The 137,721-nt window shown below is 39.8% G+C and overlaps 1 protein-coding gene across 2 annotated transcripts; it reads right to left on the bottom strand.

The window, feature by feature from the left end:
- Positions 1-37,207: 37,207 nt before the first annotated feature.
- LOC130913382 (pikachurin) lies at positions 37,208-136,028 on the bottom strand. 2 transcript variants are annotated; one of them, XM_057831964.1, is made up of 25 exons: positions 135,784-136,028; positions 121,168-121,277; positions 107,982-108,068; positions 104,514-104,540; positions 100,152-100,269; positions 99,936-100,071; positions 92,498-92,664; positions 75,432-75,544; positions 75,123-75,355; positions 65,049-65,236; positions 64,822-64,922; positions 64,655-64,755; positions 59,396-59,540; positions 59,067-59,256; positions 58,587-58,712; positions 51,142-51,385; positions 50,855-50,966; positions 50,644-50,760; positions 48,929-49,109; positions 45,103-45,126; positions 44,870-44,948; positions 42,170-42,313; positions 42,019-42,102; positions 38,923-39,026; positions 37,208-38,846 (listed from the first exon to the last, which is right to left on the bottom strand). In XM_057831964.1, the coding sequence occupies exons 1-25, from the start codon at positions 135,902-135,904 to the stop codon at positions 38,695-38,697; spliced, it is 3,204 nt and encodes a 1,067-aa protein (XP_057687947.1). In that variant the 5' UTR covers positions 135,905-136,028; the 3' UTR covers positions 37,208-38,694. The 2 variants fall into 2 exon arrangements, with proteins under 2 accessions (XP_057687947.1, XP_057687948.1); XM_057831965.1 differs by lacking the exons at positions 58,587-58,712; positions 59,067-59,256; positions 59,396-59,540; ... (9 more) ...; positions 121,168-121,277; positions 135,784-136,028 and having other exon boundaries at positions 64,655-64,671.
- Between the last annotated feature and the right edge of the window lie 1,693 nt (positions 136,029-137,721).

The following is a 137,721-nucleotide window of genomic DNA, read 5'->3' as shown; positions in this document are numbered from 1 at the left end:
TGATTAACTCGATTAAAAAATTTTAATCGTTTGACAGCCCTAGTTTTTGCACTTTCTTGTAAAAAATAAATAAATAAAAAAGCAGCTTAAGGGCAGCTTTTTGTTGTATGGGCATGTTTCCATCGTTTCTGTTGAATCATTAAGATATCTTAAATAAATAACGGACATAAATTAGTTTGGCTACTGTAGTAGTTAGTAATGTACGATGCATCAATAATCGTGATAATCGCGACAACTGCGATCATCATCGATACCGTGATCATCGTTCAATAATCAAATCGTAGCACTCTGATTTGTAATCGAATCGAATTGTGGGGTGCCTAAGATGGCACACCCCTAGTGATGATCACTCACTGTCTGATTGGTAGAATGCAGTCATGTGATTATTGTTGCGACGTTTCATTGGTGAAATTGGTAGACCCGCTGTTGGCATCTCTGGCACAAAAAAAAAGTTACATCTAGTATGTAGAATCAAGAGTAAAAATGTAACGACTAGTGCAGCCCAAAGTAGTGGCGTAATAGTAGCGTTTCTTCTTCACAAATCTAAAAGTTAAAAGTATGGCTTAGTAAAACCACTCTTAGAAGTACATTTGTCTCTAGAAGTTACTTAATTGAAGCCAATTTAACTCAAGTGGTACATGTACTACCCTTTGAGTACTGCTGGTTTACCGCCCCCTAAACTAGTAGCTCTCAAAGTTTGGTAAGAGTACCACCAGTGGTACGTAGATTCATTTTGACTGGGAGGGACTAGCAGCGAATGATCACTGCCAGTCAAAATAAATTTGACATCTAGTGCTGTCACTGGCAGCCAATGAGTTAATGTTGACCCTTACGGTGTTACTCAGAAAGACAAGTAGTATTCTTTGAAGCAGTAGTATTCTTTGAAGCAGTACTTGGTGTAAAACGTTTGAGAACCACTACCCTAAACCAACAAGAAAGCACAGCTGTACATTCATTGTTCAGCATTAGCAAATTCAGTCAGCTGTACTTTGGTTTTTAACGGAAATTAACTGAGCGTCCACGGCTTGGTGAAAAGGCTAAAATGGCAAGGCATCGCTTTTTATGGTGCTGTTACATCGATAAAAAGCGTTGAACGAGAGAACGGAAGGAGGTGAAGAATGTGGATCTTAGACATAGAGTAAGCCAGCATGATGAGGGTCAGCTTTAATCTGCACACTGCACATGCATGTGGATAAATGCAATAAGAACATGACATCATTCTCCACATGGTTATGTTATATATCCATAATAACATGTATGTGTACTACATCACTCAACATATGACAGATGGATCTGAGGATTAGTCGCTACAATTTACCTTTATGTCACAACTACGATATGTACCGAAAACTTTATCTCCTATATAAATTCATGTTCACAGTGTATATTTGCCAAAACTGGCAAGTTGATAGTCAAGAAACCATATTTGGTAAGTGTTCCCTGAACACCTCTCTATGAGTCAGAGAAAACACTCCCAGCTAATGTCCTAATACAAATAGGCCGGAAAAAAAGGGAGCAATCCCATAATGCTTCACTGTGGTGTTAAAACACACTGCATTTTGAAGGAATCTGACCTTTTAGCCAGATAGCTGCAATCACACCAGCCGAATCGCCGGAACCGCGCTAGCGCAATTCCTACGGTATCACGACAACAGAGCCAAAAGGCCAAACTCCGTGCATTCACCTTAGTCTTAATCCCTTGTACTGATTCCATTTTAAAAGCTGGAAAAAGGCTTCAAAACCAAATTGACAATTTATTCCAAGTAGGCAGCAATCATACAGCACAGAGAGGCCCAGGCGAGGACGCAAGGTGGATCCTGGGTCACCATATCACAAGTCAACAAAAGATTCCCCGAAAAAAAATGACAACAATTAATTAAACACTCAGTCTTTTCTACAGCTCTCGGGGGGCGGGTTGCGGGCAGGAAGAAGGGTGTGTCTGGGTGTTGTTTAGGTTAATCTTCTATTGCAGGTTGGGGTGTGTAGTTTGCGCATCACAATTGCTGAGTCACTGTTACTGAGGCAACTGGAGTGGGAGGTTTTGCCCGCCTCAGTGTCAAAGGGGCGCTTGGAATCTTTGTGTTATCAGTTGGATATCGGGCGTTATCCTACGTTACTTGTGGTAAGACAGGATGTCCCGCCATTTATTCTGGACTGTCCTGAAGAGCTGATTGTGGGATTTGGAGTTGCAGACGTGGGCTTGAAGATGTCTTCCCTATCAGCTGCTTGCCAGCGTCAGTCTGGCTCAATCGGCTACATGACGGACGCGTTGAGCTACCGTGGTCAGAAGGCGTCCTGTATCTCTTATGCCCTTATCTGCCTATTGTCTTGGCACTGCAAATTCTAATCATTTCAAGTCCAATTGTTTACAATATCAAATATATTCTGCTTGCTTTTCTTAAAGTATGATATAAATGCTATTTATTTTATATTGGGTGTGTTCGAGGAATTCAAACAGTGGAACACCACAACACAATGCTTAAAAGTATGAGAAGGAAACACATGCAAAAAGTATTTTAAGGCAATGAAAAGTTAATAAAAGACTCAATAAAAACACAAATAGTAAGTACTCGCTGCTTTTAACCGTTGAGCGCATGTGTTGGACTTGGTTGTCTCGCCGTGTAAGAAGGAATTGCAGAACACCGGTAGTGTTCGTGTCGTGACAGTGACAATCTACGCCGTCTCCCCGAGCGTCCAAACATGGCGCCCTCTGTAGGCACGGCAAGGCAAGGCAAAATTATTTATATAGCACAATTCAACACAAGGCAATTCAAAGTGCTTTACATCACATGAAGATCATAAAAATCACATTGAAATCAATACAACGTAAAAACCAAGACAATCAAAATCGGAAATAAAATTATACATAAAAATCGCATTTAATAACAAATAGAATAAAAATAAATAAATAAAAATAAAACAAAAACTACAACTACTAATAATAATTGAAATCAGCAATGGAGATAAGCACAAGAGGAAAAGAAAGCAAGTAGATTGAAATATATAGACAGTTATGGATATGCAGTGCTAAACAAAAACAGGTCAAAACATGTACTAAATATTACAGATTTTTTAAATCAATGGCAAAATTTTATGTTTCTAAAAACATATTTTACTAAAATGAACAATTGTGGCTTATTAGAGCCTAAAGTCTTTAAATTCGATGTTCTCTTTAAAGGGAACCACGGATTGAAAGACATGTAGTTCTTACAAGATAAATGTTAGTACGAGTTATACTAATTCTAAATTAAAACCCCTCTAAATGTTTTCATTTTAATAAAATTTGTAAAATTATTTTAACTAGTAGGTCGCCATTGTTGTTGAGGTCGCAGGGTGGTGACGTCACATGGGTACGCTGCCGGACTTCCACAGTGTCACTCTTTAACTACATAAATATATCATCGGTTCTGCCCTTCGAATCTGAACCCGAGCGGAATATTAATGAGAAGGACAGCCCTGTCGATATTTCACAAAACGTGCAGCAAAAGCAAAATGAACAGGAAAGACGATTAGCGTACATGTTTCAAGTTCGCTAGTGACAGCACTCTCCTTGCTCTAGTGACAGAGCAGGAGAGTGATGTCAAAAATGTTTGCAGATATTCACTGTAAACTATTGTGTGATCCAACTTATTCCAATATTATTATGGAGATAGTTAGCATCCAGAGCTGTCGTGTGCTTTATATATGATTAGGGTATACAGTGAAACACAGCAGCTTCTAAGCTTCGGGATCAGTAACTGACAAATCTGAGAACACCGGCAGCATGATCATCGACCTGGACAGCGCTTTTACGAGGCAAAAATAAGGTAAGACATCATTAGACGTCTCAGTAGACATGAACGTTTTCGTGTGCTGTTATGTTTGAGCTACCTGCAAACTGCTGTGTTTCACTGTATACCCAAATCATATGTAAAGCACGCGACAATTTCAAAACACGCTAATTGGTCGTGTGAAAAATAATGAAAACCGGGCATTTTCATAAAGTTTTTTTTTTTTTTTAATCACCGGATGCCATGGACAGGATGTAAAAAGTGGACATGTCAGGGCAAAAGAGGACTTTTGGTCACCCTAAGACTATTAGGTGTTTTCGTCCAAATGACTAAGACAAAGACATACCGGTATTCCTTTCAGTTATTGTATTTGACAAAATACAGATGAAGATGACAACATATTGAAGTCCATCAGTGTGAAACTTTGCAATGCATTACCACCACGTTCATGTGGATGTTGATGACTTTCCGTTGGTGGAAAAAAAAAAACAGCTGTTGGTGTCAACTTCACGGTGTGGACAATGGAGGTCAGCGTTTCACACATCAATGAGTCAATTAACATTAGAGAGCAGCTGATCTCTTTTGGTGTGAATGTCTAGTGTGGGCATTACAGTAAAGAGCACTGGTCTATTGTGCCACATTGTCAGGAGACAAATTACTATTGAGTGCTGGGAGCGGGACAACCGGCCAAATGGCAATCAATACAGTGACGAGTCAGAGAAGAGAATCACTGTCTCTAAATTAGGAGTGTCCCACTCAACAAAAGTTTTTTTTTTTTTTTTTTTTTTGCTATTACCGATCAATTCCAAAATGAATGTGTCAAAACAGTGTCGCTCTTGTAGTATATTCCTAATACGTTTTGTCTCTCAGACCGCTAAGTCAAAGGGCACTCACACTGTCTGCAAACTGCATAGTGGTTTTGACCTGAACACACTAGAATTGTTTTTACCTCTTAACAGAGCAGTTTTGGTTGATCGAGCATCCTCCACTGCTGCCCTTTGTAGAATAGTTTAGACACCCCTGATCTACAGGATGTCACGCTTAATAAAAAATAGCTTGGAAATCATTTGACTTGAAACATTTTCTGTACTGTTTATCTTCATCTAGGTCCCAGAAGATTAAATTATTCCCCTGAGATTGAAACTTTTATTTATATAATTACATTGCATTTCTATTTTTAGTGCATAAAAAGATCAAGAAGAAAAACAAAACACTTCGATCCTTTCAATCAGAAATCTCACGAGACAATTTGACATGCGGGAGAGTCAAAAAGGAAATGAAAAGTATGCAGTATGGAGCTTAACGTGCAATGTAAAGAGTCTTAAGCCTCTTTCATACTGCGTGGGTGAGTTTGTGTGTGTGTACATGCGTGCATGCACATGCATGCCGTGTTATCCAAGCCAGTGGGAATGTAGGTTATAGATGACATGTTTTGGAAAATGCAGGTCAAAGCATACTCTTCCATAAATGGAATGAATTTTGTCAATAGCAGACCCATCTCTCTGCTGCAGTGTTTCCCAACCTTTATCTTGACAAGGCAGTAATATTGGAAAAATATAACCGCACAAAAGCAAATGTCACAGAAAGTATAGGTACTAAAATTATGATGATACTGAGTAATAACAAAGCTGATATATTGTATTTCCAGAAGCCGTGATTAAAGGTGCCCTTACACGACATGATAATCAGGATACAGTGTTTGACAACTCGCTCAAGAATCAGTGGGGCTGCGTCCACGTAGGGGCCCAAAGTTGGGCATGATTCTCTATTATTGTGAGCATTCTAAGATCTGATCTGAACCCTACTAAATTGCTCACAGAATGGTTGGAAGTGCTAGGGGGTTGGCTGGCTATATATTTGGAGTGTAATGGTACACAAAAATCTCGGTTCGGTACGTACCTCAGTTTTGAGGTCACGGTTCGGTGCATTTTCGGTACAGTAAAAAAACAAAATGCAAAATATAAATGTGCTAGTTGTTTATTACACACCTTTGTGCTTTCAACAATAGGAACATTAGCCTACACAAAGCTAGAATTCCGCTCAAAAAGTAGCGGGTATTCAAAGATAATCCAACAACAATTTGCCTTTCAGACCCTGCGTATTGGGCAGCTTTCTTTCTGAAAGAAAGAAGAAAAAAGAAGTCCTGTACTAAAGAGAAAAGCAATCCCAATGACAAAGAGTTTAACATGAATTTTACAAATAAAATGCCTCAATGAATGTTTTTTTCCCTTATGAACAGTTTTAAAAGCTTTATTGGTGGATTTTTCTCAAGTTAAAGCGCCACACAGAAATTATTAAATTGTGTAAGCAGGATCTGTGTATTATTGTTATTATTTAATTTCAGGTGTTTTAGCTCATTTCCAATTTATTTTATTTAAATGGGCTATTATTTATTTTATTATGTGTTTATATTTTACAAATGTGATGTAGTATTCATTTATATTGGATATTTTATGTTGTATAACTTTAGTTCCTATGTGAATATTAGTTCGTACTTGTTTTGTTGGGGTAGGAGGGTTTTGTATTGAACACGGGGCCGTGTTGGTTATTATTATAGCAGAGAAGACCGCAGTAAATCAACAAAGACAAGTCATCTGTGCCCCGATCTACCACTCAAGAGATCTGATGGACTGAAAAAGTGGGTTACGATTGCATATTAGTTTGAAAATCGACCGGATCCACCGTATTTTTACACGAGTGACTTCCGGTCTGCCCAATCCTAGCTACCAGTAGTAGTATTGACGCAAAAGGGTCGCGTCTCGCGTCAAAAAACTCTGCCGTTCTTTTCGCGCGCGTCGCGTTGAGCTACTTCTGGGACGCGTCTAACACGCGGCCGCAATGCGACTGATGTGCATTGGCTGATTGACTTTAACACCCGCGTTTCACTGCGTTCTCGCAGCGGCCACGTTGTCGCGCCGTTGACGTTTCTGGGTTTTACTGTCCTACCGTGTTGGTCCTCATTACAGTAGAGAAGACGGACTAAATATAATCTACACAAAGAAACTGTAACCCGATCGACTCACAGCCTCGAAAAGTAAGGGTTAGATTACGTCAGAAACTCGTTTGGTACGCCTCCGTTCCGAACCGAGCACCACGTACCGAAACGTTTCAATACAAATACATGTACCGTTACACCCTTACTATATATACACATATGCACTTATACACTTAGAGACATACAACTCACATTGTATGTTTTTTTAAATTTGTAATTTACTGGGGTTCATACTGTGACTATTTGTATCCCTGAGAATCAGCAATAATTATGACACTCAAAGAATTGTCAGTCTACCTGGGAAAAAAGTCCACCTTTACCACCCGCCCATCACCCGTTTGAGCTCATAATTGTCACCTGCACACCCCACAGTCAGTCATAATCCAACTGCTACCATTGGCAAGACCAGAGAGCTTAGGAAAGACACCAGAGAAAAAAATGTTGACCTCCACATAGCTGGAAAAGGCTATGGGACAATTGGAAAGTGTTAGTTTTTGTGTTTTTTCCTCCTAGTGTGACTTGTCCCTGTGACTGCCCATTGATTTCACCTGTTGTACCTGCTCCTAGTGTGCATCCTCTTGTGTCACCAACCTGTACCTCGTTGACCCGTTACCCCATGTCTGTGTCTCTATAAGCTCCCCGATTTTGTTGAGTCTTGTCACGACATTGTGCATGTCCACGTTCATGTCAGCATTTTTGCCAGTTCCTTGTGTTTCTCATCCTGCTTTGGAAGTAAGTTAATTTGTTAGCCTGACTTTTATTTGTTAAGAGTTTTTGGATCCCCGGTTGTTTTCGTTGTACTTTGTTTTTTTGTTGGCATTAATTAAAACATTATTGCACTGCCTTTTCTGCCTCCCCTCTCTCTTCCTTCAATTGGGTCCACACCACCTGCCTACTCGTGTAACTTGACAGAAAAGAGCTTGGTGAGAATAAATCAACAGTTGCAGCAATTGTTAGAAAATGTGAAAGGCTAAACATGACTGAAAATCTCCCTCGAACTGGGGCTCCATGTAAAATCTCTCCTCGTGGGGCATCACTCATGATGAGAAAAGTGAGGGCTTAGCCTAGAACTACATGGCAGGAGAGGGTCAATAACCTGAAGAGAGCTGGCTGCATAGTTTCAAAGGCTACTGTCAGTCGAACACTACGGTGCAATGGTTTAAAATCCTGCATGCTCAGAAGGTTCCCGTGTTAAAGCCAGTACATGTGAAGGCCCATCTGAAGTTTGCCAGGCACCATCTGAATGATGCAGAGGGGTCATGGGAGAAGGTCATGTGGTCAGATGAGACCAAAGAAGAACTTTTAGGTGCAAACTCATTGTGTGTGGAGGAAAAAGAAGGATGAGTACCATCCCAAGAACACCATCCCCACTGTGAAGTACGGGGGTGGAAACCTCATGCTTTTCGGCAAAGGGGACAGAATGACTGTACTGTATCAAGCAGAGGATAAATGATGACATGTATCGTCAGATTTTGGGCAACAACCTCCTTCCCTTAGTCAGAGACTTGAAGATGAGTTGTGGCTGGATCTTCCAACATGACAATGATCCAGAGCACACAGCAAAGCTGACCGTGGAGTGGCTGCGTAAAAAGCAAATAATGGTTCTGGAGTAGCCTAGCCAGTCTCCAGACCTTAACCCAATAGAAAATCTTTGGATGGAGCTGAAAATTCGTGTTTCTCAACGACAGACCTGAAACCTGACAGATCTAGAGATGATTTGTGTGGAGGAATGGGCCAAAATCCCTGTTTCCATATGTCAAAACCTGGTGTAGAACTACATAAAGTGGCTGACATCTGTTCTTGCAAACAAAGGCTTCTGCAGTAAATATTCGCACTGATTTTCTCAGGGGTACAAATACTTATGAATCCTAGCAAATTACAAATAAATAATTGAAAAATCATACAATATAAGTCCCAATTTAAAAAAAAAAAAGTCTCTATAAGTGGAAATGCATCTATGATTGAAATTTCAGACCTCTACCTATCTTCAAAGTGGGTGAACTTGCAAAATCACAAGGATTTTCCAACAAGATTATGACTTTTCCGTATACTGTATGATTCCTTTATTGCCATAATACTCCACATATTCCGTCTTTCTAATTTTCAGTGTGGTCCTATAAATTTGTTCTTCCCTCTCTGACATTCAATTTAAAGTAATAATAAGTATCGCTGTGAAAGGTAATCTTTAAAGTAGGAGTGGGAACCTCTTGGTACCTCACGATACGATATGATTTGCGATACAAAGCTCACGATAACGATGATCTGGCGATATGGCGATACAACAATTATAGATACATTTGTATAATATCCTAGAATGATTATCTGACCAACAACTAATAAACAGAAAAACAAGCTTCTGCTGTGAATTGGAATGAGTTTATCATTAGTAGACGTCCAATCCATTTGAAATGGAAAGATGGCAGAGAATGAACGAATCATTCGCTGCCATCCTTCCCACTTCAAACGGATTGAACATCTATGGCCGTCAGTGGCAGCCAATGTCAGGCAATGAGGTAATTTTGAGCCATTCAAGGTCATTTACCTGTTGATGTTCAGTTACTTCCTGTTGATTTTGAGGTATTATATGGGTCACTTCCTGTTGATTTTCAGTTACAAAACAGGAAGTGACCTGGGAATCACCCAAATGAATAGGCAGTGACTCAAACTCAAGAGGAAATGACCTATAAATGCCCTAAAATGAACCGCAAGTGACCTGTAAATGCCCTGGAAAACCCCCAGTCTAAATGGATTGGGCGTAATGGACCGTCAATGCAGCCTTAGAGTTAACTGAGACACTATTATGGTGGAAGATTTTGGTAGCAACTTGTTGGTTCCTTTTTATTTTATTTTAATCCTTTTTAGAGATTGACACCTTTTTAAAACGATATCTCGAATCTTGGTAGGAGCATATCGATAACCTTTTGGGATACAAAGTATCACGATATATCACCATTTAGATATTTTGTCACACCCCTACTTTAATAATTGGTATCGCTGTGAAAGGTAATCTTTTTCGTTATTTGTGAGTGAAGAAGTACCAAATTAATAAACCAGTGTTCTCATGGTGTGCTGGAATTAAAATCATCTCCGTGTTGATAACAAAAAAAAAGAAAATCAATTGAGTTCACTGCAATGTCACTAGAAATGGAGAGACCACCCTGGTAGATAGTGTGCAGGTCTCACACAGCAAATTATAGCATTCAATGGAACATGGTGAGAAAACAATGCAGACCAACGCTCAAATCCCGGGCCATGTAATAGACTGAGAAATACCAACATCGAGGCCGGATTTCTTGATTAGATTTGAACATGTGTTAAAAATTCAGTTGCATCATGACACATTTTATGTGTGTTGAAACTAGCAAAAGTTATCCTTGTCAACACAGATGGTAAATGGACAGTAATTATTATTATATACAGTGCATTTATCTACATGTTTTTACTGTGCCCAAATCATTTACTGTAATTTTCGGACTATAAGCCGCCACCCACCAAATTTGACACGAAAACAACATTTGTTCATAGATAAGCTGCACCGCAGTTGTCCTCACTGTATTGTCGGATGTTTACAGGTAACACCTTATTTGACAGTGGCATCATAAGACTGTAATAAGACCAAATAACACCATGAAGCTTTGAACCAATTGGCTGAAAAACTTCATTGCTTCAAGAAGCTTCATTTGGCCATCACTGCTCCCTTGGGGAAGACAGTCAAACTCTGCTGCCACCTGTTGTCAACACTGTTGTTGTTCAACGTGCCTCCTAGCATGAATTGCTGCGCTTCAGATGTAAATAACAATGACAATTCATGTTCTGTGCTAATTTTTTCTTCAGTTACTGTTCCAGTTGTTTCATTTATTGGTAGTTATGGTATTTAGTAACACTTTATTCGACAGTGGAGCCATAAGACTCACTTCACAATATCTCCCTTTTGAATGGATATAAAAGATCTGGAGCTGGATCTGAGCTGGAGTTAGTGACATAATTTGCCAGATGACACTTAATGACATCTGTCATAAGCATTCATTAATACCCATGACAGTGTCATGTCATAATTATGACAGTCTTATGGCAGTCTTATGACGCCGCTTTCAAAGTGTTACCTATTAATCCAAATAAATCAGCAAATAAGCCGCACTGGCCTATAAACCGCAGGATTCAAAATGAGGGAAAAAGGTAGCGGCTAGTAGTACGAAAATTACGGTACATTATCTCACATTCACATACCAATGGTGCTGCTGCCATGAAATGCACTGCTAACCCACTAGGGGCAAATTAGGGGCCCAAGGGCACTTCAACAGTGGGCAGTCATGGTCAGGAATCACACTGCTGATCCTTTGGTCACGGGACAACTTGAGCTATAAACTGTGCCACAGCTGCCTCAGATAAACATAAATCTGGTACGACAGAGTCGTTTGTTGTTGATTTCAGTCAAAAATAGAAGGCAGTATTGGACTGAATAGCAGCCCCCTGAGATGAATGAAAATTTATGAAATGATTTTTTTGTTAAACGCTAGAAGGTTGTTTTGACTTTTTGTGGCACATAAAACAGATTCTTATGGTAAAAACAAAATACATTTAGTTTCATTTTTAAAGGAAACCTCGGACTTGTCAGCTCTAATAAGCCACAATTGTTGTCTTTTACTAAATATGTTATGAGAAACACAAATATTATTGCCATAGATTTAAAAATCTATAATATTTAGTACATGTCTTGACCTACGGAGGGCGCCATGTTTTGCGTGCGCAATGCACCTTCAGGGTGATAACGCAGTTGTCCTGGACTGGGAAACTAGCTGTGCTAGCTAGCAAGCAAAGCTAGTATGACGACTGGCATGATTTTGTCATGTTCTGCTGCTGGTCAGTTTGTTTTGTTACAGAGATGTGGGATGCGTTCCTGCATCCAATTCCAGCTCATCAGCAGTGTCTTTAAACCAATCCTAGGCGGCTTGCCAAGATATTGACTTGCTGCCATTTGACAGTTTGTATATCCCTTCGTTGCTAGTTGCAGCATTGCCTTGTTTTTTTCATTTGTCTGCCTGTCACCGCGGTTTTCCCTCGTTTTTGGTTGTTTTTTTTTTTACCCTGACTTACTGTCATAGACCCTTTTTGTGTCTCCCTTTTCGCGATCGCGTGTTTTTTTGTGTGTTCAATAAACACAATAAACAATAAATAAACCAAAAAAATAAATAAAAAATAAACAAAACAAACAAACTATATATATATATATATATATATATATATATATATATATATATATATATATATATATATATATATATACACACACACACACACACATATACATTAAAAAAAGGCATGGCCGATATTTTTTTGCCGATTCCGATACTTTGAAAATGATGTGATCGGACCCGATCGATCAGGTTGCCGATCGATCGGGACATCTCTGGTTTGATTATCAAATTAATTTAACTCATACTAACATTTATCTTTTAAGAACTACATGTCTTTCTATCCGTGGTTCTGCTGTTTTGGTTGGAAACAGAATTTTAATAGGCTCCATTGGCAAAGTGGAATTGTCAAAAACAGTTTGTTTTCCTATTTTGCTTTCCCTTTGGCTTTAAAAGCCAAATTTCCAAATTTGAACAAAAAAGCATCATGACCATTGAGCATTCCTTCTTAGTGTTCATTGCACATACATTATATTCCATATATTTCACTCGCTCAAACAAAAATATAAAGTAGTTCAGTAAAACTTTAAGAGAGCAGTGAGAGTGAAATTGCAATTTATCTAAAAGAAGCTGCTGCTCACAATTCATCCCAAATCTCTTCTTATCATGAGGAAATGTTTTCTTGGAAGTTCGGTGTCACGACCTCACATCCTTTGTGCCGAGGATTAGTGTCAGACTATTTTTTTTTTATATTATTATTTCTATGAGTTTGTACATTGTGTCTATGTGTGTCCTAAAAACTAATCTCTTGTTTGTGAAGGGTTATCCAACGAGGAAAGGAAAGGCTGAGTATATTGGAGATGAACGTTAATGCACTACAGAATACTGTTGAATTAAATTATATATTAAGTGGGACATAAACATGCAATAATATATTTTTAAATTTCAAGTAAAGATTTCAAGTACATTATCTTTTACATGTTTATATACCTGTACATATATTTGTGTTTTTTTTTTTTTTTTTTTTTTTTTTTAATGATAGCGATCATTTCAATAAATAAATACTTTAATGTTATGCTCTGATCGGAATGCTTTTTCAAATCAACTTAAAATGTTTCTGAAATTATTTTTTTTCTATTGCAAAACTTGATATGTCAAATGTTACATTTTAAAAGATTGTTTATTTAGATTATTTTTATTGAACACTATCAAAATTAAGTCAGCATGTTACTGTAATTTTTGCATCCTTAGGGCGCACCTGACTATAAGACGCCAGCCACCAAATTTTACATGAAAACGGCATTTGTTTATAGATAAGCCGCACTGGACTATAAGCCGCAGCTGTCCTCACTGTATTATGGGATATTTACACCAAAAGATATTGACCAATAAAAATTTATTTGACAGGGACATCATAACGCATCATAAGTGGTAGAGTAGTTGTCCCCCAACCCATAGGTTGTGGGTTCAATTCTCTGCCTTGATGAACTTGCCTAAGTATCCTTGAGCAAGATACTGAACCCCACATTGCTCCTGGTGCTGCGTCACCAGTAGGTAGATGGCGATGTAGTGTAAAGCGCCTTGAAAGGTGGAAAAGCGCTATACAAGTATAACACCATTTACCATAAGACTGTAGTAGCCCCTATCTATACATGGGCGATATGACGATATAAAACCGTCTCACGATCTTAAGTGCTGAAGGTACATATTTTTTAGGACATCGTTATATCGCGGTTTATTAACTTTTATTTCAAACCCACTCACATCACTAGTCACCCTTTCTCCCTTTTTACACTTCCTCGTCAGGCTCTCTAGTCTAGGCCAATCAATAGACTGGAAAGTGAGTGACACCGCCCGGTAGCACACGCCCACTGTTACCACTTTCACAAAGAAGGTGTGCGTCATGGCGGAGGCAGCAGAGAGCGAGCTTAGCGAGGCAGAAGAGTTTACCACTAAGAAAAACTCCACATCGATTGTTTGGAACTGGTTTGGCTTCAAAGTGGACGATATAGGTCAAAAAAACATAATTTGCAAGAATTGCAAGGAACACGTACAGGCAAGTGACGGCAACACATCAAACTTATTCCACCATTTGAAACGAAAACATCCAAAGCAATATACTGAGAGCCAAACTGCCAAAGCTAAAAAGCCAACCTCCGCAACAGCTCCAAAGCAACAAAAACTTTCGGATGCTTTCCTAAAATGCACTCCCTACGAGAAAAGTGGTAAACGATGGAATGACATTACGGACGCCAGTGTTTCCCACCAATGAACGAGACTGTGACGGCCCGCCACAGTCTCGTTTGGGCCCGCCACAGTCTCGTTTGCCCCCCCCCCCCCCCCCAACGCCGGGAAAAAAAAAAAAAATACTAATCAGATGCGTCAGTCAGCCGATTACACAGCTGTAGCCCACTCCACTCTACTACCCGCGCGAGCGACAGCAGCATTTTAGAGTAGTATTTTATTTATTTATTTATTTAAGAGACGCAAGGGGAACGAGTAGGAAGAATGGGAGAACGAGCGAGATAGCGAGAGATAGCGGTCGCATGTCTTAGCAGCCCGCTGTTATTTTGTTATTGTTTTTCTTTATTATTGTTACCACAATCAAGTGGGTAAGCAAATACAGACTTTTCTCCTTCTTCCCCATATCCGGGGCATTACAATAGTTTGGATCGGACTTTTCGGCGAAAGTGAGCGGTGGACGGCCGTCTTGGACGGAAAGCAAACTTTGATTGAACTTGCGCGGAGAGGCGGGGCCCAAAATAAAGCCTTGCTCTATTTTCAGAGCGTTGGTCACAGTAAAGTATTTATTAGTTCAAGCAGAGTAAAATGATACATATTCACAGTACAAGAACGTCGTTTCCGTGTCCATCGATTGGTAAGAAAAGGCTGTTTGTACGAGTGACGTGTGGGCACTCCCGTCGGGGGGACATTTCGCGTGGAGTGGCTATTTTTCGGCACAACACCGACGCGCCAACTTCAGACAGGAGTTGGATAAATGCGCACCCCAACCCCCCCCCCCCCCCCCAATTTCGCGAGCTCTGGGACACTCGAAAAATGACTCTCATACCTCTCCTTGCTAAGTTAATGGCACCTCGATGTGCGTTTGTGTGGAAATTTAGTTCACGAACAACGGGGAAAAAACTATTCACCTTCTCACCGAATCAAGAAAAACTCTTTACACGGCCATTACAATTCCCCCAGTCCTGTAAATGGGTCAGTTGACAGAAGGACTGTTATTGTTGTGGTAATGCAGTACTTATGAGGGTCAAATAAAAAGGAAAAAGGAGGGCTACGACGGCGGTCTGAAACCCGCGGCTCTTGGGCCGCATGCGGCTCTTTAGTGCTGCTTCGGAGCTTTTTTTTTTTTTTTGTAAATGGAAAAAGATGGGGGAGGGAAATATATTTTTTGTTTTAATAGGATTTCTAGGAGGACAAACATGATACAAACATTCTTTCAATTCATTAATATTGTAATGAAGTTAAACTAGTGGTGTCATCGTACAACAGAGTAGTCACGTAGTGCGCTATAGGATCCACTGCAGGGAAAATAAACATTTAATCATGAAGGCTAATTATGTATTTCTAGCCAACTTAGTCATTTTTATAGTAGGCTAATATATCTAGTATTGATAATTATAAGGCTTGTACAAGGCTTTTAATTTTTTGCTGCACCAGACATACTGTATCAGTTTTTTTTTTTTTGTTTTCAAATATGGCTCTTTCAACAGTTTGGGTTGCCAACCCTGAGTCACTACGAGATGTAAGTCGTACTATTGCTACGAGAAAAAAAGTCGCATTAGCCTAGCTAATGAAATATTTCAAATACAGTGATACCTCAGCTCACGAACATAATAGGGAATGGGACGTACTGTTTGGACGCGCCTCCATGCTGGCAATATGATTTACTTCCGGTTCGGCAGAGTCAATGCGGATTGTAACGTGTGGTAGTGCTAAGCTAACTCTTTCGGTGTTTTAGAAAGAAAATATGGGTGCTTATTGTTGCGTTACCGGGTGCAACAGCATCTCCTACGACAAAAAAAGGGGTTAGGAAAAATGGACTCACTTTTCACCGTTTTCCTGCATGGAGGACCAAATATCAGATCACGAAGGTACGACGGATGGCTGGATTGCAGCGGTTCGTCGGAAAAGCATTTCTTATGATCATATTTCTGCTGGAATGAGAGTGTGTTCCTGTCATCTCTACTCTTGTAAGTTGAACGATTTATCCACTTTTGGTTTCAATACGTTTTTCTTTTTTTACACCGTTGTGTAAATCTGCCTCGGTAGCAATGCTCGCCTACTACGACTCACCTACCTGTTGTGTTCCTAGGTAAACCTGCTGACAACACATCCCGATTTGTCACCATCTCTCTTCTTGGATCATTTGACAAAGAAAATTTGTTCAATGGAGTGGTTCCATTTGTCCTGTGTCGGACTCAAACAAGCCCCTGCTGCAGACGCCATCTGGGTCTGCCCTTCTCGTCGATGAACTGCGGGCTTTTAACTTGTGAAAATGCAAGAACTGTAATGCACATATTTATTCTGCCTGGCTATTTAACTATGGCCAGTGACGTATTATTATTATTTTTAAACCACTTTGACAAAGACACGTTTCATTGTAATGTTGAATTTATATATTCTATTATTATTTTTAAATTATAATATTCTTATTTGCAGTTATGGAGACTTTAGACTGTCAATTCAAATAGTGTTGGAAAAGTTGCAATACCTAAAATAGAAATGCAAGAACTGTAAAGTACATATTTTTACACCTTTATTTACCTAAGGCCACTGGATGTTTTTTAACTGCTTTGAAAAAATACAGGTTTTGTTGTGATCTTGTATTTATATAGTATATAGCTTTTTATAATGTATTATGTATTATAATATTTGCTGCCCCCTGCCAGAGTGTGGGCCATTTTGTACTAAAAGGATTTTAAACTGTCAGTTCAAATACCGTGTTGGAGACTAGTACTTGCAATACTTAAAATGGAAATGCAAGAACTTTAAAGCACATATTTATCCTGTCTGGCAATTTACCCAAGGCCAGTAAATAGTGTTTTAAACTGCTTTGACAAAGACACGTTTATTGTGATCTTGTATTTGTGTATTACTTATAATTATATAATATTTGCTGCCACCGTCAGAGGGTGGGCCTTGTTTGCACTAATTTAAAGATTTTAAACTGTCAATTAAAATATCGTATTGGAGAAATTGCATTACTTGAAATAAATCTATTGCAACTTATCAGTCCCAGTTCTTGTCTACAACACTGTCCAAAAATTGTCAATGCATATTCCAAATAGAATAACAAAATTAAGTCACCTGACTTTGTAATTATTACACCTGTTTATTATGAAGACCTGAAGTAAACAACAAGCAGTTACAGTTTGTCAAGAAGTTGTTCAAGTCATGTTTTGGTATTCATATTTTATTGACTTTTCACAACAACACTTGGGATCGTGTTTGTAAGAGCAGAGCAAACTGAAGTTTCAGCGTGCACTCTTCGCCTTTCCAACCTCTCATAACGCTCCGATGTGGTGCGCTTGACCTCAGAATAACCCAAGAAGAGATATGGTGACCAATCGGGATGTGTTGTCAGCATTTCATATGCAGGTTTTCCTAGTAACACAACAGGTAGGGGAGGAGGAGTAGGTTAGCATTGCTACCGAGGCAGATTTACACAACGGTAAAAAAAAACACACAAAAAAAACCGTATTGAAACCAAAACGGATAAATCGTTCAACTTACAAGAGTAGAGATGAGGGGAATACTCTCATTCCAGCAGAAATATGATCATAAGAAATGCTTTTCCGACGAACCGCTGCAATCCAGCCATCAGTCGTGCCTTCGCGATCTGATATTTGGTCCTCCATGCAGGAAAACGGTGAAAAGTGAGTCCAGTTTTCCTCGCCCTTTTTTTAGTCGTAGGAGAAGCTGTTGCACCCGGTAACACAACAATACACACCCATAATTTCTTTCTAAAACACCGAAAGAGTTAGCTTAGCACGACCACACGTTACAATCCGCATTGAGTCTGCCGACCCGGAAGTGAATCATATTGCCAGCATGGAGGCGCGTCCAAACAATGACGTAGTACGTCCCATTCCCTATTGGTTCCCAGAAAGTGTGTGTAAGGCGAAAAGTTCGTCTTCCGAACATTTATTTCCCATAAGAAACCATTAAAATGAGAATAATCCGTTCCCAGGTCCCCATAAAACATAATTTTCTACTAAATAAGCCTTAAAACTACACAAAAATATACCTTATTTTATGTATAATAAATGTGCTATTGTATTATAATTAAAGAAATAAACTGTACTGTATAATAAAGTCGTTTTATTTACCTTTGTGATGGTAGTTGATGGCTTGATGGAATGGAGTGGGAGGAGGAGGGAGGGAGGGAGTTACTGTTTGGAAGGAGAGTGTTACCGGCAAAGTGCGCAGTTAGCGTCGACTCCACTGCTGTGCCCCCCACATGCTTTTGGTTGTTAATAAAAGTGCCCACAAAAAGCCATCCGACGCCTCTGGGTGTTTGTATGCACGCCGCCTCCTTTCTGGAGAGGAAATCGGGTGAACCGAAGACAACCGACGACAACGAGCCAACGTGACTCGCCGGTCCACTTCTCACTACGGTGGGAAGCTGAAAGCACCGCCAATTACCGTTCGAGGGCGAATTGGTAACACGAGTCACCTTCCATAAGGACTGTAGGTAACTTTTTCGGTCCCATAATAGCAAAAGTACACTCAATATGGTCCAAAATGTCTATCAAACACAAACCACGTCCGCACTCAACGAAAGTGAGGGGACGAACTGGGACGCCATGAGCGTGCGTCAGCTTCTCGTGGCGCTTTTCGACCGCGTGAATTGGTTCGTCCGCCGAAAACTAGTTCGTCAGCAGAGACTATATGCTCGCGAATTTAATGTTCTTGAGGCGAAAAGTTCGTGAGCTTAAGCGTTCGTGAGCTGAGGTATCACTGTATATCTTTGTTATGGTTCTTCTTGGGGGAAAAAAAATAAGGAAAAAAAAAAAATCGCCGTGGCACGACATGGTGTGGCTGTCCGACTCCGATGCAGCCCACCACCACAGTTTCAAAAAATCCTATGGTCAGAGACCCTCCCACCACAGTCTCCTAAAATCCTGTGGGAAACACTGGACGCAATAACCTTTTATCTGGCAAAAGATATGTGTCCTATTCAAACAGTTGATGGAGTCGGTTTCGCGAAAATGATTAAAGTTTTAGATCCTCGCTACCAGCCGCCTTGTCGAAAATAGTGTTTTAAAAATATCGTGATAATATCGAAACCATGATATTGTCTTGGGAATACCGTGATATATATTTTTTCCCATATCGCCCAACCCTACCCCTATCTATAACCCTTCTGTATGTATACCGATAGGAGTTGCAATCTAGGTTCGGTTTATTTGGTTTGGATACGATAACCACATCAAACATCAGCTTTAGGCAATTGGAATGCTTTTTTGTAGATTTTTAATGAACAATTTAAAAAACATTTTTTAAACAATTAAACAGCAATGAACTAGAAATAACAAACTATAAAATAATTTTTAAAAATATTTGTGTTGAGTCTTAGTCAATTGTTTCGTCAAAGTCAAAATTGTCCCTTATTAGTTACAATGGCAACTCATTAAATGTCTCAAGTTTTGCTATTGCAATAGTTTTTTTTCAAATGTTCATTGGAGTGCACTCTTTGGAAGAAGAAAAAAAGAAAAATGTAGGTATCAGTCCGATGACTGATACAATCCTACCACACAGACAGTCCGTCTGTTATTCCAGAATTTTCGATGTTCTTGGTTCTTCAAATCACTCTGGGTTAGCTTGCCATCGTTGAATCCAATCTGATGATCTTTCTTTTTTTTCCAATCAGAAAAAAAAATGACCTGTATTTAACACAGGTCCTGAGTTACAATGTTTTCAGTTTCAATGTTTCAGGTTCATTTTTTGTTGTACAACTTTTTCAAACACTACTGAGTGTAAACACTCAAGCATATACTTCTAGTCATTTACAAAGCATTTGGTATGCAATAAATGACATTTCCATAACACGAAAATGTTAATTAGGCTCTCAAAAGCATTTTTTTCCACGCAATACTGTAAATGGTACATTTTCCATAACCAAAAATAGAAATTACATTTTTTTACCTTTCAAATGGAAAATATATTTTATACCATTTCGAACAGCAGTATATTTTAATAAAAATATCTCACCGAATAGTCTTAACTGACGACGCGTGGTCCTCTTGCTCTCACACAAGGCTTTTGGCCTGCATGAATAAGGCGCTAGCAGTTAGCCATGAACGCAAATTTAGCATTAGCGAATTGTTTCCACATCTTACCGAGTGGTTTCTCCTCAATATTTTCACCACGCGACCGCCTGAATTCGCTCCAAGCAACAGACGCCACACAGCAACAGTTGATGCATTCGTCAATTTGCTTTTCTTTATCTTTTTTAAATTTCTTTCTGGGGCGAAATAAACTTCAGTTAGAATAGGCCAACGTTCCAAAAGGAAGTGCGCATGCGCTGGCGTCATAGTTGTGAGTCTCTGACTTCATTCAAATGTCGCTCATGCCCGCTAGTGTTGTTACTGGGTATAACACTTCAATATTTTTCTCTGGCCTACATTATTGGATATAACGCTTCAATATTTTTCTCTGGGCTGCACTGTCATAAGACCAAATTAACTAGCATGAAGCTTTGAATCAAATGGCTTCATTGCTTCAAGAAGCTTCATTTGGCCATCATTGTTCTCTTGGAGGAGACAAACAACCTCGGCTGTCAACACTGTTGTTGTCCGACATGCCTCCTAGCATGCATTGTAGCGCTACAGATGTAAATAAATATCAAAATCATGTTCTGTGCTAAATATTTCATCAGTTACTGTTCTAGTTGTTTCATTAATTAGTAGCCATGGAATTTGGTAATACTTTTTTTGACAGTGGCACCAAAGACTCATAAGACCATCATAATTATGACAGCATTAATGAATGCTTATAACAGACATCATTTTGTGTCCTCTGGCAAATTATCTCACTTTTGAATGGATGTAAAAGATCCGAGCTGGACATAAATGGAATAAGAGACATAATTTGCCGGATGACCCTTAATGACATGTGTCAAAAGCATTTGATAAAATAAAATAAAGTGTTACCTAGTAACCCAAATAAATCAACAAATAACCCGCACTGGACTATAAGCCACAAAATCCAAAATGAGGGGGGAAAAGTAGCGAGTTATCGTCCGAAAATTACGGCATATATGTATTATATGATAGAAAATACACTGATTTCGCAGTACAAAAAATGTATTTAATATAAAGTCACGATCACATTTTTCCCCACACTAATTAAATGATTGAATCTTGTCAAACGGTATTCAACAAACAATTATCAGGACTCACACCGATTTTTCTGGCTGAGTTTTTCAGTTTTCAAAATGTTTTACATATACAGTATATGCTCCACATATTTTTACTGAGGATATACACTTCTACAAAAAAGAAAAGGAACAATTGTTTAAGTGTTCCCATGATTTTTAGAGCAGTACTTTATTACTCCATACAGTGGAACCTCTACTTAGAAATGCCTGTACATACATAATTTTTAGGTAAAGACATGCCTCAAAGGGAAAATTTTGCTCTATGTCTGGTACTCGCAGCTCCCAGAGTTGACTGAACGTAACATACTTATAGCTGCTCTGCCATTGGCTATTGCCTAGGATTCCTGCCATCCAATTGGCTAAGAAGGACCTCTACTGTATGTGTCTGTGCGTATCCCAGCGTCCTCTTCATTCGCCCCTGGTGTTCCGACAGCTTTACATGACTGTATAAACGTTTATTCTTTATTCATTTTTTGTTGTTGTTGTTTTTTTACATTATGCACAACTTTGATTTTATGTTTAGTGTGCAATTATCTAAGATGAAACCCTAACCCTAAACCCTGAATTTGGCGGGGCTTGGAGTGGATTAGGGCATTTACATGGAAAATGCATCTCTACTTACAGAATTTGCAAGTTACGAATTACTTCCAGAACCGATTAATTTTGTAAGTAGAGGTACCACTGTGTATATACAATGGTATAAAAAAGTATCTTAACATTTTGGAATTTCTCACATTTCTGCATAAAATCACAATCAAAATTTGAACTGATCTTTGTCAAAATCACAAAGATGAAAAAAAAACAGCTTCTGCTTCAACTAAAGCCACCCAAACATTTATAGGTTTTCATATTTTAATGAGGATAGTATGCAAACGATGACAAAAGGGGGAAAAATAAGTAAGTGAACCGTCACATTTAATATTTGGCAGCAATAACTTCAACCAAATGCTTCCTGTAGCTGCAGATCAGTCTGGATCATCGATCAGGACTATTCTGGGCCCATTCTTCTCTCCGAAACTGCTGTAGTTCATTCAGATTCCTGGGATGTCTAGCACGAATTGCTGTCTTTAGGTCATGCCACAGCATCTCAATGGGGTTCAAGTCTGGACTTTGACTTGGCCACTCCGGAACTTTCTGAAACCATTCTGAAGTTGATTTACTTCTGTGTTTAGGATCATTGTCTTGTTGCAGCATCCATCCTCTTTATAACTTCAACTGTCTGACAGACTGCCTCAGGTTTTCATGCAAAACATCCTGATAAACCTTTGAATTCATTCTTCCATTAATGATTGCAAGTTGTCCAGGCCCTGAGGTAGCAAAACAGCCCCAAATCATTGGAGGTGGGGATGAGGTGTTGATGTTGGTGAGCTGTTTCATTTTTCCTCCACACATGACATTGTGTGTTACTCCCAAACAATTCAACTTTGGTTTCATCAGTCCACAAAATATTTTGCCAAAACTTCTGTGGTGTCCAAGTGCCTTTTTGCAAACATTAAACGAGTAACAATGATTTTTTTTATAGACAGCAATGGCTTCCTAGGTGAAGTCTTCCCATGAACACCATTATTGGCCATAGTTTTACATATAGTTGATGTGTGCACAGAGATATTGGACTGTGCCAGTGATTTCTGTAAGTCTTTAGCAGACACTCTAAGGTTCTTTTTTACCTCTCTGAGTGTTCTGCACTGAACTCTTGGCGTCATCTTTGGTGGACGGCCACTCCTTTGGAGAGAAGCAACAGTGCCAAACTCTCTCCATTTGTAGACAACTTCTCTGACTGTCGATTGATGAACATCCAGACTTTTAGAGATGGTTTTGTGTCCTTTCCAAGCTTTATACAAATCAACAATACTTGATCACAGGTTTTCAGACAGCTGTTTTGACCGAACCATGATGCACATCAGACAATGCTTCTCACCAAGACATTTCATACCGGGTGTGTGTTTTATAGTGGGCAGGGCAGCTTTAAACCACTCATCAGTGATTGGACACACACCTGACTTAAATGTTTTGGTAAAAATTGGTTTCAATTGGTCCTTAAATCTCCTTAGGCAGAGGGTTCACTTACTTATTTTCCCCCTTCTGTCAATGTTTGCATGCCATCCTCATTAAATTATGCAAACCTATAAATGTTTGGGTGGTTTTAGTTAAAGCAGACACTGTTTTTACATCTGTGTGATTTTGACAAAGATCAGATGACATTTGATGGTGATTTTATGCAGAAATGTGAGAAATTCCAAAAGGTTCAGATACTTTTTCATACCACTGTATATTAGTTTTTTTTTAAAGACATTTCTGTATTGGCTTTCATTAAGTTGCACCCAAATATTGTATCAAGAGCCTGAATGACATGACATGGCTAGGACAACGTGGCAGCTTAGTCGAGTGTGGGTGTGTGACGTAATCTAATCAAACATAACTCAATAGAATATTCCACTGGGTAGCACTGAGAGTGTGCAATGTCAAACTCAGTGTAAAGAGCAAACCTGTTGTAAGGCGGGTGGCAGATGTGGTTTAATTAGCTGCTAATTAGCTGCTTACGTCACAAGTAGCTCTTAATGAGACCCACTTTAGCTTCAACACGCTACAAGATAGAAAGACCACATCTTGAATTGATTGTAAAAGCACCACAAAGGCTGAATACATATGACTCGACTTGGAAGTGAAAAATGTGACCTCGATTCAGCGAGCATCAATGAGATTTTCCAGCAAAGTTAAAGGAGCCGTATGCAAGCTCGGTGGATAAAAATGGTACTGCAACCAGGATCAAAACTTCGCTTTGCCTTTGAGCTGCTAGATAAGTCCTTTGCAATGGAGAATCAAGCTGCATTAACATACCAATGTCGCATTTCAATCAGAAACTAGAAAATGCGTGGGTAGCTATGCTGCACTGCTCATAAGTACGCATATTTGTAGTAATAGTACACACACTTTCAGACTATTTCACAAACTTTTAGTACTCGCACACATAGTTGTAGTACTATTACACACAAGTACACATGTTTGTTGTACATGTACACTCAAGTACACATAAGCAGTGTTGTTAATCTTACTTTAAAAAAGTAATTAGTTACAAATTATTTCTCCCAAAAAGTAATTGAGTTAGTAACTCAGTTACCACATTGTAAGCGTGATATACTCAGCAAAGTAAATGATTTTACTTTTCATGTTCTACACGTTATATAGGGCTGTCAAATTTATCGCATTAATGGGCGGTATTTAATTTTTAAAATTGATCACGTTAAAATATTTGACGCAATTAACGCATGCATGGAATGACCCGTTCATGCGTTGCCTCAAACAGTTCACAATGACGCCGTTTTAGCACATTGAGAGTGAAAAGGCAGGGAAATGCGAGTGGACACAGGCGTTCTTTGGACCGCGCCTGTTATTGGCTTAAAGACCAAATGTGAAGTCATTCCATTAAATGCCAAATAGGGTCACAATTAAAGTAATTAAACATTGTCCAACAAATAAAGCATGAAAAATAATTTATATGTTGTATATTTGACAAAATAATCGCGTTTCCGAAGTTCGAGCCTGAAAGGGGACGAACCCGGAAGTGACACGTCACACCAAGAACAGCGATGGCAGCGCTCCATACGGCCGCCATACAAAGCCCTTCAAACAATGATTCAAACACTGATATAAGCGATAGACCGAGTGCAAGTGAGGAGATTCAAGTTTTTGAAGAGTTGGAGGAAGAGGAGGAGGTTGGAATTTTATGTTGAACCGTACATGTATTAGCTAGGCGCTAATCAGGATGCAAACAATGTGCCCAGACTACCTGACATGGAATGGAGACAAGACTAGGGTGACCAAACATACACTTCTGCCCGGACAAGTCCTACTTTCACGTAGTATCCTCGTCGTCCGGGCGGGTTTCATAAATTCATAAAAATGTCCGTTTTTTATGATTTTTCACGGGACCAATTTGAAGAGAATCCCTCCAGCCGCTGGGTGGCAGCGCCTGTCTGCGATGACATGGCTCCCAGTAGTAGGGAGGGAAGGAGTAGTTCTTCTTGTTTTTGTTGGCAGTTTACCCCTTTCATGAGGCATTACCGCCATCTACTGGATTGACGATTTGGCCACAACGCCTGCCCAGTTGTTAAGTTTTTTTAATGATAAATACGTATATAATGGCAACTGTTGACTTCTGTCGGAGTTTTGACTGTAAAATCCCGTTTGGTGTTGCATGGTTGCACTGCTGATTATTGTAAACTTCTATAGCAAAGTTTGATTTTCGCCTCAGCTAGCTATCAGTAAGCTAAACCACGCTAGGCATTATGGGAAACGTAGTTTTTGATCTGCTACGTTTGGAAACATGCTGGTTGAATAGTTTGTCAGTTTATTTCGGTTATTGTTTGTGTGCAATCTAGAACATTGAATGAGAATATCAATTGAATGGGAATAACAATTTGTCAAGGACAATTGTCATGATAGTAATTTATAAAAATGTTTAGTTGGCACATAGCTTACTGTGTGTATGTGTATTGACTGGACTACATTTCCATGGGTCTGCATATAAATATATATATATATATATATATATATATATATATATATATATATATATATATATATATATATATATATATATATATATATATAGTCATTATTTATTTTTTTTAAAACTGCATTTTTCCATCCAGAGTGAGGGGACACTTTAAATATATTAATGTGATATAGGCATCTTTGAGTGAACTTGGAGTAAAATTCAAATATCTTGAGGCCGGGCTGATTGTCCTCTTTTTTGGAAATCAAAATATGGTCACCCTAGACAAGACTTATCGAGATTACAAGATTGGTAAGATATAGGCTGTTAGTATTTTTATGATTTGAAGCATGTCAGGTAAATAAACCACCTACTATTGCCTGGGATAAAAGAAAAGTTTTGACAAATCCCCGATCATGTTGTGGAATGAACAGAAGAAGCTAGCGACGTTAGCTTTTATTTACCTGACATGTTTCGGCAAACACTTCCGCCGTCGGACCCTCTGACAAAGGCGGAAGTGTTCGCCGAAACATGTCAGGTAAATAAACCACCTACTATTGCCTGGGATAAAAGAAAAGTTTTGACGAATTTATAAGTGTAGGCAAAATGAACTCAATACAATTATGATCGGTGATTGCCAGGAGTTAGCTTTCGGCTAATGTCGCTAGCGTCTACTGTTCATTCCGCAACACGATCGGGGGTTTTGCCTCGAGTTACCTTTCGGCTAACGTCGCTACCTTCTACTGTTCATTCCACAACAGTTGGCAGCTCTGCTTTGACAAAGTCATCAGTCATCTATCCAAAAATCACACTTACTTTTTTGCAAATCCTTGATCACGAGCAGACCGGTTGAGGAAGCAGGCATCTTCGAAGTGTTTGTAGCAGAGAACACTACTCGATGATGGCGTGAAATTAATTCGCTTCATGCGAACGAAAGATCTCCATTTATGGGCCCTGCTATCCTTTGGCCACTCATACAACTTTTCTTTAGATTGAGAACAATATATCGCCACACACCGCCGCAGCATCTTACCGAGAAGCAATGCAACAATAGTGTTCTATGGCGGACTTCCCTCGCAGTTCTCTGTGTGACGCACAACGCACACACACAACGCAGAATGTACTGTATACCATTTGCAGCCACTACTAACAGTCATGGTTGCCCAATTTCCCATAATGGATTTGAGCGGAGCAAGAGACGATATTTTTCTCAACAGCTTGATTGAGAACAATGCAGAACATACTGTATACCATTTGCAGCCACCACTGACAGTCATGGTTGCCCATCTTCCTATCATGCATTTAGGGAGAACAGTTAAGTCGCTATAGTACCATATAGTGAAAGCACAACAAAAATAATATTTCTATCGCTCAAAAAAATAATGTTCATAAAAAGAAAAGCGCTCAATGCAAAGAGAACTGGCATTCCCAATCAAAATAGCTATGCAAAATATGCATAAAAATTACTCAGACTTTGCCTTAAATCTCGCCATTGACACCTTGTGGTGTATTTCAAGCGCTACCTTACCTAGTTAAAGATACTGTGGAAGAATGGCAGGGAGCCCATATGAGATCCCGCTCGGCGACGTCAACAATGGTGAGCTATTAGTTTATTTTTTGATTGAAAATTTTACTTATTTTATTAAAACGAAAACATTAAGAGGGATTTTAATATAGAATTACTATAACTTGTACTCAAATTTATCTTATAAGGACTAGAATTTATCTAAGAAGAACTACAAGTCTTTCTACCCGGCATCCCTTTAACAGAAAGAAAGTTATAATAACAATGTTAATGCCATCTTATGGACTTATTGTTATAACAAACAAATACAGTACTTATGTAAAGTACGTTGAATGTTTATGTGCGTCTTGTGTCTTATCTTTCCATTCCAACAATAATTTACAGAAAAATATGGCATATTTTAGAGATGGTTTGAATTGCGATTAATTACGATTAATTAATTTTTAAGCTGTGATTATCTCGATTAAAAAATTTAATCGTTTGACAGCCCTAGTTATTACATGATACATCCTATAGCATCTTTCCCATCAAAGATGATAATAACTGATTGAATTAAAATGATTTTTTCATTTTAAAAAAATGTAGGTCACACTTTTTAGTTTTAAAAGATTTTCACCTATGAAAGAGTGTAACGGTATACAAACTTTTTCTTTCAAATGCTGTGAGAAAATAGCCTTTTTGTTTTTCCTGTTGTACTGAACCTGCACCGAAATGTGACCCCCGCACCGAGGTACATACTGAACTTTGACTTGTGTGTATCATCACACTCCTCCTGCTCTGAATCTCTCCTATCTTTGCTCTAGTTGTTTCGATTAAAATACATTACACAACATTCATGGATACATCATTCAAGAAAAGTTTTGGGCAAGTGACTAGATATAGCAGCATCTACAAGGACAATGCCGACCTGGTGATAATGATGCACACTCAGCAGGAAAATAGTACATTATTTTTAATTAATTGTACCCACTTGGATGCCACAAACTATATGTAAAAAAAAAAAGTTGCCCGAGAGTTTAAGATGACGCTTGCTACGCTAAATGCTAAAGCTAATGAGAGCACGAATGCTATGCTAACGCTAATAATGCAATCATTATTGCATTGGCAAAGGCGTCACCACCCTCTTACCTGCTCCCCCCTACCAATCTGCTCTCTCCCAGGACAACTCACGTTTCATTCAACCAAATTGTAGTAACGCGCCCCTTCACATCCTCAGTAACGGTAACGGCGTTGCAAAGATGGGAATAGTAATTAATTAGATTACTCACTACTGAAAAAAAATAACGCTGTTATACTCTAACGCTGTTATTAACAACACGGCACGTAAGTACACGTACTTGTATTACAAGTAGCCATAGTGGAGTACAATTAAGTACATGTTTTTGTAGTATAAGTAAACGTACTTGTAGTAGTACAAGTGCACGATGTACCGTATTGGCACGAATATAAGACGGTGTTTTATGCATTGAAATAAGATTGAAAAAGAGGGGGTCGTCTTATATTCGCGGTCTATACTTGCCGAAATTGCGACTTTGTGTTTAAAATGGCCGCGAATACAGCGATTCCAAAGTAAACACTAAATTAAGGACTATTTACTTACGTTTGATCATCAACGGAGATGTAGAAAAGTTTTCCTCAGACACACCCAGCCATGTTAGCTGCACAACAACTGCACGCCGCTCTATGTTTACGTCTTCGTTGTGTAGTAAAGCATTAACTTACTCCATATTCGTGTTGACCATGTGGCAGCTACGCGGTCCTCCGACGTCAGCCTGTTTGCTCGGCGGTACTCTCCAGCTACTTCCCCGGCAAGCTCTCCTATCCGTAGCAGGGGAACGAGCTGTAACTTGCTCGCTGTCGGGCGGGTTGCTGATTGGCGCAGACAATCGACAACCCCGCCGCCGTTTGACATGTCCGGGCTAGTTTTGTGTGCTTTCTCGCTTCGAAAGTGAAAATAAGACTTTGAGACGTCACTCGGTTATAGCTGTCACGCCTCTTGGTTTGTTTACATACTCCAAATGGTAAATGACAAAAGCCTGACTAACTGTGGTGGCATAAACTATCGTTCGGGAGGTGCGACAGTAAAGGTGAAGTCGGTATTTTTGGAATAATTTTGCCGTGCCGTACTAGATAATTGCATTTTTATTATTTCGTCTTCCATTTAGCACAAGACTGTTATTTATCATGACCATACCATTTATTTAGCAATTGGGGAAAAATACTTCGATAAAAAGACTATAAAATACAGTATTAGAGTAGAGCGACTGAAACAATGACATTTTGCGGTTCTCTTCATCGCATTTTCCTCGTTCTGAATGATTCCCCCTCAATGGGTTGAATTCTAAATCAGATGAAACCATGACCCTGCCGATATCATCCCCCTGTTGGGGACGCTGGAGCCCTATAATGGTAGGCGTGGCTAAACGGAGAATTAAAAGACTAATTTCTTGTCATCTGCGCTTCGCCAAATTGTTATATATAGTCGAATCGTCTCAAAATATGATTCTAATTCACAAAATAATTCTATTTAAGACTTTTTTTATCCTGTCGTACGCACTTTAAGTCAGGAAGCTGTAATAAAATGTTATTGAAGGAAATATACTTCCTTTTTATCGCCAATGTTACTTACAACATGTGTAAAACATCTTCAAGGTAAATTGTGAGGGTAATTGAAAAAAAGTGACATTTAGCAGATTAATCAATTAATTGTTTAATTAATCGTCTGATTAATCGATTTCGAAAATAATCATTAGCTGCAGCCCTATGTCATATATTAATACTGTATATGTTGTTATTAGAGATGTCCCGATCCGATATTTGCATCGGATCGAACACCGATATGGGCAAAAAAATGCGCATCGGTATCGGATCGGCCGACACGGAAAAATTCCAATCCACACTTCCGATCCAGTTTTTTTTTTTTTAAATTCGGTCCGGGTTTTCCAGCGCACCGATTTACATAATCCATTCCAGTTTTTGCTTCGGTTTCCCTAAAATCCGGTCCGTATTTTATGGCAAACTTTCAACACACTACATTACTGTCTCCCAATTTACCGAGAGACTTTATCGGTAAAAATGTCAGCTGTGTGGGATCATTTCACCTTAAAGGACGACAAAGACAAAGAGGCAGAGTGCAACATATGCCACAATAAAGTCAAGCGTGGTGGTAAAGCTGTAAGAAGTTTTAATACAACCAACCTAATCAAGCATTTAGCGAAATACCACCACAAACAATATGCGGAGTATGTTAAGAAAACCGAAGACAAAAAGAAAGGTCCTACTCAACTAACACTGGCAGAAACTTTTGCTATGCGTGACAAGCTGGCACTCGACAGTCCCCAAACCTAGGGAATAACAAGAGTCATTGCCGAAGAATTCATTCTGGATGACCAGCCATTATCTCTCGTGAGTAAAGAGGCACCATCCAACACTTAGAACCATGGTACAACATGCCCAGCCGTCATTACATCCTTGAGCGAGTCGGCCGTGGAAGATTCGAGAACGAGTCACAAACATCCAAATTCCGATTATTGAAATATGTCGAGTAACGCGGAACTAATACACAGCGCGGTCTTCGGGACGCAATGAGAAACGGACCGCACTGCGTCCCGAGAGTAAACATCATGCTTGTCATAGACCCGGGTAATGCCAATGCTCAACTCACGGCTTTAGCTCAACTCATGCCGCTGGATAAAAAAACACAAGAATACCTGACTGCTGCTGACAGCCACTACAAACTACGTCAACATCGTTTTACTGTAGATCAGGGGTGTCCAAACTTTTTGCAAAGGGGGCCAGATTTGGTGTGGGAAAAATGTTGGGGGCCGACCTTGGCTGATGTCCCTTACGTAGAACAATATATTTAAGCAAATTTTAGCAAGCCATTCTGTGGGACACATTTGCTTTATAATTTTTTTTTTAATTAATAATTTCAACAATCTCGCAACTAGCCTTTGTAGCGTTCTCTTTCGACTCTTGCGAAATACTGCTGCTGTGAAATTAAACTAGCCTCAAGTTGCATCAATTTCTCAATACATATCTTCCCGGTAATCTTGTCATACATGTCAGCGTGTCTTGTTTGGTAATATGGCCTCACATTGAGCTCTTTAAAAACAACAACTGTCTCTTTGCAAATGAGGCAGACACAGTTGTTGTGTATTTTAGTAAAGAAATAGTCCAATTTCCACCTATCTTTGAAGGGCCAGCCATCGCAGTCAACTTTTTTTTTGTTAATTGTCTCCTAATTTTAGAAAATTAGGAGTAAAGTGTCACATGGGGTAATGTTGCTTAGAGTGCTGCTGCCTTTTAGTGGGTAAATAAGGAGCAGCATTTAGTGTGTAAGCTACTTCATATGCACGTAGCAGTACTGCTGACCAATTTATTAAGTCTGTGTGCGGGCCAGACGTTATTGATTATATGACAGAGGCTGGGGGCCTGGTGAAATCTGACCACGGGCCGCATTTGGCCCCCGGGCGGACTTTGGACATGTCTGCTGTAGATAATAGATATCATATGTATATAGCACTAGATGCAAAACGACAGACTCGACGGCGTTAGCAACATTGAAGTATGGAAAACTAGATGCGTTAGTAAACGGCCGCCATCTTAAAGCAGGAGACTTCCCTAGTAGGCTGTTGTGAACCTTCCAAGCGAACCTAATTAACTTTTTATCTAAAATACTCCTAAATCAGCAAAATCTTGACTTGAATCTATCTTCAAAACAGTTTTAAAACTTTCACATGTCGAAAGTAGTTAGAATGTTAAAATGTTAACTTGATACTGAAATAGTTGTTTATTTAAACCTGAAAGGCTTTTTATACAATTATTGTAACTAATGCACGAAACATTAAAAGCATCTAATAGCTTGGTGGGTTTGTGGGATTTTCCACTGAGGTTGTTCGTGTGTTTTGCTTTTTTAAGACAGTTTACAATATTATTTGCACGTTTTACTGACTGACAATGCCATTTCTGTTTGTTATTTATAATGTTTTGTGTTTGTCACTGAATAAATAGGTTAGTTTCTTGTTACCAACCGTTGTGTGTTCTTCAAACTCACCTACTTCAGCTGGCTAGTTGTTATCAAGAGTACTAAAACCCCTTTCAACATGAGTCTGACAACTAAGTAAGGAGGCTAAATAACTTTAAACTTTAATACATGCTCAGATAGGCTGGTATCGGTATCGGCCAGTATCGGTATCGGATCGGAAGTGCAAAACAATATCTGTATCGGATCGGAAGTGCAAAAACCTGGATCGGGACATCCCTAGTTGTTATATCATTTCTGTGTGAGTTTATGACTTTTTAGTCAACAAATTTACTAGCATAATTTAATATCTAAAATAAAATTAACTTGTTTTTTTTAATAGATAGGTTGGCTATCAGCATGTATAAGAACATAATTTAAAAATCCAGTTTGTTTGTAACATTGATATCAAAGTTTATTGGTTCAAAAAAAAAAAAAAAAACATGTATATGTTGGAATGAACCCCGTTTTCATTTAAAAATGAAAATAACCATTACAATACAATACAATAAAAAATGTGCACCTGCTTCCATCATTGAAAAAAAACTATCATTTTATTGTCAACCTATCTGCAGTACTTGTATCATTTTATTTATTTGTAAAGAAGAATACAAATTAGTCACACGTCTAGCTTCAGTCTTTCTGTGTAGCTGTGACATCATTATTCAAATGAGATTAAATGGCCAGAAGCAATGGCTGACATTCTGTTTATTTCCCTGATAGCAAATTGAGGCTGCCGCATGGTATTGGCAGTTGACTCACGACTGCCGAGCTGTCGAGCTTCACCTCGCGCAGCCCGTCTCGCTAATTTGGTGCCAGCGGAACAAGGATCAGCATACACAACCGAAGATCACAGCTTGTCTATTCCTATTTGCCTCGAACATCCGCCCCTCATAACTTGTCATTGAAACAGCTTTTTGGCCTTGGCTGATGAATTTAGTTTTTTAACTGCCCTGTGAGTTATGATGGAGTCTGGTTATAATCCAACAAGCAGCAACACGAATAACAGTGGTTCTGTAGCTCTACAATATAGGACCAATTGCACTTCCTGGACACAACTTTACTTCCACGATGAAGTTTTATGATTGGCTCCCAATAGTTAATCATTCAAACTTGTGGCCATAACCATTCAACGACAATTTCTAACATGCCTGTGGAGCATTTAGACAGAGGTGGGTAATAAATCATTACATTTACTCCGTTAAATTTACTTGAGTACCGTAACTTTTTCAGAAAAATGTACTTCTAAGAGTAGTTTTACTAAGCCATACTTGTTACTTTTTTGACTAGATTTGTGAAGAAGAAACGCTACTCTTACTCAGCTACTTTGTGCTACACTAGTTGTTACATTTTTCTTCTTTACTCTACATATTAGATTTTACTTCTTTTTTTTTTGCCAGAGACACAAACAGTGGTTCAAACAGTTTTACCAATGAGACGTCGCAACAATATTAACATGACTCCATTACACCAAACTGGCTTGCAATCAAGATTGCTGTTCTATGATCACGCCAGCCTGTTCAATGGTGTACCACACGCAGGCTATTTTTAGACCGTGACGTCGCATCGTAAAGCGGAAGTAAAGCCGAAGTGGGACATTATAGACCAGCCCTCGCATAGACCTAACGTAATTAGTGCTACTTTTCGCCGGTAATCTTTCAAAAACGAACATGCCGATCACGCATTGCTTTTTTGGAACTTGTAGAAACGACTCTAGACATTACGACGCATGAAGGATGTTCTCTTCATACGTTTCCAGAAACCAAAAACTCGGGAGGAAAAAATGTGAAGACCAAATCAACTTGCGCGGACTTTAACACCAGCTCGGCGAATCCATTCACGTTTCATATGCAGAAAACATTATGTTGGGTTGGCATGGTCTTTCAGAGGACAAAGAGGTAAGTCATTTTTATATTTTTAACTTATTTTTTTTAGCGTAACATTGTGCCATACAGCTTCTGTCTGACAATGAATGACCTGAAAAGAATTACAATCGTATCTTACTGCCACTGTTACCGTTTCTGTTATATATATATATAAAAAAAACAACTTTAGTAAGGGGGAAGTGTAAATAAATTATAGGATTAAGATCATCATTATCAATGAAAAAATTAAAAGTGTTCGTTGGCTGTCACTGAGTAGCATTTGCGATCGCTACACAAAGCTAACTAAATTACCCCCAAAAACGGTAAGAGACGTAGGACAACCAGAGGATATATAAGAAAGACAGGGCTGATGGTAAAGGATAGCTTGTTGAAACGGGAGAATGTCATTGTCGCGTCGATAAAAAAAGCTAAAGCTATCCTTAGGTCGGCTTGTTTTTTTCGTCTTTTTCACCCTTCGACACTAAAGCCATCTCTTTAACTGAACATTCTTCTGTTCTTCCACATCTTTGCCAGTCAATTTGGCAACAGGCACATCATTTTCGGAGAGAATTGGTAGGTTTAGCTCTGCAAACATCTCCTTCGTACACGATTTCCATTCATTTCCTATTAGGGACAAACGGTGGCTTGTCCCTACTTAGCAACAGTAGCTAATGTCATGAATATTAATGAGCAGAAGTGACGAGTTGCTTGCGGTACGCCATTCAATTATGTGGCGTCTTTAACACCGGAACAGTAAAAAATTATCGTAATTTTCGCACTACAAGGCGCACCTGATTATTAGCCTCAGCCTTCAAATTTGGAACGAAAACGGTATCTGTTAATAGATAAGAAGCACTGGACTATAAGCGGCAGCTGTCCTCACTGTATTATGGCCAAGGGCGTAGGTTTGCATTGGGACGGTAGGGACATAACACTACCAACTTTTCAGGATGCTGAAATTCTTCCCACCAACTTTTTTAAGCAACCTTATTTGCATTATATCATGGCTTCAGTGATATAATGGTCATTTAGATTGTCTTCCCATATGTTGTAAGGATAGAATCGACCCGATGATTATTATGTGAATTACAGTACTTTCATTGCTTACATCGACACCTTTAATTTCTGAATGTGCCAGTCCATTTTTTCCCCTCAAACGCACATTTGATTGGCTGATGACTTGACCCCCTCCAAGACACTCACACAGCCCCGACAGAAATACATGTCGACAACATGCTGCCTTCGAAGACGAGGGATATTATTTTTTTTCCCACTACTAACAGCAGCCACTGTAAATAATGTAAAAAGATGTCAATGTTGCGGAGGTTGGGAACACACCACTAATTTTGCTACTGAAAGTCCGTCCTACATCAGAGTTAGCATAACATTAATCTGTGTGAATTTCTCGTGGAGGAAGCTGCATTGAGAGAAATATCCTCCTGTAATTTTTCGACTGTTAACGTTAATTAAACTGTAAGAAATGTAGTGAACGAAGGGTTACCCTCTTATAGATAGTTAATTGCTGATTAACAAGTTTGTATTTCTTGTGTATGTTGATATAATTTGTGTTCAAAATTTCAAATGTTGCAAATTTAAATTTGCTAATAAAATCCAGACATTTATTCTGGAAGTTTTCAAAATGTTTCTTTAATAGTTTTTGAAAACAACTGTTTGACTCGAACGGTGTATCACCTGAACCAATACACATGAAAGTTAGTACAAGTCAATACAGATTTATTTTGCATTGATCATTTAGCCTATCAATTGATAAGGTTCATATTGGTGAGAAATGTAGCCCTGACCCTCGTTCACCCAGTCTGTTCGGTCTTATAAATGTCCCTTCCCATCAAAAAGTGTACATGCAGGTCATGCTCTTATATCGTCCCTACCAATGTTGAGACCAAACCTACGCCCTTGATTATGGCATATTTACACCAAAATATATTAACACTTTATTTGACAGCGGCATCATACGACTGTCATAAGACCAAATCAACCACCATGAAGCGTTGAAACAATTGGCTGGCCATCACTGCTTCCTTGGAGAAGTCAGTCAACCTCTGCTGCCACATGCTGTTCACATTGTTGTCGTCCAACATGCCTTCTAGCATGCATTGCAGCACTAAAGATGTAAATAACAATAAAAATTCATATTCTGTGCTAATTATTTCTTCAGTTACTGTTCCAGTTGTTTCATTAATTCCTAGTTATGGTATTTGGTAACACCTTATTTGACAGTGGCACCATAAAACTGTCATTAGACAATCATAATTATGATATGACACTGTCATGAGCGTTAACGAATGCTTATAACAGATGTCATTTATTGTTATCCGGCAAATTATCTCACTTTTCAATGGATGTAAAAGATCCAAGCTAAACATAACATGGAGTTAGTGACATAATTTGCCGGATGACACTTAATGCCATCTGTCATAAGCATTCAGTAATACGCATGATTGTGTCATGCCATAATTATAACAGTCTTATGACGCCGCTGTCAAATTAAGGGTTACCTATTAACCCAAAATAAATCAACAAATAACTTGCACTGGATTATAAGCCGTAGGATTCAAAATGAAGAAAAAAAGTTGCGTTTTATAGTCCGAAAATTATGGTAAGTATTTGACATTGCCATCAATATGACTCGAAAGCGTGAAATTCTATTTCTTTCAGTTTTTATTTGGCACCGATTGACCACGGAAAACTTGAGATATGATCCATATAGTTTCATAATAGAAAATGTTTGCTCCACTAGAGGGCACTCATGCTTTTTGGACGAATAATGCTTAATTTCTGTCTTTTTGTCTCTCGCCGGAATTATATGTTTCGTTTTGTTTTTTTTTGTTTTTTGTTTTATTTTTGTATTTCTTTTCTAAAAAAAGCCCCCCCAAAAAATGACACGGAAGTTTAAAAAAAAAAAAAAAAAAAAAAAAAAAAAAAAAAAAGCTAACATTGAAGCAAACATTTTCTACATCGAAGATTTGTTTTTTTTTTGGATGTTAACTTTTTTTTTTTTAATTAATTTTTTTAAACATCGAAGCAAAAATTTTCAACATCGAAGATTTTTTTGGGGGGATGTTAACTTTTTTTTTCTTTCTTCGATGTAAAAAAAATTTTTTTTTTGCTTTGAATTTTTTTTAATGTTTTTTTGTTGTTGTTTTTTTTTGCTTTGCTTTGACAAATAAGAAATCTGTGTCCCTTTAGGAGTGCTGTTTTTTTTTTTTTTTTTTTTTTTAACGACAACTTTTTTTTCCCCTTCTTCTTCCATGTCACCTTATGGGCTCTGTATGTAGTATGTTATAGTACAATATAATAATAACTTCATATAGATAAGTTTGTGCTGAGAAAAAAACACCATTATTTAAAAAAAAAAAAAAAATCAAACATCTTAACCAGTTAATCACAATGTTACTCATTACTTGAGTATTCTCTTCATCAAATGCTTTTTACTTGTACTTGAGTACACTTTTTGGAAGACATTTGGAAGATATTATTTGGAAATAACGCTTCTCTTATTTGAGTAAAATGTTTTGCTACTCTACCCACCTCTGCATTTAGAACTGTCCCCTACTGAGCCACTCTGTTGACCCATGATGCATGATCCTCTTCCTGTCAGCCATATGACCGTGAATGCCTAAATGAGCTATTAGCTTGGATTGACCAATGAGGCTATTACGATTGCACCCAAACTCGACCCAATGAAAACAAATGACTGTGAGCAGGAACAGAACTTGAACCATTACTGTTTTTTTTTTTCTTTCAGAATGTTTGCAAGGCTGTCTGACCTCCTAATAGTGCCCTTGGTCCTGACTTGCTATTCCAACTCTTGCCAATTTTAAATTTCATTTTATCCTTGTGCAGTTCTGACTGTGCCCTATAAACTCAGAGCCATTCTATTAGAGGTAGAGCCTGGCTGACCTTAAACCATGACTGATAAATCCTAAATTTTCGTTGGCCTTTAGGGGAAGATTACAATTGCACCTTATGAATTTTTCACAGCAGCAGCAGCAAGCTTCTGTGAACATGAACAGGAACCAGGAAGCATTTCTCTGTATGAAAACATCACTGTGTAAACTAGTAGAAGTTAAAAAGACACAAACGTCACTATGAGCTGCACTTTGTCCAACTCTGAATTTTGCCTACACAAGCACAAGAACAACACAAGAGGATGACTTGAAAAGTGAGAGAAAGTCCCTAAAGGCCCAACAAAATCCACTACAAAGAACTTGATCTCCGCTAGCTGCTCTATGTTAGGCCATTGAAAAACAAACACATAACGCTCAATCCCGCAGATTGGTTGCTCCTTCCGGCAATCAAATGAGGATTTGGAGTAGAAAAATAGAGATGTGCTTGGAATCATCCCATTAAAAAAAGTCCTCGCGAAGACCCGGGTGAGTTTTTTACTCGTTATCTTCAGCGTGACATGCAATGCTTCCAGTTTTTCGGCGACCGAACAGGTTCCAAAACGATCGCCAAGTTGGGCCTAGTTGGAGCAAGTGTTGATGTTCTTGCCATCGGCGGCGTCCTCCACCAGCGCCACGTGGAAATCGGTGGACAGCGTGAAGTGCGACACACAGCCCAGCAGGCCCCCCATGTACTGCCGGTTGGTGTGCAAAGCGATCTCCTTCATGCCTCCTAACATGCATGCAGCCAAAGAGATGAGGTTACCAAGATTGTTCATATCTGAATGAATATGTGAGACGTTACTTACCAATGTATAACGGTCCGTTTATGTTGAGTTGCCTCATCTTGCCTGGCGAGCGACCCGTTTTGGCACCGTAGTCATCCACGGTCAACTTGCCAGACTGACCATCCCTTATGCGTGGAAAAAAGGCTATCAATAAAGCCATCATTTACTATTTGAAAAAAATAATTTCTACAAAAGTACATATAATGTTAGTCCCCGAGTTACAAAGTACCCGACTCACGTAATTGTGACTCGTCGTTTAGTCTCCAGTCAGGTTTTTTTTTTTTTTTTTAAGTCGTGAAACAGCGTCTTGTCCGCCAACTCTCAGTATTGATGATGTACAGTATGTTATTTGTCATTTAATTTGTTTTTATTGAAATCTAAATAGTGGATCTCTAATTGCTATGCATATCTGGTATTTCATTATAGACAAGTTTACTGAGCGAAACATGGGGGAGGCGCCATCTTTGATAATTTCTGCTCTGAACTTCCGATTTAGACAGAAGAACATGAAGTGCAGGTGAAGTAAGCAGTGTGTTGACAAAATTATAACTGCAAAATCAATCTATGGATCTAATTTTTTACTTTATTTTACTACGTCAATATGACGTATAATACATGTTTTTGTATAGTAATTTTGAGCTTAAAGCAGAAATGTGAAATAATTTCATAACATGCCAAATAGGGTCACAATTAAAGTAATTAAACATTGTCCAACAAATAAAGCATGAAAAAATAATTTATATGTTGTATATTTGACAAAATAATCGCGTTTCCGAAGTTCGAGCCTAAAAGGGGACGAACCTGGAAGTGATACGTCACACCGGGAACAGCGATGGCAGCTCCATATTTACGGCCACCATACAAAGCCCTTCAAACAATGATTCAAACAGCGATATAAGCGATAGATCGAGCGCAAGGGAGGAGATCCAAGTTTTTGAAGAGTTGGAGGAAGAAGAGGAGGTTGGAATTTTATGTTGGACCTAACATGTATTAGCCAGACGCTAATCAGGATGCAAACAATGTGCCTAGACTACCTGAAATGGAATAGATACAAGAACCATCGAGATTACAAGATTGGTAAGATATAGGCTGTTATTATTTTCATGATTTGAAGATGCAGGCATTTGCACGTAAATTTATGTTTTTGTCTGTCTGATGACATTGTTAAAAAAAATAATAATAATCAGACTTCATGTTCATTTTGGCAGATCCGGCAGCTCTCGTGCATATAAAATAATAATATAAAAACGTTGGGGGGAAAGAAAGAGATGAGTCGTTGATGGATTTCTCCACTTTATTGTGGCAACAATAAGAAAACAAAATAATAGCGGACTGCCGCCACATTCGACCGTGAAGTTTTGCTTCTCGCTCATCTCCTCCTTGCCTCCAACTACTCCAGCGTCTCTTAAACGGATCATGCATAGTGTCTTGTTATGAGCTTTTTGTTTACAAACGTATCGAACACACGACGTGCTGACAACTTTGTTTCTTTATTAACACATGGAGCTAACAGTACAACAAAGCTGGGGGCTCTCGGGAAAAAGTGGCGTCTAATGGCGTGAGGAAATGTAGTTTTTTCACACAAGCGAAAAGATTACAATGTACCACTTCAGTGTTGTCCTGAGACTACATTTCCCATGATTCACTGCGTGACCTGCGCGCTCGCCGATTCGCTGCCAGACATTAAAAGCAACACGCTTGTTGTTGTCACCTGTCAGCGGCTCTCGAACGTAAAACACAAACTAGAAGGCTATCAAGCGATCACCATGAAAGAAAGGCCGAACCGTACAAATACAATGCAATGCTTGAAGCATGAAGGTGGAAATACATAATACAAATACAAATAAATGTGCACAAACTCACCGGCGGTGTGTGTCTCTTATGGCAACGTGACCGTGAATTACCGCGACGCCGACCCGCTTATATGCATATCCACACCCCTTTCACAATTGACAGTGGATTAACCCTTTCGGACAAGATCGTAGATGACACACAATTTAAACACGCTTAACCTAGCGAACGCAACAACAACTATGATCGGGGATTGCCACGAGTTAACTTTCGGCTAACGTCGCTAGCTTATACTGTTCATTCCACAACAGTTGGCAGCTCTGCTTTGACAAAGTCATCAGTCATCTATCCAAAAATCACACTTACTTTTTGGCAAATCCTTGATTATAAGCAGACCGGTTAAGGAAGCAGGCATCTTCGAAGTGTTTGCAGCAGAGAACACTACTCGATGATGGCGTGAAATTCATTCGCTTCGTTAGAACGAAAGTGTCCATTTATGTGCCCTGCTATCCTTTGGCCACTCATACAACTTTTTGTTTGAGTGAGAACAAAACATCGCCACACACCGCCGTGGCATCTTACCGAGAAGCAATGCAACAAACAATACTGTTTTATGGCGGACTTCCCTCGCACTTCCCGGTGTGACGTAATTTCCGAAGGTTGCCGAAGAAAAGCATTTTTGTTGTCAAGGGCGTTGCTATGGGTTAAACAAAGAATCTGAAAGGGTTGCGTTAAAAAAAATAACGAAAATATTCTTATAACTGTTTAGCCATTGATATTATTCAAAAACATGGTTGGCCAACCTTACTTCACATTTCCGCTTAAAGGGTACTTAAACGGTTAATTCCGACTTGCGCGGAAATTCGGATTACGTCGCCAGCGTAGGAATGGAACTCGTTCGTAAACCGGGGACCACCTGTAGTTTTGATTAATGAGACTTCAAAAGGAGGTAAAACTAGTAATTGAAAAGAATGTAACTTTTACAAATTTAAACAAAAAAAACCTCAGAAAATCTATTCCAATGAAGTCATACAAGGAATTCCATTAATAGGAAAAGTTACAATTATTTTTAAAGACAGTCATGAATTTATGAAGATAAACATTTGATTTTAAACATTGTATTTCATTAATATACATTTATTTATCGAAAACATTTTACATTTGGGGGAAACCAAATCGCAATATTGAGAGGAAAAAAGTCAATTTAATTCATATTTAAAACGTTTTGATTGAAACTGCTAAAAAAAAAGTGATCATTTTATACTTCGATGTTTCAGACGTGTTATATGATGAACATGTATATAAATAATAACTCTGCTGTTTCACCTGACGGCTTTGACTCTGTGCCACTTCCCATCAGTGAAAGTTCCGTTGACCGCAATGTTTGCCACACCGCTGCCCAGGTTGTAACTACAAGCAAACAACAACGTGATAACAGTTACGTAGGATGCTAGCTGGACTTCATGAGTATCACCACCTGAAGATGAGTGCTCCGCCCTGCAGGCCCAAGGAGAGGAAGTCACTGTTGGCTCTCATGGGTGTGTCTCCTCGCCACAGCAGCAGACCATCCCCGCCATTACTCTTAAAGCGCATGAACACGTTGTTCCTCCAACCTGACAGTCTTCCACACAAACAACATATTTGTGCACACCAGCTGGGCACAACTTAACGTAAACTTCACAATGAATAAATGACGATGATGAATTACATACTAATAAGTTAACATTAAGGGTGTAACGGTACATGTATTTGTATGGAACCGTTTCAGTACGGGGTGATCGGTTCGGAACGGAGGCGTACCGAACGAGTTTCTGACGTAATGTAGCCCTTACTTTTCGAGGCTGTGAGACGATCGGGTTACAGTTTCTTTGCGTAGATTATATTTACCGTAAAATCCGGACTATTGAGCGCCCCTGATTACAAGCCTCACCCAGTACATTTTTAAAGAAAAAAGCATTCTGTACACAGATAAGCCTCTCCTGCCTATAAGCCGCGTGTGCCCTCATAGTAAACTGAAATATTTATAAAGGAATACACAGTTTTCTAAGTTTTAATACCATACTTTCACGAATCGGGTTATGATATAGCGCGTGACTTACAGGTAAGGGAGGTGCAGAAGAGCAAGAGACGTGCTGTTGTTGCGGGTGTGTCTGTGTGTGCGCGTCAGCTGCTAGAGGCAGCAGTCGTGTGTTGTTCGACGAGTTTCCAAAATAAAGAATTGCAACCTAACTTAGCGGGTTACTCTTTGTCATCGTTACAATACCTTAAATTTTCTTTCCAAACAGCGCCAGCAACACGGCACTTAGCTGACTCCTCAAGCTCACTCATAAGCGTGTGTCGTCCTCTTCGTCACGCAGCAGACCGGCTTTTGGAAACCCGCTGGTGATGGTGGATTTTTTTCATGCTGCTCCACGCTGTCAGACTTTTGCAAAAGTTGCTCTTCGCATACGGCCACTTTTGTAAACGATCTGACGCCGCTGGCCATCCAAGCCTTCAATTCAACTCGGCACGTCATATCCATTCCTTCTAGCATTTTCCATCATGCGGGTATGCTAATTTTACTAATGCACAACGAACGATGAGGGTCTGCTACTTTTATTCGTGCACAAAGCACAAAATTAAGATACGGGTAAGAGTGCACACTAGCGTCTTCCTCGACATATATATTGCACGTGTCTTACGCTTACATTTTATGCTCTAGCGCTCCTGGCGGTCGTTAGAAAAATTGATAAATTGGCCGCATCATTGGATACGCCGCAGGATTCAAAATGAGGGAAAAAAAGTAGCGGCTTGTAATCCGGAAATTATGGTACTCCGTCTTCTCTACTATAATGAGGACCAACACGGTGGGACAGTATATAACCCAGAAACGTCAACGGCGCGACAACGTGGCCGCCGAGAGAACGCAGTGAAACGCGGACGTTAAAGTCAATCAGCCAATGCACAATGCGCGTGTTAGACACGTCCCAGAAGTGACTCAACACGACGCACGCGGAAAAAAAAAACGGCAGAGTTTATTATTTGACGCGAGATGCGACCCTCCTGCGTCAATACTGCTACCGGTAGTCACTCATGTAAAAATACGGTGGATCCGGTCGATTTTCAAACTAATATGCAATCGTAACCCACTTTTTGAGTCCATCAGATCTCTTGAGTGGTAGATCGGGGCACAGTTGACTTGTCTTTGTTGATTTACTGCTGTTTTCTCTGCTATAATAATAACCAACACGGCCCCGTGTTCAATACAAAACCCTTCTACCACAACAAAACAAGTAGGAACTAATATTCACATAGGAACTAAAGTTATACAACATAAAATATACAATATAAATGAATACTACATCACATTTGTAAAATATAAACACATAATAAAATAAATAATAGCCCATTTAAATAAAATAAATTGGAAATGAGCTAAAACACCTGAAATTAAATAATAAGAATAATACACAGATCCTGCTTACACAACTAAATTGATTAATTTCTGTGTGGCGCTTTAACTTGAGAAAATCCACCAATAAAGCTTTTGAAAACCGTTCAAAAAAAAAAAAAAAAAAAAAAAAAAAGATTCATTGAGGCATTTCATTTATAAAATACATGTTAAAGTCTTTGTCATTAGGATTGCTTTTCTCTTTAGCACTGGACTTCTTTTTTCTTCTTTCTTTCAGAAAGAAAGCTGACCAATACGCGGGGTCTGAAAGGCAAAGTGTTGTTGGATTATTATCTTTAAATACCCGCTACTTTTTGAGCAGAATTCTAGCTTTGTATAGGCTAATGTTCCTATTGTTGAAAGCACAAAAGTGTGTAATAAACAACTAACACATTTATATTTCGCATTTTGTTTTCTTACTGTACCGGAAATGAACCGAACCTTGACCTCAAAACCGGGGTACGTACCGAACCAAGATTTTTGTGTACCGTTACACCCCTAGTTAAAATAGTAATGTAGTAATGTGCAATGTGAAAACAGATGAATTTCACAGCACATCATGTCCGTCTATCACCGTAAATGGTAGCCAAAACCTTAATAACAATTTTAGCTAATCTAAATTGCTATTCAAATAGGTAAAAACACTAACGTACTAAAAACATGTGGAAAAAAATAAAATCCAAGATGCGAAAACCCTATGAAAGAAAATCAACTCAATGAAAGGATCAATCGGGGCCGATTTCTAACCTCTTGAGAATGTCTCTGTTGTCATAGGTGAGGTAGCTGCGACCCATGAACTGCGGGATCTCGATAGCTTCTGTCACAGCTGTGAGAGGGACGAGGGTGAAAAACACATACTTTTGATCATCTGCACACTCAGTGACAGCACCGATGTGCAACTTTATGCGATACTCAAGTTACTGTCTTACATGTCTATGGAAGGTAGAGGATGAACTAAAATGAGATTCAGAAAAACTTACTGTTCAAGCAGTAGTTTCCACATTCTGCAATGAAAAAGAAAAAAGGCATAAACATGTTCAACAAATCAACACGTTTTGTATGATGTCATATTGACTTTCATGACAAAAGGGCTGGGGAAAAAAATCGAGACAGGACAAAGTACTTCAGAAGGTACGAGCGATGCCGTCAGTGTCACTACAAGTAATATTTTACATTCATTTCAGATTTCAACTTGGAATAAATAAAGAGATAACATTGGAAATTAAAAATGTGTGTTTAAAAAATGCAATAAAAAGAAATGTATACTTTAAGGAAATAATTGACCAGGAATAATCTAAATAAAATGCAGTAGTATGAAATAAATACAATAATTTAAATAATGCAATTTTTAACAAATGACAAAAACCAAAAAACATGGCCATCAAAGGCGCCACCAGGGGGTGCCCCCCCCATAAATTTGTTGGTCACTCCACTGGCCACCCTGCTTTTGTTAAATCAGTACTTCTCAAATAGTGGGGCGCGCCCCCCTGGGGGGGCGCAGAGCGATGCCAGGGGGGGCGCATGTGACCTCGGGGAACATGCATTTTTTGTTTTTTTGCCGTACTGGAATAAAGTGTACTTGCACATCCACTCAGTAGGTGGTACTGGCGCTCTCATTTTCAGAGTGCGCGCAGTATTTTTGAACTAAGGAAGAGCACTCAGCACACACAGAAAACAGATATGATGAGCAGTGTGCCACCGCCGTTTTCGAAAGCCGTTTTCCGACCGGACTCACTCACGCAGCGACCCACTGTCTTGTCCGGTTCTCACGTCGCCGCCCAAGAAGTGCCATTTTCGGCTTGGGATCGGCACGACGACCGCCCTCACCTACGGTTCTACCTCGGCCACCGAGAATGCGCTTTTTTCGAGCCGTTTGCCTTTTAGCTTTGACTTTTAATATAGTGGGTGATGAGGAAAGACCACTGTTTACTGTGTCTAAAAATAATTATAGCGGACAGCCAGAAGCCAAATCAATTAAGACGCCACTTAAAGACATTAGACCCCAATCTCATTGATAAGCCGCTTGATTGTTTTTCAGTGAAAACGTGCCGAATATTGCCAACAATTGTCCTGCTTTGTCAGTGTTATATCAGTAATCCACTGAGCATTGTTAGCATGCTCATTGGAAAATAACTCCACACCATTGCAAAGGAGGTAAATACTGTGAGCCGCAAAAATAAAAGCTGTCCTGTCCAAGGACACTCTTTTTTTCTTCTTCTTTTATTCAGTTTTGTTTTTTCGGTCAAATTTTTTGGCATATTGTCCTCATGAGTGAATGTTTCTAATCAATTTTAATTTATTATTTACTGATTTTATTACGTTTTATTTTTCTGTATGGTCAAAAATGTACCTTGAGTGTATTTTTTACAGTTTGGATGTGACTTTTTTTTAAAAATTCAGGCAAATTGATGCACGTCAAGTCTTCTCTGTTACAAACAAAACAATGTTAATAAAGTTATACTTTATTATAAGTTGATCTATGTTACTTTTTCTCTTTATTAGAAAAAAAGGAAACAATGTTAGGCAGATGCGTATTTATAATAGTAATTTTATAGACAAATGATATTTACAGTGGCGGCAGAGAGTTTGGGGGGGGGCGCGAAACATTTACGTCTTCCTTGGGGGGGCGTGACAGAAAATAATTGAGAAGCACTGTGTTAAATGTACACTTAATGCTTAATATATATTAAGCAGGTACACATATACATACGTATACATAACAAATAAAACAGAATTGTTGTGGAACTCAAAATATTGACTGTTATTAACTATGCACATCTAATCCAGAGGTGGGTTGTAACGCGTTACAAGTACTCCATTACATTTACTTGAGTAACTTTTTGAGAAAAATGGACTACTCAGAGTAGTTTTATAGTTTTAAAGCTATACTTTTTACTTTTACTTGAGTAGATTTGTGAAGAAAAAAACACTACTCTTACTCCGCTACTTTGGGCTACACAAGAGTCGTTACATTTTTCCTCCATATTCTAAATATTAGGTATATTTATTTTATCTTTTTTGCCAGCGTTGCCAATAGTAGCTCTACCAATTTCACCAATGAGACGTCGCAACAATAATCACATGACACCATGATACCAATCAGACGCAAGCTTGCCGTCCTTTGTTCACGCCAGCCTGTTCAATCATGTGGTGTCTTTAAAGCACCCTAAAGCGCAGATTTTAACCTCTCTCACAGTTTTTATTTTGCATCGATTGACCACGGATAACCGGAGATATGATCCTTTTAATTTCATAATAGTAATTATGAAGGAAGTATTCACTATTTAAACTAGGAACTATTTTCTCCACCAGAGAGCATTCATACTCTTTGGACGAGTGATGCTTCATTTATGTATTTTTTTTTTCTCTTGTCGGAATTCAATTTGTCTTTTTTTTTTTTTTTTTTTTTTCTTTCTTTCACTTAATGTGGTTATGTAATGGGTTATTGTGCAGTATCATTATAGCATCTGTTCATACAGATAACTGTGCTCAGAAAACAATACCATTGTTTAAAAACAATGGTATTGTTTGGTATTACAAAATGTAAGCAGCTACTCACAATATTACTCATTACTTGAGTATTCTTTTCACTGGATACTTTTTACTTGTACTTGAGTACATTTTTTGGACGACTACTTTTACTTGAGTATTATTATTTTGAAGTAACACTACTCTGATTTGAGTAAATGTTGGCTACTCTACTCACCTATGATTAAATCATTAGTAACATTAAATATAACACAATCATTAGTAACATTAAATATAACACAATACACCAAAGTATATCAGTAGGCGTGTCCTTAAGTCTTTCTGAGAGTTTTTTCAGTCGTTTTTACTGCAACAACATAATAAAAACCTGAAATTATGGCTTTTAGTTTCAGTGTGCCAACCCAGGATTTTCAGTGGCCCCACCTATGAAAAATTTCCGGAGGTGCCACTTAGACATGTGCCGATTACCGGTTTCAAGGTATACCGTGGTATGAAAACGTCACGGTTTCAATACTTTAAAAATTTTCTTCATACCGTCCCTAAGGTATTGGCTATTATTAATGTCCCAAAAATTCAGGGAAAAATCCCTCGCTTGCAGCTGCAAGGTTTAACCCTTCTCCACCGGTTGTTGCTCAGTGTCTCCTACAGGAGGAGCTGGAGGAGGTGAAAATACATATCTTTTTTCCCCCATCGAAGAAAACGAAATCGCTGGTATGGAAATACTTTGGCTACAGAAAAGTTACAGACGGCCGCGGCTTAGAGGAGGAGGGCCAACCGACATGTAAAACATGTTTACGGCATTTTGCATTTATACAAAATTAAAGGTTAGTAAACACTGTCATGAACGTTTCCTACAAGAGTTAACACGAGCGTGTTTAGTGTGTCTAGCGATGGTAAAACAACGAAGAGTGTGTGTATAACGTAAACATCATACGCGTCATACACATGTGCTTTCTATGGAAAATAATTCAATTATTTTTGTTCAAATGTTAATAATGTTGAGTTGTAGCTTTGGGTTTAGGCTTTCCTAAAGGAGAGCATTTATTTTAATATTATTTAGTATATTTCAGTTATTTTTGATTTATTTTAACTTGACATTATACTTACGTTCCAATTTGCTAATATGTTTTGAAAAATAAAAATCCTGTTTAACGGATTTTTTAAAAAAACTCAGATATCTCAAAATAACACATTTTAGAGCTGTAATTGCAATACCATGATACCATGAAACCGTGATATTTTTGCTTAAGGTTATCAAACCGTCAGAATCTTTACCGGCACATGCCTGGTGCCACTGATGGCCATCGCCAAACTAACCTTTCTGGCAGTGGCGGCCGTCGTAGCCGAGAGGGCAGTCGCACTCGTAGCTGTCCCGTTTGGGCCTGCAGGTGCCGCCGTTGGCGCAAGGGCTTTGCACGCAAGGATGCTCCGAATTGGCGACGTTCACACCGCTCGCCGAGCTGCTCGTGATGGGGATGGTCCGATCGTTGAGGACAAGCTAGGTGTTTTAAAGAGCTGGTTTTATTGTTTTAAACTTATTTGGTGTATTTTCCAATATCCCTTTGGTCAGTGTGTGCCATTGACGGCATTAGGCGCAGGGGTGAAAGTGAGCCAGAGCGGTCAGGAACGCAGTTCCGGTATAAGATTCAGGGCCGGAAGGCTGTTCCGGTACACGGTGCTTAGATTCCGAAAATATGACGGTAACTGTCAAAACGCTACGTAAAAAAAAAAAAATGCTAAGCTGCCATACATGCATTTCATCTCCAAGAAGAAAACAATCTACCAACATCAGATTTGCATAAAACAAGTGTGAACAACAAGCATAATAAAGTGCTTGTGTAGCGTAATCCGTTTCCACCAATATTTATAATTTATTCTATTCTACGGACGGCATGGAGGTTTCCCCAGCTGCTGCAGTTATCGGGGTCTGACGATGATGAGTCACGTCAATGTGCGAATGCAAACAGCAAAGCAAAACGCCTGGACTCATTTATCCGTTCAATTGGCTGACATACTGACATCTGATCAGCAGAGATAGTAAGCTCTGATTGGTTCAAATATGCACGTTTTCTGGAACAGCGGGGGGGAAAAAAGAAAAAAGGTTGAATTGATGCAACAAAAAAGGTGAATGCAACATAAAATGGATCAAACCTTTAAGAGCAACGAAAGAGTTGAGGAGGCTTATTTATCATATTTAGTTTTATTAGCTCTGATGGGGAGTTTCAGAACATCTTAGCTGTCAATGTGCACTTTGGACTTAAATTTGTTCATTTATGTTAGGCTACTTATTCATTTCCTTATGATTTAAAAAAGTAAATGTTTGCTGGATCGTCATAATATATTCCATTTCACTATGCATAGTATAAGTCATTTGTACTTATTTTTCTGAATGTATGTTACTTATATCTTTATTATTAAAAAAAAAAAAAAAGTAAATGTTTACATTAATTTTAATTTTAATGTACATCCTATGTTCTTAAGTAGTTAAAATTGAGATTTGGCATTCAGTATGTGAGGAAATGAGGGAAAATAAAAATTAGGAAATGGAGGTTGGGGTTATTGCTGTTTTTTATTTTGCAAATCATTGAAAAAAATACTATTTCGAATGAAAATCAGTTTTTCTATGTGTTATTGAAATAACTGCGCTAAAACACTTTTCTTTGCATTTCAGTAGTTTAAGAGGTCCCCCCCTCCCCAAAAAATAAAAAATGAAAGAAAAAAAAAAATTAAATTTCTGGCTCCGTGGCAACCTACACGTCGGGGAGTTCCGGCAAGAAATTCTAGACCACTTTCACCCCTGATCAGACTCCCAATTTATTTAAACTAAGAGAGGCTGGCAGTAATCATTCCCTGCAAGCCCCTCCGAGTTCAAATGGGTAAAACGCCTACTGCCACCATTGTGTATTTTGTGGTTTCTTGTATGCTGTTTAATTTTATCATGTTTCATCTTTGAGTAAAAGGCATATTATCTCACTATTAATAGTATGTGTGTTGTGTGTGTGGTTTAAATATTAGATACTGCGTATCAATACCTTTTGAATGGTCCCCGTAAAGGGTTTCCTGACACCCGCTGTTCTCTTGGTTTTGTCATATTGAGGTACACCACCGATGTAAATTGCTGAGCTGCAATTGATCTGTGTAAACGCTCCCTGTATGTGCACACACACACACACATCCATACTTGGACTTGAGTTCATCATACAGAGAAATTTGTTGCCCCCCTGTGGTCCAAACTGCACGTACCTCAGCAAACCCTTCTACTGCCTTCTGGTTGTCTACTTGCAAGATTCCACTTTTTGCCGTTCGGGACACCCTTAATTCATGCCAGGAGTCCATAGCGATTTGCTCCTCACTCCTGAAGCAACATCATTAAACCAAAGTCACTCCAGTGGATACTTGCCTTTGACAGCTGTAGTCCAATCCATTTCCACTGTGAAAATTCACTGTTCGCCCTCCAAGACCAAATGGATTGGACATCTGTTGCCCTCAATGGCAGTCAATGTGTGCAGAATACCAGCGGTTAAGAATACCTTAAAACAGCTCCTCCCGAGCCGCAGTCGAATCTGAACTCCACGTATCCGTCCCGCAGGTTGATGGCCAGAAAGTCGCCGCTGCCGTCGTCGTCGCTGTACAGCAGCGTGCCTTCGGGCGCCGACGGGCTGAAGGTCATCTCGAACTCCATGAAGGACAAATAGCTCTGGGAGGGCTGAGGCCATGCCACCACAGCGTAAGATAACATGGTCTCGTTGAAAAGCGGCGACGACAGCGTGAAGCCTGAGCAAAGCAAATAACCATCCCCCCCAAAAAATCAAGAGTTTGAGGGAAAGTTTTGACTTTTAAAACTCCCACTGACCAAAATCCAAACTTTGTGGTCTAATGATGATATTCACATCTACAACCTTATTAACTCATTGACCGTGACAGATTTGTTTCGCTGTCAATGGCACGGGTTAAGCCTTGACGGCAAAAGGTAGAAAAACTTGGGGTGTCAAACAATCAAAATTTTTAATCGAGTTAATTACAGCTTAAAAATTAATAAATCGCAATTAATCACAATTCAAACCATCTATAAAATATGCCATATTTTTCTGTAAATTATTGTTGGAATGGAAAGATAAGACACAAGATGGATATATACATTCAACATACGGTACATAAGTACTGTATTTGTTTATTATAACAATAAATCAACAAGATGGCATTAACATTATTAACATTGTGTTAAAGCGATCCATGGATAGAAAGACTTGTAGTTCTTAAAAGATAAATGTTAGTACAAGTTATAGAAATTTTATATTAAAACTAGGGCTGTCAAAATTATCGCATTAACGGGCGGTAATTATTTTTTTAAATTAATCACGTTAAAATATTTGACGCAATTAACGCACATGTCCCGCTCAGACAGATTTAAATGTCAGTAGAGTGAAATGCCGACTTGTTAATTGTGTTTTATGGAGTTTTGCTGCCCTCTGCTGGCGCTTGGGTGCGACTGATTTTATAGGCTTCAGCACCCATGAGCATTGTGTAAGTAATTATTGACATCAACAATGGCGGGCTACTAGTTTATTTTTTGATTGAAAATTTTACAAACTTTACTAAAACGAAAATATTAAGAGGGGTTTTAATTAGGGCTGTCAAACGATTAAAATTTTTAATCGAGTTAACATTTATCTTTTAAGAACTACAAGTCTTTTTATCCATGGATCGCTTTAACAGAATGTTAATAATGTTAATGCCATCTTGTTGATTTCTTGTTATAATAAACAAATACAGTCCTTATGTACCGTATGTTGAATGTATATATCCATCTTGTGTCTTATCTTTCCATTCCAACAATTTAGTATCCAGAATATATAATTTACAGAAAAATATGGCATATTTTATAGATGGTTTGAATTGCGATTAATTGCGATTAATTATGATTAATTAATTTTTAAGCTGTAATTAACTTGATTAAAAATTTTAATCGTTTGACAGCCCTAATTAAAACCCCTCTTAATGTTTTTGTTTTAATAAAATTTGTAAAATTTTCAATCAAAAAATAAACTCGTAGCCCGCCATTGTTGATGTCAATAATTACTTACGCAATGCTCGTGGGTGCTGAAGCCTATAAAATCAGTCGCACCCAAGCGCCAGCAGAGGGCGACAAAACTCCAAAAAACCCAACAAGTGGACATTTCACTTTGCTGTCATTTTAATCTGTTTGAGCGGGGCATGTGCGTTGATTGCGTCAAATATTTTAACGTGATTAATTAAAAAAAAAATAAAAATACATACAAAATATTACAAAATAGTATAATTTACTGAAAGCTCAAGAAATACACTAGATGGCAATATTTAGTCACAATATACAAAGTCACATTTATCCTTTAAGAATTACAAGTCTTTCTATCTGTGGATCCCTCTCACAGAAAGAATGTTAATAATGTAAATGCCATCTTGAGGATTTATTGTCATGATAAACCAATACAGTACTTATGTATGAATGGATATATACGACCAGGTTTTATTCATTTTTTTCTTAATGCATTGCCAAAATGTATATGATCGGGAAAATTTATCGGGAATGATTGGAATTGAATCGGGAGCAAAAAAAAAAAAAAAGCAATCGGATCGGGAAATAGCGGGATCGGCAGATACTCAAACTAAAATGATCGGGATCGGATCTGGAGCAAAAAAACATGATCGGAACAACCCTATTTATTATTGATTTGATTTCACGGACGGCATGGAGGTTTCCCCAGCTGCTGCAGTTATCTGAGTCTGACGATGATGAGTCACGTGCGAATGCACACAGCAAAGCAAAATGCCTGGACTCATTTATCTGTTCAATTGGCTGACATACTGACATGTGATCAGCAGAGATGGTTAGCTCTGATTGGTTCAAATGTGCATGTTTTCTGGAACAGCAGAAAAGAAAAAAAAAAGGTTGAATTGACGCGACAAAAAAAGGTCAATGCAACATAAAATGGATCAAATCTTTAAGAGCAACGAAAGAGTTGAGGCTTATTTATCATATTTTGTTGCATTTTCTCTGATGGGGAGGTTAAGAACATCTTAGCTGTCAATGTGCACTTTGGACTTATATTTGTTCATTTATGTTAGGCTACTTATTCATTTCCTTATGATTTAAAAATTCAATGTTTGCACGATCCTTAAAATATATTCCATTTCTCTCTGCATAATATAAGTAATAATATAGTCATAATAAGTCACTTGTCAGAAGTCATATAATATAATAACACTATTAATGAAATAGATAATAACCAAATAACCCTCTCTGGATTCTTCACAGAAAAAAGCCAGGAAATAAATAACACTATTGAAAAAAAAAAAAAAAAAATTGTTCAGGGGGCCGGACCAAATGTGGAGGCGGGCCGTATTCGGCCTGCGGCCCATAGTTTGGGGACCCCTGCTTTAAAGTCACAGTCTTTACATCACTTCTGAAGCAATGATTTTATGGCATAATTTGAGCCAGGTAAATGTTCTGTTCACACAAAGTTGTTAGAGGGGAAGTTCTGATGATTTGTGTTAATTGACATGGAATGACCTAAAATAGGTCACTGTGATCCATGATGCTGTTCCTGGTCACAAATGAAAAGAACTCAAATGATGGGGCACTCACAAGCAAAAGTATCATTACATTACAGTACACTGGTACCTCTACATCTGATCGCTTCGACACACGATCTTTTCGACATCGGACGTAAATTCTGGCTCGTTATTTGTTTCTACATCCGACGACATGCTCCAAATAAGACGATTTATGATAGCGCCGCAGTTTCTTTGTTTTGCAGCAAGAGGGACACACGGCGGATTTTCTTGTGAGAGAAATCAACACGGGTACCACGAAGGTTAGTACGGGTGGTGAAAAAAGGAAAAAGGTGACGCTTACCATTGAAATAAAGATGGAAATGATAGAAAAATATAAGCTTGTTGTGCGCATCTGTGAACTGGCTCGACAATACTCCTCCGACATCCGTTCGCCAGTCTTTATAAGTTTTATTTATTTTAAATTATTTATTTATTTATTTATTTTCCCTTCAGGCATGACAAATCCAAACAAACATACAGCATTTATATGTGTTTTCAATTAATTCAACCCGAAAAGAAAAGGGCTGACGAGAGAAGCCGAAGCTTATTGTACCCCGTCCCCAGTATACCATATAGGACGCAGAAAATATCGAATATCAATTTTTGACATTCAGATTTCGTAATGATTACAAGTTTTAAATTTTTTTTTATAATAACCATCCCCTCTGATTGTTCATTTTCCCAATAGTGCATTGTCGATCGTGGCAATGTGCTCGTTATGTTGATTAGATCCAGTAGATTAGTTCATAATTCAGTAACTAGTTTATTCAGTTGATTCGATCCAGAAGATAGGGAATAGCTGAGGACCGATGGTAGGCCATGTCCGCCACCCTCCTTTTGTCGACTTAATCCTCGTCGCAGTTTTCGTTCCTTGCTGATTCCCGACGAACATTCATCTCAAGGTTGCGCAGCTTCGTAGTAGGTTGCATCGCCATTCCGGTTGTGGACTCATGGCCTGGGGAACTGACGTCGCTAGGTCCTTGTGACGGCCCCTGGCCGTTTAATGGTTAATTTTCTGAGATTCTTCCAGTCAGCTGATCGTCGCCTCCAACAGCTGGCTGCTTCTCCTCCCACTATGACGAAAGCTGATCGACGCAGGACGGACCGACGACGTCGCCGCCGCTGATTGGCCACGAAAAAGGCGCCAAGTTTCATAAACCTGCCGCTGTCAACGCTCTATGAGGTCGCATTTGACAGCATTCTGCCGCGGTCCTCCTCGCCAGCTGTTTGCTCGCCATTCACTCTCGTTTGCATTTGATCGCTACTTTGATACACTGCCGCTTTTTCGGTGAGGTCTTTTGTGTTTATTCGTTATTGGATCGTTTTTGTTCACTACTGTAAATAAGAGCACTGAAGCAAGTAGGGGTAAGTCGCCATTTCTGTTCAACCCGTTTTCTCCTGTTTTGTATAGCGTAGGAAGCTAGGTTAGTGGCTGTCTTTTCTTTGTTCTTTTTCATGATCAGGGTTCAGTTAGCGGGTGGGGTTTAAGTGTAGATTCCTTTTGTTTGTTGTTTTGGCCTGGGCTTACCCTGAAGCCGCGCTTCATCCACATTTTGTACATATTCATTGCGAGTTTGATTGTTGTGTAAATAAATTTGTGTCCACTTGTAAATTTGTGTGGTTCGTTTTATGTTACGCCCTTAGCGAGCCGTCCCTGGGACGTAACAGTCCTTCAGACCGTCCCAGTGATCACTGTCCCACCTGGCACAATCAGAAGCTGCCAGCAGCGCACCAGAAACATCCTCGATATCTTTCCACTTCGAGTGTGGTCAGACACAGCGGCCGCCATCTACCCCAGCCATCCTCCACAGTATCCAGACTTTATGGTGTTTTCCGGGCAGGTGCGTTGTCCAGGTTCTGACCGCATTGTAAAGCAGGACAGTGGCCAATCGACCAGTTCCATGTCGTTACAGAATTTGAAGAATTTGAAGTCCATTGTCTGTGCATTTACAGCCAACAGATGATATGTCCTTGTGAGTTCTGCCTTTGTTTTTTTTTGTTGTTGTTTTTTTTTTTTCTTTTATTTTTGCCTTCCATTGTTTTAGGTACACTCGGTTTTGCTTCGAGTTTTGAGTTGCCACCCAGACATTATTTAACATTTGTACAGTTCGTATTATGTCCAAGAGTTAGCTTGAGTCAGCAACATAATTATTTAATAAGGTTTGTTTATAACTACTCTTAAAAACAGCCAATGACCCTGAGCTGGTCACTGCAGAATCTAGTTTGTTCCAAAGCTTTACACCAGAGAAAGGAACCGAAAATGATTTTAGTGTTGTTCTAGCGTAGTTAAGTTTAAACACATTTTCTCCCCTCAAATCGTATTTCGATTCCCTAGCCTGGAAACTTTGAAAGTTATACGGAAGGCTATTAGCTGAGGCTTTGTACATCATCTGTCCCGTTTTGAAATTTATTAAATCATACAGCTTCAATAACTTGGATTTGATGAATAACTCGTGTGTATGTGCTGTGTATTTTGCCTTATGAATAATCCGTTTTGCTTTTTTTTGGATGACCAACAGAGGGTGTAATCGAGATTTGTTGGTGTTTCCCCAAATTTCGGCGTAGTGAGTCAAATAGGGCAAAAACAGTGCACTATAAATTATTTGGAGTTAATTTAAGAAAACAATTATTATTGTGGTACCACCGCCAAAGAGATCACCAGCTTCGTCAGGTTTTTAATCATTTATTCCAGAACTTGTGCAACACGATACGCCTACTGTCCGCCGCAGTTGACGCCACCAACAACAGAACGTTAAAAGAAAAAGTAAAATCTCAACTGAACCTTTCTTATTCTGTCAAGTCACGCGGTGCGTTCAGGTACAGCATGCAAAACACGTCTGCCACAATAGAACCCGATTCATTACATGATTACAGGAATTGTTATCATTTTATTATTCTGATTATTATTTATAATTTATCTGTTTTGCTATGTATACTTGCCATTTGTAATAGTAACAGCAGAATTTATCAAGGATTTAGTGTAGGTTTTCGGGCTGTGCAATGAATTAAGGGAGTTATAATTAGGTTTGCAGCTATCGAATATTTTAGTAATCGAGTAATCGACTGAAAATTCTATCGATTAATCAAGTTATCGGATAAAACAAATATATTTTTAGGTGAAGAGCAGTTATAAATATACATGAGAAAACAAGACATTTCATCTAATCTTGAACCATTTTCAGTCAACCAATGTCTTTATTTTCGATGTATATTGTTGAAAACAGCCAACAATTGCATCTTAAATGTAACTAGAATAAAAAAAAGACTAATTCCCTGCTTTGACTCAAAAAACCTTTAGATCTTATTAAAAAAAAAAAAAAAAAAAAATTATATATATATATATATATATATATATATATATATATATATATATACAGTATGCCGTTACGCTTGATAACACATATCAGTTAAAAGTTAGGATTTTTTCCCACGTGTTTCAATTGAATTTCTATTTGTGTCAAGCCATTTTTAAGTTCTAGTTAAGTTTTAAGTTAGTCTAAACTGTAAGTCCTGATAGGATTTTGAGTTTTTGCAGTGTTCAAAATAAATGTATGATACAGGCTGTATTGGAGCACATTAGGGACCAGTGCTACTTGGTTTTTTATCCAGCAATGACTACTGAGCTAAAATTGATAGTTAGCATTATTGAGTTTTTATTTTACACCCTCATCACTCCACAACGCTATGTTATTTAAAGCCTGTATGTAAGACGCGTTAGCCACACATCGACAGTGGTCATTATTAATAGAACCCTAGCCCTCCGCAGGGCTAACGTTACGTGAGCTAGTGACAGTAACGTTAATCTTATTTATTAGCGCATAGCGCTCTTTATTAGCGCTTAGCGCTCTACTGCTTTAAGATGGCGGCTGTTTACTAACGCTGTCCAGACGCGGCCGAGTCTGTCATTTCGCATCTAGTTCAACATATATGTGATCTCTATGAGACTCATCAGACGCTACCTGCTACCAACGTAGCATCGTGCGGGCTAGTATTTAGCAACATCGGCATCGCTTGTAGCGGCTGTCGGCTGCAGTTAGGTTTTTTTTTTTTTGCTTCTTCCTCTACGCACGTGACATCAGCGTGTGGTCCCGCATTAAAAGTAGTCCGAGCAAAACGTGATGCTTAGAGCTGTCAAAATAAACGATTACTCGAGGTGAATAAAATTACTCGGATCAGTTTTTAAACTCGAGTTACTCGAGTTTCTCGAGTATTCGTTTCAGCTCTTATTATAATGTATTCTTATGGGAAAATCCTGCCCGACATACGACCATTTCAACTTACAAACAAGGTCCTGGAATGAATTAACTTCGTATGTAGAGGTAGCACTGTATATTGAACCATCTGCGTAACGGAATTAAAGGAGAAAGAAGAATGGCCTCACTGTCTTGGCACAGGGCTCCCCTGAAGCCGAGTGGGCAGAGGCAGATGTAGCCGTCGGCCCGGTTGGCAAAGCACACGCCGCCGTTAGCGCAGCCCACTACGTCGCACACACTGTCGCTGCACTCGCCTGCAAACATGGATGACAACGGCCATGTTAGGTGAGCGCGTCCAAGTAGGTCCAACTGCGGCCCGCAGTACCTGCCCACCCTACCACGCCCCTTTTTATGACTTTCGCATCCCTTGACGCAGAAAAGGGGTTAGGGGTTTTGGTGCCTTCTGTGTCCCAAGTTGCAGAAAAGGGGTTAGGGTTTAAGGTTAGGGTAAGGGTTAGGGTCATTGAAAGCAGGGGGCACAATTGGCGGATGACAAAGCTTGCTCTGATTACTCGTTAAAGCAGGTAGCGTGGTTGGCGAGTACTGCAGCCGCAGCTAGACCCTTCTCCTCGCGTCTGCACTGCGTGCACGCGGCGTGGTCCGCCTACCTACGTCAGCACCGCTCAGCGCCCGGCCAACTGGCCACGGTCTGACATCGGCGGCCTTGCCATTGAGGCTCAAACTTTGGACGCATCCCTTAAAGCCGCCGACGGCGCCCGTCGCCTTTGCCAACCCGTACGTGCTCGGAGCTCCTCCCACGTACAGCGGGGAGCGGAACGTGATTTTGGAGTATTGGCCCTGAGTGACAGAAAATACTTTACATATTTAGATAAATTGTTGTAGTGCTGCTGTTTTGGTTAGCGATCGAGTTGCAAATTGGCTGAGGAGTTACTTACTCCCCAGGTTCTTTCTAATCGAACAGGATGTGTGTTGTTACCGGGGATCGACCAGATATGGGCGTGTCATTGTCCAATCGCAGCCAGCCGCTCGTGCCGTCCCTGAAGACGGTGACCGTGTGCCACTGACCGACGACCACTTGGCTCTCGCTGACAATCTGAGCTGCGCCTGTTCCGCAGTTGAACCTACAAATTCAAAATTGTTGCTCTGGTTCAGGATGATGACAAATACGATAATAATAACAATAAAATAAGATATAGTCTGTTCAAATGAACAAAGTAGAAAGCGGAAGTATAAAATATTTTTAAGGTTAACGGAGGAAAAAGGGCTTTAAATCTATGTAATTACAATAGAATAAGTGTATACGGCCTAATATGTACATACTATTAGAAAAAAAGTATTTAGTCAACTACCAATTGTGCAAGTTCTCCTACTTGAAAAAGATTAGAGAGGCCTGTAATTGTCAACATGGGTAAACCTCAACCATGAGAGACAGAATGTGGAAAAAAAAAAACAGAAAATCACATTGTTTGATTTTTAAAGAATTTATTTGCAAATCATGGTGGAAAATAAGTATTTGGTCAATACCAAAATTTCATCTCAATACTTTGTTTTGTCCCCTTTGTTAGCAATAACGGAGGCCAAACGTTTTCTGTAACTCTTCACTCTTCGCTTGGTGTAAAGAAATCAACTGTGGCAGCAATTATTAGAAAATGGAAGACATACAAGACCACAGATAATCTCACTCGATCTGGGGCTCCATGCAAGATCTCACCCCGTGGCGTCAAAATGATAACAAGAACGGTGAGCAAAAATCCCAGAATCACACGGGGGGACCTAGTGAATGACCTACAGAGAGCTGGGACCACAGTAACAAAGGCTACTATCAGTAACACAATGCGCCGCCAGGGACTCAAATCCTGCACTGCCAGACGTGTCCCCCTGCTGAAGAAAATACACGTCCAGGCCCGTCTGCGGTTCACTAGGGAGCATTTGGATGATCCAGAAGAGGACTGGGAGAATGTGTTATGGTCAGATGAAACTAAAATAGAACTTTTTGGTAGAAACACAGGTTCTCGTGTTTGGAGGAGAAAGAATACTGAATTGCATCCGAAGAACACCATACCCACTGTGAAGCATGGGGGTAGAAACATCATGCTTTGGGGCTGTTTTTCTGCAAAGGGACCAGGACGACTGACCTGTGTAAAAGAAAGAATGAATCTCCTTCCATCATCAAGGGCATTGAAGATGAGACGTGGCTGGGTCTTTCAGCATGACAATGATCCCAAACACACAGCCAGGGCAACAAAGGAGTGTCCATGCCCGTCTGCGGTTCGCTAGAGAGCATTTGGATGATCCAGAAGAGGACTGGGAGAATGTGTTATGGTCAGATGAAACAGGTTCTCGTGTTTGGAGGAGAAATAATACTCAATTGCACCATACCCACTGTGAAGCACGGGGGTGGAAACATCATGCTTTGTGGCTGTTTGTCTGCCAATGGACCAGGACGACTGATCTGTGTAAAGGAAAGAATGAATGGGGCCATGTATTGAGAGCAAGGGCATTGAAGATGAGACGTGGCTGGGTCTTTCAGCATGACAATGATCCCAAACACACAGTCAGGGCAACAAAGGAGTGGCTTCGTAAGAAGCATTTCAAGGTCCTGGAGTGGCCTAGCCAGTCTCCAGATCTCAACCCCATAGAGAATCTGTGGAGGGAGTTGAAAGTCCGTGTTGCCCAACGACAGCCCCAAAACATCACTGCTCTAGAGGAGATCTGCATGGAGGAATGGGCCAAAATACCAGCAACAGTGTGTGAAAAGCTTGTGAAGAGAAAACGTTTGGCCTCCATTATTGCCAACAAAGGGTACATAACAAAGTATTGAGATGAACTTTTGGTGTTGAGCAAATGCTTATTTTCCACCATGATTTCCAAATAACTTATTTAAAAATCAAAGAATGTGATTTTCTGTTTTTTTTCCACAGTCTGTCTCTCATGGTTGAGGTTTACCCTTGTTGACAATTACAGGCCTCTGTAATATTTTCAAGTGGGAGAACTTGCACAATTAGTGGTTGACTAAATACGTATTTGCCCCTCTGTATGTGATAGCAGTACAATAATAGGTACAGTTCTCTTCTTCCTGCCTTCAACGGGGGGGACGTGTTTCCTCCCTGCTCCTGCTGCTGCTATCTTCGTCAGTCTAGTCTGTCTGCTTTTTTTGTATTTCCTCTGTGGATCAACTGTTGTTGGTCTCTCATACGAAAATGGATCTGATTAGTTGGTCTCTCAGCGCAATTGACAAGAATATTTCAACAAGACACAGTGCACCAGGATAGCCGTCTTGCCCAGATGGTACTTTCACCGCTGGATTCGTGAGAGATTCATGGGATCACTGGAAGCCAGGGTGTCTTACTGTCCTATCTGTGGAAGCTATCGAGGATATTTGGCTGTTTGGCTTGACGGTCATGGGTTTCCTTCTGCTTGGCTTAGGGGGTGCCCTGCTCTACCAGAACGTTTCCAAGACAGCAGCTTACAAGGAAATCAAAAAATTGACCACGGATCAAACGGTGCGATTCAAGGCATTGGAGGACCTCGTCGAGGCTTGGATCGAGAACTGGCTCCTTGGACTCACAGTTCGGTCAGAGGAAGGATGGAGAAAAGTGGATGCTACCTGGTGCCAGGCGACGGAACTGTCGAGGCAGACCGTGACTATTAGCAATGACTTAAGGCAGGGGTCTCCATCTGCCGGGCCGCGTACCGGTACCGGTCCGTGGCGCATTTGCTACCGGGCCGCACAGAAATAATAATTTATTAACGACCGCATTCTGGCCGAATTAACCCTGTGCCCCTGCTTAACACACCAATATCTCTGTCTACTCCAGATATAATACTACAGGATAGATTAGAATGTCGTCATAGAAATCCATTGATTGGACTGCTAGCAGTAAATCTTGTTTTGTGTATACTGGACTGTCTCAGAAAATTAGAATACACAATATTCTCATTTTTTGAGACAGTCCTGTGTATATATACAGGACTGTCTCAGGAAATTAGAATACACAATATTCTAATTTCCTGACTGTCTCAGGAAATTAGAATATTGTGTATTCTAATATTCTAATATTCTAATTTCCTGACTGTCTCAGGAAATTAGAATATTGTGTATTCTAATTTCCTGAGACAGTCCTGTATATATACACAGGACTGTCTCAAAAAATTAGAATATTGTGTATTCTAATTTTCTGAGACAGTCCAGTATACTATATCTATGTGTGCTTGTCCTTGATAATAACGTATTACTAGGCCGCGGGCACAGCACATTTCTTCCCGGAAATAATTAGCCCCCACACGAGCGAAGATGACTGGAAAACAGACGTCTTTGGAGATATTTTTTACGGCGAAAAGGGCACCTGACGAGCCAGAAGATGAGCCTACAACCTCGAAGACCCACGAACTGCGAAGGAGTGGATTCGTGACCCATTTGTGAATAAACCGAGTGATTCGAGCATGTCTGTGCAACAGGAGGATCAGCTTAGAGAGATCGCAAATGGTGGCGACCTTAAACGTACATTTGAGACAACAACTCTAATCTTCTGGATAATTCCGGAATATCCTGACATCACTACGAGAGCATTGAAAACCTTGCTGCAATTTCCAACATCGTATCTTTGTGAAGCGGGCTTCTAAATTAATGCCTAACGACAAGGCAAAGTCGTGGTGAGAGAGCGGTGTGCAGTTGTTGTGTGCAGCTAACATGGCAGGATGTATCTGAGGAGAACTTTTCTACATGTCCTTCCGTTATCAAACATAGGTTAATATTCCTTTCTTTAAAGAAAGTTTGTAGTGTTTAAGGTTAGGCGCATGCGCAGAACAGCATCGTTGCAATTTTTGATGGGTTGAAAAATTAGTCAGAACACCGGTCCGTGAAAAAAAGACCCAAATAATACCGTTCCGTTGTGCAAAAAAGGTTGGGGACCCCTGACTTAAGGGACCCGAGGTCTCACCTACGCCCTGAGGAGCGCGAATTTGACTGAAGACCAACTGTATTCGGACATATTAAATTACTTATTCGGCTTAATTTGATTGTAATTTTCCTTTCCCTTTTCCCAAACACCCCTCCCTTCTCCTGGAGAGAGCCGAACAGATGGCCATATCTGTTGCCCTTGATTCTCTTCCTGAGGCCAGTCTTATTTTGTCTCCAGACATGTACAAATACTGATACACTTGTACACACACACACAACCAACCCCCCCCCCCCCCCCCCCCCCTCCAGTCCGCTACCGCCTGTTTCTTACTATCTCTGCCCCCCATCCCTTCCTCCAGCCATGACCGGTAGTTTTCCTTTTTGTTTTGTACAAAGAAATCCCTGCACGTGACCGGTGCGTCGTGTCATATCCCTGCTATGTTGTATATGTAGATGTGTACTGTAACTTCTGTAACTGCTCTGAGTTTGCTCTGTAATTTCCGAAGAAGAGAGAGAAGTTGGCGGCGCGGAACATCTGCAGTGGTCCGATGCTCACTCATCGAACGCAATTTCATTGTCATCTGTTGGTGTCAATGACTTGTAAAATCTATCCTGTTCTATCCTACAGTTTGTTTAATCACCATAAAGGCCAAATTAAAGTGTTGCTAGTTGCTTATAACATTCCGTAATAACATTGTAATAAAGGCGTAGTCATTGAAATTGGCTAGAAATTTGTAAAATACAAAGTCATCCAATAGTTCTAGAGAATTTCATGAAGAAAGCAATAAATGACCTTGCCTGTGTATCAATTCAATTGTTATCAAAGATGGTGACTAAAATGTTCAGTATAAGAGATGTACTTTGACTTGTGAGATTTTTTTTTTTTTTTTTTTTTTAATTTTTGTTAGGAATAGATCAGTAATTTTTTTTTTGTATCGAGTATGGCCTTCAAACATTTGGCTTATGAATCTGCTTCAGCCTTTTCAACACTAGATGGCAGCAGTGAAATTCACAAGAGCAGGATGTGTATAATAGTACAGAAGCAGAAAAAGTTGAAAATAGCCTTTTTTAACCCTGTCTAAGGACCATTTGTAAACTACAAAATCTGCTAAAATATATTAATTTTTTTTTTTTTTAATTAAAAGAAAGAAAGAAAAGTAAGGCAGCAAAAAAAAAGAGGGAAAAGTAGGAAAGGAAGTACAAGAAATGTTTTGTGGGGGAAAGGAAGCTAGAAAGGATTAAGGGTACTGTATATCCAGTCAACGGGGAAAGTAGGTTTGAGATAAGAGTGGAGTAACACGAAATGAGGTGAGTCAAGGTAGCACCTGGCATTACCTGTAATGCAGCTTGCCTTGTACCAAGGCCAAAGAGGTGAAGTCTCCCCGCCCATGCTCGTTCTCACCACAATACAGCAGCAGGCCATCCTCGCTGTCCGCCTGTTACGCACAAAACACATAAACTATTACAATCAACACAGTTAGAGTTGTAACTCTTCACTTTACCTTGAACTCCAGTGATATTTGAAAGGTCTGGTAGGAGTTCTTCAACGGTTCAAAGGTCATATGCGAGTATCCATAGAACCTGGGGAACTTGACAGACACCTCTAAAGTAATATAATAAATAAACAATCAAATTCTATTAATACTTACTACTGAAGAAAAAAAAATTTGGTTCATTAAAGTTTTAATTGGATATCACTAAATTGAAAATTTGAAATAGAAAATTTGACCTTGAGAGCAAGTGTCACCGCCTCGTCCGAGGTTGCAGTGGCAGCGCGAGCCTCCGCTCTCTGAGTCTGTGAGGCAGAAGCTGTCCTGAGGACAAACTGTGTCGTCGCAGGTCAGGTGGTAGACCCGAGGCACCTTGCCCTTCCATGGGGACATTGTGAGAGCAATGGTGGGTGTGGTTGCAGCAGTGCTGGAAAGAGGCAAGGGTCACTTTAACAATAAGCTCATTCGTGTTGTTCCACTCAACTTTTTAACCCCTATCAACCAGCCAGCTGTGAGGTGAACTGGGGTGATTCGAGGAGATAACTCAAATGAACCTTTCCTAAACAAAAAAGTTGAGCTTTTACATGGTGCCATTGACTTAAAGGCGAGTAGGCTTTAATAAGCCACAATTGTTCTCTTATACTAAAATCTGTTATCAGAAAAACATAACCAGTGTTGTCAGTAACACGTTACTGTAATCTGATTACTTTCTTCAGTAACGAGTAATCTAACACGTTCATTTTTCCAAGCCAGTAAACCGATTAAAGTTAGTTTCCCTAGTGCCTGTGCGTTACTATTTTGTTTTTGCTTCATAATGTATGTAGAATGAAGAATACTGTAGTCATGTACGAAGAGCATATCTCATTGGGGAAAAAAAAAACGGGTCACGTGTATTATGATGCTGTTTGAGGCTGTCTGCCATGGCGGTCAACAACATAGCATTCTGACGAGGCAGCGAGGCTAACAGTGAAAGGCAATATATATACCGCAAATGGATGCCTTTGCTCACTGGAAATACAGCCATTATTTCACATTTCTGTCCAGTAAAGATGACAAAAATATTTCCGTGCGTTGCAAACTTTACGCTGACTGAAAAAGACTGTCGGCCGCTAAAAACTCTACATCCAATTCAACAAGGAAGCACTTGGAATTACAGGACAACGCAACAAAACTCGAAAAAGCCTACAGGTAACAAGACACCCAGCACTTCTACAGTTTGTAACCAGCCTTTAAGCACATTTTATTGTCAATGTTTGTAACCATAGGCGGAGTTTTGCTTTTGTGGGGCTGGGGGCAAAGCATGTTGATGACCGAAACAAAAGTCAAAAGTTTGGACACACCTAAATATTTTTACGTTTTATATATTTTCCTTACTATTGTAAATCCTCTCTAAATGTCATGTTTATGTGCCTTCTCAGTTCTTTTCTTTCCTTTCCAGCACATTATGCAGCTGATGGGCGGGGCTGTGCTGCACACCTGTGGCACATTTGGAGTGCTCATTATTTAAGGACTCCTGTCACCGTCTGCGAGTGTCGGACTATTGCATTTGCTTGTTACCTGCTTTGCTTACCGCTGTGTGCTCATCGTCACCCTTGGTGCTTCCCGACATTCTTCGATCGTGTTCTGGTTTGATCTCATTTACTTTTGTGTTTTATTGGGATTTTGTAATTGTAATTTTGTACTGTTATATTCACGCCATTTTGGCGTGCTCTCTCAGTTGTATTTTCTTACTCGCGTTTTCTAGCGTGCTCTCTCAGTTGTATTTTCTGACCCGCGTTTTCTAGCGTGCTCTCTCAGTTGTAATTTCTTACCCGCGTTACTTAGCGTGCTCTCTCAGTTGTATTTTCTTACTCGCGTTACTTTGGCGTGCTCCCTTTGTTCTCGTTTTTGTAATAAATACTTCTAATTTCAAAGTCTGTGTTTGGATCCATATTGTAACATAACAGAATAGTCCGACCATGGATCCCACAGATTCTGAAAGTACTCGCCGTGTAATCGCCTGTCACGGTCACGTGATCAGCCAGCACGAACAGTCACTGCGTGAACTAGCAAACGCGATCGGCTCACTAATTACACGAGTAGAAAAGATGACGTCACCTTCACAGTATTGTGGCGTAGTTGACGCTGCGGTGGCGCCCGATCAGCTCCCTCCCTCTTCGATGGGCCCGCCGGCGTCCTTTCTGGAGCCGTTGTTGCCACACCCCCATCGATATGAGGGAGAACCCGGTGCTTGCCGACAATTTTTGCACCAGTGCTCCCTTGTTTTTGACCAACAGCCATACACATTTGCAAGTGATAGCTCCCGTGTAGCATATGCCATGAGTCTCCTCGCCGGTAAAGCTGCTACGTGGGCCATGGCGGTAAGCAACTCTACACCCACGATCCGTCAGTCATACGAGACTTTTAAGACTGAGTTTATGAGGGTTTTTGACCATCCGGTTAAAGGCAAGGAGGCAGGCAGCCGCCTGCTGGATTTTTTTCAAGGCGATCTGTCTGTGGCGGACTACTCCATTCAGTTCCGCATTTTGGCCGCGGAGTGCGGTTATGGCGAAGCGGCTCTGTGTGGTATTTTTCGGCGGGGGCTGTCGCCTGCTGTCAAAGATGAGTTGGCGGCCCGGGATGATTCATCGGGTCTGGAGGACCTGATTTCTCTGTCCGTGCTTTTGGACAATCGTCTGAAGGAGCGCGAGAGGGAACGAGCCATGGAGACTCGGGGACGTCGTTGGCCTTCGCCGCGGGGCGGCCCGACAGCGGACCGTGCAGATGGCTTCGTCGAGCCGTCATTTGTCTCCACGCCGACGCGGGGTCCAGGCTCGACAGGAGTGGAGCCTATGCGACTCGGTGGCGGTCGTCTTTCTGCAGCGGAGCGACGGAGACGGATGACAACGGGCTTGTGTCTGTACTGCGGCTTGCCGGGGCACCATGTCGCCGCCTGTGACGCGATCCCTTCAGGTCGCCTCGGATCTTCGGCCACTGGGGCTCCCCTCGCCCGAGGGGGAACGAGATTCGGGCATGACCGCAGTCCATCGAACGAGTTGCCTCGCGAAAAATTAAATGAACCAATACACCCTCGAGGTGATTTGAGACTGCAACTGCCGGGAGAGGTGTCATATAGTGGGATTAATTTTAGGTTTACTGCTTTAGTTGATTCGGGGGCGGATGACTGCTTTATAGACCGAAGTGTTGTTGACGCTCTAAAATGTCCGTTGATAAAACTGGCTCGGCCTAAAAAGGTTTTAGATCTCGATGGGCGACCCCTGGCGGACGTGAGATTTATTACGCCTCCGCTCAAAACAAAGCTTTCCGGTAATCATTTTGAGATCCGTAGTTTTTTAGTGATGCCGTGCAAATCTGCTCCAGTTGTACTTGGGCTCCCCTGGTTAAAAGTGCATAACCCTAATATTGATTGGGCCAAGGCACAAGTAGTGACGTGGAGCACATTTTGTTATGCGCACTGCTTACGTTCTGCATGTTTACTTCCTGGTCAAACGCAGACGGCCATCGAGCCGGTCAATTTGGAGAATGTTCCGGCCGAATATCATGACCTCCAGCACGTTTTTAGCGAAGAGCGTGCCAAGACCCTGCCACCGCACCGTCCGTACGACTGTGCAATTGAATTATTGCCTAATGCCGCGTTGCCTAGCTCTAGATTATACCAGGTCTCTAAACCGGAACAAGAGGCAATGAGGGAATACATCTCCTCTTCCTTGGCTGCTGGCCTTATTCGCCCGTCATCTTCTCCTTTGGGGGCGGGGTTTTTCTTCGTCGGCAAAAAAGATGGGGGTCTTAGGCCGTGTATCGACTATCGGGGTCTCAACGAGATCACTATCAAAAATAAATATCCGCTGCCGTTGTTGGATTCGGCTTTTGCTCCGTTGAAATCAGCCACAGTATTCACCAAATTAGACTTGCGCAGCGCTTACCACTTAGTCAGGATTCGTGAGGGAGACGAGTGGAAAACCGCTTTCAAAACCCTGCTCGGGCATTTCGAGTACCTGGTCATGCCTTTCGGCCTAACAAACGCACCTGCTGTTTTTCAGAGCCTCATAAATGATATATTGCGTGACATGCTAAATGTGTTCTGTTTTGTTTATTTAGATGACATTCTGATATTTTCTAGAAGCCTGCAGGAACATCACCAACATGTCCGCATGGTTCTGCAAAGACTACTAGAAAATAAACTGTTTGTCAAAGCTGAAAAGTGTGAGTTCCACCAAGGGTCAATCCAGTTTCTTGGTTTTATTGTGGAAAAAGGGCAGCTACGACCTGACCCAGCTAAAATTAAGGCAGTAGCAGAATGGCCGACTCCCACTTCACGTAAGCAGTTATAAAGGTTCCTTGGGTTTGCCAATTTTTATAGGCGTTTTATCCAAAATTATAGTATGAGGGCTGAGCCCCTAACCAGGCTGACCTCTAACAAACGCCCCTTTGTGTGGTCTCCAGTGGCAGAGGCCGCATTCGTAAGTCTTAAACGGTCATTCACGAGCTCTCCCGTCCTTGTCCATGCTGACCCAGATCTTCCTTTTGTGGTCGAGGTTGACGCGTCGAGTTCCGGAGTGGGGGCAATCCTGTCCCAGAGGTTTTCAGTCGACCAGAAACTGCACCCCTGTGCCTTCTACTCCCGCCGCCTCACCCCTGCCGAGGCGAATTACGATGTGGGCAACAGGGAGCTGCTCGCTATAGTCCAGGCTTTGCAGGAATGGAGGCACTGGTTGGAGGGCACAGAGGTACCGTTCCAAATACTTACCGACCACAAGAACCTGCAATACCTTCGGGCTGCCAAGCGTCTCAACTCACGCCAGGCCCGTTGGGCATTACTCCTGACGCGATTCAACTACGTGATCACTTACCGTCCAGGTTCAAGAAACGGGAAGCCCGATGCACTTTCAAGGCTTCATGAGCCAGCGGGGGAGGAGCCTTCGGAGGAGCCTGTTGTTCCTGGAAACCTGATAGTCGGCGCGCTACGCTGGGAGGTCGAACGGCTTGTGGAAGAGGCCCTGCAAGGCGTTAAAGTGCCTGGAGGCTGTCCTGCTGGCAGGCTATTTGTTCCAGTTGCTCAGCGTGCAGCAGTGCTGAAGTGGAGTCACACTTCAAAGTTCGCCTGCCACCCGGGTGTGTCCCGCACATTCTTCCTACTTTCCCAAAAATTTTGGTGGCCAGGTATGCGAAAGGACGTCATGGACTATGTTTCTGCTTGCTACGTCTGCGCTCGGGGCAAGGCAGTCCACCGTGCTCCAGCAGGACTCTTGCGTCCCTTGCCTGTTCCATCTCGCCCTTGGTCCCATGTTGCACTTGACTTCATCACTGGCCTTCCACGCTCCAGGGGTCATTCCGTCATCTTGACAGTGGTGGACAGATTCTCCAAGATGGTACACTTCGTCGCTCTCCCAAAGTTGCCTTCGGCTCTGGAAACCGCTGACTTGCTGGTAACGCACGTGTTTCGGACTCATGGCATCCCGTGTGACCTCGTCTCCGACAGGGGCCCCCAGTTTGTCTCCCGGGTTTGGGCAGCGTTCTGCAAGGCCTTGGGGGCCACGTCAAGTTTGTCTTCTGGTTACCACCCTCAGTCCAACGGGCAGACGGAACGGGTCAACCAGGAGCTGGAGGCCGCCCTCCGTTGCGTCTGTCACCTGCACCCAGCTTCCTGGTCTTCACACCTCCCTTGGGTGGAGTACGCTCACAACACCCTCGTTTGCTCAGCCACCGGGAGGTCACCTTTCATGACCGCATATGGGTTCCAGCCGCCGCTATTCCCTTCTCAGGAGGCCGAGGTCGTTGTGCCATCTGTCCAGGTGCACCTGCGGAGAGCCCATAGGGTCTGGAGAGACACTAGGGCGGCACTTGTCCGCACGGCAGCCTGCAACCGTCTGATTGCTGATCGCCATAGGAGACCCGCTCCAGCTTATCGTCCGGGCCAGATGGTCTGGCTGTCGGCGCGGGATTTACGCCTTGCTGGGACTTCTAAGAAGCTAGGTCCTAGATTCGTGGGCCCTTTCGCGGTGGACTCTGTGGTGAACCCTGTCGCAGTCAGGCTGAAGCTTCCCAGCTCGATGAAGATTCACCCCGTTTTCCACGTCTCGCTGCTCAAGCCTGTCTCCACCTGTCCTCTGAACCCTCCGCCAGTGCCTCCTCCTGCTCCTCGGATAGTCGACGGTGGACCAGTGTACACGGTGCGTGTCATTCTCGATTCCAGGAAGAGGGGTAGGGGGGTGCAGTACCTGGTCGACTGGGAAGGTTACGGCCCTGAGGAACGTTCCTGGGTACCCCGCTCCTGGATTCTCGACCCGTCACTTCTGCGGGATTTCCACTCCCTCCATCCGTTGAAACCAGGTGGTCCGCCAGGGGGCGTCCGTTGAGGGGGGGGTTCTGTCATGTTTATGTGCCTTCTCAGTTCTTTTCTTTCCTTTCCAGCACATTATGCAGCTGATGGGCGGGGCTGTGCTGCACACCTGTGGCACATTTGGAGCGCTCATTATTTAAGGACTCCTGTCACCGTCTGCGAGTGTCGGACTATTGCATTTGCTTGTTACCTGCTTTGCTTACCGCTGTGTGCTCATCGTCACCCTTGGTGCTTCCCGACATTCTTCGATCGTGTTCTGGTTTGATCTCATTTACTTTTGTGTTTTATTGGGATTTTGTAATTGTAATTTTGTACTGTTATATTCACGCCATTTTGGCGTGCTCTCTCAGTTGTATTTTCTTACTCGCGTTTTCTAGCGTGCTCTCTCAGTTGAATTTTCTGACCCGCGTTTTCTAGCGTGCTCTCTCAGTTGTAATTTCTTACCCGCGTTACTTAGCGTGCTCTCTCAGTTGTATTTTCTTACTCGCGTTACTTTGGCGTGCTCCCTTTGTTCTCGTTTTTGTAATAAATACTTCTAATTTCAAAGTCTGTGTTTGGATCCATATTGTAACATAACACTAAATACATCAAAACTATGAACGAACATGTGGAATGGCAAAAAAAATAACTGAAAACAGGTTTTATATTCTACATTCTTCAAAGTGTCAGCCTTTGAGGTGTCGCGAAACTTTTGGCCAATACTGTATATATACATATATCTAAAACTGTTCAAGCTCAGTTGTTGTTGGTTGCGTTTGAAAGCTTACAGAAGTTTACAGTTTACAGAAATTCTAAATACCCATCTTGCCTCCACAGGTGTAGTTTTGGCTTAGCAAAGCAAAAGCTAGTGTCTTAGGTGCTAGTCACATGATCTGCTCGAAAAATGGTTTTGACCCATTATGAAATACGTTGTAGGATTCTTGTTCATTTCATTAATTTTTGTTGTTTATTTTATTGCTTTACAACTTTTATAGACAATATTTTAACAGCTAGGTCTTTATTTTAAAGGGGAAGTTCAGAATTTTTGACATTAGACTTTTATCTTGGAGTTAGCGGGGGTTTATTTAGTCGTTGGAGTTGATTTGAACAAATTCTGTGCAGTTTGTCAGTTGTTTGTTAGTTTCAGGGCTCCGGGGTGAAGCTAGCGCGAGTTAATGGTGGTTGAAATCAACTCCATCAACTAATTAAACCCCCGCTAACTCAAAGATTAAGCCTTATGTGAAAAATTCAATTACATGCGATGACATTTTTTGTTATCATTTTTATATTGAGGCAGCAAAAGGAGAAAAATTGGTAAAAAGTAACTGGTAAGTTACTTTTAAAGTAACTTAGTTACTTTAATAATAAATTAATCGGTACAGTAACTAGATTACTTTTTTGAGGTGTAATCAGTAATTAAATTACTTTTTAAAGTAATCTGTGACAACACTGCACATAACATTGCCATTGATTTAAAAATATCATATTCAGTACATGTTTTGACCTACGGAGAGCGCCATGTTTTACGCATGCAATGCACGCTGGGCGTGATGACGTGGTTGGGTTGTACTGGGAGAATAGCTGTGCTCTCTACTAGCGAAGGCAGTATGACGACTGGCATGATTTTGTCACATTCTGCTACTAGTCAGATTGTTTTGTCACAGAGCTGTGGGATGAAGTCGCAATGTCTTATCTTCATCCGATTTCAGCTCATCAGCAGTGTCTTTAAACTGATCCTAGGCGGGTTGCCAATATATTGACTTGCTGCCATTTGACAGTATGTATTCTCGATCTCTTTATTGCATCCTTACCTTGGTTTTTATGTGCAGTTTTCCCTGTTTTTTTTTTTTTTTTTTTTTTTTAATTGATCCCAACCTACAGACCCACTGACCCTTTTTTTTTAGTCTCCCTTTTCGTGATCGCGTGTTTTTTTTTTGTGTGTGTTCAATAAACATTTGTCAGAAATCCCTTTGTTATTGTTGTTTGCTTTGGGGTCCTACCTTGCTTCCGTATTCGCGGACCATAACACATTTGTTGGTTTTCACCTGAGGACTTGAGTTACTGATTGCAGCTAATAGATCGATAAGCTATACACATACTTTCGATGTAGAAAAAGATATAACAGGTCCTTGTGGGGTTGGTTAATGATAGTTAATGTTACTAAACAGTGTTGTCTTGAACGCTACCTGCATGCAGCGAATGTCCTTTAAAAATAAAGTCCATGAGTCCTCTTATATCCCAATGTGCAAAATAAGGCATCATTATAAATCTTTTGGGCAGAAAACAGGCATGAAAATGGGTCAGGTGTTATGGGTTAAGAAGGTGAGAAGGGTGTGGAGGAAATATGTTCCAGTAGGGCTGTCCCAAACGACTAATTTTCTCTCGATCAGTCAGCCGACTATTGTTACAATTAGTCGACTAATATTTAGGGCTGTCAAAATTATCGCGTTAACGGCGGTAATTAATTTTTAAAATTAATCAAGTTAAAATATGTGACGAAATTAACGCACATGCCCCGCTCGAACAGATTAAAATGACAGCAGTGTAATGTGCGCTTGTTTTTTGGTGTTTGGCGCCCTCTGCTGGCGCTTGGGTCCAAATGATTTTATGGGCTTCAGCACAATGAGTGAGCATGGTGTAATTATTGACATCAACAATGGCGAGCTACTAGTTAATCTTTTTATTGAAAATTTTACAAATTTTCATAAAACAAAAGGATTGAGAGGGGTTGTAAAAGGCCAATATTAATTAAGTGCATTTTATTTGTGAACGATCTTTGCGATTTTGTAAATTGTTAATAAATTGTTTGGACCAATGCTGCGCATATTTAAACGACGTAACATCCGGTTGTCAATCAGCAGACAGCCGCGTCTTGTCAACGCAGGAGCCGGTAAGCTCGCTTCCTTGTTGAGTTACGATATCTACGCGTTGCCTTTTTTACCATCTAACAAATTCAAACTGTTATTTGATTTAACCAGCTGATGTCAGCTCAATTTGTCTTGGAGCGGCACTTCCGTGTTCGGATTGATTTGCACGCCTCGGAGAGCGCAGCGAGGTATTTTATTTGTTTGGGAATGTTTGATAACTGATCACTGTGAAATGTTAATTGTTTTGTATTGAATTTTAGTTTCACGGTGTCGTAAGGAGTGTTTGGACAATAAAGAAACCTTGCGCATCAGTCGATCTCACGTCGTCATTCCGAGGGGCTGCTACAGGGGTTTTAATATAAAATTTCTATAACTTGTACTAACATTTATCTTTTAAGAACAACAAGTCTTTCTATCCATGGATCGCTTTAAGAGAATGTTAATAATGTTAATGCCATCTTGTTGTTTTATTGTCTTAATAAACAAATACAGTACTTACTGGACTGTCTCAGAAAATTAGAATACACAATATTCTAATTTTCTGAGACAGTCCTGTACATTAATCCACCATTTAAAGCAGGGGTGTCCAAACTTTTTGCAAAGGGGACCAGATTTGGCGTGGTAAAAATGTGGGGGGCCGACCTTGGCTGACGTCCTTTACATAGAACAATATACAGGACTGTCTCAGAAAATTAGAATATTGTGTATTCTAATTTTCTGAGACAGTCCAGTATGTACCGTATGTTGAATGTATATATCCGTCTTGTGTCCTATCTTTCCATTCCAACAATAATTTACAGAAAAATATGGCATATTTTATAGATCGAACCAAAATCGATCAAAATGCTTTTAGATTTGCAGTTTTGTTAAGAATGGTTTTCAACAGTCTGAAATGTTCCAGCAACAAAATTATCAAAAACATCAACAATGCTTCATCATTTGTACTGCTTTAGATGAAATGTAAGTGGTTGTATTAAATCTGCACATAATATCTAATAAACAGATCGAAGGACCTTGAATCAAATTTAATTGTGGAAACGTTTGTTATATTGGCAAATATCCCGTATTCGTTGTCTCAAGAATCAATATCGTATTGTCATGAAATCGGTGATGTACAATCTAAGTACCTGGTGGTCGTAGTGGCTGTGATCTCGCGCCTCGAGCTGGTGGGAAAAATCAGATCTGAAAAGTCTGGGAAGATGGCCGATGGATCGCTGGCGGAAGAGGCAGGGGGTAGCACGGTGGCATTGGGCGGCACCACGGTGTCCATGCGGTAAACAACGTTCTGACCGGACGGACTGGAGCGAGAGCGAAGCTGTGACTTGCCGCTGTCTCGGCCGATTCCGGGGAACGGCTTTAACTGGGAACCAAGACAACGTTTCCACAAAATCAAGCCAGTATAATCATTCAAATGCAATAAAAGATGTGTAACTTACTTCTTCGATAAAAATATCATAGTCGGAGTCATCCATGTCAAAACCATCGTCGTCTTTGCTCTGCGTATCGGTAAAGTAACGTCCATAATCACCACTGCCAACATCTGATGATCCTGCCGGAAAAGTCAGCCATCACAGAGAAATGGTAAAATGATCATAATGCGTACGTACAAAACTGATCACACTTATGATATATTAAAACGATTTACGGACGCATGATAAAAATTTACTGTATTGTTGAGACTTTATGAAATAGCATGTGACTCACCAGTGTTGTTTTTGTCAACAATGACGATAATGAAAGTATTTTGTCAACAATGTTTTCATGACGAGAAAACGCTGAAAACATGTCTTGGGCACATTACTTAAAAAAGTAATTAGCTATAGTTACTCACTACTTCTTCCAAAAAGTAACTGAGTTAGTAACTGAATTACTCTGTAGTAAAAGTAACTAGTACCAGGGAAAGTAACTATTTCCGTTACTTTAAAAAGAAAGTGTTGTATGTCAAAGAATTTGAAATTTTCTGAGCAGTATTCAAGTCAGTTGAATAGAGAAGGACAGACAGGTAGTTGTTAGAGACGATCGGGTCCGATCACGTCATTTTCAAAGTATCGGAATCGGTAAAAAAAATTGGACATGCCTTTTTTTAATATATATATAGTTTTTAATTCAATCGTTTTCTACTTGTATTTAACGTTACAGACATAATATGTTACACTTATCCAGAGTCTTTAGTTTAGGCTTAAGGTAGGGTTATCAAATTTATCCCGATAACGGCGGAAATTAATTTTTTTTAAAAATGTATCTCGTTAAAAAATATAACGCAATTAATGCATGCACTGCACGACCCACTCACGCATTGTCGCGCTCCATCTGCAATGGCGCTGTTTTGCCAATATAGAGAGCTAAAAGACAGTGTAAAATGAGTAGAGTGAATTTTGGCAGCCTTTGGGGCCCTTTATTAACTGGCTAAAGCCTTACAATCCCTCTCCCTACGATTAAAATTATCATAGGAAGCAATGTGGGGAAGCAAGGTAGCAATTGATCTTTTTCTTAACACCTTGAATTATATCCCATCGCAGAGAAGATATATCAATTGGTAGCACTACGCACAGTCATGGTTCCACTTCCCATCATGCATTGGTCATGGCCTTCAGTATCATTTACTGAAAGCTCAACAAATACACTAGATGGCAATATTTAGTCACAATATACAAAGTCACAAGTCTTTCTATCCGTGGATCCCTCTCACAGAAAGAATGTTAATAATGTAAATGCCATCTTGAGGATTTATTGTCATAATAAACAAATACAGTACTTATGTACTGTATGTTGAATGTATATATTCGTCCGAGTTTTATTCATTTTTTTCTTAATGCATTGCCAAAATGTATTTGATCGGGAAAAATTATCGGGAATGATTGGAATTGAATCGGGAGCAAAAAAAAGCAATCGGATCGGGAAATATCGGGATCGGCAGATACTCAAACTAAAACAATCGGGATCGGATCGGGAACAAAAAAAACATGAGTAGTTGTGTTATAGAACCTTGTAATATTTATTGCACCTCACCAGCAACAGATTTATCCTACACTTGAAGTGCAACAAAAATGAACAGATTTGAATTGCTTACCACAGATGTCGACAAAAGCTTTGCCCCGGGACATAAATTACACTTTACATGAACGTTCTTTCCTTTAATTTCAACCAGCTTGAAATAGTGTTTATATCTCCGCCTCGTAAAGGACAAATTTTCCTCTGAATGCTCTGCCATCATATCCCTCTGCATCTGTTTTGAGTGTGGGTGTTTGCCGCACACGCTGTTCCGGTTTGTGTGTGAAAACACCGGCTCTGAAGTACGTGCGCTATTAGGCTCGAGCGTTTACGTCACAGAATGGGGGATCACGTGAGATTTGACAACAACGCAGCCATATTGGAAACAGGTGTGGCTCGCGGGACATTAAACTTTAACTTTGCTGTTCGATAAAGAGACAAACTCGTTACTAAGGCAAACAACATATACGTGATCAAACTTAAGGATGCAAACAATGTTGACCCTTACGAGCAAGCCGAAGACAAATGGAGTAAAGAATCGACGGGCTTCCACAATTACGTGAAATGGACATTCTTCTGTATTTATTGTTTGGCGTATGTTACTAAACTCATCAGCGATTCCGAAATTACAAATCGCTACATAGCTACGAACAGTTTTGCTGCGGATGGGTGCAGGACCTGCACATGATGACCGTATCATACGGCAACTCCATCGTTCTTGCAAAGGTAGGCTATGTGTGTTTACTATTTTCATTGCCATGAACCTGAACACACCCCAAGTCTTGGATGACAAATAAACAGAGCAGAGTAGACTCGCTACGGCTGGTAGTTTCTTCAATTTATTCAAAGTATGTAACGCACCGATTTTGACCGACAGTAATGGTAACGGCGTTGTAACGGCGGAAAAAGTAATTAGTTAGATTACCGTGTTACTAAAAAAAATAACGCCATTATGTAACGGCGTTATTTATAACGGCGTTATTCCCAACACTGGTCTTGGGAGACTAAAACATAACGAGATGGATGCCAGTTGTCGTCTGACGTCACGAGAACGAGATGAAAATTGCATCATAAATTCACAATGTGTGATATTTTCTTATTGTATTTGTCGTTAGAACGCATTTAGCCGTGTTTGGTTGTGTCACTCATGTGACGTGCTGTGCCCCCCCATCTACAAAAAAGATTTCTTCTTTACAAAAGCAGTATCATTTTCTAAAATTCAATTTGAGGTCAAAAATCAAAATACTTATACTTTGGTGTCTTCAAATAAGTAAGACATGCTTACATTGTAGCCATATTATTGTTTGTTGTTGCTGTTGAGCTGCTGCCATGCAGAGTGCTGTTGGATATACGTGTAGCGGAACGAAATCCATGACACGTCTGCCGCCCGGACACCGTTAACGGACACACGCACGTTATTGATGTCCCGGTTAGTCGGAGAGAGGTTTACTCCTTTTGAAAAGACTGGAAAATGAATTTGTGTATGAGACAGGCAGGTACAGAAGCCGACCGGCACAACACCGGCGGTCGCGCTTTTCTGCGCAAGTTATTTTTTAAAGCGAGAGGGTAAGAGAGATAGTTTGCTGCTCCTTGTCTTTCAGATGTCCAGCAGTAGTTTTAAAGCATTTCAATTGAAAAATGTCCTGAGTGTGTTGCTAATATCTGTGTGCGTCTATAAGAGGTGATTACACGAACCCTCTTGTACTGTTTAGCCTTTATTGTTGTTGTTTTTGAGATGTTAATAGTTAGCGCCGAGCGCTAAGCTAATTAGCTAATTCGCTAACATGTATTTCATATGCAGAACGTGTAAAACCATGATTAAATACAGCGGTAACACTACAAACATGTGAAATAGTACAGAAATCTGTTGTTGCAAGTGCTGCCTGGGAGCCGACAGGCGTGTGTGTGCCTGGGCGGGCAGGGAGAGGAGAAAGTGCGCAAGCTGTTATGAGTGTATGTGTGCTCGGCAATAAACGCCACAAATTAAAAGTGATCGAGTAGTTGTGATTTCCGCCTGTTACACAAGGGAGGTAACACTGTGAAAACAAAGTATATTGGTTAACAGAAGTCTTATTTCTAAAGACACTTTGTTTGTGTCCAGAAAATGTGAAATTCATGCCACCAGTGTAAATTTTATAGTATTGTTGAGAGAAATAAGTATTCCCATTAAAATGGTTAATGTTTTTGCACTTTCTTGTAAAATATAAATAAATAAATAAATAAAAAAGCAGCGTAAGGGCAGCTTTTTGTTGTATGGGCATGTTTCCATCATTCCTGTTGAAGGATATTTTAAATGAATAATGGAAATAAATTTGTTTGCCTACTTTGTTAATCAGTAATGTACGATGCATCGATAATCGTGATAATCGTGATAACCGTGATAATTGTCAATACCTAATGTACGATGCATTGATAATCGTGATAATCGTGATAACCGTGATAATTGTCAATACCGTGATCATCGTTCAAAATCGAATCATAGCACCCTGAAACGGAATCGAATTGAATCGTGGAGTGCCTAAGATGGCACACCCCTAGTGTGTACTGCCATTGTGCACGCCTTGTATGGAGAAAACGCGCGAGCACAACAAATTCGGACCGAAACAGCTGTTTTTGGATGGGAAAAACTAAAAAAGAACCTCAGCACCCCCTGTGACTGACTTCCAGCGCCTCTGTATAAGTTAGTAAGTAATTGTCCTATTTAAAAGCAGCTAATTTAAAATACATTTTTGTGCACATTAGCTGTAGTTTGCCTTACAATATGCATTTTGTAGACTTCAAAAGCAGCAAAGAATAAGGCAGTTTACAGAATAGCCGAGGAAATTCTATCCAGCTATGGCGATGATGACTGGAGTGACAACAGTGATGATGAGTGGCTGCCCGACATTGGTGCTTAAGGAGTCATAACTAGAAGTTTCATTGGTTTTCTTATTCAGACCTAGGCACTGTGCCAATAGGGTTGAGATTTCCCAAAATTTGTTTAAACGTTTATCAAAGCATAAAGGTTTCTTTCTATATTCACAATAGAACACAAGTTCATTCATTTTTAATAGTAAAGTTACAGTGGGGCAAATTAGTATTTAGTCAACCACCAATTGTGCAAGTTCTCCTACTTGAAAAGATTAGAGAGGCCTATAATTGTCAACATGGGTAAACCTCAACCATGAGAGACAGAATGTGGAAAAAAACAGAAAATCACATTGTTTGATTTTTTTTTAAAATTATTTGCAAATCATTACAGAAAATAAGTATTTAGTCATTAGCAAAAGTTCATCTCAATACTTTGTTATGTACCCTTTGTTGGCAATAACAGAGGCCAAAAGTTTTCTGTAACTCTTCACTCTTCACTTGGTGTAAAGAAATCAACTGTGCAATTATTAGAAAGTGGACGACATACAAGACCACTGATAATCTCCCTCGATCTGGGGCTCCATGAAAGATCTCACCCCATGGCGTCAAAATGATAACAAGGATGGTAAGCAAAAATCCCAGAACCACATGGGGGACCTCGTGAATGACCTACAGAGAGCTGGGACCACAGTATGAAAGACTACTATCAGTAACACAATGCGCCGCCAGGGACTCAAATCCTGCACTGCCACACGTGTCCCCCTGATGAAGAAAGTACACGTCCAGCCCGTCTGCGGTTCGCTAGAGAGCATTTAGATGATCCAGAAGAGGACTGGGAGAATGTGTTATGGTCAGATGAAACCAAACTTTTGGTAAAACACAGGTTCTCGTGTTTGGAGGAGAAAGAATACTGAATTGCATCCGAAGAACACCATACCCACTGTGAAGCATGGGGGTGGAAACATCATGCTTTGGGGCTGTTTTTCTGCCAAGGGACCAGGACGACTCATCTGTGTAAAGGAAAGAATGAATGGGGCCATGTATCGAGAGATTTTGAGTGAAAATCTCCTTCCATCAGCAAGGGCATTGAAGATGAGACGTGGCTGGGTCTTTCAGCATGACAATGATCCCAAACACACAGCCAGGGCAACAAAGGAGTGGCTTCATAAGAAGCATTTCAAGATCCTGGAGTGGCCTAGCCAGTCTCCAGATCTCAACCTCATAGAAAATCTGTGAGGGAGTTGAAAGTCCGTGTTGCCCAACGACGGCCCCAAAACATCAGTGCTCTAGAGGAGATCTGCATGGAGGAATGGGCCAAAATACCAGCAACAGCGTGTGAAAATCTTGTGAAGAGTTATAGAAAACGTTTGGCCTCTGTTATTGCCAACAAAGGGTCCATAACAAAGGATTGAGATGAACTTTTGGTATTGACCAAATACTTATTTTCCACCATGATTTGCATATAAATTCTTTAAAAATCAAACAATGTGATTTTCAGTTTTTTTTCCACATTCTGTCTCTCATGGTTGAGGTTTACCCATGTTGACAATTACAGGCCTCTCTAATCTTTTCAAGTGGGAGAACTTGCACAATTAGTGGTTGACTACTACTACTACTAATAATAAAAAATCCTGAAAAGTAAGAAGCACATCAGTTTAAAAAAATATATTGACCACAGATTTCATATTTTCCAGAAAAAACATGCAAATATGCCACATAATAAGATTGTGAGCACACTGATGTGAATATTGCTAATAGAATCAGCTTCTAAGTGCTACTTAAGAAGAAAATGCATCCCGCTGGTTGAAGCACTTCATCATATAAGCTACATAAATAGCACACTGAGAAAGCTTCTTCTCATCTAAAGCAAGCCTACTCTGCGTCTCCTGCACTCCAATCAAACAATGATTCTTACAGTCAGCAGCGATCCATTGTGGTCACACAGGAGCTCATCATTTTAGTGTTATATTGATTTTGTGAGAGGGAAATAAAATGGGAAGAAAATGGGTTACAAGTGTTTTGAACCAGTAAGCAAAGCATGCAAGGTTTCTTCAAAATGCTAATTAGTGCAACCAAGTAACATTAAATCCTGCATACTGAGCGCTGCAACGCAGGGAGGGGTCCCCAGAAAACTAATCTGCTGTTGTGTAACAATCCCCCCCAACCACAGCCCGCACTCATACGGGGAGCCGCGAGAAAAGTATGTCAGTGCGTCAGGCCCACCCCTGTCGTCCATTCAAGAACCAATTCATTGTGTGCTTGTGAGTGTGTGTGTATGTGTGACAGGCAGAGAAGGGGGTCTGGCATGCCGTCCTTAATCCCGTCTGATGAGACTTGAACGTAACCCGCTTTGGTCCCCTGCTGAGAGACCACGCTCGTCCAACGTGTTGCTTCTGTCCGTTTGTCTGGCTGTCCGTTTTGTCTTGTTTTCAGGGACTTTTGACGTTATTCGATAACAAGTTGTTAGCGCTGCTAAATTGCTAACTTGTTTTTTCTTTCAAGTTAGCTTTTTTTTTTTTTTTTTTTTTGTGAGATGACTATATGACCTATGGTTGTCATGGGCAGTTTGACAGAGAGAGACAACATTTCTTGCAAAAAAGACCAGGTGTGCATGTTTCAACCTGTTTATTGCTACTCGCAGTTAAAGTATTGTATTCGACAGTTGAGTTTAGTTACTTTATAAATTACAAAACAAATGTAGGCAATTAGTTTGTACATGTGCATCGCAAAAAAAAGAGGCTCTGAGTTGGAAATGTGCCCTTACATGCATGTTAGGTGTATTTATCCATCCATTTCTAACACCAATCATCCCTACCAAGCGTTTGTGCCTATAGCAGATGACATGGGGCGAAAGGCCTAGGTCAGGGGTGTCCAAACTTTTTGCATAGGGGGCCAGATTTGGTGTGGTAAAAATGTGGGGGGCCGACCTTGGCTGACGTCCTTTACGTAGAACAATATATCTAAGCAAATTTTAGCGAGCCATTCTGTGTGTCACATTTGCTTTATTCATTTATTTTTTTAAAAGATAATTTCAACAATCTCGCAACTAGCCTTTGTGGCATTCTCGTTCGACTCTCGGGCTCTTGCGAAATACTGCTAGCTTCATTTCAACAATCTCGCAACTAGCCTTTGTGGCATTCTCGTTCGACTCTCGGGCTCTTGCGAAATACTGCTAGCTTCAAGTTGCTTCAATTTCTTGATGCGTATCTTCCCTGTTATCTTCTCGTACATGTCAGCATGTCTTGTTTGGTAATATCGCCTCACATTGAACTCTTTAAGAACAGCGACTGACTTTTCGCAAATTAGGCAGACACAGTTGTTGCATATTTTAGTGAAGAAAAAGTCAAATTTCCACCTATATCCTTGAAGCGTCAGCCATCGCAGTCAACTTCTTTTTTTTTTGGTGATTGTCACCATTTTAGAAAATTGCGGGTAAAGGGTCACACGGGGTAATGTTGCTTAGAGTGCTGCTGCCTTTTAGTGGGTAAATGAGGAGCAGCATTTAGTGTGTAAGCTACTTAATATGCTGGTAGCAGTACTGCTGACCAATTTGTTAAGTCTGTGTGCGGGCCAGACGTTATTGATTTTATGACAGAGGCTGGGGGCCAGGTGAAATTTGACCACGGGCCGCATTTGGCCCCCGGGCCGGACTTTGGACATGTGTGGCCTAGGTCATGATATCTAGTTTTTAAATTAATTTTAGTTTTAGTTCTTAGGCCAGACAATTAAAATACATTATATGAATTAGAATTAATTTGAGTATTTCCCCTGCCTTCATTGACTCCATCATGCATCATGCCAGCTCAGCTTGTTTTTCTTCCCGCATTGTAGCACTTGCTTGCACAGGTGGGTAGAGTAGCCAAAAATTTTACTCAAGTAAGAGAAGCGTTACTTCAAAATAATATTACTCAATTAAAAGTAAAAGTTGCCATCCAAAATATGTACTCAAGTACAAGTAAGACATTATTTGGTGAAAAGAATACTCAAGTAATGAGTAACATTGAAAATGCTTAAGAAGTTTGATTTTTAAAAAAAATTTTAATCAGTGGTATTTTTATCCCCTCAGCACAAAGTTATCTATTTGAACTGTTATTATTATACTGTGCTATGACATATTATAAACCTACAATAAGCCAGAGAAATACAACAATTTTTTGGTAAAAATGTTTCTTCTATGTTATTCCTGGGTGCCCCAAGTGGAGGAGCTCAAGTGTCTTGGGGTCTTGCTCATGGGTAAGGGTAGGAGGGAGCGGGAGATCGACAGGCGGATCGTTGCAGTGTTTGCAGCGACGCGGAATCTGCACCGGTCCGTAGTGGTGAAGAAGGATCTACGAGGATTTATTTTCCTACCCTCACCTATGGTCACGAGCTTTGGGTTGTGACCGAAAGAACAACATCCCAGATACAAACGGCCGAAATTTCCTCCGCAGGGTGTCCGGGCTCTCCCTTAGAGATAAATGAGAGAAACTTGGTCATCCGGGAGGCACTCGGTGTCGAGCCGCTACTCATCCGCATCGAGATGAGCCAGATAAGGTGGCTCGGGTATCTGGTTCAGATGACTCCTGGACGCCTACCCGTAGAGGTTTTATGGGCATATCCTACCGGCGGGAGGCCCCAGAGATGACCCAGGACCTGCTGGAGAGACTCTCTCGGCTGGCCTGGGAACGCCTTGGGATCCCGCCAGAGGAGCTGGTTGAAATGGCTGGGGAGAGAGAAGTCTGGGCTTCCCTGCTAAACCTCCTGCCCTGTGACCCGACCCCAGATTAAGCGGTAGATGATGGATGGATGGACGGACGGACGGACGGATGGATATTCCTGGGTGATATAGTTATATCAGCCAGCAATAACATCCACGCCTTTTCTGTACCGATATCATCAACTACCCGATCGGACAACTCTAATAGTAACTGTTGAGTTAATTATCGAGGGTTGATTGAATATTTGCTTGATTGATTGAATATTTGCTTGTGCTCATATATACCTAATACATACATAATACATATTGCCATATTTTTTCTTATTTGATATAACCAGTAAATGATTATTGCTTGCTATACTAGGTATAATGTTTAAGTGTTACAAAGTGTTAAAAAGGGTCGGTGTGACAACTGCCTTGCTTCATGGCCGCAACATTGTGTAACTAGACCTTCTAGGACATCTTCAGCATCTTACGTCTGGCCTGTCGTCTAGACTTTCGAGGACAATCTTCTATGCGAGGACATCTTCCATGGCCGCACTGTTGCATAACTGAAGTGTCTGGGTCATTCTGACCACTTTACCTAAGTGCCCTTGCTTACACACGTGTATTTAGTTAGTTCCACCTACATGCTCATACATAGCCAACCAAAATCACATGGGTGTCTCCAGCTTGCTTTCCCCCTCCCTTTAGGGCGGCACCCTTCTGTGTTAGGACAAACCCCTAATAAAAGAAAGAGCAAGGAGGTTTTTTTTAGATCAATTTTGGTGACTGTACAGCGTAATCTAGCATTTCTCTGTCTAGTCCCTCCTTGCTCTCCTTGGCCAAGAAAACTGAGTGTCTTCTCTCCTTATTTTTGGGTAATTTTACAAATGTCTACCTAAGGGTCTATTTTTTAACTTGACAGTAACTATATAGTTTGTCTACCTGTATGTATTATACAGAGGGCTATAATGACCTTGCCTGGTATACCAGACTCACCGCTGTTCCAGCGATTGACTCTGGCCACCATTCAGCGGATACCATTTCCAGGGCGGAGCAAGCCACAGCAAACAGACAGCGGAGTGGAACAATCAGCGATGGGCAGACGTGACGTTGTTAAAGCGACAAGTAATTAGCGTGGGTGGAGAATGGAGAAGTTTAATCAACATGGCTAGCGTGAGCCATGTTGACTGTTGTCAATGATTTGTTTCGATGTTTTTTTTGGTCATTTAAAACTGGTTTTACCACGGATTGGAACATATTCTCGGCTCTCCCGTTCACCATCTGTGTTGTTGTAGGCACGACTTTCTGTGCACAAGAGTGACGTTACTCGTTAAGAACACGTCACGCAAATAAACGAATCTTGGACGCTTGATTTTATACCTTGCTCGAGAGGCCGTTAATGGGCTGGGTCCCAGACTATTTCTCACAGTGTTTGAAAAATACAGGGAGAATAGTCTGGCTGTGCCAGGCAAATAATGACCCGTCGTCTCCTTTTGTACTTCGACATGACAATACGTACTTTTGAATATGCTGCGTTACACTCTGTTCAATAAAATTTCCAAGGACCCATTCCAGTTTTATTTTGAAGTCAAAATTGTAAGGTAAAGAAAATGTACTAAAAGTGAGATTTCACGGTAATTGCTGTGATGTGAGCATGGACAACATTTTACCCATTATGTTGCTTACCATATATCCTGCGTACATTTTTACTTAAAACTAAAGTTAAATTTAGTAATTAAATAAAATGTTGTAAATTCATCAGCCCACGGTTTTTTGGTATGCTTTTGTATGTAAGAACATTCCTCTCGGTTGTAAAATTCAACAAATATTGATGGAGAAGGATTGTAAAAAAATATAGTTGATATTTCTGTCTGCAATTTATATTTTTGTTGTTGTAGGCATTAAATGGACCCCCCTCCCAAAAAATTATACCTTTATGTACTGTATATTTTTAATTAGACGATTCATCAGTTTTAGGAAATTCTTGCAGCTAAATATCAGAATTAGTACTAGTCTCTAATTTATATTTGTGAGATTCCACAAACATTGAAATTTATGTAACAGTCTACACATCTGTCATCATATACATCTTTTCTCTATCATCAAATATCCATTTACTAGAGATGTCCCGATCGATCGGGATGCCGATTGATCGGGTCCGATCACGTCATTTTCAAAGTATCGGAATCGGCAAAAACATATCGGCCATGCCTTTTTTAATTTTTTTTTTTTTTTTTAATTAAATTGTTTTTCTAACTGTATTTAACGTTACAGACATAATGTTACACTCGTCCAGAGTCTTTAGTTTAGGCTTAAGGTAGGGTTATCAAATTTATCCCGATAACGGCAGCAATTCATTTTTTAAAAATGTGTCACGTTAAAATATTTAACGCAATTAATGCATGCGCTGCACGACCCTCTCACTCATTGTCACGCTCAATCTGTAATGACGCCGTTTAACCTATATAGAGAGATAAAAGGCAGTGCAAAATGAGTACAGTGAATTTTGGCAGCCTTTGGAGCCTTTTTTTAATTGGCTAAAGCCTTGCAATCCCTCTCCCTATGATTAGAAATATCATGGGAAGCAATGTGGGGAAGCAAGGTGGCAATTGATCTTTGTCTTAACACCTTAGGTTATTTCCCAACGCAGAGAAGATATATCAATTGGTAGCACTACGCACAGTCATGGTTCCACTTCCCATCATGCATTTGGGATGGCCACAGTATCATTTACTGAAAGCTCAACAAATACACTAGATGGCAATATTTAGTCACAATATACAAAGTCACAAGTCTTTCAATCCGTGGATCCCTCTCACAGAAAGAATGTTAATAATGTAAATGCCATCTTGAGGATTTATTGTCATAATAAACAAATACAGTACTTATGTACTGTATGTTGAATGTATATATTCGTTCCAGTTTTATTCATTTTTTTCTTAATGCATTGCCAAAATGTATATGATCGGGAAAAATTATCGGGAATGATTGAAATTGAATCGGGAGCAAAAAAAAAAGCAATCGGATCGGGAAATATCGGGATCTGCAAATACTCAAACTGAAATGATCGGGATCGGATCGGGAGCAAAAAAAACATGATCGGAACAACCCTACCATTTACACATCTCTGCAGGTAAACCATGAACACATGCACATGTCTGCATGCAAACAGAGACACATGCATAGATTTCCTTCAACCAGGATGTCCAAAGCCGTCCTCAAGAGCCGCTGTGTGTCCTGGTTTTAGTTCATACCGATCGAGCACAAAGTTTAACCAATGATGTTTCTGCTAAAACAAGTAGCACCTGACTGCAATAAACTGATTACGCTTGTAAGACACCAGACTGGTGCAAAGGTGTCGCCTTGTTTTGTTGGAACAAAATCCTGCACCTTACGGCGGCTCTATTTGGAGACCACTGTGCTACAGGTTAGGATACCTACATATGAGTGTCATGTGTATGTTCCAGTATCAATCAGTCCTGCTTTTAGGGATGGGAATTGATAGGATTTTTACGATTCCGATACCATTATCGATATTGCTTAACGATTCGATTCTTTATCGATTCTCTTATCGATTCTAATTTGGGGAAAAAGAAGAACAAACGTTTTGATTGGCATCGAGTTTGTTTAATCAGAAGTCACAACCTTACAAACTCACAACGAGATCAAAAGAGGCCCAAAGCCTCAATGTTAACTGTGGCAATAAGTGGCAAATACACAAGAATGTGTAACATTTTACTGAAACATTTATCTAATAGAAATAAAAAATATTGGTATATATTGGCATATAGGCCGTTGGCAATATGTGTTAAACTAGCAGGGGTCCCCAAACTTTTTCCTGTGAGGGCCACATAACTTTTCCCTTTTCTGATGAGGGGCCGGGGTCAGTTTGTAACAGAAAAAGTGTGACGATTGCAGAAGTGCATAAATGTAAAAAATTATTGTTTTTCAGAAAGCCACAATCAAATAACCCTTTCTGGATTCTTCACGGAATGAAAGTAAATTAAATAAAAATAATAATATAATATAATAATAATAATAATAATTAATAATAAAATCACTATTAATTAAATAGATAATAACCAAATAACCCTCTCTGAATTCTTCAAGGAAAAGGCCAGGAAATAAATAACACGATTGAGAAAAAAAAAAATTTCAAAATGGCCGGACCAAATGTGGAGGCAGGCCGTATTTGGGCCGCGGGCCGCAGTTTGGGGACTACTGGGTTAACGTGTATTATTTACCATTACATTGAAATGCATGCCTTTTAGTTTTTGTGGCGCTTACACGCCCAAGTGGGGGTGCCCTTGCGCTTCCTCACGCGAAGAAGAGCGCGCTTACACCAATAACAAACAGGTTTGCATCAACGTAGGTCAGCGATGATTAGCTGCTAATAACAGTAATAACAAATGGTTAGCATTCGTTCGCTAGCATTAGCACATCGTTCAAACCACTACACAACTGGATTTAAGTGTCCGATCGCGAGTGGAAACACAACAACAACAACACAAAAGATGATACATACAGGTGTTGCCTCTGTAGATATTAAAATTAACAAAGAACGTAGGCTCGTAGAAGTGTTTCCCTCTCTCACTAACTCGCTCACTCGCTTGGATGCGGCATTTCTTCTTCGGGGGACGAAATTGATTTGTTTCATTTCTATTCTTAGTTTCATTCTTCAAGTGATGGTTGAATAAAGTCAGCAAATTATAACAACGTCTTCTGCATCGTCATTTGGGAGTTTAGCTAGCTGTATAGCCAGGACTGAGCCTTAGGCTCTCTGTGAGGACAGCGGAGTGTATTCCCTCCCGATGCAGTTATCTCCACCTTGCAATGACTGCAAGTCGCTTTGTTGTAATTTTTCCTCATGAAGTGAAGACACACTTTCGAGCGTTTGAACCTACGTGCTGTCATTGTTATGTTTATGGCTGCAATGCTCGTGCTTACCCGTCGTAACCTTTCATAACCTTTCATTTTCACACTCTTTCCTGGTGAAGTGTAGTCAAACTTTGGAGCGAGTGGTTCTTGGCGCCATGCTAGTTTGATGCGTCTGGACAACAAGACACGTCACGACGCAATACGCGTCTTTAGGAATCGTTAAAGTGATCCTCGATTTTAAAGACATGTAGGCTCTAATAAATCACAATTGTTCTCTTGTATTAAAATATGTCGTTAGAAACACATAAAATGTTAAATCAATGGAAATATTTTATAATATTTAGTGCATATTTTGACCGATAGTTGGCGCCATGTTCTGCGGGCGCGGAGTGATGACGTAGATGATATTTTTCCAATCGTGTAGCGTGTGTACAACAACTGTGTATTACTGGCTTAACTCGCGAAGTAAAATGCCACGATGTGCTGCTTATGGATGCAATTTCGAGTCAAATGGAAACAAGGAGAGTGATGCGAGTCTCCACAAATTTCCTGTTGACAAGAAGAGGAGAAAGGTTTGGGAAAATGCCTGTAGACAAGCAAATCTTCCCAAACAACCAAGGCTTTGTTGTCGCCATTTTTCTCCTACCGCGTTTGAGGATTTTAGTAGATGACAACTAATGAAAGATCTCACCGGAGCGGCTAGATATAAGCGCAGACTAAAACCAAATGCTGTTGCAACTATTTTCCCGCACAAGAAGCCTCAGCCTGCTCGGATATCGAGTGAAATGCGCGCAATGAAGCGAGACGGACGAGACACTCTGGCCGCCCTCTTAAGCACCCAAGCCGCTCCTGTCGCTACAGCGGGAGGCGAACCTTCGGGCGTACCGCTTGTCACAGAGGAAGATAATAATTCACCTCTACTGTCAGTTCATCAGGCAGTGTGTGTTCAGTATTCAGCTAATATGAGTGATGCTGCCACTCAAACTGATCAAAGCACGTCCAATGCAATTCATTCAATGCAACACAAATGTCCCAACCCCATTGATAAAGCAATAAATTCTCATCGCCGGAATGGCATACATGTGAAGTCAAAATCCATTTTAGGGGACTCCCTCTGAAAGCTCATCGCGAGAATGGCAAGAGTGCCAAACAGTAATCAGAGAAAAGGGTGGCTACTTTGAAGATACTAGAATATCACACGTTTTTAGTTATTTCACCTTTTTTCTAAGTACACAATACACACGTGTGCATTTGTAGCAAGTTATAACAGAATTCACCGGCGGAAATTATGTTGGCACGTTGTGTGGTTGGGGGGGGTACTTTGTGAAGGGAACAGCTGGAAATAACTGTTACCTTCCGCGGGTCGCATGCCAGACAAACATTGCTATTTCTTGCAGCCTAAATGTCAATAAAACAACGCGGATTAGCTCCGTGGTTTGATACTCCGCATCCTTCCCTAGCTCGCCACACATTCATAGTTTTATTGCCTTCAGTGAGAGTTTATAATGTCAATGGTCAAGAAAATAAAAAGGCACGAATGCCAATGTGTTTTGGCCTGTACTGTATGTAAAGCATACGACAGCTCTGGATGCTAACAATCTACACAATTATATTGGAATGAGTTTGATGACGCAATAACTCACCTTGAAGATCTGCTGACAAAAAACTGAGTTCTCGACAACATATGCTCTCTCGCTCCGTTGTCATCGAGATGCACTTGCCGCATGTACACCAGAAGTTTAGCCCAACTCTTGCCTCATCAGGTATTTCTTGCTCTGCATTTCGCCTTTGCTGCTCGTCTTGTGAACGACCGACAGTGCTGTCCTGCTCTTCACTTTTCCGCTCTGGTTCAAATTGGAAGGGACGAACTGACGAGATGTTGCTAATGAATGACACGCTGAAGTCCGGCAGCGGGATTTGTGACGTCACAGCACTGCGACGTCAACAACCATGGCGAACAATCAGTTAAAATAATTTTACAAATTTTATTAAAACAAAAACATTAAGAGGGATTTAATGTCAAATTATTATAACTCATACTAAGATGTATCTTTTAAGAATTACTTGTCTTAAAACTAGAGGATCACTTTAAAGGGATCTTTAAGGCTTTTTAATTGTGATGTCGAGGCCTCGAAACACTCGGAACCGGTTCCGAATTGGAATCGGATTTTGATTCCCATCCCTACCTGCTTTCCCATCTCCATTCTCGTCCTATCACACATACCCCCCCACCCCACCCCACACACACACACACTCAAATGGAGATGGGAAAGGCGCGGGGGGCGTTGGCACGTCCACTCATCGCTTTGGTTAATGGGGCGGGCTTATGGTCTGGGGAACCGCACTGGGTCCCGGGGGGACGGCGATTGCCCCATTGCTGGAGCTGCGGGAGGAGAGGTGGGGCACACGCTCCCCCTCGGTTGGCTGGGGCGGAGCCAGGACCCTGGGGTGGCCCCCACTCAGCACTTCCACTTCTCTGCAAGATTATCACACTTCTGGGTGGGGTTACGCATGACTGGGTGCAATTAGACACACTCCGGTGGCAAGATTGTCGGTGCCATGATTAGCGATCAGGCAGCATAGAATAGGATGTCAACATATCCACACTTACATGTGATTAGCTTAATACTAGGTTCCAGTATTTTGCTGATTTGCTGTACGCTCCACCCCGCCTAATCACGTCCCCTTTGACCCCCTTCCCCTCCTCTTTCTCCTCGGCTATCAGACCACCCACATGTGTCCACGGGTATATATAATTAGCTAAAGAAAGCAGCACTATGTTCATAGGTAGCATAGGTGTGTAAAAATGTATTCCTTCCTTCCTTTCTGTCACCCCCATAACGTGCATGCACCAGCAAACCCCCGACACACACACACGTAGGCACATACTCAAATAAGGACACAAAATTAATCGAGTAAATTAATTTCATCTGTGAGAGAGACCCAGTTACACAGAGCTTGTTGCCTACATTATGACGAAATTGGAATTCTAGCGACTAATACATAAAATTGTCAGTGTTTAGTTTATCCAAGTTAAAAAACAAACAAACAAAATATTAGTTGAAAGCGTTGGTGACGAGAGGGGAAGAAGAGGCATCTTACCCAGGGTGCGCACCGGGTTGTTGACGTGGCTCGGAGGGCTGGCGCCGTGGATGTTCACGGCTCTGATGACAAACTGGTACTCGGTCTCAGGTATGAGGCCCTTGAGAACCATGGAGTTGCTCTCGATAGGCTCACGGATGTAAGTCCATTCTGTGTCCATTTCCGGCCTGTAGGACCACAGGAGACGGTCAAACATTCAAAACGCGTGCAAATGAGGTCCAAAAAGATGTCTTTTTTGTGTCTATGCACTTTTCAACAAAAGTTTTAAGAACTGAGCGCTACATTGTCAATGCTTGTTGACCAATCTTTTTGATACGCCTGTGCAATCTATCGAGAGGCAATACAAACCCCCTTCCTTCAATCTTTCATTTTGGGCAGGGGGAGGCAACCCAAAATGTTGAAAGAGTTGTTGAAAAAAATTAAAAACCTTATATAAGCCTTACAATAAAGAGAACACATGCTGTATATCTGTATTAACTCTATTAGCCTACTATCAAAATGACTAAGTTGGCTACAAATACATAATGAACCTTCATGATTATTTGTTTATTTTTCCCTAAACCCCTTCATTGCTTCCTATAGAGAATGACGCTTCACATGCCTACGCTGTTCTACGATGCTGCCTCAAATTTAAATTCATTACCATATTAATGAATTAGAAGAATGTTTGTGTCATGTTTGTCCTACAGACCCCATATTAAAACAAAAAATATATTTCCCTCCTCCATCTTTTTCCATTTTCAAACATTTTTGGAAAAGCTCCAGCGAGCCACTAGGGCGGCGCTAAAGAGCCGAATGCGGCTCTTGAGCCGCGGGTTGCCGACCCCCGATTTAGGGATTGGGATCAAAACCTGCCACAAATAGAAAAAAAACACTAGTATTTGACTCCTTGAAAAGGTCTATAAAATTGTGTATTCTGTATAAGCCTCAAGGTGGTGGCAAAGCCCTATTTTTGTAAAAATGAAACTCATCAACTCCTTTCTATGGCGCCAAAGGGACATCGACAGAAATAAAATAAATTTAAACTGTCTGGTGCGCACTAGAGACTATTCTGTTGCAAAACAGAAAACTATTTTTTGCGCAACACCAGGGCCGGCCCAGGCCATTTGGGGGCCCTAGGCAAAATAATGCCAAGGGCCCCATATTTTTGGCACACCATTTCGTCACAGTGTACTGTGAAACCCATACATGCAATCCAACCCATACGTCTATATTTTGTACTTACAGTAAATAGCGCCAAACCTTTTTCTAAAAGAGGGAAAAGAAAGAAGTATTTTTTAAGCTTGGCATTAAGTATCAAAACTCACAAAAGTCAAATAAAGCAAACTGTAGTAAACAAAATAGAATATAAATTAAACAATTCCCAGATTGGGGGCATCCTAGTGGTCAGGGGCCCTAAGCAGCTGCATAGTCTGTGTATAGGCTGGGCCGGCCCTGCGCAACACAAAAGTATCTGGTGCACACCAGAAATTATTTAGTGCGCACCAGAAAGTTCCCTTTTATAGGCCATAAACTGCAGTCGCTCAATCGGACACCAGCACTTTCAGCGTGCTAAAAATGACAATACAGGATTTAGTTGAGCTTTACTTCAATCTTGGACTCAACTATAAAGATATTATTCTATTACTTGCACATCGTCACCATTTTATTAGAGATTGTTTCTCGTGCGCACCACATACTATCTGGTGTTGTTTACATTTATTTTATTTCTGTCAATGTCCCTTTAGGGGCTCTGTACCTTTCTACATAGTCCCTTTGTACCAAGTTACAATAATCTAAAAAAAAAAAGAGAAATTAGTACTCAACAATTCTTTGAAAAAAAAAAATTTAAAAACGCAAGCATTATTCATGCTTGACTATCAAACTCAACAAAAACTTCAGAATCATGTGCTAGGCACTCAAAACAAAAGTCTACGAGCCGTGATTTTCTGACTATAAGGCGCACCTGACTATAAGCCGCCACCCACCAAATTTGACGACTTTTGTTCATAGATAAGTCGCACCAGACTATAACCCGCAGCTGTCCTCACTTTATTACGGGACATGACATCGTCATGAGCATTAATAAATGCTTATGACAGATGTCATTTAGTGTCAGTTTTCAGGCTATAAGGCGCATCTAAACCGCCACCCACCAAATTTAACAAGAACACAGCATTTGTTCAGAGATAGTCGCACTGGACTATAAACTGCAGCTGGCCTCAATGTATTGTGGGATATTTACACCAAAAGATATTAACCGGTATCTTTTTATTTGACAGCGGCATCATAAGACTGTCATAAAACCAAATGAACCACCATGAAGCTTTGAACCAATTGGCTGCAAAGCTTCATTGCTTCATGAAGCTTCATTTGGTCATCACTGCTCCTCTGGAGGAAGCAGTCAACCTCTGCTGATACCTGCTGCCAATACTGTTGTTCTCTAACGTACCTCCTAGCATGCATTGCAGTGCTTCAGATGTAAATAACAATGAAAATTCATGTTGTGTGCTAATTATGTCTTCAGTTACTGTTCCAGTTGTTTAATTAATTGCAAGTTAAGGTATTTGGTAACACTTTATTTGATATTGGCGCCATTAGACTGTCATAAGACAATCATAATTATGACATGACACTGTCATGAGCATTGATGAATGCTTATGACGGATGTCATTAAGTTTCATCCGGCAAATGATCTTACTTTTGAATGGATGTAAAAATGAAAAGAAATAGAGTTAGTGACAAAATTTGACGGATGACACTTCGTGACATCAGTCATATACATTCATTAATGTCCATGATTGTGTCATGTCATAATTATGACAGTTTTATGGCGTCGCTGTCAAATAAAGTGCTACCTGTAAACCCAATTAAATCAACAAATAGGTCGCACTGGACTATAAGCCGCACGATTCAAAATGAGGGAAAAAAGCAGCGGCTTATAGTCCAAAAGTTACGGTAGGTTTTTACAGTAGGTTTTTTTACTTAATGGAAAAAATGTCATATTTGGTGTGCCAGCAAGTGACGATTCCGCAAATGACGTTCCTCAACATGAAATACAGTGGTATGAAAAAGTATCTGAACTTTTGGAATTTTTCACATTCCTGCATAAAATCACCACCAAATGTGATCTGATTTTTGCAAAATCACACAGATGAAAAAACAGTGTCTGCTTTAACTAAAACCAACCAAACATTTATTGGTTTTCATATTTTAATGAGGATAGTATGCAAACAATGACAAAAGGGGGGGAAAATAAGTAAGTGGACCATTAACATTTCATATTTTGTGGCCCCCTCTTTGGCAGCAATAACTTCAAACAGACGCTTGCTGTAGCTGCAGATCAGTCTGGCACATCGAGCAGGACTAATCTTGGCCCATTCTTTACAAAACTGCTATAGTTCAGTCAGATTCCTGGGATGTCTGGCATAAATCGCTGTCTTTAGGTCATGTCACAGCATCTCAATGGGGTTTTAAGTCTGGACTTTGACTTGGCCAATCCAAAAGTTGTTTATTGTTCTTCTGAAACTATTCTGAAATTGATTTACTTCTGTGTTTTGGATTATTGTCTTGTTGCAGCATCCATCCTCTTTTTAGCTTCAACTGTCTGACAGACGGTCTCAAGTTTTCTTGCAAACATCCTGATAAACCTTTGAATTCATTCTTCCATTAATGATTGCTAGTTGTCCAGGCCTTGAGGCAGCAAAACAGCCCCAAATTATGATGTTCCCTCCACCATGCTTACTCCCAAACAATTCAACTTTGTTTTCATCAGTCCAAAAAATATTTCGCCGTAACTTCTGTGGAGTGTCCAATTGCCTTTTTGCAAACATTAAACGAGCAACAATGTATTTTTTTTTTTTTTTTTTAAAGCAGTTGCTTCCTCCGAGGAGTCCTCCCATGAACACCATTCCTGGCCATAGATTTACATATAGTTGATGTCTGCAGATATTGGACTGTGCCAGTGATTTCTGTAAATCTTTAGTAGACACTCTCGGGTTCTTTTTTTACCTCTTTGAGTATTCTGTGCTGAACTCTTGGCGTCAGCTTTGGTGGATGGCCACTCCTTGGGAGAGAAGCAACAGTGCCAAACTCTCATTTGTAGACAACTTCTCTGACTGTCGATTGATGAACATCCAGACTTTTAGAGATTGTTTTGTATCCTTTCCCAGCTTTATACAAATCAACAATCCTTGATGGCAGGTCTTCAGACAGCTCTTTAGACAGAGCCATGAGGCACATCAGACAATGCTTCTCATCATGACAATTCTTACCAGGTGTGTATTTTATAGTGGGCAGGGCAGCTTTAAACCACTCATCAGTGATAGGGCACACACCTGACCTAAATTGTTTGGTAAAGATTGATTTCAATTGCTCTTGAAGTCTCCTCAAGCAGAGGGTTCACTGACTTATTTTCCCCCCCTTTTGTCATTGTTTGCATGCTATCCTCATTAAAATAGCAAAACCTATAAATGTTTGGGTGGTTTTAAGTAAAACAGACACTGTTTCTACATCTGTGTGATTTTGGCGATCAGATCAAATTTGATAGTGATTTTATGCAGAAATGTAAGAAATTCCAGAAGGCTCAGATACTTTTTCACCACTGTATAAAAGATCAAATACTAAAACATACAGGGAGATGTTAAAGAGTTGATAGGTTTAAGCAGGAATGTGTTACCTTGTATTTGGTATTGTATTGTTTCGATAAAGAAATGGTGAATTCTCACATTTTAGTCTGCCTGTCACTTCCAAGCATACGACTGGTGTTGACGTGCTCTAATGTGACTGGATGTCGATGGCCTGCAGTCACGTTTGTGTGTGTATGTGTGTTGGTGTGTTTCATCTGTGCGGAAACAACATGAATTCAAATCAGTTGTCTTCCAATCCCTCTTTGTAAAGTAAAGAGCAACACCTGCCTTTATGCTTTTTATATCTGATGCCACATCTTGGCACCGTGGTGTCACAGCAGGGTGGCAAGAAGGGTGGGTTTCAAAAACGAGCCACCTTCTTGTTGTCGGCGTCTCTGAGCCCAACCATCAAGGGACTGATGGAAAATGATGTAGGACTGTATCTGTGTTACACTTGTCATAGACATAAGAAGCTTCTTTGTCTTACACCCTTGCTGTTGGACCATTGTGTTTACACAATGGACGAGCTTTGTCTCATTGTCACAACAAAAGATATCAATCAAATACATAATAAATCCGGTATTGTTTTGTCCAGTAAGTTCTATGGGGCGCCGTTTGTAAAGCAGCACATGCCGAAAATTACGGCAACATTTTCTCACATTTAGCGCCATGCAGTGTGAAAAATGTGGTGTGAAATTGTTAGCGGTCACTTTTTTTTGTGTGTGCAAATTTACAACATTATTTAGCAACTTAAATATTTATTTTTAAATAATAAGTATTGGACTTGAATTTTTTAATCCAGAACTAAATATTTATTTAAATCTTAAATGTAAATCTTAAATTTATATTCTATATATATATTTTAAATTTATATCCGAAATATATATCCTTAATCAGAGTTTTATATTAAATCGTAAATGTATATGTTATATCTAAATACTCTATTTAAATCTTAAATCTGGAAACAGTTGAAACTAAATATTTAGCGTAATATGCAAATTCACATGACTGGAGACCGGAAGTAACAAAATAAAACCTTGAGCAGCTCAGACTGTTTGTTTACGTTGCTTGAAAATGAATAAAACCTACTCATCGGTGGCAGTCGGCTTTTGGACATGATTTATTGTGATAATAACAATTTCTAGGTACAATACACATTCAGGAGAAACCATTTAAGGAGTATTTTGTGCTTTTAGTGTCACTTTTACAAATGAGCCCAGTAAAGTTAGCCACGAGGGGTCTCTGTTGGACTGGACTGGAGAGCAAGGTTGACTTTTCTATCTTCATTTGCAAAAATCCTGCGTTTCTCACTGGGAAACCTTTGTAATGCAGTCAGAATCGCTCTGCCGATAGTCTCGGCTAAATTTGACTCGCCTGACATATTTTCTTACAGCCCACCTTCGCCGACTGTGTTCATATCGGTCCATATAAAACAAAACTAAAAAGGAAAAATACAATTATAATTTCACGTATACTGCATCTACAAAAGAAATTAGTTTAACAAATATATTTTTCAATGCTGTCAAATTTAATTTCAATTTTATTTACGGGTGGTAATTAATTTTTTAAATTAATCACATTAAAATATTTGCCGCATTTAACGCATGTGCGGAATGACCCGCTCATGCATTGCCTCAAACAGATTACAATTATGCCGTTTTTGTACATTGAGAGATAAGAGGCAGAGAAAGGCGAGTCGATACAGGCGTTCATTGGACCGCGCCGTTTATTGGCATAAGCTTCGGCAACTCCTTCACAACAAACATAAGTATCATTTAGTGAAAGCACCAAAAAAAAATAATGTTCAGAAATAGAAAAGCGCTCAATGCAGAGCGAACTGGCATTCCCAATCAAAATAGATATGCAAAATACACATAAAACTTACTCAGACTTTGGTCAAACTCTATCAAACATTTCGTTTAGCTCAAAAAATACACTGGATGGCAATATTTAGTCGCAATATACAAACTATCAGAGGTCTCGTACGTTGTGAAGCCAGCACTCAAATGACCGTGGATGGACCAGTAAAAAGGGAACTACGGCGTCAGTCGAGGGACAAAACACACTCATTGGCTTGATTTCTACACATTGGCTTGATTTCTAATTAAAACTCGCCATTGACACCTTGTGGTGTATTTCAGTCACTACCTTACTTAGTTAAAGACGCTGTGGAAGAACGGCAGGGAGCCCGTGTGACATCACCGCTCGGCGACATCAACAATGGCGAGCTACTAGTTTATTTTTTGATTGAAAATTTTACAAATTTTATTATAACGAAAACATTAAGAGGGGTTTTAATATAAAATTACTATAACTTGTACTAACATTTATCTTTTAAGAACTACAAGTCTTTCTATCCGTGGATCCCTTTAACAGAAAGAATGTTAATAATGTTAATGCCATCTGGTGGATTTATAATAAACAAATACAGTACTTATGTACAGTATGTTGAATGTATATATCCGTCTTGTGTCTTATCTTTCAATTCCAACACTAATTTACAGAAAAATATGGCATATTTTGGAGATGGTTTGAATTGCAATTAATTACAATTAATTAATTTTTAAGTTGTGATTAACTCGATTAAAATTTTTAATCGTTTGACAGCCCTATTTTTTTAAATTTAAGATATAAAAAATGTAATGATAAATAACAGACATATCAAAATGATACAATCATACGAAAAATAAAATAAAATTATGTTAACAAGACACTGTAGAGTAAAGCATACTACATGAATGAAATCATACTAGAGGGACACAACAATAGAATCAAGTAAATCAAAATGTAAATAAACACAGATACACAATAGGTAACAACCCATAGCTCACCGGATGTAAGCAACCAGGAAGTGAAGGACAGGTGCGCTACCCTCACTCTCCCCTTGCTGCCACGACAACGCCAACTCCGTATCGGAAATCGCCACGACGACGGGCTCAGTCGGGGGTGAGGGCGGCATGCACGCATCTAACGGCAGACGATGACATCAATAATCCGTTACATTAATAAGAATGAACATCATCAAATAGATTTTTCTTTCAACTCACCATGAGAGGATGTGCTGACATCCCGTGGCATACTGGGCCGACCCTCGCCGGCCCAACCGTAAGCACCCACGCTCACTCGGTACTTGGTGTTCACCTTTAGGTTTCCAATGTCCACATCCTACATAGCACACAAACATAGTTCAATCATGTACATTAATGTTTAGGGATGCATCACTAAGAACTAGAGTGCGTCAACTCCATTTCTGTCTTTTTTTTTTTTTTTTTTTTCGGACTAGCGCAGAAACTAGTAGAGAAAATAAATCTTTCAGATGAAAACTGGTTAAGTCAAGGTTTAATGTACGGGTGACCAAGGGATCCAAATGAGGGATAGTTAGCTTGACTTCATTGTCTCTTGTGGAGGCTGGCCTGAACGCTGTAGTTTTGTAGGTTAGCAAGTTCACACAGTTTTATGTTATGCTAACTCTTGATGCAGGTTGGACTTTCAGTAGGAAAATTAGTGGTGTTTACCCCATCTCCACAACAGTGACGTCTTTTTACATTACTTACTCGAATCTGTCGGGGCTGTGCGAGTGTGAGTGTTTGTCCGTGTGGCGGGGGGGTCAAATCATCAGCTAATTAAATGTGCGTTTGAGGGGGGGGGGAATGGACCGGCACAAAAAAAAGGATAAATGTAAGTCCGAAGATAATGAAAATAATTCACTTAATAATGGTAGGGTCTATTTTATCCTTATAACATATTGGAAGACAATCTAAATTACTTGGTTAAATAACAAAATTAATTATATAATGCAAATAAGGTTGCTTAAAAGTTGGTGGGGGCCATTTGAGCATCCTGAAAAGTTGGTAGTGTCATGTCCCTACTGTCCCTATGCAAACCTACGCCCTTGTAGGTGACAGTCATTCGTTGCATTTAGCACTTTTTCCAAATTCATCAATGTAACACTATGTGTCACGGCCCCTGGCCGTTTAATATTTAATTTTCTGAGATTCTTCCAGTCAGGTGATCGTCGCCTCCACCAGCTGGCTGGTTCCCCTCCCACTATGACGAAAGCTGATCGACGCAGGACGGACTGACGGCGTCGCCGCCGCTGATTGGCCAAGAAAAAGGCGCCAACCTTCATAAACCTGTCGCTGTCAACGCTGAGGTCGCATTTGACAGCATTCTGCCGCGGTCCTCCTCGCCATCTGTTTGCTCGCCATTCACTCTCGTTTGCATTTGATTGCTAGTTTGATACACTCCCGCTTTTTTGGTGAGGTCTTTTGTGTTTATTCGTTATTGGATCGTTTTTGTTCACCACTGTAAATAAGAGCACTGAAGCAAGTAGGGGTAAGTCGCCATTTCTATTCAACCCGTTTTCTCCTGTTTTTTATAGCGTAGGAAGCTAGGTTAGTGGCTGTCTTTTCTTTGTTATTTTTCATGATTAGGGTTTAGTTAGCGGGTGGGGTTTAAGTGTAGATTCCTTTTGTTTGTTGTTTTGGCCTGGGCTTACCCTGAAGCCGCACTTCATCCACATTTTGTACATATTTATTGCGAGTTTGATTGTTGTGTAAATAAATTTGTGTCCACTTGCAAATTTGTGTGTCTCGTTTTATGTTACGCCCTTAGCGAGCCGTCTGTGGGACGTAACACTATGTCAACTTTCATTTCCAAGAAAACTATGCTTCACTTTCTGCAAAAGCATCCAAACAGTAAATTTCATAGATTGTTTCACAAAGTAAGTCATACTAGAGCTTCGGCAAATTGGTACAGTGGGGCAAAAAGGTATTTAGTCAACCACTAATTGTGCAAGTTTTTCCACTTGAAAATATTAGAGAGGCCTGTAATTGTCAACATGGGTAAACCTCAACCATGAGAGACAGAATGTGGAAAAAAACCCAGAAAATCAAATTGTTTGATTTTTAAAGAAGTTATTTGCAAATCATGGTGGAAAATAAGTATTTGGTCGATACCAAAAGTTCATCTCAATACTTTGTTATGTACCATTTGTTGGCAATAACGGAGGCCAAACATTTTCTGTAACTCTTCACAAGCTTTTCACACACTGTTGCTGGTAATTTGGCCCATTCCTCCATGCAGATCTCCTCTAGAGCAGTGATGTTTTGGGGCTGCCGTTGGGCAACACGGACTTTCAACTTCCTCCACAGATTTTCTATGGGGTTGAGATCTGGAGACTGGCTAGGCCACTCCAGGACCTTGAAATGCTTCTTACGAAGCCACTCCTTTGTTGCCCTGGCTGTGTGTTTGGGATCATTGTCATGCTGAAAGACCCAGCCACGTCTAATCTTCAATGCCCTTGCTGACGGAAGGAGATTTTCACTCAAAATCTCTCGATACATGGCCCCATTCATTCTTTCCTTTACACAGATCAGTCGTTCTGGTCCCTTTGCAGAAAAACAGCCCCAAAGCATGATGTTTCCACCCCTATGCTTCACAGTGGATATGGTGTTCTTCAGATGCAATTCAGTATTCTTTCTCCTCCAAATACGAGAACCTGTGTTTCTACCAAAAAGTTCTATTTTGGTTTCATCTAACCATAACACATTCTCCCAGTCCTCTTCTGGATCATCCAAATGCTCTCTAGCGAACCGCAGACGGGCCTGGACGTGTACTTTCTTCAGCAGGGGGACACGTCTGGCAGTGCAGGATTTGAGTCCCTGGCGGCGCATTGTGTTACTGATAGTAGCCTTTGTTACTGTGGTCCCAGCTCTCTGTAGGTCATTCACTAGGTCCCCCCGTGTGGTTCTAGGATTTATGCTCACCGTTCTTATTATCATTTTGACGCCACGGGGTGAGATCTTGCATGGAGCCCCAGATCGAGGGAGATTATCAGTGGTCTTGTTGTATGTCTTCCATTTTCTAATAATTGCTCCCACAGTTGATTTCTTTACACCAAGCAAAGAGTGAAGAGTTACAGAAAACGTTTGGCCTCCGTTATTGCCAACAAAGGGTACATAACAAAGTATTGAGATGAACTTTTGGTATTGACCAAATGCTTATTTTCCACCATGATTTGCAAATAAATTCTTTAAAAATCAAACAATGTGATTTTCTGGGGGGTTTTTCACATTCTATCTCTCATGGTTGAGGTTTACCCATTTTGACAATTACAGGCCTCTCTAATCTTTTCAAGTAGGAGAACTTGCACAATTGGTGGTTGACTAAATACTTATTTGCCCTCCTGTATTTTCACTTGTATTTATTTATTTAAAATCAATTATCATGAACTATTGAGTGATTAAAAAGAATTTTATGCTTAGACCATTATAGCACTCAATATGTGTTTTTCCCCTGGCAATCTAACCATAGATGGGAGAGCAAGCTCTTTGGTCGTGTAAGACTATCCTATGGTTCAAGTAAAAGATTATTACACATTCCAAAATGAAACAATCTGAGGGAAACTTTGAGCAATTTCTGCTAAAAACGCAAACCCCCTCTGACTCCAATAATAGACTTTTTTTCAATGCGCAAATAAGCTTTTGGCCCTTCCCTCACCCTGTAGTTTGGAATTCCAGAGTGAGTAAAATTCACCTTGTAAAGCAAATTAGATAAATAAAATAAAAATACAAGTGTTGATCTCAGAACTGTGAACAGATGCACTAACCATGCCAATCTCTTCACAAGTTATTCAGGAATTACTGATGTTTAATTTATCTTTCTAAGTGTACAGTTGCCCAACTCTAATTTCTAATGAGGTTTAAATTCGAATTACGTAAAATAAGCACAGCTCAACGAGTCAACTCCTGTGCTAAAAAGTGTATTTAAAACTTTAAAACATAACTTTTTGCATTTAATAAAACATGCAATTAATCGTGAGTTAACTATAGACTGCATGCAATTAATCGCTATTTAAAAAAAAAAAACAATCTCTGGACAGCACTAGATTATAATGTCATACAGTATAAGGCACAGGCCAAAAGCTACACACCTTCTAATTCGTGCGTTTTCTTTATTTTCATGACTATTTACGTTGTAGATTCTCACTGATGGTAATAAAACAATGAATGAACACGTGTAGAATTATGTACTTAGCAAAAAAAGGTGAAATAACTAAAAACATAATATTGTAGTATCTTTAAAGCAGCCACCTTTGCTCTGTTTTGCACACTCTTGCCATTCTCTTGATGTGCTTCAAGAGGGAGTCACCTAAAATGGTTTTTGACTTCACAGGAATGCCTTTTCAGGGTTGTTTAGGGGAATTTATTGCTTTATCCATGGGGTTTGGACCTTCATTTGTGTTGCATTGAATGAGGTGTGTCCAAACTTTTGGCCTGTTCTGTACGTCACCTTTTTATAAATCCCACTATTTTCAATGCCATAAAACTCTCCGACAAAATAATATTTACAAAATTGAGTTTACCCAGAAAGATATTTGAAAAAAAAAAAAAAAATCATATACTTACAAAGTTTGCTTGTCCATCAAATTGGCCCTTTGGGTGGAAAAAAACAACAAGCCATTAGACAAAATAGAGGTGAGACTTTCAAATCAGTATTTTTTGAACATGTACTGTTGCTATGCTGTGCAATGCAAACCATCCACTGCTCCCCTTCTACTCTGCGATGTTACGTTGTGCTATTTGTGTTGTAGGACTGACGGTAATATTCATAAGCATTCTGACTGCTACTCTGGGACATTATTTTGCTGCTATCTTGAAGTCATTCACTACCATTGACATTGAAGCATCATCATTCCCTGCCAGCCATCCCAGTTAAATTGAATTTGGCGTCTACCGCCGTCAGTAGCAGCCATTGAGTTACAGTTGTGGTCAAAAGTTTACATACACTTGTGAAGAACATAATGTAATGGCTCACTTGAGTTTTCAGTTATTTCTACAACTCTGATTTTTCTCTGATAGAGTGATTGGAACAGATACTTCTTTGTCACAAAAAACATTCATGAAGTTTGGTTCTTTTATGACTTCATTGTGGGTGAACAGAAAAAAGTGATCAAATCTGCTGGGTCAAAAATATACATACAGCAGCGCTAATATTTGGTAACGTGTCCCTTGGCCATTTTCACTTCAATTAGGCGCTTTTGGTAGCCATCCACAAGCTTCTGGTTGAATCTTTGACCACTCTTCTTGACAGAATTGGTGCAGTTAAGTTAGATTTGATGGCTTTCTGACATGGACATGTTTCTTCAGCATTGTCCACAAGTTCTCAATGGGGTTTAAGTCAGGACTTTGGGAAGGCCATTCGAAAACCTTAATTCTAGCCTGATTTAGCCATTCCGTTACCACTTTTGATGTGTTTTTGGTGTCATTGTCCTGTTGGAACACCCAACTGCGCCCAAGACCCAATCTTCGGGCTGATGACGTTAGGTTATCTTGAAGAATTTGAAGGTAATCCTCCTTCTTCATTATCCCATTTACTCTCTGTAAAGCACCAGTTCCATTGGAAGCAAAACAGCCCCACAGCATAATACTACCACCACCGTGCTTGACGTTAGGCATGGTGTACTTGGGGTTAAAGGCCTCACCTTTTCTCCTCCAAACATATTGCTGGGCATTGTGGCCAGACAGCTCGATTTTTGTTTCGTCTGACCACAGAACTTTCCTCCAGAAGGTCTTATCTTTGTCCATGTGATCAGCAGCAAACTTCAGTCGAGCCTTAAGGTGCCGCTTTTGGAGAAAGGGCTTCCTTCTTGCACGGCAGCCTCTCAGTCATTGGAGATGCAAAACACGCTTGACTGTGGACACTGACACCTGTGTTACAGCAGCTTCTAATTCTTGGCAGATCTGCTTTTTGGTGATTCTTGGTTGAATCGTCACCCACCTGACCAATTTTCTCTCAGCAGCAGGTGATAGCTTGTGTTTTCTTCCTGATCGTGGCAGTGACAAAACAGTGCCATGCACTTTATACTTACAAACAATTGTTTGCACTGTTGCTCTTGGGACCTGCAGCTGCTTTGAAATGGCTCCGAGTGACTTTCCTGACTTGTTCAAGTCAATGATTCGCTTTTTCATATCCATGTATGTATATTTTTGACCCAGCAGATTTGATCACTTTTTCTGTTAACCCATAATAAAGTCATAAAAGAACCAAAGTTCATGAATGTTTTTTGTGACAAAGAAGTATCTGTTCCAATCACTCTATCGGAGAAAAATCAGAGTTGTAGAAATAACTGGAAACTCAAGAGAGCCATGACATTATGTTCTTCAAAAGTGTATGTAAACTTTTGACCACAACTGTATATGGCAAAAAACAGTCTGGTACCAGACTAACTAAAGATCTGATGCTTTACTTCATATAAAATCTAGAGCTGTCAAACAATTAAAAATTTTAATCGAGTTAATCACAGCTTAAAAATTAATTAATCGTAATTAATCGCAATTCAAACCATCTCGAAAATATGCCATATTTTTCTGTAAATTATTGTTGGAATGGAAAGATAAGACCCAAGACAGATATATATACATTCAACATACTGTACATAAGGACTGTATTTGTTTATTATAACAATAAATCAACAAGATGGCATTAACATTATTAACATTCTGTTAAAGCGATCCATGGATAGAAAGACTTATAGTTCTTAAAAGATAAATGTTAGTACAAGTTATAGAAAGTTTATTTTAAAACCCCTCTTAATTAAAGGTGGGAATCTTTGGGCACCTAACGATTCGATTACGATTCAGAGGCTACGATTCGATTATAAATCGATTATTGATGACCCCCCCCCCCCCTCCCCGCTATTAGCTGCTTTTAATGTTTTGTACATTAGTTACAAAAACTGTAAAATAAATAAATAAATAAATAAAATAAAATAAAAACCCTTGCAGGCTTAAATAAATAAATAAACATTCAATTAATTTAATGTTGTGAATCAACCGTTAAAGTTGTTAAAATTGCTCCCGTTATTCCATAATTTCCCTTTTGTCTACTTTCGACATGTGAAAGTTTTAAAACTATTTTAAAGATAGATTCAAGTCAATATTTTACCGATTTAGGAGTATTTTAGATAAAAAGTTAATTAGGTTCGTTTGGAAGGTTCGCTTCAACAGCCTTGCAGGGAAGTCTACTGCTTTAAGATGGCGGCCGTTTACTAATGCCCGCATCTAGCTTTTTGTACATATGCTGCTAATGCCACCGAGTCTATTTGCATCTAGTCCTATATAAATATGATATCTACCGTACCATTGTGTGGACGTACTTTGTAGCAGCTTTCTGCAGCAGTCAGGTATGTTGTTGTTTTTTTATCTCGCGGCATGAGTTGAGCTAGAGCCATGAGTTGAGAATTGGCATTACCCGAGGGGCCGGGTAATGACAAGCATGACGTTTAGCTACTCTCCCTCCGTTCCTCATTGCGTCCCGAAGACCGTGCGGCGCGCTGAGTGTGTTTTACTTCCGCTTTACTTGACATATTTCAATAATCAGAATTTGGATTTTTGTGAATCGTTCTCGAATCTTCCACGGCCGAATCGCAAATAGTCTAAGAATCGGAAATTTCGCACACCTCTACTCTTAATGTTTTCGTTTTAATAAAGTTTGTAAAATTTTCAATCAAAAAATAAACTAGTTGCTCGCCATTGTTGATGTCAATAATAATTATGGTGCTGAAACCCATAAAATCAGTCACACCCAAGCGCCAGCAGAGGGTGGCCAAACACCAAAAAACACAAGTAACAAGTGGAAATGACATTTTGCTGTCATTTTAATCTGTTTGAGCGGGGCATGTGCGTTAAATATGTCAAATATTTTAACGTGATTAATTAAAAATAATTAATTAACGCCCGTTAACGCGATAATTATGACAGCCCTAATAAAATCATTTGGATTTATTGCAAACATCAATTTTAGTTTGTACTGAAATGAAGTCTTCATGTGTTTGTGTTAACATAGAGTTCGCAAAAGCATGTTCTACTACTTACCGTAGTCAGTATGTCCAAACTAAGAGGGACTTCCCTCACGGAGGTTGTACCCAGGAGACGGCCATTTTTCACCTCAGTGTAGAATACCTAAAATGCGCATAAGGACATTGTCTAAAAACAGGAGCAAAAACCTCTGCCAAGGCTTAAATTATGATGAGTAATATGATGAGTACTCTCCCACAGCACTGCATATAATTTAAAGGACTGTACTCCGGCCAATAAAAACAGGCAGAAGCACCAGACACACAGTTTATTTGTCAGTTTATTGGTTGCTACAGTAAGTGCAGCTCGCTGACTAATCCTCTTAGAGCAGACATATGGTCAGAGCACACACTGATTCACACTTTGTTAATGGGCGATGCCAATTAGGAAGGACACAAGTAAGGCCAAAGGGTGAGCTACACATAGTGTACACAAACAAATATTTCATTAATACAAGCACTGTATTCGATTAATTGACCGTTGAGAATTTTCTAAAGCAGTTGCGGTGCGTAAGCGGTCCTTAACCAATACCCCCCCCCCGCCCAAAAAATATGCACACAAACTTAGTCAATCATTTACTCCTTAATTTAGTGTGTAAAACTGAATACAACTTCTGTCAAACGATTACATTTTTTAATCGAGTTAATTACAGCTTAAAAATTAATTAATCGTAATTAATCGCAATTCAAATCATCTAGAAAATGTGTCATATTTTTCTGTAAATTATTGTTGGAATGGAAAGATACGACACAAGACGGATATATACATTCAACATACGGTACATAAGTACTGTATTTGTTTATTAAAACAATAAATCAACAAGATGGCACTAACATTATTAATATTCTCTTATAGCGATTCTTGGATAGAAAGACTTGTAGTTCTTAAAAGATAAGTGTTAGTACAAGTTATAGAAATTTTTATATTAAAACCCCTCTTAATGTTTTCTATTTATTAAAATTTTTAAAATTTTCAATCAAAAAAATAAGCTAGTAGTTCGCCATTGTTGATGTCAATAATTACACCATGCTCACGCATTGTGCTGAAACCCATCATATCATTTGGACCCAAGCGCCAGCAGAGGGCACCAAACACGAGACAACAAGTAACAAGCGGACATTACACTGCTGTCAATTTAATCTGTTTGAGAGGGGCATGTGTGTTAATTGCGTCAAATATTTTAACGTGATTAATTTTTAAAATTTATTACCGCCCGTTAATGCAATCATTTTGACAGCCCTACTTTATAGAAATGATAAAAACGGGTAACATAACATTAATGAATCGATATGAAATTAAATTTGGCATGTTCTCCCCATGCCTGAGTGGGTTTTCTCCGGGCACTGTGGTTTCCCCCCACATCCCAAAAACATGCACGGTAGGCTGATCGAACAAGCTAAAATGTACCTAGTTATGAATGTGTGCGCGAATGGTTGTTCGTCTCTTTGTGCCCTGCGATGGCTGGCAACCAATTAAGAGTGTACCCTGCCTGCTACCCATAGTTAGCTGGGATTGGCTCCAGCACCCCCGTGACCCTCTTAATAAATATATGTTTGTTTGTTTGTTTGTTTTTTCGGTCCAATTATCGTGACTAAATTCATACCGGGGTCCTCAAATGGCCGCAGCGGGTGCTGGATTTCATTCCAACCAAATGAGATGAATACCTTTTCACCAGTCTGGGGTCTTACAAGTGTAATCAGTTGATTGCAGTCAGGTGCTACTTGTTTTAGCAGACACCACATCAGTTGAACTGTCTGTGCTCAATCGGTATGAAGAAAAACCAGGTCCCCCTTTGTGGGATCGGTTTGACATCACTGGTCTAGGGCTATTTTGCTACTTCATGACCTGGATCACTTATAGTGATTCATTGAAACATGGATTGCGCTCTTTACAAGAAAAAGCTGTAGTAGCATGTTTGGCAATCAGTTCAAGACCTCTAACTAAGGAGAACATGAGTTCTGCTACACTACAACGATCCCAAAACATCAACAAGTTAAGCTTTTTGAGTGGCCTAGTCTACACTTGAATCCACTAGAAATGCTTTAGCATGATCATGCTTAAACACAGTCCTCCCATCCATTCTCTTTGCTGCTTATTCTGACAAGGAGGCAGTTTGCAACCTGAACTGGTCACCAGCTGAGCGCAGAGCTCATAAGACATAGAATAAAAATTATTCACTCTCAGATTTACACTAAACGACAATTTGAAGTGTTCAAGTAACTGACAAAGTAGGTTTTTGTTCTTAGTAGTACCCAGAGAACGCTCTTTGTGGCACAGGGTGTACATGCAAATTCTACATAGCAGATCTGGAGAATTTGAACCTTTGCCAGCTGAACTGTGAGACAGATGTGCTAAGTAGTCAGCCACTAAAAATTATCCAGTGTGACTGAATTCAAAGAATTCTACAAGGAAGATTGGGCACACATATCTCCTGCAAAATGTAAGAAGACTCACTGCTTGTTATGGAAAAAGCTTAATTTCAATTATGGCTCATGGGGCAATTAATTTTTCATACAGGGCCTAGTATCTTAGAATATTCTGTTTTCCTTGACAAATAAAACACAAATCTCAAAGACTGTTTATGTTAACATTGGTTATTGATGTCCGGTGTTTACATATATTTGATGATCCTAAACATAAAAGTGGAAAAAATATCCCAAAAATAATAACTTGGGAAATGGTAGAGGTGGGTAGAGTAGTGATTGAGAAAATATTATGTGACCCGAAGTGAATTAGCACATTATGCCTTATGATAAATTCAATCCGGGTCAAAGGGCAGAATGATGGGGGAAAATATTACATTATGCCTTTGTGATGTATGATTGCTTCTGTGACATAGATTGTAACAACATCATTTGTTTTTCACCTTGTTCCCATAGTTAGGAGACGGGCTTGAGTAGGGAAGTTCACGAGATAACTTGTTTTGCACCATAGTACGCGCCTGAGTTCCATAGCTAAGAGGGAATCTCACGAGATAACTTGTTTTGCAATCATAATATTTGTTTGTCAAGTAATAATATTTACCATTTGTTGCATCTGTTGCAGCACAGCTCATTTGTCCCATGTGAAAAGTCCTTTTTCAAGAGGGCTGAACCAAAAGTAGCTTTAATGTTTGTCATTGGACGGGGCCACGCCGCTCGGGGGCGGAAGTTGGCCTCTCCGCCTCCGAGGGGTGCATCCTTACAAAAGCGGACGTTTCCAGGCGACCCGTGAAGTCCGCTGATGGATTAAGTGTACGGATCGCCCAGCTTTGTCCTTTTGCCGCTTTACTGGAGTGTTGCTGGCTTCCCACTCATTTTGTCACGGTAAGCGATTTTCATTGCTAAGGGACAACATAGTTGTGCTGTAACGATAACGCAGGGATTCTGGGATTGACAAACTCAAATCTAGCGTCACGTTACCATTGTTTTTGCTTGTTTTTGATACTTTTTGCTTGCTCTTGTGGGATTGTAATCAATAAATCTCATTTATTCTGTATTTTCTAATCAATAAACATTGTCTATTGAGCAAAAGTGTGCCTGTTACTGATTCACCGCGAACCTGGAAATTTCGGAAAACATTAGTGGCATCACGGACTTGTCATATTACTTGACAAACAAATATTATGGGTGCAAAACAAGGTATCTCGTGAGATTCCCTCTTAGCTATGGAACTCGGGCGCGTACTATGGTGCAAAACAAGTTATCTCGTGAGATTCCCTACTCAAGCGTGTCTCCTAACTATGGGAACAAAGTGAAAAACAATAGATGTTGTCACAATCTATGTCACAGAAGCAATCATACATCACAAAGGCATAATGTAAGATTTTCGCCCATCAAGTAGCCAAATATTATACTCAAGAGCACCATTACTTCTAAATGATATTACTCAAGTGACAGTAAAAGTATTGATACAAAAAATTACTCAAGTACAAGTAAAAAAAAATATTCGTTGAAAATAATACTCAAGTAACATTGTGAGTCACTGCTTACAATGTCAGATTTAAAAAAACATTTTTTTTTTAAAAACAGCATATTTTTTTCTCATCACAACTTCATCTACAGTATACAAATTGTTATTATTATACTATACTATATAACCTATTACATGACTGTATTAGGCCAAAAGGATGACACAGAAATCATTAAATTCAGACCAGAACAATATGACCCATTACCTGTCCAAAGAGTATGAGTGCCCTCTAGTGAAAAAAAAAAAAATACATTGTTATGTTTTATTAGTATAATGGAGTCACATGGCTATTGTTGACACGCCTCACTGGGGAAACTGAGACAGCCACTGTCTGCATCTTTGGCAAAAATAAAGTCAATATGGAGAATAAAGAGGAAAAATTTGACGACTCTAGTGTAGCCCAAAGTAGCATAGTAAGAGTAGTGTTTCTTTTCACAAATCTACTCATGTAAAATTAAAAAGTAAAACTACTCTTAGAAGTACATTTTTCTCCAAAACCTACTCAAGTAAATGCAACAGAGTAAATGTTATGCGTTACTACCCACCTCTGGGAAACAGCAAATACATATTACAGGTAGTCCCCGGGTAACGAATGAGTTCCGTTCCTACGCTGTTGTTGTAACCCGAATTTCCACATAAGTCGGACTTAACCCTCTGAGTACCTCTAAATCTCAAAATGACTATCTGAAAGTCCAAATAAGTATTGTATTTTGTTTAACGATGGATGATACACTGCCTTCTGGTGGTAGTTTTGGGTCCGGCTGAACTGTCGCCTTGTATGACTGAGGAGCAGACTCCGGCGTCCGACATGGATAAAGGATAGCTGCTGTGGTTCAGCCAACATCAGGATGTAAGTTGTTTCAGCTAATATGTGTTTGTGTATTTGTAATTAATACACAAACATATATTTAATTAATTTTAATTAATTTGTAATTAAGTTTAGAGCTTCAGTTTGTGGATTTATGTGTGAGCGACTTGCGATGAGAATTGTACCGTAATTTTCAGACTATAAACCGCTACTTTTTTCGTTCATTTTGAATCCTGTGGTTTATAGTCCATTGTGGCTTATTTGTACATTTATTTGTGTTAATAGATAACACTTTATTTGACAGCGGCATCATAAGACCGTCATAATTATGATATGACACTATCATTGGCGTTACTGAATGCTTATGAAAGATGTCATTAAGTGTCACCCGGCAAATTATGTCACTAACTCCATTTATGTCCAGCTCGGATCTCATACATCCATTAAAAAGTGAGATCATTTGCTCGATGACACTAAATGACATCTGTTATAGTGTCATTTCATAATTATTATTGTCTTATGGCAGTCCTATTGCGCCACTGTCAAATAAAGTTTTACCAAATAGCATAACTAGCAATTAATGAAACAACTGGAACAGTAACTGTAAAAAAAATCATTAGCACAGAACATGAATTTTTATTGTTATATACATCAGTAGAGCTGCAATGCATGCTAGGAGGCATGTTGGACAACAACAGTGTTGAGAGCAGGTGGTAACAGAGGTTGACTGTCTTTCCGTAAGCCAAAGATTTGCAGCCAATTGGTTGAAAGCTTCACAGTGGTTCATTTGGTTTTATGACAGTCGTATGATGCCGCTGTCAATGTGTTACCAGTTAATATCTTTTGGTGTAAATACCCCAATATACAGTGAGTACAGCTGCAGCTTATAGTCCAGTGCGGCTTATCTATGAACAAATGCTGTTTTCGTGTCAAATTGGTTGGGTGGCGGCTTACAGTCGAGTGCGCCTTACAGTGCGAAAATTACGGTAAATACATTAGCATTCGTAGCATCTAGCGGACTTTTGTTCTGCAAAGGGTGATGCTATCCACAAAGAAACACTGTTTTTTGGCATTCAAAGCACATACAGTGGGGCAAATAAGTATTTAGTCAACCATCAATTGTGCAAGTTCTCCTACTTGAAAATATTAGAGAGGCCTGTAATTGTCAACATGGGTAAACCTCAACCATGAGAGACAGAATGTGGAAGAAAAACAGAAAATCACATTGTTTGATTTTTAAAGAATTTATTTGCAAATCATGGTGGAAAATAAGTATTTGGTCAATACCAAAAGTTCATCTCAATACTTTTTTATGTACCCTTTGTTGGCAATAACGGAGGCCAAACGTTTTCTGTAACTCTTCACAAGCTTTTCACACACTGTTGCTGGTATTTTGGCCCACTCTTCCATGCAGATCTCCTCTAGAGCATTGATATTTTGGGGCTGTCGTTGGGCAACACGGACTTTCAACTCCCTCCACAGATTTTCTACGGGGTTGAGACTGGCTAGGCCACTCCAGGACCTTGAAATGCTTCTTACGAAGCCACTCCTTTGTTGCCCTGGCTGTGTGTTTGGGATCATTGTCATGCTGAAAGACCCAGCCACCTCTCATCTTCAATGCCCTTGCTGATGGAAGGAGATTTTCACTCAAAATCTCTTTACACATGGCGCCATTCATTCTTTCCTTTACACAGATCAGTGGTCCTGGTCCCTTTGCAGAAAAACAGCCCCAAAGCATCATGTGTCCACCCCCATGCTTCACAGTGGGTATGGTGTTCCTCAGATGCAATTCAGTATTCTTTCTCCTCCAAACACGAGAACCTGTGTTTCTACCAAAAAGTTCTATTTTGGTTTCATCTGACCATAACACATTCTCCCAGTCCTTTTCTGGATCATCCAAATGCTCTCTAGCGAACTGCAGACGGGCCTGGACGTGTACTTTCTTCAGCAAGGGGGACACGTCTGGCAGTGCAGTATTTGAGTCCCTGGTGGCACATTGTGTTACTGATAGTAGCCTTTGTTACTGTGGTCCCAGCTCTCTGTAGGTCATTCACTGGGCCCCCCCGTGTGTTTCTGGGATTTTTGCGCACCGTTTTTGGTATCATTTTGACGCCACGGGGTGAGATCTTGCATGGAGCCCCAGATCGAGGGAGATTATCAGTGGTCTTGAATGTCTTCCATTTTCTAATAATTGCTCCCACAGTTGATTTGTTTACACCAAGCGTTTTACCTATTGCATATTCAGTCTTCCCAGCCTGGTGCAGATCTACAATTATGCCCGAATTTTCTCCAGTTAAATGTGGAGAAGACAGAGGTGATCATTTTTGGGCCAAAAAAGGAAAGGTCAAAGATAAGCAGGCAACTTAGCACAATGTCACTTACAGCTACAAATCAAGTCAGAAACCTTGGAGTAATTACTGACTCAGACCTAAAATTGGATAGCCATCTAAAGTCCGTCACTAAATCTGTTTATTACCACCTAAAAAATATAACCAGAATTAAGGGGCTTCTGACTCAACAAGACATGGAAAAACTTATGCATGCATTCATTTTCAGCAGATTGGACTATTGCAACGGTATATTTACGGGTCTTGATAAAGAATCAGTCAGGAAGCTGCAGCTAGTACAGAATGCTGCAGCCAGAGTCCTCACAAATACAAGGAAGCTGGACCACATTACACCGGTTTTGAAATCGCTACACTGGCTTCCAGTGAGTTAAAGGATAGACTATAAAATACTACTGCTCGTCTACAAAACACTTAATGGCCTTGGACCAAAATACATGCTTGACTTGTTATAGATTCCTATGAGACATCTAGACCCCTAAGGTCGTCTGGAACCGGTCTTCTGCATGTTCCAAGAAAAAGAACCAAGCAGGGTGAGGCGCATTTAGTTATTATGCTCCTCACCTCTGGAACAAGTTACCTGAACGTCTGAAGTATGCTCAAACTGTTAGCTCTTTTAAATCAGGGCTAAAAACGCTTTTGTTTAGCACTGCATATCCATAACTGTCTATATATTTCAATCTACTTGCTTTCTATTCCTCTTGTGCTTATCTCCATTGCTGATTTCAATTATTATTAGTAGTAGTAGTTTTTGTTTTATTTTTATTTATTTTTATTCTATTTGTGATTAAATGCGATCTTTATGTATAATTTTATTTCCGATTTTGATTGTCTTGGTTTTTACGTTGTATTGATTTAAATGTGATTTTTATGATCTTCATGTGATGTAAAGCACTTTGAATTGCCTTGTGTTGAATTGTGCTATATAAATAAATTTGCCTTGCCTTGCCTTTTGTCTCTGGTGTCCTTCGACAGCTCTTTGGTCTTGGCCATAGTGGAGTTTGGAGTGTCAACAGGTGTCTTTCATACCGATAATGAGTTAAAACAGGTGCCATTAATACAGGTAATGAGTGGAGCCTCGTTAGACCTCCTTAGAAGAAGTTAGAACTCTTTGACAGCCATAAATCTTGCTTGTTTGTAGGTGACCAAATACTTATTTTCCACCATGATTTGCAAATTAAATCTTTAATAATCAAACAATGTGATTTCCTGTTTTTTCCCACATTCTCTCTCTCATGGTTGAGGTTTACCCATGTTGACAATTACAGGGCTCTCTAATCTTTTCTAGTAGGAGAACTTGCACAATTGGTGGTTGACTAAATACTTATTTGCCCCACTGTATAAAATTGACACAATAGTCAACAACTCTATAGTGGCAAAGCAAGAAATAAAGATTTATTATTTACAAAAAAAAGAATAGCATCTATGACAAAAACAATAACAATCAGCGTCTGTCAAGGCCGATGTGCTGGGTGGACAGAGCATGTGACAGGCTTCTGTTAATGGCTAGTGGAGGGAAAATGGACATCCACACAAAAAAACGGTCAATTTGATTTGTGGCTTTTTCCATTACTTTCACACATGACAACTCTCTATTAGAGTGACGGCAGAAGAAACAAGAAGTAGCTCACTGATAAATAGAGTGGCAACCACACATTGTTCTCTTCCTTTTCATCAACCATACAGTATGACAACTAATGTTACATCTTTATTCAGTGCTACTTCTTGTGAAACCGAACAAATGCATGGACTCAAATTGCAATCACATAAATCAAAAGCCGATCAATGGGCAGCTTGTTAGAATCAGAAACTAACGTCACAGTCTGTCTTCCTTTAGTGCTTTTTGTCAAACAGCACGAATGGATGCCACTCAAACAGCAACAGTTAAACCTTTGAAGTGAGATCTCAAGTGAGGTCTAGCGAGGCAACACTCAAGCACAGAGACCTCAACCGTCAGAGGTTTGGTTCCGTCCAATTTGTAAACACAATTGAACGTCTCAAGGCCACGGTGCCACTGTGGAATCTATTTGACAGGCACTTTAAAAGCCACCCGTACAAGTGGCTCGCATTGACGTAGTGTGGTAGAAAAGGCTGGAACCTGTATGACATTTCAATTCTGTTTTGCTACGCTTGTTACATGAATGGCAGTGTTGAAATCGTTGCAAAATAATACGCTTAGGGGTTCCACATTTTATTTTGTGTGTATGCAAAAATTATATGAATGTAGTTCAATTGAATCGATTATTTAACCAGTCCAGTCAAGTCAAAGTTTATTCCCAATGGATTCTATAGACACATGGCTCATATTAAAAGGTTATATAAGAAAAATTAATAGCGTAATTTTCGGACTATAAGCCGCTACTTTTTTCCCCCTCATTTTGAGTCCTGCGGTTTATAGTCCACTGCGGTTTATTTGTTGATTTATTTGGATTAAGAGGTAACACTTTATTTGTCATAAGACCATCATAATTATGACATGACACCATCATGGGCATTACTGAATGCTTATGACAATTATTATTAAGTGTCATCTGGCAAATTATGGCACTAACTCCATTTACAGTGGGGTAAATAAGTATTTAGTCAACCATCAATTGTGCAAGTTCTCCTACTTGAAAAGATTATAGAGGCCTGTAATTGTCAACATGGGTAAACCTCAACCATGAGAGACAGAATGTGGGGGGAAAAAAAAAACAGAAAATCACATTGTTTGATTTTTAAAGAATTTATTTCCAAATTACAGTGGAAAATAAGTTTTTGGTCAAACAACAAACAAGCAAGATTTCTGGCTGTCAAAGAGATCTAACTTCTAACGAGGTCTAAACAAGGCTCCACTCATTACCTGTATTAATGGCACCTGTTTTAACTCATTATTGGTATATAAGACACCTGTCCACAATCTCAGTCAGTCATACTCCAAACTCCACTATGGCTCCAAACTCCACTATGACCAAGACCAAAGAGTTGCCGAAGGACACCGGAGACAAAATTGTGGACGTGCACCAGGCTGGGAAGACGGAATCTGCAATAGGTAAACGCTTGATGTAAAGAAATCAACTGTGGGAGCAATTATTAGAAAATGGAAGACAAACAAGACCACTGATAATCTCCCTCGATCTGGGGCTCCATGCAAGATCTCACCCCGTGGCGTCAAAATGATAACAAGAACGGTGAGCAAAAATCCCAGAACCACATGGAGCGACCTAGTGAATGACCTACAGAGAGCTGGGACCACAGTAACAAAGGCTACTATCAGTAACACAATGCGCCACCAGGGACTCAAATCCTGCACTGCCAGACGTGTCCCCCTGATGAAGAAAGTACACGTCCAGGCCCGTCTGCGGTTCGCTAGAGAGCATTTGGATGATCCAGAAGAGGACTGGGAGAATGCGTTATGGTCAGATGACACCAAAATAGAACTTTTTGGTAGAAACACAGGTTCTCGTGTTTGGAGGAGAAAGAATACTCAATTGCATCCGAAGAACACCATACCCACTGTGAAGAATGTGGTTGGAAACATCATGCTTTGGGGCTGTTTTTCTGCAAAGGGACCAGGACGACTGATCAGTGTAAAGGAAAGAATGAATGGGGCCATGTATCGAGAGATTTTAAGTGAAAATCTCCTTCCATCGGCAAGGGCATTGAAGATGACACGTGGCTGGGTCTTTTTCAGCATGACAATGATCCCAAACACACAGCCAGGGCAACAAAGGAGTGGCTTCGTAAGAAGCATTTCAAGGTCCTGGAGTGGCCTAGCCAGTCTCCAGATCTCATCCCATAGAAAATCTGTGGAGGGAGTTGAAAGTCCGTGTTGCCCAACGGCAGCCCCAAAACATCACTGCTCTAGAGGAGATCTGCATGGAGGAATGGGCCAAAATACCAGCAACAGTGTGTGAAAAGCTTGTGAAGAGTTACAGAAAACGTTTGGCCTCCGTTATTGCCAAGTGCCAACAAAGGGTACGTAACAAAGTATTGAGATGAACGTTTGGTATTGACCAAATACTTATTTTCCACCATGATTTGCAAATAAATTCTTTACAAATCAAACAATGTGATTTTCAGTTTTTTTTTTCCACATTCCGTCTCTCATGGTTGAAGTTTACCCGTGTTTACAATTAGAGGCCTCTCTAATATTTTCAAGTGGGATAACTTGCAATATTAGTGGTTGATTAATACTTATTTGCCCCACTGTATGTCCAGCTCGGATCTTTTACATCCATTCAAAAGTGGGTTAATTTGCCAGATGACAAGAAAGAACTGTTATAAGCAGTCATTAATGCTCATGACAGCGGCATGTCATAATTATGATTGTCTTATGACAGTCTTACAACACCACTGCCAAATAAAATGTTACCAAATATCATAATTAGTAATTAATGAAACAACTGGAACAGTAACTGATGAAATAATTAGCACAGAAGATGAATTTTGATTGTTATTTACATCTGTAAGCGCTGCAATGCATGCTAGGAGGCGTGTTGGATGACAAGTGTTGACAGCAGGTGGCAGCAGTGGTTGAGTGTCTCCCCCAATGGAACAGTGATGACCAAATGAAGCTTTTTGAAACAATGAAGCTTTGCAGCCAGTTGGTTCAAAGCTTCAAGGTGGTTCATTTGGTCTTCTGACAGTCTTATGATGCCGCTGTCAAATAAAGCGTTCCTGGTTAATATCTTTTGGTTTAAATATCCCATAACACAGTGAGGACAGCTGCGGTTTATAGGTCAGTGCGGTTTATCTATGTACAAATGCTGTCTTCGTGTCAAATTTAGCATGTGCGCGGCTTAAAGTCAGGTGCGCCTTATAGTCTGAAAATTACGGTAATAGTAAATGAATAATACCGTAATTTTGGGGCTATAAGGCGCACCTGACTACAAGCCACACCCACCAAATTTGACATGAAAACGGCATTCGTTCATAAGCTAAGTCGCACCGGACTATAGAGTATTAAATGGTAACACTTTTTGACAGCGGTGTCATAAGACTGTCAGCATTTACTGGAAAGTGAAGGTGTTACCTATTAACTGAAATAAGTCAAGTTATAAGCCACACTGGACTATAAACTGCAGGCTTCAAAAGAGCGGGAAAAAAGTAGCAATTTATAGTCCAAGAATTATGGAAATTTTTTTTTTTTTTTTTTTTAATTAAAAAAAACACTAATAGTAATGATTCGATCCCCTGACCCAAACTCAAATTAATCAAAACTTAAAATGGGGTTACACAGACAAAATATCTAAAAAAAATTATTATGGGCATTTCCAATCATGATCTCTTTATTTATATTTATATACTTTAAACTATTGAATGGCATTTGTATGCGTTTTCAAAGACTTTGTAACAATGTAGCGGGATCTGTAGTTATTTTATGCTTTTCCAATGTAAATTAATTGATTAATTAATCAATCAATGTATTTGCTTTAATATATATATTTTTTAAAGATTTTCTTATTTTTTCAAGGCATATTTGTGCACTTAAATTTGTTTCATTAGCTGAATTTCATGTTATATCATGGTCTTTTGGTTTAGTCATTACAATTTTTCATTACATCCTGCATATTGAATTTATTAGAATTTTTATCTATTTATTTGACTATTATTATTTTTTCACGACATTTTAGTTACAGTTTCATTTACTTTGACTGTATGTATTGAAATTTGATCAGCTCATATTTTTAAATGGACTAAAATGTGTTAATTCACTCACCACTATTTTTTTTTCTTAATCAAATGACACTTTGGTTGCATGAAACCATATCTTATGATTATTCTAATAAAAACACAAATACAAATTTTATTGTGTAAATCAACGGGTTGTGAAATAGGTAAATATTACATTGGGTTTATTAAACATATTCATTATGCCTCATAATTTAACTAAAAGATATTTCAAGTCCTTACTTCATAATATAATTCTTACATATTTCCACAAGTGCAAAAGTTCCATCCGTTCACTTTATAACTGAGCGATGTAAGCATGTTTTTTTTTTTGTCTATTGTTTTTTTTCACCAGTGATGGCAAAATTGGTTTGATGACAGAGAACAGCTAGCTGAACCCTGCAATTGTGCTGTCCTTGTTAGATAAAGCGACGTAATGAGTGACAACCTTGTATCCGGTGATGGTGCTCACGTGTCTCCGCGGCATCTTCCATCGCACGCTGAAGGCGCTGCAATTGACGCTCTCTAATTGGATGTCCAACGGAGGACTCAGACGATCTGGTTTGGACAAAATTGACAACAGAATGAAAAACAACACAGGAAGTGAAGACATAATCAACCAAAGTTACCCATAATTCTTTTTGAGTCTTCAAAAATCAACTGAATAGAAGCGAGGACCTCCCTGCAAATAAGTGGAAATAGTGGAGTATCCATATCTATATTTATATCAATACTTACAGAATTATAAATGGAACTTATCTGAGTAGGTGTCTGTTTGTTCATGTAATGTATTATTTGTGTGTTAAAAAGGTCCAATATTTACACTGCGCCAATCGAACTTTCCGAGTCGGATCATCATCACATGGATGAAAAGTCCACTTATTGATTGGACAAATAAAAGAAGAAATACCTCCCACCTGGGAGGGGGGGGCGTGGAGCACATATCGTCTCGAGCAGAGGCGGGCTCGGCCCCTCCTGACTCGATGCTGAGTGAACTGGAGTATATACAAAATGCATTGGGGAAATTAAATGACGAAAAGTACCCCAAGTCACATAGGCGTGCAAACACTTTCACTTTCGTGACTTTTTGGATTGTCATATTGTCGCCACTTCCTGGAGAACGAGACTCATGAAACGGCCGCCCCATGAGGCTCCGCCTGTCTCGGCCACTGTTAGCGCTGATAAGATAATTATTAAATGGTTATTAAATATCCATGATTGATTGAAATGAAGAGACATTTTTGTGAGTGATAACTATAGACATGTTTAGCTCTTGATAAAACTGCCTTGTCATTCTGACCGGTTTAAACTGGCCTAGGTTCCACAGGTCAACTTCCAAGGACAAGCCACAGACATTAAGAAACTAAACTGTCTGGAACATTTAAGAAATCATATTGTTGCATTTTATGACTTGCCAAATGCTATTGCTTCATGAAATGTATTTGATGAGATAATTATTCAGACGTTTATTATATATTAGCTCTAATCATTTGCTGCTCGCAATGAAGAAATGCTTTTGCTTATTGCTCACAAGGAATGAATGTTTTTTCTTGAAGTTGCCTTGAAGAGGCCTCTTGCCTGTTCAAGGACAGAGGCAAAAGAGGCAGCTTTGCTTTTCTGAAATGTGCTGACACACATGTATATAATTCCACCTACATGCACACACATAGCCAAACAAATACAAGGGGTGTCGCCAGCTTGCTTCCCCTTTCCCTTTTAGGGCAAGACACCCGTCCCAAATAAAAGAGAGGTGAAGGAGGGGCAAGTCAGAATGATTGCGGTGGCTGTATAGTTTCCCCTCTTTCTCCTTGCAAGCTTTTCAACTAAATTGAGTGCCTTGTCTCCTTATTTTAGGTAATATTGTAAATGTCTACCTAAGGATTCGTATTTGAACTTGACAAGCGCACCCTGCTCCGCTTGTATTCATAAAGGAAGCAGGGCGCGCTGAGGGAAGACTGAGAACCACGATTTTTTAGCGGACCAGAGTTCGTTTGTTTGGTCCGAACTCGAGTTTAGATGTGCATTTACATTTACAAAACAATGCGGACGATCTGAGAAAAAGAACTCTAGTCCGTTTAAAAACGACCAAACAGTGCTAGTGTAAAAGTACCCTTAGTTTTTTCAATGGCGTTTCTTCGGGGTGCCGCCCAGCCCAAACCGTTTAACTCATCGACACCGTTCAACTACCGAAATGACCAATTCTCGTGCAACGCAAGGAATCTTTTGAATCACCCCCTCAAAAATTACCGTTCATGCCAAAACACAGGTTTAAAAAAAAAAAATAATAATAATAATAATATATCTAGTCCTACTATTTTTATTCAATTCACATAAATCATACATCACAAATTTAAGGAAGGTAAGGGGCATAAAAGTTGGATACAGAAATTGCCTAAAACCTACAGTTCCCTCAAAATTCACCAAAAACTTTCCCATTCATTTCTAATGGGATGCCATTGCTAATGCCATGTAGTATGGTGTTCCATTCATTTCTAATGGCCAAAATTTCCCCTTTATTTTCAATGGAAAGAAACATGGGAGGTTACAAATTTTTAACAAAAACTTCCCATTACAGCCCATTGACATTCAACTGGCGCCCTATTAAGTTAATGCCATTGACAACCATGCACGTCCATGCCATTGACGGCCATGTATGTCGATGACATTGACTGCGATGCGCGTCCATGCAATTGACGGCCATGTATGTCAATGCCATTGATAGCCATATATTTTGATTCTATTGATGCCAGTGTACTTGGATTCCATTGACACATATGTAAGTAGATGCCATTGATGGCCATGTACATCACAATAGCAACAGTAAGTGACCTGTTATCAACATGATGTGGCCTGATATCAACAGGAAGTAACCCTGAATTGTCCCCAAATCAACAGGAAGTGACTTGATATCAACAGGAAGTGACGTGAAATCAGCAGGAGTGATCCTAAGGGGTTCACCTGCTAAAGCAAAGCTACCATCGCAATTTTTTTACAATTGGCATTTTTTTAGTTATTATATGTTACGCTCGTAATGGTTCATGGGTTGTGGCAACCATGACGGTGGTGGTTGCCGTTGTTATGTTCTGATGTTTTCTGATCAATAAATGCACTGTCTCTAATCGTGTGGTGTATGGGGCACAGGAGTAGCAAGTGTGAAACATAAAAACTAGGGCTGTCAAACGATTAAAATGTTGAATCGAGTTAATTACATCTTTAAAATGAATTAATCGTAATTAATCGCAATTCAAACCATCTATGAACTATGCCATATTTTTCTGTAAATTATTGTTGGAATGGAAAGATAAGACACAAGACGGATATATACAGTACATTCAACGTACATAAGTACTGTATTTGTTTATTATAACAATAAATCAACAAGATGGCATTAACATTATAAACATTCTCTTAAAGCGGTCCATGGATAGAAAGACTTGTAGTTCTTAAAAGATAAATGTTTGTACAAGTTATAAACATTTTATATTAAAACCCCTCTTAATGTTTTCGTTTTATTAAAATTTGTAAAATTTTCAATCACAAAATAAACTAGTAGCTCACCATTGTTGATGTCAATAATTACACCATGCTCACTCATTGTGCTCGAACCCCTAAAATCATTTGGACCCAAGCACCAGCAGAGGGCGCCAAACACCAAACAACAAGTAACAAGCAGACAATTACATTGCTGTCATTTTAATCTGTTTGAGCGGGGCATGGGTGTCAATTGCATCAAATATTTTGACGTGATTAATTTAGAAAATTAATTACCGCCCGTTAACGCGATAATTTTGACAGCCCTAGTAAAAACTGTCTCTCTCTTTCTTCTCCATGTCGCTCGCCACAATACTGTACACAGTGATGGAAGAGCGATTGTGCATTAACCCTTTGATCGTGTCCTTTTACTATTACTACATTAGAGCTGCTTCTCTAAGGAAAGCATGTGTTATCTGCCATTCGGTTGTATTGCGTTAACGTTACAGAAACCCGAGTATCACCGGGCCATACTGCTGGTACAGTATAAAAATGAGTAATGAGTCACATCACAGTGAATAGGTCAGTGTTGGTTGTCTATTTATTTTCCATATTACTTCTGGTTCCTGATGACTTGCAGTTCTACGTAAAACACTTTTCATCAGACAAATAATGGCCCTTTGAAATCTTCCAATCTAAAAAAGACATTTTATCATTGTATGTTCATTGTTCATCTATCCATTCTGGGGATGTCGAGTAGAGAGTGACTCATGTGCTGTTTGCTCGGCTCCAACTGAGGGGATCAATAGTGGGCTGGTGGGGCCTGAAAAGCACCAGGATGCCATTTTAATGAGCATACTGTGTTGTGATGCAGCCTTGATATCTTAAAAGAGGGAAATGTCAGCATTGGGACCAAAAAAAATCCACAAAAAGGTCAAAAATGCTTTTTGCATAGGGGGCCAGATTTGGTGTGGTAAAAATGTCGGGGGCCGATCTTATCTGACGTCCTTTACGTAGAACAACATATTTAAGCAAATTTTAGCAAGCCATTCAGTGTGTCACATTTGCTTAATTATTTTTTTCTCTTTCGACTCTCGGGCTCTTGCGAAATACTGCTGCTGTGACATTAAACTAGCTTCAAGTTGCTTCACTTACTCATTGTATCTTCCCTGTTATCTTGTCGTACATGTCAGCGTGTCTTGTTTGGTAATATCGCCTCACATTGACATCTTTAAAAACAGCGACGTCTCTTTGCAAATGAGGCAGACACAGTTTTTGCGTATTTTAGTGAAGAAACAGTTTAATTTCCACCTATCCTTGAAGCGTCGGCCGTCACAGTCAACTTACTTTTTTTTGTTGATTGTCACTATTTTAGAAAATAGATGTAATGGGTCACACAGAGTAAGGTTGCTTAGCCCTTAAATACCTCCAACATGAAGCAATTGTCAGAGAATCCCTAAATTTGAAAAATAAAGTCCAAATTAAACCTTTTTAAGTTTGTAAAAGGAAAAGTCAAAATGAATGTGTGTAATAAGCGCTCTACTGTATATCTATAACCCATGCTAAATCATGTGGGTTTTTTTCTAATGGAAACTGCAAATGCATGTGTTGACTTGCATCCATCACTTTTTTTTTTTAAAAGAAATGTCAAAACTCTAAATTACTCTCAAAATCATGAAATTTTAGTTGTATCAAATGTGATACATATGGCAATAAAGGGTTAAAGTGCTGCTGCCTTTTAGTGGGTAAATGAGGGGCAGCATTTTGTGTGTAAACTACTTCATTTGCTGGTTGCAGTAGTGCTGACCAATTCATTAAGTCTGTGTTCGGGCCAGAGGTTATTGATTTTATGACAGAGGCTGGGGGCCGGATGAAATTTGACCACGGGCCGCATTTGGCCCCCGGGCCAGACTTTGGACATGTCTGCCCTAGAGTGATGCATTTGCCTGGTTTCAGGGGATTTCTATGATATGCTGTGATGTATTTTGACTGTACTGTAGTTTGTTAGCTTCTTGGGATGGACTGTTGAGTTAGTCACTTTACGCGGCCCTGGACTGTTGTATTTGTGTTGTCCTGCAATGCCTCGTCTTTTTCACCTTTTTGTTTGGACTGTTGTGTTAGGCTGTCAATTTAGCGGCTCATCTGTTTTGTCTCATTTTAATGGAATGTTGCACTAGTGTAGTGAATGTAGTGCATACGGGGCGGGGTGACAGGCAAGGGTGTAGGTATGGTCTCAACATTGGTAGAGATGACGTAACAGCACAAGGGCATAGGTTTGCATAGGGACAGTAGGGACAAAACACTACCAACTTTTCAGGATGCTCAAATTGTCCCCACCAACTTTTAACAACCTTATTTGCATTGTATAATGAGCAGTGTTGTCAGTAACGCGTTAGTTAGTAACGCGTTACTGTAATCTGATTACTTTCTTTCAGTAACGAGTAATCTAACGCGTTCATTTTTTCTACACCAGTAATCTCATTAAAATTAGTTTTCTTTGTGTCTCTGCGTTACTATTTTTTCATTGCCTCATAATGTATGTATAATGAAGAATATTGTAGTCATGTACGGAGAGCATTTTCAATAGAAAATGCTAAAATAAAAGGTTCCCGGTACGTGTTTCCATGACAACCTCTTAGCTATTTCCTGTTTTGGTCTCGCGTCACATGTGTTGTGGGACTGAAAGGCATGGGCCAGGCAGGTGGACATTCGAGCCGAGTGTTGAGATGTTGCGAGGGAATGTTGATCTGTGGATATCCATGAATGAAGGTGAGTATTTTTCCGTCATTCTGGAGGGTATCAGCAAAAGGTTGGACCCCCTACATGCGCGGCCGTTTCGTAGCTTTGCCGTAGCAATGACAGGCAGTTATCGCTCCAAGTTGGCAAGCTTTGTTTACATCATATGCGTGTTGCACATTTATGCCGTGAGGCGATGTGTTCGTTTAGCATCTGTGGGATGTGTTGTAAGTCTGATTGAGTGTAAAGTTCTTAGTTGCCGCCACGTTTTGTGGCCAAATTGACCAAGTGTGTGTTGAAAGGAGTACTTCCGGGTTTTGCACGCGCATCCGCGCCCACCACCACCTTTGCAATTTTGTGCAGTCAGTGTGCATTGTTTTACATTGGCACTGATATGCTGTTAACCATAACCCGAAATTCAGAAGTTTTGACATTAGGCTTAATCTTAGAGGTCAGCGGGGTTTAATTGGTCGGTAGAGTTGATTTCAACAAATTCCAAGCAGTTTGTCAGATATTTGTTAGTTTCAGGGCTCCAGAGTGGCTAAGCTAGCGCGAAATTGTAATATTCCCCTTTAAATTCAATCATCGGAAAGCCAATTACATGTGATGACATTTTTCTGTTGTCATTCTTACGTTGAGGCAGCAAAGGGAGAAAAATGGGTAAAAAGTAACTGATAGATTACTTTTAAAGTAACTTAGTTACTTTGATAATGAAGTAATCAGTAAAGTAACTAGATTAGTTTTTTGAGGCGTAATCAGTAATCAGTAATTAAATTACTTTTTCAAGTAATCTGTGACAACACTGATAATGACTTCAGTTATATAGGCCTTTTTAGATTGTCCTCCCGTATGTTTGTTTTAATTGACCCCACCAAATATTAAGTAAATTATTTTCATTATGTTCAGACTTACATGTACCTCTTTTCACTTGCTGAATTTCCCAGTCCATTTTTTTCTCCTAAACGCACAATTGATTGGTTGATAACTTGGACCCCCCCTCCCCACCACCACCACCCACACACAAACACGGACATTAGCTATTAGATAGACATTTTTATTTCGGCCAGCAGCAGCCACTGTAAGAAATGTAAAAAGACGTCAAGGTTATTGAAGTGGGGAACACACCACAAATTTTGCTCCTGATAGCCCGACCTGCATCCGAGTTAGCATAACATTAAACTGTGTGAACTTGCTAAGCTGCAAAACTCGAGTAGGTAGCTGCTTAGAGAGGTGTCCTCCTGTATGTTTTTTTATGTTCATTTTTATTTTTTTATTATTTTTTTGGTTATTCCCTGACAAAGATATTTTTTTCGGTTATATTTAATTTCTTTATTTAGACAATGTTGAGTGGTCTTAAGACAAATGTGTTTTTTGCATTCCTAGATAGTTAAGAGGTTATTAAAAAGCTTGTATTTATTATGTATGTTAATATAATTTTTGTTCAAATAATGCAATTTAAAGTTGCTCATAAAAGCTGGACATTTTTCCGGAAGTTTTCAAAAATGTTTCTTTAGTAAGTTTTGAAAACAAATGTTTGAATAAAATGGTGTAGGCTGAACAGATACACATAAAAGTTAGCATAAGTCAATACAGATTTACTTTGCATTGACCATTAAGAACGCCCCTTCCCCAGCAAAAAGTGTACATGCAGGTTATGCAATATCGTACCTACCAATGGTGAGACCAAACCTATGCTCTTGTAACAGCATAACCTGCATGTACACTTTTTGCTCGGGATGGGAGATTAATGAGACCAAACAGATTGTATGAACGGGGGTCAGGGCAACATTTCTCACAAATATGAACCTATTTAATTGAAAGGCTAAATCAGGGGTGCTCATTACGTCGATCCCGATCGACCAGTCAATCGCAATCCTAGTGTGGGTAGCTCGTAGCATCCCAAGATTTTTTTTAATGTGCTTAGTTTAGAAAACACAAACAGAAGGACATTTGTCTCTAAGCAGCTTCTTACTCGAGTTTTGCAAGTTAGCAAGTTCACACAGTTTAATGTTATGCAAACTCTGATGCAGGTTGGACTTTAGGTGGCAAAAATAGTGGTGTGTTTCCCACCTAGAGTCATCAGCCAATCAAACGTGTGTTTGAAGGGGGAAAAAATGGACTGGCGCATTCAGCAATTAAAAAGTTCTAACATAATGAAAATAATTTGCCTAATAATGGTAGGGTCAATGCTTTTCTTGCAACATATGGGAATACAGTACACATTACCTATATGACTGAACCCATTATATAATGCATATTAAATTTGCTTAAAAGTTGGTGGGGACAATTTGAACATTCTGAAAAGTTGGTAGTGTTATGTCCCTACCGTCCCTATGCAAACTTACGCCCTTGGTGACAGGGCTCAGTAGTAGAGTAGTCGTTTCCCCAATACTGAGGTAGTGGGTTAGATTCCTCGCCCTTGTGACCTCGTCTAAGCATTCTTGAGCAAGACACTGAACCCCACGTTGCTCCTTATGCTTTGTAAGTACTGTAATTTTCGGACTATGAGCCGCTACATTTTTCCTTCATTTTGAATCGTGCGGCTTATAGTCCAGTCCGGCTTGTTTGTTAATTTATTTGGGTTAATAGGTAACACTTTATTTGACAGCGATGTCATAAAACTGTCATAAGACCATAATAACTATGACATGACACTATACTGGGCATTACTGAATGCTTATGACACATGTCATTAAGTTTCATCTGGCAAAATTTTTTTTGGAATTGGCATTTTTTAGTTATAATGTGTTACGCTCGCAATGGTTCATGGGTTGTGGCAACCATGACGGTGGTGGTTGCCGTTGTTATGTTCTGATGTTTTCTGATCAATAAATGCACTGTCTCTAGTCGTGCGGTGTATGGGACACAGGAGCAGCAAGTGTGAAACATAAAAACTAGGGCTGTCAAACGATTAAAAGTTTTAATCGAGTTAATTACAGCTTAAAATTTAATTAATCGTAATTAATCGCAATTCAAACCATCTATAAAATATGCCATTTTTTTCTGTAAATTATTGTTGGAATGGAAAGATAAGACACGAGACGGATATATACAGTACATTCAACGTACATAAGTACTGTATTTGTTTATTATAACAATAAATCAACAAGATGGCGTTAACATTATAAACATTCTCTTAAAGCGGTCCATGGATAGAAAGACTTGTAGTTCTTAAAAGATAAATGTTTGCACAAGTTATAAAAATGTTATATTAAAACCCCTCTTAATGTTTTCGTTTTATTAAAATTTGTAAAATTTTCAATCAAAAAATAAACTAGTAGCTCGCCATTGTTGATATCAATAATTACACCATGCTCACTCATTGTGCTCAAACCCATAAAATCATTTGGACCCAAGCGCCAGCAGAGGGCGCCAAACACCAAAAAACAAGTAACAAGCACATTACGCTGCTGTCATTTTAATCTGTTTGAGCGGGGCATGTGCGTTAATTGCGTCAAATATAACATTTATGTCCAGCTTGGATCTGTTACATCCATTCAAAAGTGAGATAATTTGCCAGATAACACTAAATGACATGTGTTATAAGCATTTATTAATGCTCATGACAGTGTCATGTCATAATTATGATTGTCTAATGACAGTCCTATGGCGCCACTATCAGATTGTGTTACCAAATACTATAATTAACTATTAATAATACAACTAGAACAGTAACTGAATAAATATTTAGCACAGAACATGAATTTTGATTGTTATTTACATCTGTAGCGCTGCAATGCATGCTAGGAGGCATATTGAACAACAGTGTTGACAGCAGGTGGCAGGAGAGGTTAACTGTCTCCCCCAAGGGAGCAGTGATGGCCAAATGATTCTTCTTGAAGCAGTGGTTCCTGGTGGATCATTTGGTCTTATGACTGTTGTATGATGCCGCTGTCAAATAAACTGTTACGGGTTAATATCTTTTAGTGTAAATATCCCATAATACAGTGAGGACAGCTGCCGCTTATCTATGAACAAATGCCGTTTTCGTGCCAAATTTAGTGGGTAGCGTCTTATAATCAGTTGAGCCTTATAATGCGAAAATTATCAGGATATAGTGTCAAAGCGCTTTGAGCGACTTGAAAGGTTGAAAGGAACTATATAAGTGTAACTCCATTTATCATAGTTAGATCAGTGATACGGTTATAATCTAGCACAGCTTGGTCATCCAGAAATAGGTAAGCCTTCCTTTTAGGAATGTCATTAATAATATAATATTTCCTCATTCAATTTACTGTTAATTATTTTTAAATATTTTAATGTCAACTGCTGTTTGTTTGTGAAACCCTTTGAAATCTGTTGATGATTTAAGGCCTTAGAAATAAACTTGAGTTGACATGAAATGGTTTGTTAAATTTTTGAGGTCGCACATTTGCTACATGGTTAACTTTTTACACTTTTTGTGACAACAAAACACAGAATGACCAGCATTTCATATAGAATTGTGTTCGACCTCACATTCCGCTCTTGTACCCAAAGGGAACAAGACGTGTCAATGCTAATGCTAACATTGACATGATTGATGTGGACTGACAGACCATCGTCAAAGACCACTGCATAAGTCCAAATGTCATTCGCCATCATATGATGGGTTGTGTGGTGAGGACCGGTGCGAGAGCGTGCGTGTGCAGGTCAGGTTCTGCCTGAGGGGTCGAACCGGCAAGACGTTGATGCGCGAAGGAGGAGGCGAGGTGGAAATGGGTGGGGCTACAACACCGAGAAGATGTCCTGGTGGAGCCAAAACAAAGAAAGCAGCCGGCATGCGCCTTGGGGAGAATGTTGCTGATATAGAATTTAACCACTTGTCGGACAAAATTAGGGCAAAACTGATATTCTCAATGCAAAAGCTCTATATCGTTAAATTTGTTTGCTTAACTCCAGATGTGGAAAACATATTTTCTGAGCATTGCAATTCCATCTACATTAAAGTGCAGTTAAATGTACTGTAAGAACCTTCTTTTAATGCTACACGGACAACTCGCATAATGAATTAGAATGAATGGAATGTTTGTCATCATCATCGGTATCATTGACAGTTACAAAATGTGGAATAATTTGCCCGAAGAAAGAAAGAAATCTTTGACAGTCACAAAATGTGGAAAAATTTGCCCGAAGAAAGAAAGGAAACCGAAGACAGACAAAGGCAGACGGGAAAAGCATGTGCTTATCAATACCCGTCCCCCTACAGCCAGGGACGCACAGTCTAACATGGTAGAGTTGCATACATCACATTACATGAGCTTTTCTTTTTCATTTTTTTTTGTTTTGTTTTTGTCCTTTTTCACTTATATTATCTTCCCAAAAGTTATTGATTGCCATGGCCATGATATAGTAAGACTCCAAGTGAGCTGATTTCTATGCTGCTGTTTTGGTTAGCAACCAACTAGACTTTTGAATATTCGCATCCGCATGAGAACAAACTGATACCTACAGGGTTTTTTTTATACTTAATGGTAAAAGAAAGCTGTTTGTTTATCCTTAAGTAAGGTCTCCACTTTTTGACGTCAAATACCATGTTTGCACAATAAGGCGCACCTGACTATAAGCTGCCGCCCACCAAATTTGGCACAAAAACGGCATTTGTTCATAGATAAGCCACACTGGACTATAAACCGCAATTGTCCTCACTGTATTATGGGATATTTACACCAAAAGACATTAACCGGTAACACTTTATTTGATAGAGACATCATATGACTGTCACAAGACCAAACGAACCACCATGATTCATTGCTTCAAGAAGCTTCATTTGGCTATCACTGCTCCCTTTTAGTAGACAGTCAATCTCTGCTGCCACTTGCTGTCAACACTGTTGTCATCAAACATGCTCCCTTGCATGCATTGCAGCGCTACAGATGTAAATAACAGACATCATACAACTGTCAGAAAACCAAATGAACCACCATGAAGCTTTGAACTAATTGGCTGCAAAGCTTCAGTGATTCAAGAAGCTTCATTTGGCCATCACTGCTCCCATTGGGGAGACAGTCAACCTCTGCTGCCACCTGCTGTCAACACGCTTATTGTCCAACATGCATCCTAGCATGCATTGCAGTGCTACAGATGTAAATAATTATCAAAATTTGAATTATGTACTAATTATTTCTTCAGTTACTGTTCCAGTTGTTTCATGAATTGCTAGTCATGGTGTTTGTTACACTTTATTTGACAGTGGTGCCATGAGACTTTCATTAGACAATGAATTATGACATGGCATTGTCATGAGCATTAATGAATGTTTAGAACGGATGTCATTTAGTGTTATCCGGCAAATTATCTCACTTTTGAATTAATAGAAAATATCCAAGCTCGACAGAAATGGAATAAGTGATATAATTTGCCAGATGATACTTAAAGACGTAAGCATTCAGTAATCCCCATGATAGTGTCATGTCATAATCATGACGGCCTTATGACAGTCTTATGACGCCACTGTCAAATCAATTGTTACCTACTAACCCAAATAAATCAACAAATCAGCCGCAATGGACTATAAAGAGCAGGATTCAAAATGAAGGAAAAACATAGCGGCTGATTGTCTGAAAAGTACGGCTTCAAAGTGCTGCATGCGTCAATCATCGATTAACTTGTTAAACAGTTGCTGTTGCAACTCATTGTGTGTAAGTGAGCAGCTGGAGCGGATTTGAGTGGACTCACTCAATTTAATAAAGCCAAGCATTTTCTACTACTTTAGACTTGTTTAAAAATAATTAGGTGGGACAGTAACATGTTTGAAAATTATCATAATTATTAGATCTGAAGTGTTTTAAAACTATGTATTAAAATATGCATATGGCAGAAAACACTCAGGTGACTTGAAGTTCCGCTCTGAGATCCTCAATTTGGCTAAATTTCAAAATTGTCCTTTATGCATGTGTGATACATAATTGGAAAGCTTAAAATCTCAATTTTAAACAAGAGGACATTTGAAAAAAAAATGTAAACAGCATTTTGTGTCTGTATTATCAATGGTCTCAATTGATTGAGCAACTTATAATGCATTTCATGGAAGACCCGGTGCTTTCGGATGCCGTAAACTCACGATGCGTTGCATAAAAGGCGTTATGTGGAAAAGCTTCAGTTTATCCATTCGCCAGATCCATATTTGATGCCTAAAATCGATGTTTTTCGACCCGCTGTCTCCGCCGTATTTGCCTGACATCTGCTAGCTACCCTGATATGTACAACTATCTTGTCCACACAAAATCAGCCTATTCTCACGAAAGTTTGAAAAACTTTAAGAGCTTGGAGGTTTATAAATACTTCGTTGCTGGTTGGGTGAAACAGGTCCTCGTCCACGAAAATTCGGCAGGAATCTATCTTGTGCTTGGAAAGGTGAGTTACGAAATTTTCAATTCTAAATCTTTTGTTATTGCTAACATCCACTGTCAAGTCTAATGTATTTCATGTCATTTGTCAATGGAGCTAGGGCTTTTAATGTTTATATGGTTTAGCGATAGCACTCTCACTACATACATACGTGTATGTTGTCGGCGATTAGCCTAGCAATGATCTTAATTGTGGTTGTCAGCCCAAAACCCTCTAATATATATATTAAATGCATCTTACCAGATATAAAATGACTACTACATAATCTGTGGTAATCGTTTGGAGCCCAGTTTTCTCGTCGAATTGCAGCAGCACATCTCGCTCTCTCCTCTCCGGGTCTCTCGGAATCCGGTAGAACTTCAAGTCTCTCCGTCTATCTTCTCTATTATTGCAACCGACCGCCATACACGCCTTCACCATTTTGATTATTAATGTTAACGAGCAGAAAAACACGCCGTAAATAGGAGGAATGTACGTAGCCGTAACAGGTAAACACGATGTGTTGACGGACAATTGGGCGGTACCAGTCAGGAGGACGGAGTTGTGACGTCACGTGGGTAGGGTCTATAACAAGGGTCGCGATGCAGAAATTGCAGACATCAAGGAGTGGTCAAGATTTTCTTTTTCATATATTTTAAACTTTTTTTTTTCCTTCAATTTTTCTATGTTTTGGATCGATTATTTATCATCTAAAATATTGGGGAAAATGCAACAGTAAAAGAAAAAATACAATTAAGCGATAGTTATGAGGTAGATATCCATGACTTATTTACAGACACTATTTTTTTCATTGTGACGTAATTTTTTTTTTTTTTAATTTAAATATGCGAGTGAATATATATATATATTTTTTAAACTAAATATTAGACATCAATTAATTATTCTAAACTGAAAATGACAAACATTTTGAATAGTAAATACAATTACAGTTCTTTTTATAGCTGGGTTGAAACAAAAGCGGTTGCTTGACGTCTGTAAACGGGGTTTCCAGGTTAAAACGGACAAATTAAAAATAATTCAGGGGGTTAATGCACCATGAATCTGCTATGGCAGCATATAAACATATTGTTCTATCAAACACAACCGTTCTTTTGTCTTAAAATACAGCAGTTTATTTTAAAGAGGGGTGCAAGAGCAGAAACTGCTTTTTCAACCTTGTCTGTGTTTTCCGCCGCATTTTTTTTTTTAATTATACTTTGTGGAAAAAAGGGAAAAACATGTCTTATATGTATCTCTTTCCGATGCTAAGTCTGAATAAATACAGTGAACACACACAAAAAAATAAAATAAATACAAATGGGGAGTGTGCTACTTCGCGGTTTTTCACTTATCGCGGACGGTTCAGGTCCCCATTAACTGCGAAAAACAAGGTATCACTGTATATAATTCGCATATGAAAGGGTTAGATGATAAAAATGTATTAGATGATTGATACGAATTAATAGGACGCTGCTCAAAGTACAATTGAATGAACGGAGGTTTCAGGTTCGAAAAGTGACCACTGCATACGCGTTTTTTGTATACTGACCGGCTCTCCTGGCGCTGGACCTCCGAGCTGCTGTGCTGCGGGTGGCCAAGTAGCAGATCGCAAAGAGGACAAAGTGCAGCAAAAAAGTGGTCCGTATCCGTGTGCAAGTGTGACTCGCCATCGCTCCGGTGCTCTTAAATGCGCATCGCACTCACAGCCCAAAGTGGCAGCGCTTCACACGGGACTGAGTCACAAACAAAGAAAAAGTTTAGGTAGTGATGGTGGTGATGATGCGACGTCCCACAACGATGGACGACGAGAGCTGATGAGATTAGGGTCCGAAAGATCAGATCGGGTTGGGCACGTCACTGCGCGCGCGCAAAGGGACACACTGTGATTGAGTGTGTGTGTACGTGTGGTGGGTTTGGGTGGGGGACTCCGTGCGTAATGCGCGCAATTGACACGAGGTGGGTGGGCACGCTGCAATCGCGTGTGTATCTTATTTCTTTATTGATGCGTTTGTTGGCAGTACCCTGCTTCCCGAAGAGCAGATGACGAGCAGCAAGGTGGAGCCATTTAGGGGATAAGAGGATAACGAGCATCTAATCCGCACACCGCAGGCCACGCACGCAGATGGAGGCCGCACGCGTCTTGACCCACGCAAGCACTACACTACATTATACTGTATTACTACAGCCTACAGTTAATGCTCACTTGCACCCCATCCACCCAATGAATCATTGATTATTCACTAATACATTACAATGCGCACTTTTCGATTGAGTCTGGCGATTTATCAACACTTTTTTGAATATCATTAAGTAATCCAAAACATTTTGGGATGCTAAACCCAAAAATAAAACTAAAATATAAACATTGTTTTATTATTGGTTTTATATAACAATATTAATATCAATAACCACAAAATTACAGGAATATTGTTAACCCTTTCAGGGACATTGATCACGACAGTGGACAGCTATTCAATAGCTGACACTTAAGACCTTTAACCCTCTATAGGGCACGTGACTATTCAAAAAAAAAAAAAAAAACAACCAAAAAAAAAAAAAAAAAACGGGATGGTATGAAAAAGTATCTGAACCTTTTGGAATTTATCACATCTCTGCATACAATCACCACCAAATGATTTGATCTTTGTCAAAATCACACAGATGAAAAAACAGTATCTGCTTTAACTAAAACCACCCATACATTTATGGGTTTTCATATTTTAATGAGGATAGTATGCAAACAATGAAAGGAGGAGGAAAATAAGTAAGTGAACCATCACATTTAATATTTTGCGGCCAACCCTTTGGCAGCAATAACTTCAACCAGACGCTTCCTGTAGCTGCAGATCAGTTCGTCACATCGATCAGGACTAATCTTGGCCCATTCATCCCTACAAAACTGCTGTAGTACAGTCAGATTCCTGGGATGTCTGGGATGAATTGTTGTCTTTAGGTCATGCCACAGCATCTCAATTGGCTTCAAGTCTGGACTTTGACTTGGTCACTCCAGAAAGTGTATTTTGTTCTTCTGAAACCATTCTGAAGTTGATTTACTTCTGTGTTTTGGATCATTGTCTTGTTGCAGCATCCATCCTCTTTTTAGATTCAACTGTCTGACAGACGAAATCAGGTTTTCCTGCTAAACATCCTGATAAACATAAAATTAGTTATTCCATTAATGATTGCAAGTTGTCCAGGCCCTGAGGCAGCAAAACAGCCCCAAATCATGATGCTCCCTCCACCATGCTGCACAGTGGGGACGAGGTGTTGATGTTGGTGAGCTGCTTTTTCCTTCACACATGACATTGTGTGTTACTCCCAAACAATTCAACTTTCGTTTCATCAGTCCACAAAATTTTTTGCCAGAACTTCTGTGGAATGTCCAAGTGCCTTTTTTCGAACATTAAACGAGCAACAATATTTTTTTTTTCAGACAGCACTGGCTGCTACCGTGGAGTCCTCCCATGAACACCATTCTTGGCCATAG

Source organism: Corythoichthys intestinalis, chromosome 3 (assembly GCF_030265065.1).
Source record: "Corythoichthys intestinalis isolate RoL2023-P3 chromosome 3, ASM3026506v1, whole genome shotgun sequence".
NCBI classification, from domain to species: domain Eukaryota; kingdom Metazoa; phylum Chordata; class Actinopteri; order Syngnathiformes; family Syngnathidae; genus Corythoichthys; species Corythoichthys intestinalis.
The sequence above is the reverse complement of the archived record's forward strand: the minus strand, read 5'-3'. Positions and strand labels throughout refer to the sequence as shown.

Bases quoted from the DNA above. Each gene is read 5' to 3' on its own strand.
- LOC130913382 (XM_057831964.1), bottom strand. From the start codon at position 135,904: ATGGCGAGTCACACTTGCACACGGATACGGACCACTTTTTTGCTGCAC. The intron at 108,069-121,167 runs GTTGTCACTCAT...TGCGCATTTTAG, and splicing joins GCACCATCACCGGATACAAG to GTATTCTACACTGAGGTGAA. The intron at 44,949-45,102 runs GTAAGTTTTTCT...TCCCTCTCACAG, and splicing joins TGGAAACTACTGCTTGAACA to CTGTGACAGAAGCTATCGAG.